This window comes from Oryza sativa, chromosome 4 (genome assembly GCF_034140825.1).
Source record: "Oryza sativa Japonica Group chromosome 4, ASM3414082v1".
Lineage (NCBI taxonomy): Eukaryota > Viridiplantae > Streptophyta > Magnoliopsida > Poales > Poaceae > Oryza > Oryza sativa.
In genome coordinates, this window is record NC_089038.1 from 29,799,234 (window position 1) to 29,941,635 (window position 142,402).

The following is a 142,402-nucleotide window of genomic DNA, read 5'->3' on the forward strand; positions in this document are numbered from 1 at the left end:
ATAGATATATCACAAATTAAACAAAGATATTGAGGGAACTTAAAAATAGGATTGCAACTGTTGTTCTCCCTCTCCACGTAAATTTATTGGAGTAGGTCTATTTGCTCATGTAAAGAGTAGTGGCTATTAACCATAGTGGACGATAATTCTCACGTCACATCTATCTTGTAACAAGGTTTCAAATTTTGTGCAACACTAAAATGTGATATCTACATAAAAAGGGACAAATGCGAGCAACATTTGGAAATTTTTATTAGAGAATGAAAATGAAAAATGACAATATAGAACTAAAAAATGAGCTTGCAACAACAAAATTGTCATTGGTGTTGTAACAAAACCAAATTTGATGGTACCGTCGATCTTATACTTTGTGGATAGTATTGTAGCATTGAGAGAGAACACCACCACCTTGTTATCTTCACTACTTGGTTGAGATTTAAGTGTAAGTTTGTTTCATGCTTTCTATTCGTAACTACTCGTCTACTCCTTAATCCCCCCAAAAAAACCAATATCCTATAAATCATTAATTTCTATTAATGCCATGTATGGATTGAGGTCATCATGATCTTTTAAGGCATTGCCATATATTCGAATCATTCCTTACCAAAGAGGGAGGCGATGGCTAGTGACACGTTTCCATAAGACATGGGAAGGAGGTTCGCTTTATAGAGATTATAAATAAACTGTAGAGAGATGTGAAGGGAGAGGAGTTCGACTAGTCAGGTTTCTAGAATGAAATCTGTTCATCCGGGTTCAAATCTAAGTTCTTTCAAGGATGCTCATATTTACCGTTATTATTTTTTTAGAGTAAATTTCACAATACTACATGTTTTATGGTTCAAGTTGGAGAAAACCACACACATTTTGACACTTGACACTTAAGTACATATATTTTGGTAGTTTAGTTTCACGAAACCATACTATCGATGAATGGATTCACCCGTGAGATGACGTGGTTGCTCCACCTAGGATGATGACGTGGTATATCCTATTAATTTCGTGAGATGGCTGGTAATAGGATATCATGTCCTCGTCCTATGTGAAAGAGCCACATCATCTCGCGGGTGAATCCGTTCATTGATAGTGTGGTTTTGTGAAACTACACTACCAAAATATATGTACTTAAGTACCAAGTGTTAAAGTGTATGTGGTTTTCTGCAACTTAGACCATAAAACGTGTAGTTTTATGAAATTTACTCTTTTTTTATAATAGACGACGTACACATTAATAAAAAGACACATGTGGCAATTTTTTATGTGTTTTATAGGGATGGATATCCGCGTGCACGTTAATAAAGACGAGTGTAGACATGTGTACTATATGTGAGGGTCGCGTTTGTACTACGCTTCTTTTACGCAAATGGATGTATGCAGAATATACTGTTTGGGCTTTGAAGTGTATCGGGCTTAATTTGAAGTTGGGCCGTACGGTCTGGAGCCCTCAGAATGTTAGCACTGTTAGCGCTATTCTTCTATTTGAGGTTTTATTATACTCCTTTTCATTGGTATATTTATGACTCGGACTTTGTGAGAAGTGAGAAAGTGGATGAAGAGGTATATTGTACGCTAAGTTCCCTTTCTTATCTTAACTAATTAAAAGATTTGTATTTTTCCTTTCGTCACACCGGATTTTTGTCCGTACGGCAATTTTCGTTCGTCCGCAACATCATCATCACAATCCTACATCATCTCATCACAAATCCAACTCCAAAAAAGAACAAAATCTCAATCCAAATCCAAACACAAATACAAATACAAATACAAATACAAATACAAATACAAATACAAATCGGAATCAAGAAAGATGACTAGAGAAGGAGGAGAGTAGAGCAATTCCCAATCCCGAAACCCAAGATATACCCGGTCGTCGCTCCGTCGCCGCCACACACCTCCACCACCCTAACCGCTGCCGGTGCGCACCTCCTCCAACCTCCCCGCCGCCCGATCTGTGCGGGAGGGGGCCGCTGCCGCCGACGGACGCATCTACCACCCTCCCCGCCGCCGGATCCGTGCGGGGAGAGCTGCCGCTGACTCACTGGATCTGGCGAGGAGCGCGGCGCTAGCGGCACCCCGACGAGGAGGAGTGGCGCCACCGGTGGAGGAGGGCGCGGAGGTGGCAGTGGTGGGGAAGGGGTGCGGAGGCAGTACTGGTGGGGGAGGGGCGCGAGAAGGTGCCGTCGGCCGTCTCCGACGGTGCGCGGAAGACTATGGGGAGATGACGGGGAGGAGCTCTAGGGCAAGGCCGCTCGATGGTGGTGCACTCACCCTCGGGCGAGTGCGCACACCGGCGAGGGGTCATGCGTCGCCGCCGCCGCTTTTCGTCGTTCGCTCTAGCGTCGTCGTGAGGAAAAGGAGGTGTCGCCGGCGGCCGGGAAGGATGGGATTTTGTCCCTCCCAAGTCGGCGATCGAAACCCTAAGATCGGATGGTCGGCACTGGCCGGGCCGAAATCGGCCCAAGTGGAGGCACGTGCGGGACGGCTTCCCCAGCGCAGGCCCAGGGGGAGCGCTCGCACATGCGCATGACGGCCGTGGGTCAACCGGCCACGCCAGGAAAAGTTTGTTCTTGGTCCCTTGGCCGAATAAAAGAAGTTTAATTCTATATCTAACTAATTAAAAAAACATCCTACTTCCATGGAAGTGGTTATAGTAATTTTTTCCTAGCTTTACTAATTTATCATAAAAGGTAGATCTGTCATCTATGTTTGGATTGATTTCTTTGTTAGTGATGAGTTGTAAATTTGTATTTTTTTTCAAAAATATTATTCTTTTAAAGTGCTCATATCACAAAATTTAATCATCTCGTTAAATTTGAGTGTTCCCGGTGCAATACACGGACACTTTGCTAGTCTATAGAAATTTTGTGTAAATTAGTTCTAAGTGCATGTATAAAGATTGAGCCTAATATAACTTCTTAGTTAATACATATTCACTTAGGCAACGTTCGTTCTGGTGAGTTAGGGTGAGAAAGCACATCGTAGTCCGCGCGCACGCTTCCCAAACTACTAAACGGTGCGTTTTTGGCAAAAAAATTTCTATAGGAAATTTGCTTTAAAAAACATATTAATCTATTTTTGAAATTTAAAATAGTTTATACTCAATTAATCATGCGCTAATGGCTCACCTCGTTTTACGTATCTTCCCAATCTTTCTAATCCCCTATCCCTCAAACTCACCCTTAGAGATTATTGAGACACCAAAACATCTTAGTTATTAATGCACCTAAATATTTTTTTATTATTTTCTTTTCCTTTTCTCCACCTCATGCACTGAGTTCTTGTCATACCTAGAAATCATGCTACCGAATTTACTTCCATGACGATGGAGAAAACCCATTAAGGTTATCAATTCAAAACTCAAAAGGAGGCCTAGCGACTAGCGAGCACCAGACCACCAGTGGACCGGAATGGATGAGTTTCACTGAACTACATTGTACCAACCAATGCATGCTCACCAGGATATCATGTGCAGTACATCCTACCTCCAGAAATATATACGACTTAGCAAGATCATACAGGCGTCGAAGAGAGTCGCGAGCATCCATAATTTACCCCCAATTATTTATTTAAAACATACTAGTATTATCACAGGTAAAAAAGAATATGAACCGAAAATCCTAAAATGAGAGCTTAAAAAAAAATCAACTTCAATTGCTTCTTTGCAGTTCTCTGTCACAATGCGGCGCAGTACTCATTCTCGAGGGCGTCCGGCGTGGTGCGCGACCCGCCCGCCGACGGCGCGCGGACGTGCCCGACCATGGACACGCGCAACGCCTCCTCCTCGTACGCCCGCCGCGCCATCTCCGCCACCTCCGACTTGCGCCGCTGGATGCTCAGCACCGCCACCAGGACCAGCCCCAGGAGCACCGTGCCGCCCGCGCCGAGCGCCGCCCCGAAGAGCGCCAGCTTCCACTTGCTCACCTCGCCGGCCTCCGCCACCACGCCGCCGCCGTCGCCTGCTCCGCCCAGGACGAGCGCGAAGTGTCCCTGGTCCCACACGTGGCAGGTGTTGCTCCCGGCCTGCACGTCGGTCACGGTGACGCTGCCGTTCAGCGCCACGGCCATGCAGAGCGGCACGGCCCCTGGCTGCAGCGCTGGGACCGCCATCGAGAAGTTGACGCGGATGGCCGCGGCCGTGACGAGCACCTCCAGCCTGGCCGTGCCACCCCGCCGCGCCAGGCCGTAGAACGTGAGCCCGAGCACCGGCGACGCGATGCGGTATCCGCCGCTCGCCGCGTACTCGTCGAACACGGACGAGAGGTTGCCCAGGTTGGCGCGCACGGCGAGCAGGTGCGAGGCTTGGCCGCGCACGGCGAGTCCCGGTGGCACGGCGAACTCCCCGAACCGGCGGACTCCGTACCTCCGGAGGCTACCTGCCCGGAAGCGCGCCACGTCGGCCGCGACGCCGGACAGGCTCCCCGGGAGCGAGAGCGGGTACGTGACGCCCGTCCGCCGGTGCCTCCCGTGGTACCACGCCTGCGCCGCCTCCTGGACGACGTCGTCGATCAGCACGGCGTCCTGCAGCTGCAGCTCCTGCAGCGCGGCGGCGCACGGCAGCGCGACGGCGACGGCCGCGGCGAGCAGGAGGAACGCCCCGCGGCTGATCAGACAGGTGGTGGACGACATGGCTGGAAATAGAAGGCGTCGCGTAAGACAGCGACAGCATGGGGACATTTTAGTTGCAGGAGTGAAAGTGAACATGAATACATGATAGCAAAAGCTCCTTTGCAATGGTGAGCGATTAATATGAGATGCGTCACGTCGATCTCTCTGTGACTTGCAAGTGAAGCATAATCCGTCGTGGAGCATGGCTAGAGCTGATCTAAGTTAGTGCGGTGATGAATTAGTTAATTAAATTAGTACGGGGGCAGCATGATGAATACAGAATGGTGCTGTTTATCACTACATGCAAGTGTACGTAGGGGGTGTGGTTCGCTGGGACAGGACAGTATTACGGACTTCTTGGGTCTGGTGATTAAGCCCGGTGGGGAGGAGGCAGTAAAGATTGCAGCTTGCAAGGCAATAGAATGGAGAGGAATGTTCTTCACCTGTCAAGGAATGATCATGTCTGCAAAGCTCTTGCAGCAGGTGCCCCTGCCTTTGCTCCGTTTGTCAAAAGAGGCAGTCTTCATGAAACTGTACAGGCACTTCTATCTATGTGCAAGAACAAGATCGTCTTTCTGCTGAGTGTACGTGCAATGGAACGGTTCTAAGAAAGGGAAATGCCCAGATGTATGCCTGAACTATGAAAGGGGGATCAAGTGTTGTTCTTTCAGCGTACCACCGTGTTCTCTTTCAAATTGGTTATTTAAAGTGGCACCGTATCTGGTGCAAACCAGAGTTGCTGTGCAACCTTGTAAACTTTCAATCAAGACCACATGATACTCATCCGATGGCTAGGGACAAAGGTGGGTTACTTTTGCATTTAACCACCCGCACTCATCTCTGCTAATCTGTTTTTTTTTGCAAATACCCCCCCTGCTTCGTGTGGCCGCCGTCCTCCGCCCTCAGCCTCGCCGCTCCCTCCGCCCTCCCGTCGTCGCTGCTCGCCGCCGCGGCCGCGTCCCCGCCCAGCCGACTCGACGCGGTCACTGGCTTGCCGAGCTGCGCCTCCCGCCGTCGCCGCTCGCCTCCGTGGCCACATCTCCACCTAGCCGGCTCGACGCGGTCGCTGGCCCGCCGAGCTGCGCATCCCACCGTTGCCGCTCGCCGTCGCGGCCACGTCTCCGCCCAGCCAGCTCGATGCGGTCGCTAGCCCGCCGAGCTGCGCCTCCTGCCGTCGCCGCTCGCCGCCGCGGCCGCGTCCCTGCCAGCCGGCTCGACGTGGTCGCTGGCCCGCCGAGCTGATATGCAATGGAATCGTGTTCTGAGATTGACACTGATGTACTGATTTTGTAATCTGAAACTCTGAAAGATTGTGACTGCAAATATGCAATGGAATTGTGTTCTGTCATTTGATAATGAGATTGAGTCAAGTGGAACCATAAAAAAGATTTTCTTGCTTGTGGTGACAGTGGAACCTATGGGTGTGTAACTGAATAATAGCCTGAATGAACTACCAGCTGTTTTCTGTGTCAATCTGTCAAACTGAATATATGCTTTATGCATTCGGATGACAGATGAACTGAAACCAGCACGGATTTTGTAATCTGTCAAACTGTCAAACTACTTGTTCTGCATTTTCTGCACATGTGCTAGAGCACAACAGCTTGATAGGTTTGATACAGATTCAGTTTAATGTATTGTTATATATTGATGGCAAACATGTCTCAGATAAGAAGCTCTTGTTGTAGTTCAGATTTTGGCAGCATGTACCCCTTTTTACTAAATTTTGGCAGCATCTACCCATAACAAGAGCATACAGGTTAAGATTAAAATGTTCACAATACGAAAATAAGCATGTCTCATTCAGGAATACATCAAGTATAGGGATACAAGTTTAGAATAAACTTCCAGCAAGTACACTTCCACGGTTCATAGTTCACAGCTTGTTTGGCCCGCGTCCACGATGATGACGGCATGATCCATGGCAGCGGCCTCAACGAAGACGGGATCAATGGCGACGACAGGATCAACGGCGCCCGCCCGCTGGTCCTACACAGAGTTTGTCGTGGAATCTGAAACGTCGCGCGTGCCGGACTCCATGGTAGCAGCGGGGGATTTCCATAAAAAAACAGATTAGCAGAAATGAGTGCGGGCGGTTAAGTGCAAAAGTAACCCACCTTTGCCCCTAGCCATCGGATGGGCATCCTGTGGTCTTGATTGAAAGTTTGCAAGGTTGCATAGCAATCTTGGTTTGCACCAGATACGGTGCCATTTAAAGTAGTACTCGCTATGCATTTACTTTTATCTCTGTATTTACGATTTTACGTACTTCATAACAGTTAATTGGTTGTCGGTTGCAGTTATAAAGGATCTAACTTCAATCAGCTCGTATTCAGCAGGTACTACTACTAACGAGCAAAGATAGCTAACTAAATTTCTTCTGAACTGAACTGAATATAGTCTGATATAGATACTGAATTTCACCTCACTTACTCAACCACAAACAGCATATTTTACCCCTCAATTCTGAGCGAGTTAAACTGCTTCTCCATCATACTCAAATCACTGTTGGTTTTGATTTTGACTGTTAAATTCTGCCATGCACGTACAGTTCTTACACTGTGTCAGTCAGAGACTTTGAGTGATTTGGAGGGATGGGTACTGGAGCCGGCCAGGGAGGCAGGGAACTCGCTTTGCGATTTGATCATGGTTGGAATGATGGCGCGGGCATCGGCGTGCTCAGGGCACCATTAGGCTTGCGTATTCTGTTGTCCATGAACGGTCTCCTCGATCCATATGGCGACATAATTGGGGGGACCAAACGCGCATTATTACAGATCAGTGTGAATAGCCATCAGCCGTTAACCAATGGTTTTAAACTGCTCTTTTTTTCTGAATCCATCGTGCGTGAGACGGAGCATTTTCGTAGCCTGTCGCTGCAAAGTTAACTAGACACGGTTTCCCATACAGCAAATCGTAAGCTAGCATCCTGGTGAGAAACTGAGCTAACCGTCCTCGCGAACTCATCCTTTTGTGTTCTTCAATAACTCGATCACCTGATAACTTTTGTGCACAATCATCATTGACGCTCCTCTCTGGCTGTATACAGACAATTGTATCAAGTCTCAGAGACAGACCATCCTATCCCACTTTCTCTGTTTATTTTCCGAGAGGGGCTTCCTGTCGCTTACATAGTTACATGGCTTTATAATAAAAAGAAAATACACAGAAAGATATCTACTACTTCCTCTGTCCCAATATGCTGGTCGTTTTAGGATTGGTGAGTTACATTAGCAGGAGATGAAAATTACTAAGTTACCCCAAATTATTACTAGTACTAGTTGCAAGTGGTCATTTCAATCAGGAAATTAGCACAATTGGCATAAGCCACGCAAGGCACACCAGAATATTTTAAGTTTAAAATTAAGTAGTGCCACTTATAGAAGCAATACTAGTACTACTTCACTGCCAAAACGACAAGTATTTAGGGACTAAGGCCTTGTTTAGTTCCCACACAAATATTTTACACCCTGTCACATCGAACGTTTGAACACTTACATGAAGTATAAAATATAGGCTAAAAAAACTAATTGCACAAATTGCGACTAATTTGCGAGACGAATTTTTTTAAGTCTAATTGCTCTATGATTTGATAATGTGGTGCTACAGTAAACATTTGCTAACGACGGATTAATTAGGCTTAATAAATTTGTCTCGCTGTTTACTGACGGATTCTATAATTAGTTTTTTTATTAGTGCTCGAACACCCCATGCAACATCCTATATAATACCCGATGTGACACGCCAAAACTTTACACCCATAGATCTAAACACCCCCTAATGTTAGGAGGCAAAACGTCAAGCAATCTGGGACGTAGTAGTTTTGTTAGAGGCAGGAGGCATGTCTAATAGCACGTTCAATCGAACCTGCCAAAACAATGTTTACCAACTGCCCAAGCTGGGTAAGGAACAGTGAAGGCGGACCATGGGTGGCGAAGCCTAACCAGCGGGAGCCAAAGCCCGTTCGTAAAGTGGCGAAGCCGATTTGGCTGGATGAAACATCTGCTCAAGGAAGCCTAAGAGAGGAGCCTTTAGGGCTCATGAGCTGGTAGGTTGGACCAAAAGACTATTACCCTTTGTAAATATCACTATCCCAGAGGCGGTTATGTAAACTCACTAGCGTACAAGAACCCTAAAGTTGTAAACCTAAGTCTGTAAACTTATAAGTAGACCCTAAGGGACATGCAATAGTTGATAGAATTTTTGAGAGATTAAGACACTTTTTTATCTATATTTTCCACCAATTCGAGTGAGTCCTGCCTTTTGGCAGAGGTGTTTGTCATCAGACAATAGTTTCAATTATCAACTTCCAAGTTGAACCTTGGATAAGACGGTCGCGAACGATGTGAGTAAAACATAAGGTGGAGATACACAAAATTTAGGACCAACAGCCTACTGCTTGGACATCTGAATAAACGAGAAAAAGTTCATTTTATGTGCCTCAACTATGGGTCGAGTCTAATTCTCATACCGCAACTGGAAAACTAGATGTGGAGATTCCTCAACTGTCAAACAGGTTCATTTTGTCTCCCCAAGCGATATGGACATATGGTTATATTCTACGTGACGTGTTGACCTGGTCTTCATCTGATACGATACCTACGTGGCGCATACATGGCACTGTGATGACTATTCAGTAAAAAAAAAAGATTTGTTGGGACCAACGTATGAGTGAACACGCCCTCCCTCCTCTCATCTCTATTTGGTGGGACCCACCTATTAGCGAGGTCATGGGTGCTAGGGGTGAATCTCGAGCTCCTCTTCAGGCTCATATCTAGCGCGCCGCTGTCATTGACGGTCGGGTTTGTCGTTTCCGCCACCTTCTCCATCTCCCGATGTACAACTGACGTCGCACATGGCCACTACCTAAACCACTCACCATGAAAATAGACCTAAAAAATTGAGGCGGACCACTGGTAGCAATAGCAAGGTTTTCTCGTCTTCATCCTCCGTGGTGACGAAGCCAATACCGCCGTTGAGTCCGAGCGACTAGTAGCGTTTTTCCGTAATCGATTGATTTTTACAAGCGTCGAAAGTGATGGTGCCATGGAGCTATCTCCGCCACTAATCCCCCGAGATGGTGATGGCTGTTGTTTGCTGCTCTTAGGATTGATGGGATTTGCTGAAATAGGGAAAACATGAGGTGATGTCGGTAGTGAGGCAGCGATTGTGGTGCACCACCATTGTCTTGCTTCCCCACTCCTCGAGCTCCACAAGCCTCGGCCAGCAGGATAGACAAGATAGCTGTAGGTGGTGTGGAGGAGAAGCTGGTGACGGCGGTGGCGCCGGTGCCTGCGGATGTGCTGGCATCGGACGTCTACGTCGACATCGAGCTACCGCTCCTAAAGATGGCATCGTCCAGGACACCCGTTTTGCCATCTTTCGACTAGATAAGGAGAGAGGACATGTGGGTCACTGACGTATGGGCTCCACATAGGCTCGGCTATTTTTAAATTCTTTGTATTTTTTTATAAAGCCAAGTAAGCACCATGTAGGGTAAAGACCATATTAGGATTTCACATAGACACCACGTCATCCAGAATCACCTTACAAACCGTTAAGGGAAGCAATATGAACTAGTTTTTGATAGTTGAGGAGTCTATATACTGTTTCTAGTTGAGGGGTATCAAATGAACTTTTTTTGCAACTCTAGAGGACGTCGAGGCTCCAGGCCTTCACCCGATTACTTGTGCTGGGCCAGCTAATCTGCGTACAAACATTCTTCTGCTGTTCTGAATTTGAACTAAAATTCCAGCCAATACCCTGGGGTGGTCCATCGAATTGGGTCTCCAAAGTCCAAAACGAGGCATTCGGAGGTAGTATCTCAGCCTCTAGTATTTCTGAATTTTGAGTGCGTAAAGCCTCAAACAATTCATTACTTGAGGTTGCACGGTCATAAAAAAATTTTCGAACGTTGTCCTTAGAAGAACTAGCTGGGTGGCCCGCGCAATTGCACGGCTAGCACCCAAACAAAATCATATATTTTTTTACGATATTACTTAAAATTTATAAAATAGCTATTTCATTATCTTAAGACTTTGAAAGACCAAACCTTATCATCCTCGTGTTTCTAATTATATAGTTTTTAAAAGTCACACCAGCTGCTACCCCTTATGTCATCTTCTTCTTTATTTGCTTGCTCGATCTACCACTATTTCTATTTATTCTTCTTAGAACCTTTAAAAATTGGATTTTATAGTTTTTAGAGTTTATTGTCATGTTGGGTTTCATTTTTATAATTTCTAGATGTCCCGTCAAACGTTGCCATTATACTCCTCTACGGCCTGTCCACTGTCTCTTTTCTTTATTGTCATTGAGATTTTAAAAATCGAACATAATTATCGTTTGGGTTCATTTTTACTTTCTAGAAGTCCCGCCAAACCGTCAGCGGCTTTGTCATTGTACTCCTCGGCGGCTCACCCACTGCCTCCCTTCTTTATTGTCATTAAGATTTTAAAATCGAACATGATTATCATTATTTTTTTTTACTTTCTAGAAGTTCCGAACCTTTAAAAATTAGACTTGTAGTTTTATTTTTTATAATGTTTAGAAGTCCCATCAAACGATGCCACTATGCTCCTCTACAGCCCGTCCGCCGCCGACTCTTTATTGTCATTGTGATTCTAAAAATCGAACATAACTATCGTTGGAATTCATTTTTTATTTTCTAGAAGTCCCGTTAACCGTTGGCGGCTCTGCAACTATACTGTTATACACCCCGCCCACTGCTTTTATTGTCATTGAGATTTTAAAAATCGAATATAATTATCAATTAATGAGGTTTGTTTTTTTTTTACTTTCTAGAAGTCCCGGCAACCACCTTACTCATTTGCTTCACAGCCTGCCTGACGTCCCTCCTTTTAATCATCATTTAGGATTCTATTTGGTGTTTTATTAACAATTTTTATATGGCGTATTAACCGCCACCACTCTACTCCTTTATATGCATGTTACTTAATTTATCTCATCATGTATTTTAGACGGTATTTTCTTTCAATAATCTTTATTTTTATCAAAAATTTTAGTTATTTATAAATTATATTCTTAATTAAAATCTTACATTTCTTTTTATAATTTCAGATTTTAAAAAAAAACTTTTTAGTTAATACCGTATTGTGTTCTTTTAATGCTTTTATTTTTTATTTTCAATTTCAGTTGTTTTAAAATTGTATTTCTACTTGAACTCTCTTTTTATTTTTCTATTTTTAGATATTATTTTATTTTTTATTCTAAATTTTAATTAATCTCGTATTGGGTTCGTATATGGATTTTTCTTTCAATATCGTTTATTTTTAATTCCGAATTTCAGCTAATTTTAAATTGTATTCCTAATTGAACTCTTCTTTTATTTTCTTTTGCTAATTTTGGATTTATTTTTTTCTGATGTTTAATTAATCTCGTATTGGGTTCTTATATGGACTCTTCTTTTAATATTCCTTATTTTTAATTCTGAATTTCAGCTATTCTTAAATTGTATTCCTACTTGGACTCTCATTTCCTTTTCTAATTTTGGATTTTATTTTATTTTTATTTCGAATTTTGATTAATCTCATATTGGGTCCTTATATGGAAACTTCTTTCAATATTACTTGTTTTTAATTCCGAATTTCAGCTATTTTTAAATTATATTTCTACCTGGACTCTCTTTTTCTTTTCTAATTTTGGATTTTATTTTATTTTTATTTTTATTTTTGATTAATCTCGTATTGGGTTCTTATATGGAAACTTATTTCAATATTGCTTATGTTTAATTCCGAATTTCAGCATTTTTTAAATTGTACTTCTACTTGGACTCTTCTTTTCTTTTTTTTCTTTTTCTCCTATTAATATGGAAATTTCTAGCCCCCACAGCGAACGTGGTGCCTTCTTTTAGATAGATAGATAGATAGATCGGGCAAGTACAACCTACTGCACCGCTACAAGGAGACGGTTGTCGCTCCAATGCTGTGCACTGTAGAGTCTCGTACATGGAAAGCATCGCTTTCTTTGCTGACACCACACAAGCCCTCTTGCTGCAGCACTGGACAAGACCACCTCCTGTCACCTAGCGGAGCTCATGTTTTGTAGTACAAAACGACCGACGGACGACGCGTACCTGCTCCCGCCTCCAAGACTTGCACCAAATGGACGTCGAGTCGTCGACCTGATCTCTAGTACAAGTGTGAGTCACGTCAAGCGTGGCAGACCGCGGGTACTAGGGTATCAGCCACTTTTGCTCCGGAATCTCGGCTGAGCTAGCGCAGCAGCGCAGAGCGCACTACTGCATGCCTGGCGTTTTTCTCTCCGGATCGCGACAGGGAAGAATTAACCGAACGACGAACGCTCGTCGTCGCATCGTCTATGCCATGGCCATCGCCAACAGATCGAACACATGTCACTGCAAAACACCTCGTCAGTCGTCTGATCAGCCAACAGCCATCAGCCGGTCTCGCCTCACCTGCGAATAGCATCTGGATTCTCGTCGTCGTCATCAATTAATCGTCCAAGACCCGCGTGTGGTGGCTGGCGATATTAAATTCAACACGATCGATCGACCTCTCTCTCTCCTCGATGGCGAGCCAACATCAACGTTACCTTTATGTATATGACAGTATGAGTCAGCTAAGTACGTGTGTATATATATATATATATATATATATATATATATATATATATATATATATATATATATATATATATATATATATATATATATATATATATATATATATATATATATATATATATATATATATATATATATATATATATATATATATATATATATATATATATATATATATATATATATATGTATGTATGTATGTATGTATACTGATCAGCAGCAACAGTACACATGCTTGTTGCATGCATGCGTACTGGTGATGGCCGCATAGCAGCTGGTAACTGAACAGTGGCTCGGAGAGGGACGTCTCGTCGTGCCGCCCTGTGAATGCCTGTACACCCCCGAGCACCGTAAATTCCGAGCTAGCTAGCTTGGGGACGTTGAAAGCGTCGTCAGATCTGTATTCAAGGCAGTTGATCGACCATGTACTTCTCTGCTCCTTTATATGGGGTTACAGTATACCGTATAGCTCCATGCATGCATGGTGGAAACGATTTGCGTGGTTGCTGTGCAAGTGCATGTACATGTGCGTGTGATTGTTTGTACCCTGTTCCTGGTTTCATGCGATTAGATGGCCGAGTGCACATGATGAGCTAGCCTATCCGTGGACTACAACACATGCGATGAGCATGTCAGATGGCCGATGGCCAGGGAACAGCTGGGGACTTGGCCACGCCTCGGAGAGGGCTAATCGAGAAAGGCTAGCTAGGTATAGGCGTATAGCTACTACGAGCATCTACATGATCACACTGCACATATGTACGCGTACATGGTATTTGCATATCAGTCCATACGAGTAAATGTGTAGCCATGCATGAACTTATGAATTGAGCCCTCTCTCAACTGTGTCACTTTGTGATGGAGTATTTTATTTTTTCAATTTTTTACGCACTGACGGGCTTCGCGGGCCTCAGATTCTCCAGTCACGTGCAAAGGATACGTACGGCGTGGCAGGCCACCGGCCGGTTTCCTGGCACACGGCCCAGTCAGTGGCTCAGGCGAGGGAAATCCGCGTACGGTGAAACCCAACCCCGATGCCGGCGATAAATCCGTTTGCTGCTTGACATGAGTGGGCCGCCTGAGAGGACAACCGGGATCCAGTTAGCGAGTCAATGACGCTGACACTTGGGTCCCTTCTCGCCTGGACCCACATGTCAGTGACAGATGATCCACGTTCCGAGAAGATGACGTACGGTTTCCCGTGGATTTGCGCTACCAGGACGCGTCAGGTTACAAAGGGGCTTTGTTAGGCTATGTTCTTCCTAGTTTTCCTAACTCACATCTATCGTTTTTCACGCATATAACTTTTAAACAGCTAAAAACGCTGTGCTTTTTGCAAAAAAAAATTATACGAAAGTTGTTTTAAAAAATCATATTAATCTATTTTTTAAATAAATTAGTTAATACTTAATTAATTATATAATAATACGTGTTTCGTTTTACATGATGAGGCCAATCCCTCCTCCCGAACGCAACCTAAGGGGGTGTTTGGGTCCAAACACCCCCCCTAATACTTATCATGTCATGGACGAACAAATAATGGCAAATAGGCAGTCAACAAAGCTCAAAACTGGAATTTCTCAGGCACCGGCCAGATGTGTCAGATTAGGACTTCCCTACAATCGACGTGCCCTAATTCCCAGCAGTTAATGCTGGATTAATCCGTGTGTGTGTTTTACTTATTTTTCTGGGTTGCTCTAGGTCTCCTGTGAATATCTCTGGAGACTGGTCGTGGGTCGACAGAACCACTGAACCAGCAGGGTGCCATGCAGCCAGTGAGCATTACATGCATGGTTTGGTCTAGTTCTAGGAGTGTACTACATGTGCGTGCACACTGCAAGTGTAGCCAGAGTTCATGTATGGATCATTGCACATGTTGTTGTGTGGTCTCATGCATGCAGATGACGATCATGACATTGCGTGTTTGAATCCAGGTTGAGGCATGTGCATTGCACATTTGCACTGGCTGCCGTGTTCACCTGTTCGGGCTCGTGCTTACCAGCTAGGGTAATGCCGGGCATGCAGTTACTAGCTGCTCCTGGCACCCAGTTACTGCATGCCCGGTTTCCTCGTCGTCGCAAGTTACCTGTCCTTAAAGTTGGTAGCTCAAGAGAGAGGCCAAAAAGATGAAGGAAAGCGGCAACCAAATTTAACACCGCAACAGTAGTACTACTAGCTGGGCCCCTTTGGGATGTCTCCTCTCTCCACTGATATTCCTCCTCTTCCTAGATCATATCTCATCCCATCATCGGTCATATTCTCCTCAGCTTCATGTTGCTGAGCTATAGGCGAATGGTTGACAAGAGTACTAGTTAGCTTAATAATATAGCTTTGCAAAAGTTGAGGTAATGGATCGATCAGAGATGGGGAGGGGAAGGGTTGAGCTGAAGCGCATCGAGAACAAGATCAACCGGCAGGTCACCTTCTCCAAGCGCCGCAACGGCCTCCTCAAGAAGGCGTACGAGCTCTCCGTGCTCTGCGACGCGGAGGTGGCGCTCATCATCTTCTCCAGCCGTGGCAAGCTGTACGAATTCGGTAGCGCCGGGTAAGCGTGTGCATGATCCGTTCAGTACCCTAATCGTATGTGATTCTTGCAGATCTGGTGATTAATTTCTCTCTTCCCTTTGGTTTGTTTTGTTTCCTTCCATGGGATGCGTATTCTCGTTTGCTTCCTCAGCTTAAATCCGAAATTGTTTCTTAGATTTTTTGTTACCAAGTATATATATGTGCTCGCTGGTTTATTTTGCTATATGGTTTTTTGTTTCTCGCTAGCGTGCATGTGTTTTCATACATCTTTTAGGCTTAGGTAATCTTGCCGGATGTATGCCTAGCTCTTGCTACTTGCATACTTGGGTAATCTTTTCATAATGAAAATCCTCCAGCCCTAACTCAATAAAGCACATAATATCTCTTCTTCTTCTTCTTCTTCAGAACCTAAAGAGCATTGATTTCTTTCATTCGTGCGTGTGCCCGGCGTGCGCATGTCAGGAGCAGCTAGGTATATGAGGCTCTGAGGCGCAAGTTTTCTGATTGCAAGAGTGACTTGAAGGGGAAAGTGATGGGGTCTGCTGTTTCCATTTAGATGCCGCACCAAGAACTTTGTTTAAATCTTTTTTTTCAGAATTATTGCCTAATTTGATATCCATATATTTCATTCCTGCAAGTATATAACATCTTCTCTTGCCATCTCTCAGGTAAATTATATTACATATGAACCATGCATATGCCTCTCTTTTCTTTTGATGCATTTGTGTTTTCCTGAAAGGTTCGTGTTCCCGTTTAAATAAAGCTTTCAGATTTTTTTCCTGATAGGTACATGAGTTTTTTTTTCATTTATTTGATTAAACCCTCAAACATTATCATCACTTTAGCTGCATATATATGAATTCGATCTTTCAAATCTCTTATGTGTATACGCTCTTTTGCAAGATTTTGTGATTCTGGTATTATTATTTTTTTGTTGTTGCATTGCCTCTTGCTAATACATGAAGGTAACCGAGAGGGGCTTATGCACATTTTGAGTTGAATGTTAGTAATTGCTATATGTATTGACGGGAAAATCATAAATATATATAGACGAAAAATAACTGTGTTGATTGAAATGCATGGATCGAATTGAACACCGTTTAGTTGTGGAAATTCTTTTATTTCTTCTCCGTGATCAGTGTGTAGGGCTTCTCTCCATGACCATCATATCATTCTTTCCATGAAAAAAATTTTAATAAAGTAAATACATTAGGAAAGAGTTTTGTGTTATTGTGACCGGCAACTCTTTTTCTAACTTTCTCTTAACCTTTTATCACATGAATATGTGTTTTTCTTTTTTTCATCATAGTTTATTTTGCAACATTTACTTTTGAGTCGCCAAGAACACACATATAAAGCTTTACTTAGAAATATTCTTTTTATTTGCTAATAAGTGATTCGGATAAGCATATGAATAAGCGAAACAATGAGGCTTTGTGTCCGAATTAGAGCATCATTAAACAATTTCTGAAAACAATTTCTTCAGTAGCGATGATCGAAAGGGATTCGTTGAACTCTAACAATTATTAAAATTGTTCTTGACCACAAATTCACCTGGCCATATGATTATCATTACCTATTTTCTGCAATTAAATTTATGTATTTTCATTCTGTTATATTAGTCTCCTGCTGTTTAAAATTACATATCATTCTACCTTGTCCTAATTTATGTCAAACATTTCTATCCTTGACAGTCAATTTCTAGAAATTTGTATAAGTTAACAACATGCGAATTATATATTACAAAAGTATTTCTCATGATGAATCTAAAAACATAAATCTTATGATATTAAACTATATGAAATTTTAAATTTTGATGGCAAAACGTACAAATGTTTAACTTAGAACAAAACTAGAATGCAAGTAATTTCAAATGCAGGGCGAAGAGTAGATTTTATTGCATTCGGCTTTATGTATGTGAGTAAGTAACATATCCTAAACCTATTTTTGTTTGCAGAATAAACAAGACATTGGAAAAGTACAATAGTTGCTGTTACAACGCTCAAGGTTCAAATAGTGCTCTTGCTGGTGGTGAACATCAGGTATTCATAGAATAGTTGTCAAACACACTTCGGTAACCATATTATGTAGAATCCTTTAAAGTTCAAATATACATATCTAGACCTCTTTGCCAGTAATATTGTCTCAAATTCTTGAGATGCAAGGAGGATCAATGAAGAGATATATAGTACTTAAATATTGCTGATTTTAATTTGAAGATTGCAATCAAATTCTAATATATGTACTAGTTCAGTGAATAAGATATTAGTACTTACATTTTCTAAACCTAATGATAATATCGCTTTTTTCCTTGATGCAATAAAAATTAAACATTCAGATTCATATAAAATAAAATTCAAGGGTAAATAAGAACAAAAATAAATGCTTACTATTTTGGATTTTATCAATTATTGGTTTTAGTTTTTTTTCCCATTTGACCCATAGAGCTGGTACCAAGAGATGTCAAGGCTCAAGACTAAGCTTGAATGTCTCCAACGCTCTCAGAGGTACTGCACTGCATCAGCTGTTTCAGGAACACTTGAAATGCTTCACCACTTGAATGTTTGGGTGTTATATTTGCATATACAACAGGCACATGCTTGGTGAAGATCTTGGACCATTGAGCATAAAGGAACTGCAGCAGCTGGAGAAGCAACTTGAGTACTCACTGTCACAGGCTCGACAACGAAAGGTTATATCACCACACAATAAAATAAGTGTAGTTCCTTCAATTACCTTGTTAATTAACATACAATAATATCTGCTATTATCTAGTACAATACTGTATGCATTATTCTATATATACAACCTATATCTTGACAAATAAAAGGGATATATACTGCAAATATATCCATCTGATGAATTGTAAGAAATTAACCACTTAAGCCGTAAATGGTGCTAAAAAAGACAACGCAGCCGTAATATATATAAGCAACAAATATTGCATGAGTGTACGTACTTGATCAACAAATTTTACGGCGATCTCTGCTGGTAGTAGGATCAATATCTGGACCTTTCATCTTTACCTATCCAATATATATTTATATTACTAACTTAACCATTGGTAGTAGAATATTTTGTCTATAGGTAGTAAAATTCATAAATCAACTGTATATAATTTCTACTGATAATAAAATAATATCAATAAATATCACAATTAATAAAAGTACTTGATTGAGCACCAAGTTTATTTCTATAATAAAAAGACACCATAAGTTTTCTATAATTGCTTTTGCTTCCTTCCAACTTCGGGGGGACATGGTTTATATGCTCCTATGCCCTGAAATACTAAATATGTCAGAAGAAGAAGACAACAAAGTACAGGGCTTAACTTGCATGCTCGTCCATATAAAAGTTATCTAAATTTTAGTTGAGTTCTTTGTATTTATTTCAGACACAAATCATGATGGAGCAGGTCGACGATCTTCGCCGGAAGGTATTGGAATATCTGTCAAATGTTGTCGCTTTTCTATAAATCTGTAACATCGTAATTAATCATATGATCAAGATTACTAAACCATATATTTGTATGATATGATAGCTTATCAGATCTAGATAATTAATCCTGAAGGTTGTGGACGTATTGCTTTATAATTCAATACTTGTTGCTTCAGATATGGGGAATTTCAAGTGCACCACAGAGTTCGAGGACATCAAACATTATGCTGCCATTTTTTCAGAATCTTTCCTAAATATTTATATATGCTTTGGTTATTACTAGGGTATTCCGTGAGGAACTATATATTCTCTCCTTTAGATGAGAATGTATTTGTTCCTGATTTTACTCAATCGTAAAAAAAAAAAGGTTTATACCTAGGAAAATAAATGTAACACCTTATAATACAGATGCCCATCTGAGTCGCTGCGTCCGTACCTACATTTCATACGGCTTTAATGTTTATGCGTTAATTTTTCAAGTTGCAATATGGCCACCAACTATTAATTAAAAAGGGATTTATTTTGTCAATTATCAGAACGAATTATTGAATCTTATCAAGAATGAATTAATTACATACCAATATTATCTATCATGTCACAAAATCATTATGATCACAAGGAGCTGTTTGCAAGACTTTTAGGGTTAATTCTTTTTTTCTTGCTATGGCTAGGGGTGATAGCTGATTAAGGTCCATGGATTTTTTTACATCCGTATCTAGCATTTGTATATTTTTAGATCCAGTCTTCAAATTTTATAGACTAAAAACTTGGGCCAATTAGCACCCTAGCTGTGGCTCATATGTTGCTGCATATACTCTCTTTATATATATATATGTGTTTGATGGTATTTACTTTTAAACATAACCATTCATATTATTGAAAGAACCGTGCAAATATATAGAAATATAAGTCATGTCTAAAGTACAAACAAAATGGAATAGAAGGATGAATGGTCAAATTTATGTTAAAAAGTCAATGGCATTAGACAAAAAAGAAATAAAGGGAGTATACATCTACCTATCTAGCTGGAACTCCAAGTTCTATTGTCTGGAAATTGGAATAGGCTAGCTCTTGCTGACCTGTTTAACTGGCTTTGGTGGGGTGCTGGTGTTCCATATGTAATGGGGATGACATTACACCAAAATCGCTCAGCCTTTCTGCTTAATTTGCTTAGTAGGAGTAGTGTAGTACTCCTGAACTTGAACCCTGTAGCATGTCGTTTCTGATAATAGAAGCGGGACAGAGTGTTATGTTTTTCTATCGAAAAAATAAAATATAGTTAATCACATCTAATAATCCTGCCTCAAAAGTGCTAGTTGTATATTCCCTAGTTGACTGATTATCTGGGCTGCCTGCAGGAACGCCAGCTTGGAGAGCTCAATAAGCAACTGAAAAACAAGGTCCTACTTATCGTTTCCACAATTAATTTCTGCCTTTCAATTTGGTGGATTGGGAATACTGTACAACCACTTCTCTGTTTTCTAGTGTTAATTAGTGTATCTTCGAATTTTGTCATGTCATTTCGCCATGTAGTACTAACACATCGCCACACCATTCAGCTAGAAGCTGAAGCCGATAGCAGCAACTGCAGATCAGCCATCCAGGATTCCTGGGTCCATGGCACCGTCGTCAGTGGCGGCAGAGTGCTGAATGCTCAACCACCACCAGATATTGACTGTGAGCCTACTCTGCAAATTGGGTAAGTTTGGAAGATGAATCAAAACTAAAACCTGATCAATCTGATCTTCCGAACCAACGTGTTTGAAAATATGCATGCACGCTACAGGTACTATCAATTTGTCCGTCCTGAGGCGGCCAATCCAAGAAGCAATGGAGGAGGAGGGGATCAGAACAACAACTTTGTGATGGGATGGCCCCTCTGAAGTCCAAGCTTGCTAATAAAAACGCTGGCGTGCTATAATATATAGTTCGGCAAATGTTGAAACACATGTGTTCTCAGTATGTATATTTCTCCCCTATCCGGTGGTACTCTTAGCACGTACCTATGAGTGTATGTTTGTACGTTATCTATACTCTATGCTAGGCAACCCTATACTATTATGGTAAGACGTCTATCTTTTCAATCTATCTATACGTACCATACTAATTGGCAAATTTTGTGTAGCTACCGGATTAAGTGTGCTACCTACTGTAAAGATCCCAAGAGTTTTGCATGAATATATTTGGCTAGAGCGATCATTTAATTCTATTTATTCAAAATTTTCTAATGTGCACAATGGGACTTGTGTGAATTGTTAGACCATTGTTATAGAACACCTAAATTCGAAGAAACCTTCGGTAGCATATGTCCTACAGCGCAAACACAAACAAAACAGAGCATACACAAACATAACACAAACCTATTCATGCCCTCAACTACCGTTATTTCCCTTAGGCGGTGACTCTTATATTTGAAGGTATGAAAATTTGAAAATGGGGTCAATATTTAAATTATGGTGTACAAAATATGAGGTTTAAGAAGGCAACTCGTTTTTTTCGAGCTTGTTTTATTTAGTAAAGGGTTTTTAAAATCTTCAATTCGACTAGTTTTACGTACTAAAATACATGACTAGTAATTAAATTTGGACTAGGGTGTTAGATAGGTCCATAATATCGTAAACTGCACATATATCACCCATATATGATTACCAACGTGGTTGTCTACGGAGGCCAAAAGTTCACATTCAACCCCCTTCCTTACCCATGGTGGTAACAAATATGCGTTTAACCCCTCCGAGTTTGTTACCAACTATGACAAAAAGATGCCGCACCTCGATGTCCCCTCCCCTCCTTCGCTGCACTTCACTGTCTCCTTCCCCTCCCTAGCTGCATTTCGTGCAGCCCTACCCTTGTTGCACTTCGTGATGCGTCACCTCCCTGATTTGAAAGAGAAGAGATAGAGTATACAGGAGTCGGGATAGCGACAAATTCGAAGCAGAGGGGTTAAATGCATAATTATTGTCACACTGAGTTAGGGAGAAGGACGAATGCAAAGCTTTTGGCCACTATGAACAACCACATTAAGAGCCATAGCCAGTTAAAGGCAGTTTGTTTCACGGGTGATACACTAATCTAAGATTACGGATCTAGATATACGATTTATATGTTGATGGACCTAAGTGGTACCTCGGTTCAAGTTTAAAGACTTGTCGTTTATTTTACCCTACAAAAGTTTTGCAATTGCTACCATACTGAACGCTACATAAGAGTTTGGATAAGGGGTCATGTCTTATTGTACCTCCTTAGGTTGTGTTCTAAGTCAATTTTTCCAACTTCATCTCCCTCGTTTTATGCATACACGCTTCCCAAACTACTAACGGACTAACGGTTCTGTAGGATCGTAAATGGCCTTTCCACCCCAAAAGCTAGCCATTGAGGTGAGGGGCTCCCCCACTTATATCTTAGTTCATTTGTCTTTCCACAACCAATGTGGGACTATTCAACAGGTTCATTTTTCTCAAAAGTTTTCTATAGGATAGTTATTTTAAAAAATCATATTACTTAGTTCATTTTTTTTGCAAAAATAGCAAACACTTAATTAATGATGCACTAATGCGTGCTTTGTTTGGCGTGCCATACCAACCCTACCTCCGGAACACACCTTTAGTCAAACTTGGACAAGGGGTACCGAGGGTATATATATAAGTCCTCTGAGGAGAGAATGGAATCGAATATCGAACAATCCCACGAGCGAACACTAGCCACATCGAGTTAACAACTGGAGGAGCTCCACAGTTCGCTACCAACCACATCGCCAAGGTCCCATCTCGCCAACTTTGTTGGGTAGACTAGATGAGAGTTCTCATCCACATATATGTACATGGTCTGCTTTTTAGGGCAATACTCCTTCCGTTTTAATTTATTTGTTGTTCTAGCAAATCTCACCAAGGAGGTATAGCAAGTTACATAGTTATCCTCATTAGTTGCATCCTAATTAATTTCCTAAAGCAAATAGTATCAAAGGTCTTGTGTGGAGTAGTAATACTATTGTGGTTGTATTTATGAAGAGTAGAAAGGGAAAGTTAGCTCAAAAAATTTTTTTGGAGTGTGAAAACGATAAGTATTTTTTTAAAAAACATAAATGCTAAAACAAGAAGTAATTTCAAACATAGGAAGTATATATAAACAAGAGTAGGACTATTACCCAAACCGAGGGTCTAAACCTATATAAAAATATTTTCTGTTGTCTTTGGTTATAGGTCTGACAATATCCTCGTATCCACCATATGTATCCTAGATACACAAATAACGCAATCAAGATATTATCGTCAAAAACCTTATCATCACACCCATACACCAAACACATACATATAGATAACAAGGTGCACTTAACTAAGCGTACACAAAGATTGATCGGCCAAAGAAAAGAGAGCTCAAATGTAACGGAATAAGATTGACAAAATATATAAGTTTTGTGATATGCCCATCCGCCAATCACCCTAGCCGTCAAAAACAATAAACTTCCTTGGTTTAAATCTTGATTTAAATTCATTTGTTTGACTGGATTGACATTGTTTAGGCACCATGTTAACTGTTTGTGAAGTTTTTTTATTGTTTCTAAGATCAATTTATCTTGGTTAGGTTGTATGCTTTTCTTTGCATATGAAGAAATTGATTGCTGGTGCTAAACATTTAGTTGTTGTTAGCGAGTGTTTATCTTACCTAACATTTCATTAATTTGCATCCCGTGTAGCTTCTCGATTGTGTTGTTTGGGATTGGGAGCACTTGTTTTTTTTTAAGAAACATAGTACATACCCGGACTCTCACATATGCACGAGCACACACTTTATCCGTATGAGCATATTCAGAAGATTGAACAAATATATTTGACTAAATTACCACAGATGGCTCGCTCTTGATTGGCATATTTATTCACTTTGCGCACGCACTGTTTCTCCCCCCCCCCCCTAAAATCATTAAGGAAAACTTCTCAAAACACATTCAATTTAAGAGCAACTAAATTTCAAGTTTGAATTTTGGATATGTTACCAGGAAAATACATCCAAGTACGTGTTATTAACTATTATTGAGGAAACGTTTATGTCGTAGTAACAGATCCCCACAAAGATTAATGCCACCTTCCTACCAAAATTTGTGATTATGTTCATACACTTTATACATGGTTAGTTGCCCACCAATCCGATTCAGTTGAGGCTGATCAATCAACAGGGTGCATGTGCGTATTGCATGAAGTCTGAACCTGAGCAAGTTTAAATAGCCAACTACTAGCTCCAATTTATTTATAGATAATCTAATAGTTCATTTATACAATAGTTATCTATAAACATATACTTTCTCCGTTTCACAATGTAAATCATTCTAACATTTTCCACATTTATATTCATTAACATCAATATGAATGCGAAAAATGCTAGAATGACTTATATTGTGAAATGGAGGGAGTAGTACACTATTAATATATGATCCTACATCTCATACACGCACAATGTATTAGATTCCGTGCTGAAGCTGGCTGTAAATATATAGCCTGTTTTCCTTCTCTCTTATCTCTTCTCTCTTCCACGTATGCTTATAGCTTACTTGTAGCCTGCCATTGTACTCGCTCTAAACGGGTGCACGTTACCTAGCTCGTCGGATGCAACTATGCGTTAAAGTACACCCGTGGAATTCCAAAATGCCATTAATTTTCGCGTGAGCACAACTATCAATTGATTAGCACCGGTACTGCTTGGTGGTTAGTCGTCCTGATCGGAATCAGTCTGCGGTTGGCCTGCACCCATCCAGCAACAATGGCGAGATGTACAGCCTGAAATGACGAAACTGCCCCCATGGCGCCGTGCCGCGAGACAATCTAGCCGAACCGCCTACTGCCAAGCAGGCCCCTTCGTTGACGTGGCAGCAGGTGGGACCGACAGAGCGGGCACGTCACCTCTCCCAGGTCGATCCACCGGTCGATGCAGCCGATGTGGAAGGCGTGGGTGCAGTTGCCCAGCCGCCTCACCTCGTCCGTCGCCTCCAACCTCTCCAGGCACACCCTGCACGTGGCCGGGTAGCCGCTCTCGCCGTCGTGGCAATCCGCCGACAGGTCGGCGAGTTGCATGTACTCGACCAGCGGGAGGCCCCGCTTCACCGCCTCGGGCTGCAGGCCGTCGTCGCCGAGGGGATCGCGGCGGCGGCCGTGGATGAGCGGCGCGTGGTCCTCGACGGTGTAGGGGAACTCGTAGAGGCCGAGGAAGCAGAGTATCAGCACGAAGGCCAGCGCCACGGCCTGGAGCAGCTTGAACAGCGCGACGATGGGCCGCGGGATCTGGCGGCAGAAGCACACCAGCGGAAAGCTCATGGCACCGTACACACACGCACACGCGCTCCTCTGCTGCAGCTGGAGGCAAGCGAGGGACAGGGGAAGGCGCCGGCAGGAGGAGCGCTTGCCGCGCGCGCGAGGTGCATAGGTGGCGCGGCACACAGACACGCAGCAGCAGTGTCTGGTTTTAGAGGGCGAAACGTCGGGCTAGTACCGGAGAGTTCATTTATAGAGACGTCCCCGTTAGGGAAAAGCGGTTCGTACATACATACTCCCATATGCTATCGTGTGTTTGCAATCTGCACTGCACGGTCTCATCAACATGGCGCTTTGGGAATTAAGGGAGTAGCTTAGCCAGGAAAAAAGGTTGTGGCGTGGCTGTCGTTCCAAAAGCACGATGGGTGCGTGCAAACACCGGGACGGACTTCCGCGCCGTCACACGTAGCGAACGCGCGGGCACCGTGTGTTGCAGAGTCGGTGTCTCATTGGCGTAGCGTGAAACGGGACCCGTGTGGAGGCCGCCCGAGTTGCGTACGTATTCACGAGTTCAGCGTGATCCGGGTTTTGGCATGTCGTGCGAATGTTAGATGCGAGTCATATCAAGTTGGTTGCGGGCGCACGTACGTATTAATACCGGCCGGGATGAAATGGACCAGGTACATTCATGCATATGGGCTGCTAAAACGACCGAAAAATACAGAATTGAAAAGATAGTGTCATCTAACCACAAATTATTATGATAAGTCTTTGCACGTTACACTCGTGGTCATCACATAAACATCATTGCGTATAGAGGTGGTTAAGATAAGAACGACACGGCAATAACTTAGAGGGAAAAAAAATCCAAATTACTTACTGAGCTATCGTGGCAGTATGAATTACCATCCTCATTTCAAAAACCAGATATTCTTCACCCTCAACTTTTTATATTGGACAAATTATCCATCTACCAGACTCCGGAGCGATTTTGGTCCTACGTGACGTACACATGGTAGTCCAGTCAGTAAAAAAAATTGTAAAAAAAAGAAGGGCCCATATGTGGTGACTTGAGAGAAGAGGCAAAACTGACCAATGGACCCCCACTATTTTTATTTTTTATATATTGACTGGACTGCAACATGTGCACCACATAGGACCAAAACTGATCCGGAGTCGGCTAGGAGAGTAATTTGTCAGGTACAAAAAGTTAAGGGTGAAAAATGTCTGATCCTTTAATTGAGAGGGGTAATTTGTACGATCACAATTGTTCAGGAGGTAATTCGTATTTTTTCTAACTTATATGTGCAAAGATTTATAATAGTGTGTATTTTTTTTAATAAAAAGTGGATGGATTTAAAAATTGCATAAGTCCGTTTTGCGCATTTCAACTATTGTGTTTGTTTAAAAAACACCCCTCGACTTTAAAACTAACTATTCCCTCCGTCCTAAAATATTGCAACTTAAGATAAAATTTGTAGTACTAAGATGAGTATAACCCCATCTAGATTACAATATTTCAGAAAGAAGGAAGTATAATACACCACTGATCTATCAAAATTGTTCAACTTACCTCAATCAGTCCAAACAAGGGTAGTTTTCACCTACATGAGACTTATATGTAGTCCAGTCAACAAAATCATTTTTTTTAGAAACTAGTACTAAGACCTACCCCTCCGGTACATAAAAAACTCAATCCTACCAACGAACCTAGACACATGTGTGTCTAGGTTCATAGCTAGGGTTACTTTTTTTTTTCAGAGCAGTACTCCATCATCCCAAAATATAATCATTTTTAGAATAGTGATAAGTCAAACATTTTTAACTTTTGACTATTAATAGCAAAAAATAAAAAAGATCAATTATATAAAATTGATGTTACTAGATTTATTATTAAACAAACTATCATAATATGTAACTTTTTAATTTAAACATTTTAGTTTTATAGATATTATTGGTCAAAGTAGCACCTTAAAGACCGTGTCAGAATTTAAAAATGCTTATATTTTGTAACGAAGAGAGTATGTATAAGTGACCACATATCTTTTTCTTCTCCTTAGTTTTTTCTCTTACAGCTAGTGGATGCCTCCACCAGCTACCGTTGCCGCTATATAAATTCTACTCCTTGATAAATCTAAAAAATAAACTACGATAAATCAACTTTAAAATGAACCTTTGAAAATTAAATTAAATGGTTTACATCGAGTCACACACACAAAGAGATAAGCGTGAACAGAGAAACCTTTCCGGTTTTCCATCTATTCCTGTAAGATCAAGTACAATAATACTACATCAGCAGGCTATATATATATACCACATCAGATTTTTAGATGAGTTAGAAGAGAGAGAGGAAAGAGAATAGCAATGGGCGACTAAATTAGCGTCGACTACAGCATAAGCTACGATGAAGGTGTGGACCCTACCTTCCTCCTCCCCAATCGATAGCTGAAACAACTACATGGTGGGCCCAACTTAATTAATAAAATAAAGTACTCTCATGTGTCTAGGTTCATAGCTAGGGTTGGCTTTTTTTTATCAAAGCAGTACTCTACCATCCCAAAATATAAGCATTTTTAGAATAGTGACAAGTCAAATATTTTTAACTTTTGATTATTAATGGAAAAATAATAAAAAAATCAATTATGTAAAATTGATGTTACTAGTTTTATTATTAAACAAACTATCATAATATGTAACTTTTTAATTTAAACATTTTATTTTTATAGATATTGTTGGTCAAAGTAGCATCTTAAAGACCGTGTTAGAATCTAAACATGCTTATATTTTGGGATGGATGGAGTATGTATAAGTGACCACATATCTTTTTCTTCTACTCAGTATTTCTCTTCTGGCTAGTGGATGCCTAGCTGGTGCACCCACCAGCTATCGTTGCCGCTATATAAATTCTACTCCTTGATAAATCTAAAAAATAAACTACTATAAATCAACTTTAAAATGAACCTTTGAAAATTAAATTAAATGGCTTACATCGAGTCACACACACACAAAAAGAGAGAGGCACGAATAGAGGAACCTGTCCGGTTTTTCACCTATCCCTGAAAGATCAAGTACAATAATACTACATCAGCAGGCTACACACACCACATCAGATTTTTAGATGAGTTAAAAGAGAAAGAAGAGGAAATAGAATAGCAATGGGCGACTAAATTAGCGTCGACTACAGCACAAGCTACGATGAAGGTGTGGACCCTACCTTCCTCCTCCCCAATCGATAGCTGAAACAACTACATGGTGGGCCCAACTAAATCAATAAAATAAAGTACTCTCATGTGTCTAGGTTCATAGCTAGGGTTGGTTTTTTTTTTGTCAAAGCAGTACTCCACCATCCCAAAATATAAGTATTTTTAGAATAGTGACAAGTCAAAAAATTTTAACTTTTGATTATTAATGGCAAAAAGAATAAAAAAGATCAATTATGTAAAATTGATGTTACTAGATTTATTATTAAACAAACTATCATAATATGTAACTTTTTAATTTAAACATTTTATTTTTATAGATATTATTGGTCAAAGTAGCATCTTAAAGACTGTATCAGAATCTAAAAATGCTTATATTTTAGGAACGGAGGGAGCATGTATAAGTGACCATGTATCTTTTTCTTCTCCTCAGTTTTTCTCTTCCGGCTAGTGGATGCCTAGCTGGTGCACCGACCAGCTATCGTTGCCGCTATACAAATTCTACTCCTCGATAAATCTAAAAAATAAACTACGATAAATCAACTTTAAAATGAACCTTTGAAAATTAAATTAAATGGCTTACATCGAGTCACACACACAAAAAAGAGAGAGGCGCGAATAGAGGAACCTGTCCAGTTTTCCACCTATCCCTATAAGATCAAGTACAATAATACTACATTAGCAGGCTATACATACCACATCAGATTTTTAGATGAGTTAGAAGAGAGAGAAGAGGAAAGAGAATAGCAATAGGCGACTAAATTAGCGTCGACTACAGCACAGGCTACGATGAAGGTGTGGACCCTACCTTCCTCCTCCCCAATCGATAGCTGAAACAACTACATGGTGGGCCCAACTTAACCAATAAAACAAAGTCCTCCATCTGTCCCAAATATAAGCATTTTTAGACTTCGTTATGGTCTTCGAGATGCTACTTTGACCAACAATATTTATAAAAGTAATATATTTTAAATAAAAAGAGAGTTACATATTATGATAGTTTGTTTAATGATAAATCTAACAGTATCAATTCTACATGATTGAGCATATTTTTTTGCTATTAATAGTCAAAGTTAAAAATATCTGACTTGATACTATACTAAAAATATTTATATTTTAGGACGGATGGAGTATGTAGCTGTGGAATAGAGCTCGTTTATTGTATATTCTATATCCTACCTGATCTATAGATGACGTGGATGTAATTGCAGCTAGCAATTGAGTTTTCTTATTAAACCTGCTCTAAGCTTGCGCAAGTAATGGAATTTCGATGTGTATCTAGATATACTAGTATACATACGTGTTTATTCAGACTTCAGAGCATCAGAGCAGGTCACAATATATGCATGCTTTCTTTCTGCACATGCAAGCTATCTAAACGTTACTATTGGTTGGATTCGATGTTCAATGAAGGCCATTTGGTGACCCGTCGCGTGTTAAAGTGACAATGGACAGTTGGACACGTCTTTTGGCCACAGACATAAAAACCGCTACAGCATATATTTTGTTGTGTTTTGTTAGATCGCTGGTAACAGTCGTAGTTTCTCGTGGCGCATGCAGTATCAACGGGCCAAATGCGGCCTAGACCGCCCTACGTACACATTACTATATTTCAGGTTACAAGACTTTCTAACATTGCCCATATTCATATAGATGTTAATAAATCTAGACACACATATATGTTTAGATTCATTAACATATATATAAATGTGAGCAATGCTAGAAAGTCTTATAATATGAAACGGAGGAAGTACGTTCGAAGACTAGCTATGGCTAAAATGTAATTTACTATGCATACGACTCAATTGTTCGACTCACGTATAATTGAATTTGATCAACGTTCGTAAATGGTTGTAATTCATATATATAAACATGCTCTCTTTAATTTGATATTTTGATTGATATATGGTTGTACTCGGCTAAAAGTATTTTCAGTTCGATCGGGTGGTTGCGTGCAGCTGCAGCAGTGCACGGTACCTTTCGTCATTAAAGGTGCACAATGCCGTGGCTACTTGACATGGTGCGCCTTTTCTTTTTGCCTTTTTTTTTTTGGGGGGGGGGGGGGAAATAAATTGACAAGTTACTGTTAACATCCCGCAACTAACAATGTCGCCAAGAAATTCAAGTATTGTGCGCACTCAGTTTTCCACGCCATGTACTTCCTAAATCTGGCGAAAGCACTAGCTAAAGCAGACTTAAACGAGAAGAGTGTATTATTGTCCAGGGCTTTGGATTGCGAAAAGAGCCGGAGGAGAATTTGAATGAAATCTGAAACCCATGAAAGCTTTGTGCGAGAAGCCGAGAATAGAGAACGTACGGAGGCCCGCTAACAGACTGAATCACCGATCGAATCGACAAATGCACGCGCGGATCATCATGACAAAGATGTCCAACAAAATAAAGAAAACACTGTTAATTTATTATGCTTTTTTCTATTGCTAACCTGAAGATCGTCCAGGTTGCAGCTAGAACACGGGAAGTTGCCAACAGGCATGATTGTTGAAGCTATAAAAATGTACTCCTACATTTAAGCTCGTTTTGTACTGTACAAGCTCGATAAAACACTATGCCGCCATTTGCCAAGGCGGTAGTACCGGCGTGCGGCACAGAGGGCAGGTTCCCGCCTCCACCACCCAACCGTCGATGCACGCGGCGTGGAACGCGTGCGAGCAGCTGCTCAGCTCCGCGACCTGGCGCTGGCATCCTCCTCCTCCACCTCCAGCCTCCAGTTCCGCCAAGCAAATCGTGCAGATGTCCGCGCTCGTGTCGCCGTGCGGCGAGGCCATGTTGTCTGATCCGCCCCGCGAAGCACGCCGCCGTAGCCTGTACCACGACGTACTGAGCTTCGCCTGCATGAGGCGCTCCATCGCGCCGGTGTCTACGACGTCGCTGTCGCACCAGGAGTGGCAGCCGGGGAGCTCATTGTCCTCCTGGCAGGACACGACGCCGAGACGCTCGAGGAGGGCCGCCGCGAGGAAGCGGAGGACGGCGAGGATGTCGAGGAGCAGGAGCTTCCGCCGCAACGTTAACGCGAGGTCGTAGCTACTATGATCGCTGCCGCTGCTGCTGCAGGAACGCGCCATGCGTGCAGGTAATTGTGAATTGAATTGGCGATGCTTCAGCTGCGACAGGCATATCTTCTCCTTATAAATTGCGATTGGGATTTAGAGGTGGGGTATGTGGCAGTTGACACCACCATGCAGTAGCCATGCAGTTGGCGCAATGCCATCCTTTGGTAGCGTGGAGTCGTTGCAGGTAATTCCGCTAATTCCGCATGTGCGAATAGAAATTGATGGGATTGGGTCCAAGTTTAGTTGGTGGCGGAGTTGAAACTTTGGGGAAAAAGTGCACCAAAGGTCCCTCAACTTTTCAGCGAGATACAAAAACGTCCTCGAATCGTAAAACTAGATATACGGGGTCCCTTAACTATATAAAACCGGTCACCCGAAATCCTTCAGCATTTTTTATCTTGGTTTTGGTCTATGTGACAGCTGAGTCAGCGTGGGACCTACGTGGGCCCCACGAGTCAGCCTGTCCAGGTCAGCCACTATCTCTTTCCCCTCTTCTCTCACTTCTCCTCTTGGGCAACTACCGGGGCGGGTGGGGAGGAGGACGCCGGGGCGGCCGGCGACGTGGTGGCGGGAGCACGGGAGCACGAGGCGACACGGCCGGTGACGCGGAGGTAGGAGCACGAGGCGACACGGCGGCGGGAGCCGGGGCGGCGACGCATCCACGACCGCCTGGACGGAATCCCACTAAAGCCACCGCCGCCACCCACTGTAGTGGCTCTCCAGCGGTGCCATCAGCTCCTCCGCCTGCAGCACCACCTCGTCGAGGTCGCCTTCGCCGTTATCAAGGACGGACTTGAGCTTGCCGACGGCCTCGTCGACAGGGGCGGATCCAGCATGGGGGCGGCGGGGTCTCGAGCCCCCACTACTGGCGTGAAGACTATGAGAGACCCCATGAAGACCCCACTAAAATTTTTTACCATATGTAGATGGAAAGGGGACTATAACTCTATCTAGTTTGCTCAGACTACACTGCTATTTTTTTCTGGATCCGCCCCTGCTCGTCGATGGCGTCCAACACAGCAGGAGCATGAAGCGACGCGGGCGGCGGATGCGACCGCCGCTGTGGGCGAGGAGACGACGTCGACGGCGAAGAGGACGCGCGCGCGGCCGCCGGGGCATCACCGACTTGCTGGCACCCTGCACGGAACAACAACAAACCGGATCGAATCAGATCGAGCGGAGGAGGAGGAGGAGCTGCCGTAGCGGCGAGGAGGCAACGGCTCCAGTGGAAGCAAACACTTATGACGTTGCCAAGCGCGACGGCGTTGAGGAAGGTGGAGGGGCGGCGCGGCTGGACTCGTCGGAGGGGTCGTCGTCACCCAGGAGGGAGGCGGCCTGGCGCATGGACTCGGCGAGCTGGATGAGCTCGTCCATGGCCTCAATGGCTGACGACGACATGGGTGGCGACAATGCCGAGGCGGAACAAGTGTGGCCCGTGGGAGGAGGACATGGCGGCGCGGTGATGGGATTCGTACCGGCGGGCACCGCTGTCGATGCCCTCCTCCTCCTCCTCGTCCGGGCCCGCCGCCGCGTTGCCCGCCTGCGCCCGGGCTGCCGCCGCTGCGTCGCCACGCCACCCCGCCGCCCGTCGCTGGCCACCCCGAGCAGAGAGCGACAAGAAGGAAGGAGAGGAATAGAGAAAAAGAAAGAGGAAAGAGATTGGGTGACGTGGCCAGCTGACATCTTGGGCACATGTGGGTCTCACGCTGATTTAGCCGCCACGTAGACCAAAACCGGGTTCAATACCACCAAAGGATCTTGGGTGACCGGTTTTGTACAGTTAAGGGACCCCACATATCTGGTTTTATGGTTCGAGGATGTTTTTTAATCCCCATGACAAGTTGATGGACTTTCGGTGCACTTTTTCCAAACTTTGGCACTGGCCTAAATCCGCCAAGATTATGCAATGCTAGTTACTGGGCCGTTGCTAAGCTCCTAATGCTGGACGTGCTAAGGAGGGCCGAAACGTGGGCGACGAGGCGAGGAAATGAGGTTACCTTTTTCCGCGAGATCTCGTGCACTGCTGCAGCCGAATCCGCAGGCCCGGAAATATCTTGCTGCATTCGGACAGCTTGGTTGCCACGAGCCCACGACGCACGTCCGCACCGTACGTAGTAGTATGTGTCAGTGGCTCTTGGAGACAACTGATCTTAAGCGGAGCTGAAACTCTGAAAAAAATATTACAAGAGCATCACCGATTATTAGTACCTCGGGAGGGGGAAAAATATTCACAGCAAAAAGGATGAACTGCTTCTCACCGTGGTTTCCTCGTTTTTTTTTACAAACGCCTATACGGACACGCACAAGACCTGAAACCAATCCAGTAGATCGCCTATTGATAGTTGAAAGAAGGCCGTGCACCGGATAAACGGATATGCTGTCACTCAGAGCCAAGCCCATGAAACTGCATGCATGTACACTAGCTAGCATATCCTAGAAGGTGCCCCGGAGAAGGTGTCAGCTGGTGAAGGTGATCGATACGTCGACATGGATTGGGGCAGGACCAGAGGAAGGAAATGCATGCCCGAACCACACGGCGACCAGTAGTAGCAGCACGTTGTCGAGGACGCGCGCATCGCGTCGAAACCAACGTGTATCACGGGCTGCTGCTGCAGTACTGCTCGCCCTGTGCGTTGTCCGATCCGTCCACGTGCTCCCGGCCGTCCCATGCGGTCCCCGGCTCCCCGGCCGTCGTCGACAACCTCGCCGTCCGAGCGCACCGCCAAAGTGCTCTCTGCCTCGCTGTTTTCCTGGCTCGCTTCCAATCCACCATATTATTCCAAGCTCGTTGTTTTGTTTGGTTCGTTTTTCCTCTCCGGGGAAGGAGAACGTGCTGTGTGGGAGATGCGCTAGCTGGCCTACCACTCAAGCAGTCAAGCTGTAGAGACGTGCATTTTGCGGTGCTTTTCGTACTCGATTTGGTGCGTCAACGCCGTCTACAGGTCAAGACGTCGTATATGCGCACTGCAGGCGCATACATGCTATGGGCCTGTTTAGATCTTTCAAAATAGCAAAAGTTGTCATTTTAGAGCACTTTTTATCATTTTAGATTTAAACACTAGTAGCAAAAGTTGGCAATTTAGCATTTGCTAGTCCATGGTACGGAGTAGTAAATTTTACTAAAAAGTGCTTTGGGACTACACCCTCTCTCTTTCTCTCTCTCTAGTGCTGAAATAACAAAACTTTAAGATGCATTTAAATACCAACCAGTACCTTTGCCATGTTAAATCTTTTGCCACTAAAACTTTTGTTATTTGCCATTTCAAATGGATCTAAACATGCCCTATATTAGATAGAGTACGTATATATCATTTTTCATAGACAAGGAGTAATGGTCGCGCTGCATGCAGATGATGATGAGATGCAGTGTCATGCAGGACTACGCTTGCATCTAGCGGGTGGCGGTGACTTTGATCTGGTCTAGAGTCTCGCCTAGCACGTACAGAGCAAGACAGTGATTTTCCTGGATTGGTGTGCCCAAGTGGTGAGGCAAGAGGGATGCGCGCGTTAGCGAGCGTACATGGCCGCGAGTCCGCGACGACGCCAGCGTGCACAGCGCGACTTGTCTTCATAAAACTACAAAAAATAGCTAGCTAGTGTTGGATCATTCTCAAGTTTCGTGTAGAAAAAGGATGGAATACGTACGTACAGTATGGTACACCAAACAAAGGCCCCCCGTTTGACTAAGCTACTTGGATTAACTACTTATTACTCATTTTTTGTGAGTATATTTTCAAATTACTAAATGATGCATTTTCTGCAAAAGCTTTCTATATACTCCGAAACTTCTTCTTAAAATCAAATGAATGTACCTTTTATATTTATAATAGTTAATACTTACTTAACCATACACTAACAATATAGTTCATTCGTCCCAGAATATAAGAAGTTTTAGAGTTGGACACGGTTATTAAGAAAATAGGTACATGGTTGTGATTGGATGAGTAATATATGGAGGTAGGTGGAAAAAGTAAATGGTGGGGGGATATGATTGATTGGGAAGAGAATGTTGGTGGAGAAGTTGTTAAATTTAGGACAAATCCTGAGAACTAAAAATTGTTATATTTTGAGACGGAGAGAGTACCTGTTACTTGTCCTGCTGATAAGCTTAGCTGAAAAAGCACAATCGAAAGCGGCCTAAGGGTGTGTTTGGAATCCCCCTTTCCCAACTCTCTACTCTCATTTTTCACGCGCACGCTTTTCAAACTGTTAAACGGTATGTTTTTTACAAAAAGTTTATATACGAAAATTGCTTAAAAAATCACATTAATCCATTTTAAAAAGAAAATTAGCAAATATTTAATTAATCACGTGCTAATAGACCGCTCCGTTTTCCATAAGCACTGTGCGCGTGTTGGGATCCAGTGGCGGCGAACATAGCCTAAGGCTCCGTTTCAATTGGCGGTTGGATTTAGCTTGTTAGTAGCATTGAAAACAAGTCAAGTCAATAATAACACATGATTAGCCATAAGTAATTAACTATTATAATTTTAGAAATGCATTAATTTGATTTTTAAATTTAAAACCTTTTATTGTATTTTTTTTATAAAATATAGCATTTAGTAGTTCACGAAGGATTCTCACTGTAAATAAGGATTGCCCTAACCCAACCTCACTCCTCAGAACTAGGCCTAAGATGAGCTCAAGGGACTATGTGAGCGTCCATTTAAAACAGTAGGACTACTCAACAATCATCATGTGTAGTTGTGTGGGAATTTTGACTAATTTAAAACTGAAAATTTAACTATTAAGAATAGTGAAAAAGAATATCTTCCTTTGACCTTAGTATTTGATGAATAACATATAAATGCTTATATTTTAGAACATAAGGGATAAGTTATTTATGAAAAATCCACCATATCAAAGAAGACACAATAAAAAAATTGCCCTGATAAGATTGACAGGCGTCTATAGTTAAAATAGGTGGGTGGCGTCTTAAATCTCCTCATCACCTCCGGACCATTGGTCTAATCCTATTGGAGGCTTTATGTTGCCTTTATCCAATGACGTGGAAGGCTTGCGTGTTGCGTCCGTACTCGGTACTTTGCTTGGGTAGTTGGGTGGTTAGCACGTACGGCTACATCTCACGTAATGCTCCCGGTGCTGTACTTCATTAAGGAGATAGATTATGCATGCATCCCGCACATACTTGAAGAAATAAACACTCCATGTAGACTTCATCTTGTAGTTGTATGTATAAAACAATTAATAGTAGCAATCCACTCGACATGCAGAACGCTGGATATACTTTTATGAACTTCCCATGAATTCAGCATAGAAAACTAATATATTATTTGATCAAGTTCGGCTCCATCATTTTCACTTTGATACTATATATATGTATTCCTCAATCGATTGTCGTGGATGTGGTAATCGAATGGTTATCCATGACCTGTGTAATAAACTTTATATGTGGCCTGAGAAAAAGGTCCTCGTAATGCCTACTTACTTTATCTTTTTTCATTTGAACAAATAAGTGAGTGAGACGCTAATGGAATGTTCAAAAAAAAAAAGACGCTAATGGCACTTCGTCTTGGCATGACCCACGTTGCCACGCCAAGTCATAGACTCTCGAATCCACCATGTCATCGCCTGCTCATTTGGTCGTCTCCTTTACACCAAGAATCCACTGATCGTCTGAGTGTTAGGGTTCTAATTTGCATTTTGTCTATGGGACTCCAAATTCCTATAAATGACCTTGACCAGTGGTACCGGAATATTTTACCTATTACACACACCACATTCACTAATATATAAATATGACGTACCTCTGTTTCATAATGTGAGACTTTCTAGCATTACTCATATTTATATAGATATTAATGAATCTAAACACACATATATGTCTAGATTAATTAACATCTATATGAACGTGAACAATGTTAGAAAGCCTCACATTATAAAACGGAGGGAGCACGTGAGTAGTGGTGTACAAATGTATATAAAAAGATGTAGTGTAAAGTGAGTGTAACTCAACTGGTTATGTTTCTTCTGGTATAACCAGTCCATCTGAGTTCAAGTCTTAAATATGTGAGCTTATATTTACGGCTGACTATTCTTTTAGTGGCAAACTTCGGAGGTATTTATTGTGAAATCTTAAGATATGCTAGTCTAGTCTTTCGGAGATGTTTTAGTGACTTTATGAATCTTAATATATGTTGACTCAGTCTTTTAGATATGTGAATGCATGTGTTTATAGAAATGAGTACGCGTGCATTATGAGTGTTTGCGGTTGTACAACACTCAGGATTGCAACAATCCACAACACACAAGTCAAATCCCTTCTCAAAGGCAAGTTCTGAACTTTGGACGTTTGAAATATATATTTTTTTTCATCGGCATGCTCCGTACTCCGGAATGTTCATGTTTTGCCTCATTAAGGTAACCACAATATGTATCTAAAGTGGGTAGTAAGAAATAAACAGTTATATACATAGTGGGACTTGTAAATAACTAATATGGAGTACTAGGTAATATGCTTACTACCCAGGTATAAGGAATAAATAAATGGTTTCTTTCATTTCTCTCTCATGGCTAGTGGTTGTGAGCCCCAACTTATTATCCACTTTTATTGTTTTATTATTGTAACTTCCGTGACAATTAACATCCACTGATGCAAGGTTCACTCTTAATCCTTACACACAAAGTAGGTAGTAACAATACTAAGCATTGGTTTCTCTCTCATGGCTAGTGGTTGTGAGCCCCAACTTACTACTCACTTTTATTGTTTTATTATTATAGCTTCCATGACAATTAACATCCACTGATGCAAGATTCACGCTTAATCCTTACATACGAAGTAGGTACTAGTAACTATACTAAGCATTGGTGATGCCTTTAGGCTTTTAGTTGATGGGCCGGCCGGCCTTAATCTACTACGGCTGCGTTAGCTACAGGCTAGCTCGGCATTTTTTGGGCTTTGGCTCGGGCCGGCTTACTATTGGTCACACCTAGGAGTAAATATGAACTATACCTGTGTGGTGGCAATGACGGTCGCGGCGCGCGTCAACGCGTAGCGCATTCACCCTTCAAGTATTCCCTCGCGTGATCTCCGGCCGGCCTCTCGCTCCCCTTCTCTCTTAGCTTGCTAGCTGATGTACTTGCCGCGATCCAGCGACCTCGCGCTTCGTCTCCCATGGCAACGACGCAGTTGCTGTCCACCGTCGAGCACCGGGAGACGCTCCCGGAGGGCTATGCTCGGCCTGAGTCCGACCGGCCGCGGCTCGCCGAAGTTGCCACGGACAGCAACATCCCGCTCATCGACCTCGCCTCGCCGGACAAGCCGCGGGTCATCGCCGAGATTGCTCAGGCCTGTCGCACCTACGGCTTCTTCCAGGTCCCTAGCTAGCTCTCACACGCGCGCTCTAATTAATTAACTGAACCCGTACGGCATATAGCTTAGCTAGCTAGGTTTTGTGTGTTCCCACTGCGGGCTTCACAAATATTATGTCCAACCATGGCGACATCGCCTTGACGGCATTATTTTCTCCTTCAGTCGTCAAGCCTGCGTCCTCTTCAGAGCTCTGGGCTCTCTCTGAATCATCTGATGTATAGATACTGAAGTAAAAACATAAACCTTCCTAACTTTTCCTTTATTATAGGTCACCAACCACGGGATAGCAGAGGAGCTACTGGAGAAGGTGATGGCCGTGGCGTTGGAGTTCTTCAGGCTGCCGCCGGAGGAGAAGGAGAAGCTGTATTCCGATGAGCCATCCAAGAAAATCAGACTCTCTACGAGCTTTAACGTCCGCAAGGAGACAGTACACAACTGGAGAGATTATCTCCGCCTTCACTGCCACCCGCTGGAGGAATTCGTACCCGAGTGGCCCTCTAATCCGGCACAGTTCAAGTAAGCACACACTAGCTAGATATATATTATCGATCTTGGAAATAAATTAATTTCAGCAGATCATATATTCCCTCGTGACACGGAGACCTTGTGCTAGAACACGCAAGGTCAAGTTCGCTATATCCCACATGAGCGCGTCCGTTGGATGTCCCACCTGAGATATAGCACAACCCAAAATCAGCAAAACTGGCCGTCAATCCATGCGTTACACATTATTATCGATATTATGCTAAACTTTTAATCATATTAAATTTGTTGGTTGTCTTTTTAACCATATATAGCGACTTAGATTAAACAAGAATAAATGTCCGTTAAAGATCAACGAAGCTAAACCGAGAGTTTAAGATAGGTACAACATATCCTATTCTATAATAACTAAAACTAATTAAAGAGTCTATGTGTATTTATAATGACATGTTTGATTTAACATAAATTCTCAGTCCAAAATGTGATACTTTAACTAATTAACATATGAGCTTACGCAGAGTGTCAAATTATATAGTACAGATGTTGATAAATATTTAGTTGTTCTCACCCATGATCTATGCATATGGTTTTGGTATCAAATCCAACAATTTGATACCACTCAAACGATTAGTGCAGGCGCGCTCTAGATTAGAGTTGGGCTTTATGTTGATTGTAAGGGTGTTTCTCTGGGTGATCTCGTCTGTGTTCCTTTGTTGGTCTAGCGCCGGTCGGTCACGCTTAGCGCGGTGGCCGGTCCGATGCTAGCCTTCTCCCAGACCTGTGTGTTGGCACTATCGATGTGTGGGTGGTGGTATACTTTTTTCTTTTTTCCTAGTTACGACCTTGCATGGTTGTAATCTTGTAATTTTTTCCTGCTCTATCAATAGAATTTCGCACCGTCTCGTGCGAGTCATTCAAAAAAAATCCAACAATTTGTCAGGGCACACATATATATAATAAGAACTAAAATGCTGACCTTCTTGCCCCCCCCCTCCCATTTTTTTAATCCTTAAGTGGCCGGCCGCATGAGGAATAGTTACTACTTTCTCCGTTTCACAATATAAGTCATTCTAGCATTTCCCACATTCATATTAATGTTAATGAATCTAGACATATCTATCTATCTAGATTCATTAATATCAATATGAATGTGGGAAATGCTAGAATGACTTATATTGTGAAACAGAGGGAGTATTTCAGTTTGAGCAAAGAAATTGGCCAGACTGTATTTACAGCCTGCACACTCTTTCCTTCAAGGAAGTGTGTCCGCTCATCTCAATGGGTCTGTTCTATGCATGGCATGCGCTATATACAAGGCTTCTACAAACGTAGCGAGCTTGCGGCAAGCTAGCTAGTATCCCAATTGCCACCACAAATATAAGTATTTTATGAATAGCGCGCGATAAACATGACAAACCTTTGATTTTACTTTTGTTGCCAAATGCCAATAGAAAAAAGATCACAAGATTGATGGCATAAAAATGCTAATTACAAACTAATTAAATAAATTTATCGTGAAACAAACTAATTACATAATAGTATGCAACCTTTTCTATTTAAAATAATTTAACTTTATCAATAATACTATTGGTCAAAGTAGGACACAAGAGACTATATCAATATCTAACATGGTTATATTTGTAAAGGGTGAGAGTACTACAAAATGTACTCCTAACTAGCTCCTCGTAACTACTCCCTCTATTCACAAATAATCAGCATATATGGTTTATGCAGCGATACCAATACATTCCTACATACCACTTAAATTGGCATCGATCAACATGCAACACTGTTTCGTGTGTCCTGCACATACATCAAGGGTAATTTAGACATGATATTGCTTGCATGCATGCATGCACCACAATAGTAATAGTTAGTTTAAGAGATTTGCTCCGGTTCAACAAAAAGTATCTTGAGGTATTAGTACCTCACGGTACTAAATCATTTCTGATCGTTGGATTTAGTTGGGCAGGATGAATATTGTTAGATCCAACGATCTGATACCGTGAGGTATCGATACCTCGAAATACTTTTTGTTAGACCAAAGCAAATCTCTTAGTTGAATGGTACTACATGGAACAATGCATGCAAATAACCACTTAATACTTCACAGAAAAACAAAAAGTCACAAGTACCAAATATGCTCATCATTTCTGAATAACTTGAAAAAGTTAATTATTTGTGAATGAATGGAGTACTTCCTTAAAAGAATAGCTACTAGTTCGTAAAAAAAAAAACCATAGCTTAGATGCTGAAAGCTGTTTACTGTCGTTGAAAAAAAAAAAGCGAGTACAGTGCATGCCACAGCTGCAGCTGTTTAGATCTCTTTATTTTAAGACTGTTCTCTCTTTCTTTAAGACTACTGTTCTCACTTATTTTGATGTTCTCCTGTAGCCCTGTGACGTTGTAGACTTGTGGTGCATGCACCTAGTTCAACCAAATTCACATGTCTCCATTTGTATAACTACTAATTATAGCTTTATACGGTAATGGATGGTCACGTACTTACGATGCTAATTAACGGCAAAAACATTAAATACGTGCGTACGTACATCTAGCTAGCTAATTAGTAATTAATTAAGTTGTCGCACCTTCTTTCAAGTTGATAGATTTCATAGTATATCCCTGGCTAATTAATATGTGTATTTGTCCGGCGGTCCGTGTTTCACAATCGACCGGTCCACAACTTTGTTAGTATGCACCTCATATTAAACTTAGAGTTTTAGCTCATGGCCCGCTCAAATATAATGGTGTGACCGGCCGGCCATGCATGTATGGCGAGCACTTCACATGTTCAAACGATGCATACATGTATAGATCAATTCATTTTCTCCAGAAATACGCAGTGCAGTCGATAGATAATTATCATGCCAAGTCGATTGACACTTTTGACAGTTATCATGAGCTCATACCCCTCGGTGGGCCATAATGGTCGCTACGCGTACACGTAGGTGCTGCTTTTTTGCTGGTATGTATAATAAGAGGAATTTTTACGGTTATTGAGAAAATACTTAGATACCAAAACTTTACACTAAAAGCTTTTAGTACCTTGAGGTACTTACTACCTAGAGGTACGTACCAAATTTTACAAACAGAGATTTGCTACAGTCCAACAAAAAATAACTCAAGGTACTCACGGTATCAAATCGTTTTCGATCGTTAGATATAACGATATTCATCCTGTCTAGCTAAATCTAACGATCTAAAATGATTTGATACCATGAGATAACGATGCCTCGAGCTATTTTTATTAGACTGAAGTAAATCTCATAGAAAATATGGTACCTCTGCATACCTTCTTAAGGATAGTAAATTACCCATATAATAAAGATGGGATTAAGTGCCCGTACGTAGCGTATATGGTCCAGAACACAATTAAGTGCGGCGTGCATTATATGTGTACTGGTCGAATGGAATATGCATGCACATAAAGGAGTACTTGTGTCGCTCAATTAATTTGCAGAAGGGAGTGGCTCAGACAAGCTCCACCCTTACAGGGGAATCATTATTTCATTTTTGTTGAATACTAGCTAATATGGTCCTCAATTTTCACTTCGAGATCATTTTAGTCCCAGATATTCTATATTTAAAAAAATATCCTAAAACTTTGTCACGTAGCTTTGTATAGTCCTTGAGCCCATTAAAAAGGCCACGTAGAAATGTCTCGTCATTCTCTCGTGCAATGCCGGGTTTTTGTTGTTGCAAATTTCACAATATGTAACTTAAAAGGTGAGATCCACGTCCATTGCATTGGCACATGAATGAATAGGACCGAGGAGGAATAAGATGACAGAGAACAATATTTTTCTTCCATTCCTTTTGGCCTATTTATATACATAGACAACTCAACGTATGAACTATATTATATAGCCTACCCTCATAATGTGAGATTTTCGTTTTCCATTGGCTGCCCTTAAATATCCATTCTACCTTCATGTACAGTAGAATAAAAAGGAGGGAATTTATGGATGGAAGTTAGCTAAATAAGGGGTTGTATATATATTTTAAAACAAAATTTAAACGTTAGAAATATAATTTACAATGGAGTGAGTATTTGTTAAGAAAAGAAGGAAATTTCCGGAAACAACGATGTCCCAAAACCTCGTCTAGCTACCTAATCCAAAAACTTCTACGTTTTACTTTGGAAACAGTATCCCTCAACCTCCGTTTAGTGTCACTCCTTCTGTCCCATTTTAAGTGTAGACGTGGGTTTCTATATCCAACGTTTGATCGTCCGTTTTATTTGAAATTTTTTATGATTAATATTTTTATTGTTATTAGACGATAAAAATATGAATAGTGTGCTTTATGTGAGATTTATTTTTTTATTTTTCTTATATTTTTAAAATAAGATGAACGATCAAATATTAAACACGAAAACCCATAACAACACTTAAAATAGAACGGATGGAGTAGTTAGCAAATCTTCCACATGCCGTTATAGTCGCACGGTCCGCGGTCGCAGCCATGCCTAGAAGTCTACAACAACCGAGCAATACAGTTCAATCACGTAGAAGACTAATCACCCTACCAGAGACATGCATGAACTTGCGAGATTTTTACTCGAGACAAATCGTGGAAAAGGTAAACCGCACCCTTGACCTCGCAAAAAGAAGGGGACCGATTCTTCATCGGTCTCCTACTTCGTCTGTTAATTCCAAAATCCAATGTGCTGGAGTAAAATCAAGCTAGCTGAAGTCCAGGACAGCAACTAGTTTCAGTAAAACGCCAAAATTAAGGCGTGGACGCTTAATTTTCCGTTGCACTTTTTCCTGGCATGCAGGGAGATTATGAGCACGTACTGCCGAGAAGTCCGGCAACTGGGGCTCCGGCTTCTCGGCGCCATCTCTGTCAGCCTCGGCCTCGAGGAGGACTACATCGAGAAGGTGCTCGGCGAGCAGGAGCAGCACATGGCTGTGAACTACTACCCGCGGTGTCCGGAGCCGGACCTGACCTACGGCCTTCCCAAGCACACGGACCCCAACGCCCTCACCATCCTCCTCCCCGATCCCCATGTCGCCGGCCTCCAGGTCCTCAGGGACGGCGACCAGTGGATCGTCGTCAACCCACGCCCCAACGCTCTCGTCGTCAACCTAGGCGACCAGATACAGGTCATATAGTACATAATCATACTACATTCATCCCAAAATATAACAACTTTTAAGTAGATGGGACATAATCTAATATTACAAATCTAGACATGAGGTTTGTCCATATTCATAGTACTAGATTAAAATTGCTATATTTTGAGACGGATGAAGTATTAATTATGCATTCTCCACTTATTTCAAAATAAATTAATCTAGTACTAATATATTCTAGTAATATAAATCTGGATAATTATGCTATTAATTTATTTTGAGCCGGAAGGAGTATAAATTTCTGTCATTGCAGTGTGTGTACCGTCAGGCTGAACTGCTGATATTTATGCAGGCTCTGAGCAATGACGCGTACAAGAGCGTGTGGCACCGTGCGGTGGTTAACGCGGTGCAAGAGCGCATGTCGGTGGCATCTTTCATGTGTCCGTGCAACAGCGCGGTGATCAGCCCGGCGAGGAAGCTCGTCGCGGACGGGGACGCGCCCGTGTACCGGAGCTTCACCTACGACGAGTACTACAAGAAGTTCTGGAGCAGGAACCTGGACCAGGAGCACTGCCTAGAGCTCTTCAAAGGCCAGTAGTAACGACTAATGAACTCGATCGTGTGCAGAAACTTCAGACTTGCGCTTCACTACCCAAGTTAAAATTGCTTGCCGCTCGTTGCTGCAGTGCAGATATCCTCGTCGTTTGACGGTTGTGTGTGGTTGTCTGGTGCACTTAATTTATCGGTTCAGTACTTAATTATGTCGGGCAATGCTTTACTTATTTTATCGATGTTATGTATCACATAATGCTTTGGTTATTCCTAAAACTTCCAATAAAATTGGTATGCCTAATTACCCTCAAACAGTATCTTCATTTTAGATAGCCTTTCCTCAGCGTGTGGTTGGTTGCAGATGGCGGTTTGCTGGAATCTCATTAATTATAAGATGCTCGTTTATTGCATTGCAACGGGATAAGAAGATAAAAGTAGATCAAATTTCTTTCTGCGCTGATTTTACACAAATGTGAAATGAGGGCAGCTCGACTTGTTAGATTTTTTATAGTAAAATCAGTCTACCTGGGTTTAAATTTTAGATTTGATACGGATGCTTACATTTACGGTTAATTATTCTTTCAGTGGTAAGCGACGTACTTGTCGACAACGAGGCGTCCTAGTGACTTCGTCAATCTCAAGTTATGCTGCCCTAGTCTTCCAGAGATACTCATAGGGGTAGAGTGTGTGTACGTTGCCAGCGAGTCGCTCGTTGTGACTTCGTCAATTTCAAGATATTTCGGAGGTATTTATAGGAGTAGGGTTTCGTGTGTGCGTTCATATTGATAAGTGTACATGCATTGTGGACGCCTACGTTTGTACTGTGTTTCTAGAAAAAAAAATAATCTTATGTTGATTTTTCAGTTTGGTACGGTCCTTTACAAATGTTTACTATTTTGGAATATCCTCCGGTGGAATCTCATTGAACCTTTTCTCATGCGTGGACTCCATGCATGCATGTTATTTGAATGTTGTAGTTGCGATCGATTACGAGGAAATATGGTAACAGGCCCTAGAGAAAAAATAGATATGAACTTGCCGAGCAACAGCTCTTTACAAGATGTTTTTTTTTATTATTGCTAAACACAGTACAACACAAACGCCTATAAATACACGCACACTTACAACTATAAACACATATTCTATCTCGAGATAAGTATCTACAAAAATTGAAACAATATATTTTGAGATTGACGCTACGTTGACATGCAAAGATTTTGCAGAAAGATTCAGTGCTCCGTAAAGGTGATTTGCGACTTCCTCCACATGAGCAAATGCAGAGACTGTGATTTTTGTTCCATCATCTTAAAAAAAAAAAGAGCACATCAGTAACATCTGCGGAAGTGCCTGGATGCTATGTATATATGGACTGAGTTATCAGTCAAAACATATTTAAAAACTCAAATATTAGGAAAAGATCTAATATCAAATAATTAAAAGGGGTGAGGCTTTGAACTTAGGTCGTCTAGCCCACCATCTTGTGGAGCTAGCCGGAAAACCCTTGGAAATTTCTCAGTCAAAACATATTTCACTCACATGTCTATTGTTTAGCGTCACATAGATCTAGATTGGTAGTGCTCCACTTTGTTTTATTTTTTTCGAGAAAGCTAGGGTAGAGGAGCACCTTTTTTAGTGGTATAACACGTCGCATCGGATGTAAGGATATATTTTGCATGGCCTGTTTATGGATCACAATCTTTTCCTTTTTCAAGAAAAGTTTATGGACCATAATCAGACGGCCTGATCGTTAGGCCGGAACCGGTCTAAGCAGCTGGCGGACTGGAGGCCCATGTTCCAGAATTCGTCGTAGTAGGCCTGGTACTTGAAGGGCCGGTACGCCAGCGGGTGCAGGGCGCCGTCCACCAGCGCGCCGGCCGGCGCGATCACCGCGTCCGGGGACGGGCAGTAGAACGTCGGCACGGAGATCCTCTCGCTCTCGCTGTTCACGATCACCCGGTGGAGCACGCTCTTATACCGGTCGTTGCTCAGCGCCTGCACGAAATTTAATCAGTTAATCAATCGATCGGCCTAAATTAATTGATATACTCAGTAGATGGAACTGCGTATAATATTTACGATTAGTACACATACCTGGATTTGATCTCCGATGTTGATGACCAGGGCGTCGGGCACGGGGTTGACGGCCACCCAGCGGCCGTTGCGCTGGACCTGCAGGCCGGAGACGCCGTCCTGGAGCAGCAGCGTGATGGCATTGGGGTCCTTGTGCCCCGGCAGGCCGTAGGTGAGCTCCGGCTGTGGGCATGGCGGATAGTAGTTCACCGCCATGTGCTGCGCCTGCCGCCCCATGGCCGACACCATGTGGCCCCTCTCCAGCCCGAGGCTCTCAGATATCGCCTCCAGCAACCGCAGCGCCAGCGCCCTCGCCTCCCTCGAGTAGGTGCCGACCACTTGCCTAGTACAACATGTTAAATTTGTCAATTTTTACCATCTTCCATGTGCGTAGGCGTAGCCTATGTTCCATCTTTGCATTTTTGACTTTTTAAACATTCATGATTTACGTCCAGGGCTGACCTGAAGGAGGGTGGGTTGGAGGGCCACTGGTCGATGAAGCTCTCGAGAGGGTAGCAATGCAAGCGCAGGAAGTCGCGCCAGTTGCTCACCTTCTCGGTGCGCACGTTGAAGCTCGTCGACAGCCGGATCGCCTTCTTGGGGTCGTCGGAATAGCACTTGAGCCGCTCCGACTCCGGCATGTGGAAGAACTCCCTCGCCACGCGCAGCATCCCTTCCACCACCTCCTCCGGGATCCCGTGATTCTTCACCTATATTTTCATATCGTAAACCACCGTCAGATCCACTGTTCAAGCAGGCCTTGCCGATGGCCACGATCAGTCTCACTCTCACGGATGTGTTATGGCGCGTGCACGTACCATGAAAAAACCGTCGGTTTCGCACGCCGAACCGATGGCCTCGACAACCTTGCGGCGATCCGGGCCGTCGAGCTGTTTCAGGTCGATGACCGGAATGCCGGCGCCGGACTCGTGGTCGACGTTGTCGAGGTCCGGGCGGTCGCCAACCGGACGAATGTGGCTCGAGGGGACTTGCCCGGATTGTGCCACCAGATCGCTCAGGAGAGGCTTGGCAATGGCTGGAGCCATGTTAATTACAGCCCTAGGGATGGCTGGAGATGGAATGCCCGTGTAATGGTTAGCTGGGGCTACTCGCTGCCTTGATCAATTAATGAGGTTTTAGTACATGTATTTCGGTCTGCCCTGCGGCCTTTTATAGGCGAATTAACTTCGCTTTACCACACCTAGCTAGCCCATGAGGAGAGAATCCTTTTTGGAGACGCAGATGGGACAGAAAAAATCGAGTATTGATTGACCTAGTTGTGGTGCGATATACAAGAGTAGTCTTTGACTAATGGCTGCGTTAGATCAACCTCGACCAACCAATTGAGCATATAACATGTTAGTTGTACAACGCAAAGGTGTCGTAGTTGTTGATCTGGTAAACCAGACGAGGAACGATCGAACAGATCGTTTTCCTCCAGCTCTGCACTTTCGTGCGTGCGGCGCAGTCGGTAGTACGGGTAGTATTCGAATCATTCTGCCGCTTTCGGGTTTCCTCCTTGTCAGCCGGTTTGGTGCCGACTTGTTGAATTGCGGCTGAGGCTGCCATTTATCAGAACGTGAGCTCTTACCCCGCCGCTGATGTCTTCGTTCTAGAGAGTCTGCGTCGATCGCCCTCCGTCGACACCGGTACAGGACGGCCGCCGCCGGCCGGCGGCGTGCCGTGAACGTTACTACTAATAATTTACAACTGACCGGAGATTAGTCTGACACGCAGGCATTCAATCTGCCACGCATTGTGCTAATTTCCCACACGATTATTTCAAAGCCACGGCTTAATAGAGTCCTTTTCTTTTTGCAGGGAAGCTTAATATAGTCTTAAAGAACGCAAAAAGAAAATTAGTTACTCCATCGCGACAACGTTCGCCACGGCCACATTTTTCAATCGAGAAAACTGCCAAGGCACCGCAAGGGAGGATATATATTAAAATGGCGACACGCATCCCACGCGAGACGGCCGCAAAAGGGCACAGCAAAGAGCGGCACGGGCCTGACGCCGGGTATGGCCGGCGCACCGACATGCTAGCTATCAATCGTCCACTGTGCGATCAAGCGATTGCTACAGCACCAGAGGGGAGTATCTGTTTCCCCCGGCCTACCTGTCGAAATCGATCGGGATCTCTCACTCGATAATTGCGATGCGACGGGCATCAACTACAGCCCGGGAGTCTCCGATTACGAAAATGGCGGTCACGAAGATTCCCGACCGATCAAATATCATTTTTATAAATGATAACATTTTTATCTAGTAACATATAAAATTTATTTAATTTATTCACACCTTTTAGTACTGTTTAAAAATATAATTAAAGTTTGATTAACTGAAAATGGTTTTCGAACACATGCTACTAATCATACCATTTCTAACCGTTTTTATCCCGTCATCGAGCCCCTGGACAAATCTAGCGAGTAGTTCGGTCGATGCTAGTTGCCGGTTGCTCTCGCCGGCCTCATCGATAGAAGCTGCTACTTCACGATATTATGTGCACAGTATTTTAGTGAGAGACAGCGAGATGCTACGTCGGCGCTGAGGGCTTCAATATGCTGGCACGCTGTCGTCAGGAAGGATGACGTCATCCCGATGACTTCACGGTGACACGGACGCAAAATGTATACAGTTGCTAGGCATCCGTGTGCTACTAGCTAGCTTGTCAAAGGAGTGACGGCTGGGAGGCTACGTGTACAGATCGGCCAGTTGCGGCGCTTTAGGGTCCCTTTGAATCACATGATTGAGAAAACGTAGGAATAGGAAAAACGTAAGATTTTGATAGGAATGTAAGTGTAAAACAGATGATTGCAAAACGCAGGAAAAACACAGGAATGACCGTTTGATTGAACCACAGGAAAAACACAGGAATTTGATGAGAGATATAGACTCAAAGGAAAGTTAGCAAGAGGTTGAAGCTCTTGCTAAATTTCCTCCAAAATCTCTATAGGATTGTCCATTCCATAAGAATTTCAAAGGATTAGATAGGATTCAATCCTTTGTTTCAAAGGGCTTCATAGGAAATTTTCCTATAGGATTGAAATCATCTAAATTTCCTATGTTTTTTCTCGAAATCAAAGGGGCCCTTATTCTAACTCGAATTCCGGCGGATCGTAAAAATCTCTTAGGCATATTTCCAAATTTACTTTTGATAAGCATATTTCAATCCAACCACCTATTCTCTTAGGCCATTCCTTACCTAATACACTAGACATAGTTTCCATAAACTCCATATCATCAAAAAAAACTAGTACTAAATACTACTCTTCCAATACAAACACCACTACTCCCTCCATCCACAAAAGTTACACCTATTTCATGTTTGAGTCTTTCCAAATAAGTTGTTCTTATTTGTATTCTTTATATATTGAAGACTTAAATAAAGAGATAAATTAAATGTTTTATTAGAACCTAAGGAGTCATCTAAAATACTCATTGGTTGCATGGTTGCATTCACTCCTTGATTTTCTAACATCCAAGGTGATTTAATTTTTTCTTGATCTTGGTGTCAAAATTAATATGTGTAACTTTTGTGGATGGATGGAGTATTACATACTTAATTTTAATGTTACTTATCTCACATGTTATCTTGGATGTTGTGTAGAAACCATGTCTCATGTAAGACATGGTTTCTTTCTCTTTCTTCATTTATTCAGTTGCCACATCATTTTTCATTCTAGGTAGCAGCTTATTTAATGCTATGGACACCATCCTAGTCATTGATTTGGGAATGGCATTAATGACTTTCTCTGATTTAATACGTGACTCTCCATTCTTCCACATAAGATTGGCTACATGGGCATCGAGAAATATAAATATTAGAATCGCTTGTTTACGAGGAATAACCAGTACTCCATCCACAAAAGTTACACCTATTTCACATTTGAGTTTTTCCAAATAAGTTGTTCATATTTGTAGTCTTATATGCATTCAAGACTTAAATGAAGAGATAAATTAAATGTTTTATTAGAACCCAATGAGTCATCTAAATACTCATTGGTTGCATGCTTGCATTCACTCCTTGATTTTGTAACATCCAAGGTGATTTAATTCTCCTTGATCTTAATGTCAAAAGTAATATGTGTAACTTTCGTGAATGGAGGAAGTATCATGTTTAAATGGATGATAAGTAGAATTACTTATCATTAGTCATTGTGACAAGATAAAATATTACAATCAAAATAGATGGAGGGAGTATGTCTTTTTTAGAAGTTAGACCCCAATAAACATACCACAATATTATTCGCTAGTAGCATTTATTATTCTAAACACACCATGTATAATTTATTGCATTGTAGAGCTCAGTATACACACATATCAAATTGTCTTTCCCAATATCGTTTTCATAATATTGTAATATAATTTATACATTTTTTCTGTAATATATAACTTACATTCATTTATCTATTTGGTAGCAAAGTGCAACACGTCCTTGAATCAGGTTTCTCGCTTTGTTTTTGTCGGAACTTAAATTTTCTAGCGCGTGCATCAGATGTGAGCTGGGGAGGCATTTTCCACCTAAGTTAGGTAGCCGCATGTTACCAGAGAACTTGACACACGTAACTACGTACAGAGAACTACGTTTTGGTGCAAGGATTCGATTTGTGTTTTTTTAAAAAAAAATTGTGTAATATTACAATTCTACATAGATTTGTGAACTTTAATTTTGCACCATGTCATATTAAATTTCTAGGACATGGATGATGCAAGCAAGGAAGGACCATCTATTGTTTGAGAAAAATACTTGGATAATAAAACTCATACATAAAAATAGGGGTCCGCTTCATCTTAGACCTAATGTCCTCAACGATGAGAAAAATAGCTTGGCAGTTATGATAGAGGATAATTGAAAGTACCGGTGGCATCAAGGTTGGATGGATTCAGCCTAATGGTCATTCCCCTCCAGGCGACAAAGGTTGTTATAGCTAGAAGGGAAGACGGCCTTATTAGCGGTGATAGTGGCGATCAGGGTGGTTGGATTGGCCAAGCACACCTACTCTTTCTCGGTATTGGTCTGGCCCGCCACCACCTCTGTTATCACTAGACAAGTTGTCTCTGGGACCGAACACCTACCCCCTCCCCTATCACGGATCTGGTCCACACCAGCGATAGTGGCCAACCACCTCACAGTACAACTTCTCTCGCTGGCTAGCTCCTGCACAAAGCGAAAGCACCTCCGCTAACTCTACGCCGCCGACCAGCACCTTCATCGTGGCCTCCTCTTCCTTGCTCGCCCATGCGCTCGCTATGGCAGTGCCGCCATTGTTCATCTGCTGACAATGCCCACTATCGTAGCCTAGAACATATCTATTTTTGGGAATCAGATCCGACCTTTGCGACATCAAATTGACCGTGCAGTTTAGGATCCGCCACTGACCCGGTGGGGATGCAGTCATCGGCCTTCGCTATCACTGGCTTATTGGCGGTTTTAAGTTGGGGATACGGTAGGAAGGAGGAAAGCCTGCCACCTTCCTCACGCTGTGCAGATTTTCTGGCAATTTGCTCAACTGAGGTAAGATAGGGGAGATGAGGCGGATAGCACAACGGCACGGGTGCTAGGGTTTCGTCCGCGTCACTCAAACTAGTGGGACAATGCTAGATCGAGACCGAGATGTGATGTGCATTTTGATAATTAAATTGGGGCATGTCCTGATATCAAAATAGATAATTGTTTCTTAATAGTTTCAATATCACGAAATGACATCACTATATACAACTCACATTTGGTTGTCTCTGGTCGTTTCTCTAATGGAGTACTTTTAATTCTCACGTGTGCTACAAATTATTTCTAGAAGGGTTGACAAGTACAACACAGAAAAAAAAAGTACACAACCCACAATATATGGGTATTGAACTGTTCTTTACCAATTAACGACAAGTACAAAAAAAAAAGGAGTTCATATAACCGTATTGTGTTGTCTCTTCACCAATAGATGGTGCACTTTTCTCTCTTACCTCTTTTTTTTATTTTTTATGAAAAAAGAAAATCTGCATGCCACTGATAAATACACCGAGATAATATGCTTTAATAAGAAAGGAACTTTTCTTAAGAAAAAAACGTTAGGACGTTATTCTATACCTACATATTTATTGTGTAATTAAGTAAGAAATTTACCTTAGGTCGCCTAAATTCCTTGGTCCACCACTAGTCCGCTAGTATCCCAATATATGTTGTCTTTTGTAACTGAGCTAGAATCCTATGGTTAAGTCAAATTAAATATGATCGAATATTTTAGTGGCCGGGTTACTATTAGCTAAAAAAGGTGACAAACTAGAATCCAATAACTAAAGCTAGAAAATTGCCTTTGTTCTTCACTCTTTTTGTTAAGCGGTAGAAAGAGTTTTGACAAACTTTTCTCATTAGTCAAGTATTAGTACACACAGTTATACAGTTATATATAAGACATTATTCTTCGTCTCAACTTTCAAGGTTGCAACCTAGCAAGAAAACTGCCTTGGTTGATCATCGACCTTTTTTTAAGCTGTGTTTGGTGCAAAGGATTGTGAACCCTTTCTTTGTACGTAAAAACGAAATGATGAATTAACACATAATTAATTAAATATTAGTTTTATAAAACTAAAAGAATAAATTGATATAATTTTTTAAGCAGTTTTTTATGAATTTTTTAATAAAATATATCGTTTAACAGTTGAGAAAAACATATACATGAAAAATAAGAGAGCAAAATTGGAAAGATGAGTATAAAACACAGCCAGCAGAACCATTTCTTTCTTATAGGCCTGTAGGGAGGTGCTGTCTAGTGGCTGCCCCCTGGAAGATGCTCAGAAAAATGAATGCAGGTTCCAGTAAGTGCGGCCTATTGCCCTTTATACTTTCTAAAATAGAGAATGTCCCTAGCATTTGTGCTGCTTTGTTAAAAAAAATAATACTGTGTTCGTCCTAAAATATAGTAATATAGTATCAGATGAGACATATCCTACCACTATAAATCAGAATATAATATACGTTTAAATTCATAGTGATATGATACGTTTTACAGTATTACATTGCTATATTTTGAAATGGGGTATTACTTTTAACCATTACAAGTCTAATAAAATCACTATTAGCTTTGCGGCACTTAAAAACAAGGTAGTATAAAGTAATAAACTATTAGTGAACTTGGGAAAAGAGGGGTCCTTTTTCATTTTAAAAGAACGAACATAAGTTCTTTTTCATGAACAAAGGGTTAAAGATCTGGCCTTGCTGATGCTAGACATAACAATCAGAAAAAAAAAAAAAAGAAAAGGAACGACCAAGGGGACGATGGTTGAAAGGAAGCAGCCGAAGCGAACGAGATGAGCAACGCCACCACCTACATGGAGAGCGTCGCTTCCTTTTGTGCTCTTGGCAGCTCCAAATCCTTAGCGCCTCCAGCACGATTGATTTAATGCAAAGAATTTTGCTTTTGTTCATCTCCTTTCTTTCCTCCCGCCACTTATCTAGAAGCTGCTGCTGCGGCTTCTAGCCGGCCACCGGCAGGCTATAGAGCGACAGAGGGATAAGCAAGAGATAGATAGAGGAAGGGAAGCAGAGAGAAAAGAAACAATAAAGGCTGACATGTGAACCCATGATTTTTTTTTTCTTGTGACTAACATATGGGACCCATGTTTTTAAGTTGTTATGTTATAAGTAAGCGTCACGTTAGATAAATACTTAGCCAGCATGTCACATGGCGTCATGTAAGATGGAACCGTCATTCAAAGCGTCGAGAGATTCGATTTGCATTAGTTAGGGGACGCAAATGAAACTCAACCTGTAGTTGAAGAATCCAAAGTAGGCTTCTTTCATCAGAAAAAACATCAACGACTGGGTTTTCTTGTGTAGATAATTGGGTTAATTTCTATTTAAAGAGTTTCCCACCTCCTCGATTACGCTCCCGCATCGCCGTCCCCGTGCGACCCCGCCTACGCCGTGTTCTCCCGTCCATCCTCCCCGGCGACCGCTCTCAATGCCGTGCCCTTTCTTGCTGTCACGCCGGGCCGGCCAACATTCTCCGCCTCTACGCCTGCGAGGACTCCTCCCTTTGTCGCGTCAGTTGCAAAGACGTTGCTACCTGCGGCCGCGCCGCGGCTAGTGCTAAGTCAGAGTGCTGCTATCCACTGTCCGACAGCAGCATGTGGGCTTTCACAGAGTTCGAATGTCGGGAGTTTTTGAGCTGGGTCAAGAACTGGTCGGCCGCGGCAGGAGCGGCGCTAGGTGTTGTGAGGGGGGTCGAGGTAGAGTGGGACGTGCCGAAGGGCAGCGAGATGGTGACTTGCGCCGATGGTGCGGTCCTCGTCAATGCCACGGCGGTGCGCGGTGGCATGTGGTGTGCATACGACGCCGGCCTCATCGGGGACGGTTTTGCACGGGGCACTGTCTGCTCAAAAGGCACACGTATACTCTCCATGATTGTGCCCGCCGTGTGTCACGCGAGCAATCACTGCGAGTTCGAGAACTTTCGAATTCAAATACTTAATGTTTGCTTGTATGCATGTTTAGCCTGCAGCAATTCTGGGCAGGAAAGTGACGACAGGGAGTGTTTTTTCACCTGGAAGGCTGAAGTAAGGTCATCCGAGTATATTAAGAAGGAATGAAGTTAAAAGAAAAAAAACTCAACAGAAGCTGTCGAGGTCGGAGAAACCTCTAGGAACTGGCCCAGGCCTCCTCCATCCCGCCATCCGCCGGCCTCCTTGCCAGTTTTGGCTGAAGGAGAGCCTGGAACTGGACGGCGTCGTGTCGGTGGTCTGAGGCTCTAAGCTCCCCTCGCTAACCAACTGCCGCCTCAATCCAACATAGGAACTCCCCAAAGAGAAGGGGAGGAACTCCAAGAAGAGTGAGGGTGCAGACCGGTAACGAGGAAGACGACCCACCGCCGCTAGCTCCGTTAGCACTGCCATCACTCCCTTTACACCCGGCCTCGGGGCATACGAACTGCCATGTACACCCCAACGCCACCACCGCTGCACCAAATGGCCAGACTGCAGCCTCCGGGCGGACCACCTCACCGTTGCCGTCCGACCGCCCATGCCGCATCACGCCGACCATGGGCCATGTTCTGGCCACGCCCTCCGGGAAGGCCACCGCCGCCGTCTGCCCAGGCCACGCCACACTTACCCTAGGCCGTCGCCCGACCGCAGATGGCCGCCGTGCGCTGGGCCGCAGCGCCCCACCGGCGCCTGCGCCGTGCCGCGACATACGCGCCGCCTCCGAGCCCCGGCCATCGCGCCGAGCATGGGGCGGCCAGATCCGGCCACAGGGCGTTGGATCTACCGTCCTCCGCCCAGGACATGCTGCGTCGCCGCCCTGCGTTGGCCCACGACGCCCCACAGCCCACCGCGCGCCGCCGTCGAGCTCTGGCCGTTGCGCCGCCCGAACTAGACGTGGGGCAGCCAGATCCAGCTACAGAGGCACCGAATCCGCCGCCACCCCGAGGCGCCTCGCCGTCGTCGCCTCCAACCGTGGTGGTAGGTGTCGTTAGCTCAACTCTGCCCTCCTTGCACCAAGGAAAGGGTCGCCAAAGTGGAAGGCCTCGCTGCCGCCTTCCTAGCTCACCGCTGACGTCCTCCAATGGCGGCAAGGTGGAGAAAGAGGAGGGGGTGTGGCGGCGCGGGCGGCTAGGGTTTCGCCCCCCGAGCCGCCCGCACGAGAGCGACGCGGGGGTCCTACAACCACTTCTGCGGCATGGAGTGTTGCCAGGGAAGGTTTTGCACCAAGAAGTCAGTTGCTCTTGCCGGTAATTACACACTCCATGCGTTCCATTGATTGGTCGCATTTGCCCATCAATCTCCACTAGCTGATCCCTATTCCACGGATAGGTTCTTTCGTCTCGCTCTTCTTCCTCGCGGCAGCCTTCCAAGGACACCCTATAGGACTGGGACATCGACCCGGCGTGCATCCCCAAGATCCTCGGGGGCGCGTGCAACGCGAGGCAGTTCACGTACGAGCAGCTGGACGACAGGACGAGGTGACCAAGAGGTTCGACAGCGACAAGGTCGTCAACGTCGTGGACGTCACGGTCCACGCCGTTCTCGACGACGGCAGTCACGGCACCGTGGTCGCGGTGCAGAGGATCAGCTCCTCTCCGAGGTCTCGCACCGGAACATCGCCCGCGCCGTCGGCTTCTGCCCCAACTCCAGCAACCCGGTGCACGAGCACTTCGCCGGCGGTACGCTGGAGCTGCTGACGGGGCTGAGGCACCAGCATCCGTTCGACTCGGTTGCGCCCAAGCTGAGGGAAGGGAGGCTTCATGAGGTCATCGACCCGACGCTCCTCACCGGGAAGCAGCTGCCGGCGCCGAACGAGGAGGTGAGGAAGATGTTCGAGCTCGCCGTGATGTACATGCTGAGCGCCCAGAACGGGCTCTGCATGCTCGGCGTCGCCAAGTAGCTGATGCAGATCGTGAGGAACAACATCGGGAGCAGCAGCAAGATTGAGATATCCCTCGAAGAGACATTTCTCGAGCTCGAGCCTGCTGCAGATGATCTCCATGTCGCCCAAGACGCTGCATCACCATCTTCCTTGAAGAGAGAGCTAACTGCAGAGCTGCACCACCATCTCATTCACCTTGAATGAAGAGGATCTATGATGCCCGTGTTAAGGTTCGGAGCAAATTTCACCGTCCCAGTGAAGCCTGTGAAACATTCAAACTGTCAAAAGCCCGTCTATAATTGCTGCAAGCCTCCGCAATACAGAAGAGTATGGAGCGCAATAAGCTCCGATGTACTTACCGGGTTACTCTTCCATCTTTATGCTTCCCTAGATCTTCCCTCTCAACCTTGGTGAATTGGGTCTGCGTCGCAAATATTTCTCGGAGAAGGTAGCTGCTGCAAACTTTACAAACAAGAAGGACAGACACTTGCAGTATTCATCAGAAAGGTTAAGGGCATAGGACAGTCATGCACAATTATCAGTAGTTCAGTACACAGGTTATTTGTCTAGACCAGCTTCAGGGAAGCTGTGCCATTGTTAACCCAAATTTCAAGCAAGGTCTACAGGGAACTTAGTGCTGCAAACCGCGATGGCATATGATAGCCTGCACACAAATCCATTGGTGCATTTCTCCATCAAAGGATGAAAAGAGACCATGAACAATTGCATGAACTTAAATACAAAAATATTGCACATTTATGGTTTATCACCATGTGCCTTTTCTAAATTAGTATGCAGAAAAGCATAGCACTTTCTTAGAAGACAAATGGCAGAAAAAATAAAAGATGGATGCCATATTCTGATAGGTTCACTTTCATCATCCTAAGAAACCATTGAGAGCCATCAAATTCCTGAATGCTTCCTAGCGCTGTGAACTGAACAAAGCACGGCTGACAATACCAGTTGCCTCAATGTACCGATCAACACACCGTGATATGCAGCTACTCTCACTTCCACTCAAGCTTGTTCCTGGTTTAGTGACACACTTTGCAAAGCATTTGTTTCCAACAGTCTGCAACATCAAGAAGAAAAATGTAAGCATCCCAAAATCAATACATACCTAAATGTAGTTTTCTAGACAGTTAATGTGAAATAAGGACGTATGTGGTACATCTGGTCATGCAAGTATAATGCTTTCTAGTTTCAACAATGACATGACAAACTTATATCTACTCCATGTCTTTTTGCTCCAGTGCTACAACTTTTACCATTTAAATTTCATCCCCTGGGTTTCACCATGGACAAACAAACCGATGAGATATAGTCTACACACAACTAGAAACTGGAAGATTATGCACTACAATTAAATTAAGTCAGTGTCTCCCTGATTGACTAGATAGTTGGACTGATACAAGATTCAGAGAGTTGCTCATCACATTCAACCCCAAAAAGGGCAAGGTAAAGCATGCTGAGCCAATTGGAACACTGAATCAAATTTGGAAAATAAGTATATCATACAGAATATTCAGTAAAGCTTATCAATGCAGATTGTTAAACGTCTCAATTGATATAATATTATGTATTTCAGCTATCAGATGTAAACAGCAACCCTTCTGTATGTCTACAAGCCATTGCTCACTAGGCCGCTAGGCTCCTAAACAAAATTGGTGATAGTCATACTAAAAAAAACTGACATAAATTCAACTTGGTATTGAACAGGAAAACTTCAAAGGTATACATTAGCTGATCATTGCTAGTATTACAAACTAAAATTGTTTCTTTCGGTATCTAATTGGAAACATATGAAAATTGAAGACGATTTTATAACTAGACTGAAAGCATCCAGTTTGAACATACATAACTGCATACCGATTAGAGACATCTATCAGAAGAAAGGCATTCATGAATGGAAAGCAGTTTTAAGGGTGATTTTCAGTTTGAAGCAGTTTTGAACAAGGGTTCAGCACTTCAGCATCAGCTGTACACTAGAATAGTGCACTATAAACAGTCCAATATGGACCACACATCCCATGAATCAGAAATGCAAAATCCTAACACAGATGTGTTCATGTCCCTTGTTTTCATAGCACAAATACACGCACACATGTCTTGAGGTTAGCAAAAGAAAAAATCCCTTTAAATAGTTCTGGTACAAAAAGAAGGAATAAGGTTTGCTGTCAAGCTCTTAATGTATTTATGTAAAATCCTTGGTTCCATGAATCAACAAAATTTAAAAACAATAATACTAAACTAGGAAGTAGGAATTAGTTAAGCTAGCAATCAGTCTAAGTAACAATATTCTCTTTGGTTTGTATGACAGTTCGGAATGCTATATGGCATCCATCTAATGAAAACAAAGGTATTCAATTTGGATTTACTAGGAAACAAATGCTATATTTGATCACTTTGCAGATGATATTTTCGCCTTTACAGAGATAACAAGCCATGATGTTCAGTTTGAAGTGTGAAATGATAGAAGTAACAGTCTGGTAGCGCTCTTAAGGAGCATAGTTGAACCTACAGAAGTACACAGTATAAGTGTATAACTTTAAGAAGAAGATAAGAAGGGTGGGATCTACTTTCCTACATAATCAAAACAGGGCCAATGCACCCTGATGTTCCTGAAGAACTAAGCATGGTTATGATTGAGGTAAGGTAAATTAAGGAAACTATATCAATTAAGAATTTGCGTTGAAGAGAAGTTAATGGCAAATTGACCATTGTGAACAACGGCAACAAAGCTCTGTAGAAACCTGATCGTGAACAACGGATAAACAATGCACAGAGCTGCAAACCAAAAGGTTTCAAGACCACAAGCTAAATTAACTTAAGCAAACACAGTCAGCTGTGCTTGATCTTCTCCAAAGTCCAAACCTACCGCAAAACAGTGGCATTGTGGCACGTTTTTTTTTTGTTCCAATTGAGGCTTAATCATACAGATTTTACGCAACACTAGCCAAAACAACATATTCGCATGGTACTGATTTGGCAAGCATATTCAATCAAACTAGAGCTCTCATAGCATCGCCCCTAGACTCAAACCGACCTCCAAATGATCAAATGGAGCGATTGCGACTCGGTAGAACAATGGTGGAACCTTGTGGTAGATTCTCCCAACAACCCCCGCATTCCCCTGCGTACTCTGGTGATCTTGGTCTCCTGGGAAATATGGTGTGAGCGAAATGCAAGAATTTTTCGAAACACTGCATCGCCACCGGCATCCATCCTCGCCAAGATAAAAGAGGAAGGTCGGGCATGGGTCAAAGCAGGAGCCTCTAAGCTTCAAGAGTTCGGAATCTTGGGAGATACCACTTAACCATCACCTTTTGCGGGCTTAGTTCTTTTTTAGACTAGCCCTGTACATAATTCTATCGCTCTGTATTTTCTCCATCTCTATCAATATACGAGGCAAAGCTTTTGCCCTCCTTTCAAAAAAAAAAAAACATAGCATCGCCCCTAATTAGACGCGAGATTTGGGGATTCAAACCGGTGCCAAGCTAAAAGGATAAATCAATTGGTTTCACCTTAAGAGCTCCAATTTGAAATCCAGCACAGAAGAGAATCCTCTACAGATGCGCACACCCACAAACTGATAATACCGTCGATCCGAGGAAGGCTCCAGTAATCTCACCTCGAGGAACTCCTGCGCGTAGGCCTGCGCGAGCTGGGCCTTGATCTGTTCCATGAGATGCTCCGTGGACGCAGTCGACCCCGCCGACGACGGCGACGAGAACGAGTCCATGATCTCCGGCGAGCGGCGGCTCCCTCCAACTCTTCCGCGGCAAAGCTGCGCGCTGGTCGGCTTCTTCTTCCTCAGCAAGACATGGAGAGAGTTATACGACGGCGCGGTGGGCGGTGGCTAGTGGCCACGGCGTCTTGTGGGCTTGTGGCGTGGGCCATAACCCTAGGCCCAAAAAGGCCCAAATAGTTTCATTGTTGGGCCTTATGGGCCATAATGTTGTGGCACCGAGGCCCATATATAGTCAGATCAGGCTGTAGGCCGGTAGCCACCTCGGCCTAGTTGCGTACAGGGCCCCGTCGAGTCCGTCTCTTCTTTTATGGGCAACAAGTACTACACTAGAAATACTAGGTTCGGTGATCCTTCGAGTTCTCAAAATCAATCCATCAATCATCATCGATAACGCGGCGACAGAACGCATTCCGAACCCGTAGTTGTTGGACATTACCGAAACCGTCGATGTGGGAGCATCGAATGTGGCTTTGCTTTTTGGCGACCCGAGCTACACACACACTTTCTTTTTTCTCTCCATTTGTTACCTCAAGTGTCAAGAACCCTTGGGTCTTAGCTTGCTCGACAGCGAACGCTGTCGCCGCTTTACCCCGCATGGTCTACTTCAGGAACCAGTAACGGATACTAATCTAAGAAAGCGCCCACGAGATAGGTGACGCCGCACTGCAGTACGCACAGGTCGTCGCGAAGCTGCACTTGCATCCACGTTACGTCGCCATCAGGGGCATTTGCATTTGCATCCTCTCTCTCTGACGATGCACACCAAGCACGGACAGTACACACTCGCATCCGTCCGTGTCTCACGTTGCAATCACATTAGCTCAGGCGTCGTCTTCAGTACAGCTATATACACGATTAAATGAAGCTTTACTTCAGTTATTAGCAAATCAGCAGAGAGTTAACTGATTAATTAATAGCTGTGCGCTGTATATGTGCAAGGCTTGTTTCACCTGCCCGTGAAGCTGCTCCCCCTGTGAGCAGTGTGAGAGACAGACAGGGGCAGTGGGGGCGCAGTGCAGCTAGCTGTGCAGGTGCAGGGGGGGTGCGCGGTAGTAACAAAGTACGCGGCGGAGAAAACGGTAAACAGGAGGGGAGATCGAGGGCATCAAGAGGAGGGGGGTGTGGTGGCGTGGCTGCAGCGGCGTGGCTGGTAGCGAGCTGAGCTCTGCCGGCCAGCGCTTTCCAAGCTAGCGAGCCAAGCCAGCGCGCGACATGCAAAAGCCTGCGGGCGCGCGGGGCGTACGTCGTCCTACTAGCAGCTAAGCTACCTCGGGTCCCCCACCTGCGCCCTGCCTGCTGCAACTGCGGCCCGCGAGCGCGCGAGATCAATCAAAAGGCGCTCTCTGATCGATCGATCAATCGATCTAATGGGGGAGAGAGGGGAGGAGAAAAAAAGATCAAATCATTTTACTGGGCTTCTTCGCTATGGCTAGATGGTGGGAGCTAGGGGGCAAGGAGGAGAGCCCTGTTCATGAAAGCAACAACGCATGCATGCGATGGGGACTCTGATCGATCTGCAGCTGATGCTGCTGCAGCTGCTTCTGCAATCTGCATGCGCCTGACTGCGCGCGCCCATCTCTCGATCTCGCTCGCCTGGTGGGCGTACGTAAATTAACCCAGGGGTGGCATGCATGGCACCGAGTACTTTGCCTGCGCTGCTGCATGCTTCGCGCCGCGCAGCGCACTGTGTATGTGCAAGTGCCTAACATGGCAGCTCCGGGCCTCCGAACCGTGGAATTGAATACGTTACCTACGTGAAACCAGGGCGGTTTTATTGTTGTTTTTTTTGTTGCGAGGGCTCAGGACTGACAGCGTACACAGTGTACAACATGAGTATTGGAGACATAATATAATAATCAGTGGTAATTCGTGGAGTGGTGCAGCCACAAACCAACCTGCAGCAGATCATTGCCCTCGCGGGGGCATAGAATTTCGGCGGTCAAGTAGCTAGGCTACTCGCTGGAGGACCTGCAAAGGTTAATAATGCTTGGCCTGCAGTTGATGCCTCCCCGGAAGCCCCACTATATACTATTCCGTCTGGATTTTTGCACCTCAGATTAATTTCTTACGAATAATTAAAAAGATTATGGAAATTAATATAACCATCAACTCAATTAAACCCATTAACCCAGCAGGTTTGGAAATGACCATCTCACTCTTATAAGGTGGTTAGAAGTTCCCTGTCAAAATACAGAACTTTTTTATTTGTCAAATTTCGGTATATATATTTCCGGGAGCAATACCAACTACTAGTAGAATGTACCAACCACAGGCTTGTTCAACCCAAGACCTCAATCCCCTCCAATCCTTCTCCGGAGGATTAACCGAACAAAACCGATACTGTACAAATTAATGTTTCAGCAAACAGCCTCTCGGGCGCAGGTTTTCATACACGCGTTCACAAATACTACCATGATCGATAACATTAACTGGCCACATAATCTACTTCGGAGACGATGTTTTCAGACTATCTACGCGGGAAGCTAGCAGCAGCAGTGCACGGGATCGAAAGTCTTGAAACAACTGTGCCGCGCGTCAGTGTGCGCCCCTGGATATATAGTTCGTTCGTCTTACTACAATAATTTCCGGCCCTAACGCGTGGAGGATCACCCTGCGCGTCGTCCTGTGTCATGCGCCGGCCCCATGTGTCAGTGCCAGGCTAGCTAGGCTTTTCCGGATGGGCCCCCTCTCCCTCCTCCCCGCTGCCCAAACTACTAATCAATGGAGCCTACTACTTCCCTGGCCTGGATGGAGATCAGATGGATGGCAATGGGCAATGGCATCTCCTCGTCTTTGAGTCCTTCGCCATCTCCATCCCTCTTTCCGCTGAGTCGTCATTTTCAGTTTTTTTGGGGGGAAGAAGCCTTTTTCCTTGAGATAGGAGTATCTACATATCACTATATGCTCTAGCTACTAGCTAGCCTCTAGGCTCTAGCTGGTTATTATTATCATCGCGCGCGCCTACCCATTCGGCAAAATGCTCCCAACTTTCCTCAACGGCCATCCTCTCCATCGTCGTCCTCGCGAGCTCCCATCCTCAACGCATGCGCGTACGTGGCGTGACGGGAATGTATATCAGGAACGGAGCGCCATCATGACATCATCGTATGGCTGCCGGCCATGTTTCTCCAATCTGTGCATGCATGTGTGTGGGTGCATCGCATCGCATCGTCTCGATCGCCGCGCGCATATCCCTCTCCTCTCCTCTCGGTCGATCGGCTGCTAGCTTGTGCGCGCGCATGCATGCCATGCCGCCTGCGTGGCAGCGTTGTTTGTTGCCTGGTGTTGCACCTGATCTGCCATGCGGCTTTGTCTCCATCTCTCTATTGTACTACTGACTTACGGTCATGAACAAAAATAATCAAGAAAATATATATTACTGTGTTGTGTCAGAGCTGCCGCCGGCTCGGCTGGCCGGCCGCCTTGCTGGCTGATCTCCCACCCTCCTGCCCTGTGTCGTCTAATTAATTACTGTTAATATGCATAATGATGATAATTTCCCCCTTAGTTTCTAGTTTCTACTCCTCTGTCCCAAAAACAAATCTAAAATTAGATATGATACATTCTAATACAACAAATCTGTATGTATTAGAATGTGTCATATCCGATATTAGATTGATTTTTATAAGACGAAGGAAGTGCTTAAACCCGTATAGAAATACTACACTAGTACGGCTGGCAAGCTGCTACATATAGGCCTTGTTTAGTTTGGGAAAATTTTTAGGTTTGGTTCTCACATCGGATATACGTATACACATATTTAAAGTATTAAACGTAGTCTAATAACAAAACAAATTACAGATTCCGTCAGAAAACTACGAGACGAATTTATTAAGCTTAATTAATCCGTTTTTAGCAAATGTTTACTGTAGCACTACATTATCAAATCATAGCGCAATTAGGCTTAAAAGATTCATCTCGTAATTTACACGTCATCTGCGTAATTGGTTTTTTTTCTTACATTTAATATTTCATATATATGTTTAAACATTTAGACAGTGTAAAAATTTTTGTTTTGAGAAGGCCATAGTATCCAGTTCGTCTGGATTTGTTCTAGTACTCATCCCCTGTCATGTGTGGTCGTACCTATCGTACCAAGTTAACCTTATTAATGCATAGTACCATCGACGTGGCCAGCTGCTACTACTACTAGTACTAATTTACTTTGGCTTACATCGCATATATCACACATGAATATGCATGATGTGGATTAGTCGTACACCGTCCATGCATGCCGACATGCGATAAAAACTCAGCAGGATATTACTGCCTCTCCGGCGATGGTATATGGAAACGTGCGTGACGGGGACGAAAACGCGCGCACCATAATGTTTACTATTTTATTTCTGGTCAAGCCAGTTAAGATATGTTAGACCACAGTTATAGGTACTCCTTCATCCAAAAAAATCGTAGAGATGTATAACCTGCATGTCTAGATATATCTCTAGGGTTATACTTTTTTTAGAGGAGGAAGTACATACACACCTCAGTCCCACAGTAACTTTGTTTTAACAATTCTCAAACAACAAATTAGTAGTGAAAAGATACGACTATACATGGTGCCCCACATTAAAACACTTAGGGCCTATATGGGGGAGCTTTAGATTCTGAGAAACAGCTGTTTGGTAGCCAGCTTCTGAGAATCTGGAAAAACTCTGAAATCCAGCTTCTCCAGCTTCTGACTTCTTAGTTCATTTTTCAGAATCAGAAGCTGTGGACTGTTTGGGGCAGCTTCTAGCAGAAGCAGCTTTTAGGAAAAGCTGCAGCTGGGACAAGCTCTCTCAAACAGGGCCAGGTGTATTTGGCAAGCTCCAACAAAATACGCATATACCTTACCCTGATCTGTTGTAGCCCGTAATAATGCTATCTTTGTGGGGCATTTTAAATCCTGGAAGTTGTTTGTTGGATATTACACTAATTATTAAATTTTCATCATATGCTAAATATTTGCTTTTTTTCTTAACGACTTTGACTTAAATGATGAGTACACATGTCAGTTACAAGTTGCTTAATTAATATTATTTTGAATTTCATAATTAAATTAATAAATTTACTAAATTGAGTCTCTGATTTGGGTTCATATTTACTCTTTGTTCTGAATTTTGACAGTATTAAAATTTGTAAAAAATAAAAATAAAAATAAGGACCACAAGATATTCCTAGTTGCATGTTTTATTTAATAAGAAACACTCAATACTACAGTCTATGGCCATGATCATAATATCCACCTAATCAATAGTTTTTTGTTTAAGTGGGAGCTCTATTAGAGTATACTACGGTTATAGGTAAATAGCTAGATAGATAGGCGAGTTTAAACAGGAGGTACCATATTTGTTACGAAGGCATAGTAATTGAAGAAGGAAAAACGAAAAAAAATAAAATGTGCCAAGGTTTAAAATATAACATTGTAGATTGATCAATAATTAGTTGTATAGAAAGTAAAATTGTCCATTGAAAATCCAATGTAGCAATTGTATATATTAAAATCCATATACTTTTAAAATTAATATGCATGATACAATTAATTTGAGTTGCATATCAAATCAAAATTAAATTTCAATATAGTGTTTCTGCGTAAATATGAGGAAAAAATCTCATAGCTAGAGTACTCTCATCGTCTTTAAAATACAAGGGATTTTGTCTGTGAATTAGGATACCTAGAATCTGTTAGGAAGGAGAGTAGTAAATTAGGCATGGTTTAGTTCCCAACTTTTTCTTCAAACTTTCAACTTTTTCATCACATCAAAACTTTCCTACACACACAAACTTCTAACTTTTTCGTCACATCGTTCCAATTTCAATCAAACTTTCAATTTTAGCGTGAACTAAACACACCCTTAATGTATAAAAGTAAACTTGATTTAGGGATAGAGAGTGTACTCCTACATCTGAAGAAAAAAAAAAGGCTGCAGTGTACTGATGATCATCATGTGGTGTGTATATATAAGTAGGTATAGGAGCACTAACGTACGCACATAAATTAAAGCTGCGAGCTAGCCTGCTCTTGGACTAGATGTCCTGAGCATGCATGGACTAGCTTAGCTAGCCGTAACTGTGTACCCTTACTTTTGCAGTTTTTAGTTTCTGGCGTGGATCAGCTCGCGCATGCATGCATGACAGGAGAGGAAGAACTGGACGCCGGCCGACCGGCCGGCATGCATCTCCTTTTTTTGAGTGTGTGCACGTTCTTTCGGGACATGTGGCAACGGATGGCTGGGCCACTTGTCGATCGCCATGATGCTAGCTTGTAGGGACTCGTACGCCGCGTGCAACTGCTCACAAGATCTGGACTCTCGGCGTACGGCGTACTGTGGGCTTATACTGATTGCTCCTGAAAGCTGGCTCATCGCATACATATATACGTAGTACGTGCCAGTGTGCTGGCTCTCTGGTATATATAATCAAATTGTACTAAGATGATAACCAAGGAGCAGATATAGTATACTCAGTACTCACATAGCCACACGTATGTACGAAAGACAGATCAAAACAATAGAAAAGGTGTTTTTTTTTACAATCTTAAAATTGTGTAGAAGTCCAATACTTGAAGTTAAAGTTACGTGGATGTTGACATTAGAAGTTAAAATTGTGTCAGATCCCAGCTTAAGGCATTGCCATGCCAAATAAGAGGGATAATATAACTTGTTTTTTTCTAGAATTCTTTTTTAAAAGAAAAACATCCTGGCATCCAAGGTGCTAGCCTATAAGATGACAACTATAGGGATGTCGCCATATAATTGAGCGGAGTGCCAACCTAGCTTGTGCAATATCGGCTAAGACATTTAAGTCTTGATACATATTGTAAGTTTTAGTAAAGATTACATGGATTCACCTGAGGAATCATGGAATTGTATGAAAGCATTTGTGTTAGGCCATAATTTCCACATACCATGTCACATGATGGATTCATTGTGATGGCTGGGACAAATAGTGGGATCCACCTTATGGTTCCATCATACTACCCATTTTCTTGCAGTGTGTGTAATTTCATTACTTGGACCTACATGTTGCACATAAGAAAGATTTCTACAACATGAACTCTATCCCTATTATCTGCAAGTCAATGTAGGAGTGGGTCCAAAGATGGGACAACTATATATCCTTATTTATGCCATATCAATATTTGGAACTCCCTCCGTCCCAAAATATAATTTCTCCACCAACATTCTCTTTCCAACCAATTACAATCCTCCACCATTCACTTTTCCCACCTACCTCCACTACTCATCCAATCACAGCCCTCACTTCTACTCCATCCGTCCCATTTTAAATGCAGCCATGATTTCTCGCGCCCAATTTTGATCGTCCGTCTTATTTGAATAATTTTTGAAAAAAATTTAAAAACATAAGTCACGAGTAAAATACTATTCATGTTTTATCATCTCATAACAACAAAAATACTAATTATAAAAAGTTTTCAAATAAGACGGACGATCAAAATTGGACACGGAAACTCACAGTTGCACTTAAAATGGGACGGAGGGTGTACCTACTTTTTAATAACCGTGTCCAAATCTAAAACTTTTTATATTCTGGAACGGAGAGAATAGAAGTTTTTGGACATAAAAGCACCAAGGTAAGGACAATTTAGCTCGAACTGTTTGTCAGTGACCGGTTCTGATTACTTCATGTTTGAGTAGTTGTCAATTACTAATCAATTAGATTTCCTACCTGTCTTTCACGATTTCATTACTAGTAATAAAGGCTTGCACAAACATATCTACCTTTAACAATGTAACAAGATGGATACGAAGTGCATGATTAATTCCTGATTCCCTCGGGATTTTGGGGGTGGGGATGGGAAGGGAGCCTGCAGGGGGGTGGGGGAGTACGAAAAAGGTAACTTAACTGTGACGGTCGTTTCCTAGCATCGGCACAATGTACATGAAAAATCATTTATGATGCCATGAGAAACAGCTACACATATGTTGATACTGGACCTGGCACGAAGGGTTAAGAGAGATCAGTCAAAGATAGAAGAAATAGATACACATTAGTTGATAATAAGGGATATATGCCTAGCATGCATTGTATGGTTACTGACACTTAACGTGTCACACATACACAACGCATTATGCGATCATTAATTAGCTTACTAGAAGAGGAATGACATCGAGCATCACCTTGCTACCTAACACATCATCCATTCATGAAACTTTACAAGAACACAATCAACAATTTTGTAATGCTATATATCTTGCTGTGCTTCCTTTCTCACAGGAATACACATATGTAATTAAATGGTAGAAACCTTAATTTGTTGATATTCAATTAAGTATGTATGCACGATGGAGTTTTACATGCCAAACACTACATACATTGGACTGGTGCATACATATATACACCAACTTATCAGGTTCTCAATGACTACACATTTCATGTGATCATGTCTCATCTCCCTTAAATACATAATTCTCCAAATGCCTAGGGAGATCAACTATACGTGAAACTTTCTTGGCAGTGAGCCAGTGACCCCACAATTGCGTAGTAGTACCAATATGGTTTTTTTTGCACCCTGCAGATTGCATCTACTCTAGCTAGCTAGCTACTACTCATTAATTCTAGCTATTCCCATCAGGATTGTGGACGTACTATCTGTACCAAACCCTTGCTACTCTAGTAGTTTTTATCTACACATACCCTATATCCGTATACATAGCCAAATTATGTCCATATACATAGCTAGGATTTATTTTTTCTTCTGACTATGAGTGTGGACAACCAAATGTTCAGATTTATAGCTAGAGTTTGATTATTTTTTTTCCTGAGACGAAGGGAGTATGTAATTTGGGCTTGATCCCCAGGCTAACTCGGACCCATAATCCTAATTAGAATATATATGACAGTTCCACGGAAAGTTTGGAAATATATAATATAACATATGGGTCAGCAATAGGTTTGAGAATTTCCTGGCTCGCCCCTGTATAGTGTAGTATGACAGGTATATACAAACTTTAACTACAAAAGTATTATATGCATACTCCATTTAAAAAGGTTGAAACTATAGATAAATACAATTATCTACATATCATAAATGGATAAAACTATTACTATAGATTGTCCTCTCAATCTCATACATGTACATGCATGCATGTTACTATCATCTATTAATGCAATCTGAAGTAGCATAAACAACCAATACCCCACTTAATTTATCATTTTTAGTAGATTGAGTATTTACTAGTTTGAACACGTGTTGCATACCGGCATGCATTTTGTAAAACAAACAAATATGGCTTTTATGGATCAACACCATTTTTTCATATTTTTTTGAGAAATATATTGTCAAATATATATATTGTGTGCATGGGAAATCACATCATCTAGAATATGTTGAACTATACAGTATACTGATACGAGCTATGTAAACCATACTTATATATTAACATAGAAAAGAAGAAATAAGTGCATTAAACATGATACATAATTTGCATATATGTAGTTCCAGGCTTCCAGCATTTCCATAATTATGTTACAAATGCATATTGAAATCAGTATTGTGCATTAAGCAGTGTGCAGACAACCACCAGCTGTTTAAAAGTTGATACATAGATAAAAATCATAGGCTAGATCTATTAACCACTACACATGACATTGCTTACATCTTCCACTACTAGTTCTGGCATATTCAGCAATAAAAACCTTTCCTCATATATGGATGAAGAATCAAGAAAAATGAAGAAATATGCACAAATAATTTCTTGAAGATGATTAATTAACACATGTGTTTCACTGTAGATAGTCCATGCATGTAATACGGTTGAGTGTTGTCCCTTTTTTTTTTCCGTCTAGCACTATCAAAAACTCCCAACACATTTCGTTCTCCAACCTCCAGCAAAATTGTAGCATGTAGTCAACAATGCTAAAGTCTTACTACCAACACAGCATATGACTCTTCTATCAAAAAACAAAATGTTACATATCTATCTATATATAGACACCTGACTGGATTTAGAAAATCAGTAACAAACTTGCTGCGATATAACAAAGACTTTTTGTTTTTTTCTAAAAAAACGAATTAATTGTGTTGTTTGAGAAGAGAAGGTAATTAATTACTTAACTAGTAGTAAATCTAAAACCTTAGTTCCCTATGGTTGAAGATGTGCCCAATTATAATAATCCCCATGCAAAGGTTTTCCGTCGATTTCCGTATGATTGGCTCCTGACAGTAGTTGAATTGCAAGCTAGTTCAGGCAAGTCATTGTTTATGACGTTTTCATGCAAAACAATGCAGAGAACTTCTGAACTCTCTTTCTGCCTTCGAAAATCCAATCTTCTAAATTGATTGCATATGACTTCTAATTGTTCGGTCTTAGGGGAAAAATACTCTCTTTTTTCTGAACTAACTGACTTTGTATATTAAGAAAAGGAGAGAGCATATATATTATTCTTTTACTTGAATATATCTATATATGTTTATGCAATTTATTTTTAAATATAATAAATTAATGAATTGCGCAATTGATGCAAAAGTGATATGAGTTAGTTCTCTGACAAAATTATGAGATAAGAGATACTTGAGTTTCTCATTCTTATCTAGACCAACTATACAAAATAATATATGTACATATTTTGTGATTTACCACTATTAGAAGATTACACAGAAGTGAGTCTATACAAAGTGGCACACGTTTCTTCTTGAGTAACTGTGAATGGAGGAAGGAAGCACAGCAAAACAATCTAGATATGCACTAAGAAACTACTAGTATGTTGGATGAATGAAAAGGTATATATATACATATATTGAGAAGGATAATTTTACCATTCTTGAAAATATATCGAGAGATACCATATTTTTTTAATACAAAACATGGTACCTCCATATTAGATACCTCAAGATACTTTCTCAAAGATAGTCAAATTTCTCTTGTTTCCTAAAGACCACACCAATCAGGTGCGTCAACAAACATCATGTGGAAGAAATAAGCTTGATTGCAGGTTCAACATGGATGGAGTGAATGGTCAGAAAAGAAAACGAAGAGAAAAACCATGCAATGGAAAGGAAAAACAAGTAGACACATATACATATAGACAGTCTCGTTCTCTGTTTTTTTTTCTTTTTACCTCCCCATAACTCCCCACTCCTTTTTCCAGCATACAATGGACCAAAAGTACTTTTGTAAGCAGGCACAGCATCTATATATCTATTCTGGCCTTACCTGTGCAAAAGGATCCCCATCCTACACCTTGCTAGTTATGGATACCTATTGCCGAGTCAGTGGGTGTCATTGCCCCCGTTGCTCCCAGCAAACATACACGCCGTACCTACTCACTGCAGTGAAAAGGAGAAGAGGGAGAAGAAAAGAAAATTTGTGTGTATACATAAACGCACACACATGCTCTCTCTCTTACTGATTCGTACACAAAAAGGACAAGAACAGAATAGCAACCAAGACTACTTCTGCAAGAGATGTGTACATCTACGCACAACACTGTTCCTACTCCTACAGCAACAGTAAGAAGTTAGAACTGAGGTCCTCCTCCCCCATAAATTCTTAAGAGACGTACAAAGAAGTTAAGGCCAGTTGCAAGTGCCCGGTGCCCCTCTTTACAGACTGCCAAGACCATAAAGAACTCTTGGAGTGTATGCCACTCAAGGCCCAGACAATCCAAACTAGACGTAATTTGGCCCACTGTGGGGGTTATTTTTTTGTTCGACTTGGGTAAAAAACACAACAGAAGGAGAAAAAAAAAGTTAATTTGTTCTTCCTTGTGCATGCCTACCACATGATCCATGCCATCGATCGTGATCAAACAGATGGTACATATTATAGTATCTATGGACAGAGAATTGAACGAAAAGACTTCAGCACACCGGCAAAAAGGCATGAAGATGAAAACAATGCCAGCATTCAGCGCATACTAAATGTAAGAGATGACGAGAAGTGAAGTACAAAGAATGGAAGAGATAATTTAGAGTTTAAAGGGCTGACCTGAAGTACCAGAAGTGTCTTATCTCCATATGTATATGCATGAGGACTGGAGTGCTGTTCGCAGCTCCCTTAATCTTCCGTCAATGTGGTCGCCTTGTCTTTCGGGAATTGTGTTGCCACTTCAATCTAAGAGGATAGTAGAGAGATCGCACAAATATATATATGATGCAATAAGGACAAGCATATGGCACTTTATGGTGATATGATTCAGATCTTTGAAGCGTAAAGCTTTGGGGGTGCAAATTTGGAGGTGTGTTATCATATGTAAGGGTAAAAAGGATTCACCTTCCAAGCTGCCGAGGAATCACCCAGTAAAATCGGGATGGGAATATAACAGCACGAAGAAATAAAACGCAATAGTACTTTGGTGCTTGAATAAGAAGAATGAGATATCTAAACCCAAATAAAAACATTAATAATTCATTAATTCGCCTAATTTTTCTCTATATATTCTCAAACAAACATAAGAATGTGAATGGCCAAAAACAAAAAAGGAAACCAAAAGTTATGCTAACTCTATGATCAAAGTTATGATGGAGAATTGCAAAAGGTGGAGAAGTAGAAGAAGGCAGCAGACGGAAGATGGATTTTTTGAACTTTCCTTTGGTACGCTCCCGATCGATCGAGGTGGCCTGATCCCTCCTTCACAGATCGAGATCCAACGAGGAGTGCGCCTCTCTCTTGGATGACGACGATGACGACGGCGACGACGCGGCAGAGGACTCCGCTCCAGCTGCACCAGCCGGCATGTGTGGAGGCAATTCCAGCGACCTCAATGGTGCAGGCCTTTGCCACCCGGGCATCCGTAGCGACAATGCATTGGCGTCGTGGCCGCTCGACGACTGGCCGCCGTCCGGATGTGGGTTATCGAGGTTGACTCCGAACAGCCGGACGCGCTTCGATGCCGCCGCTGGGTTGTTGACGTGCGGCACCGAGTCGACAACCATGGGCAGGCCGGCGGTGACTACGGGGCTCGGGTGGTGCACCGTAATGTGGAGTTGGTGAGGAGGCGGAGGTGGCGACGGCGGCGGTGGCAAGGGCGGGTGCTGATGAATCCCCGTCCCTGGGGAGCCGAAGAAGACGAGCTGCCTCGCCGGCACAGCGGGGTTGATGTTGCGGAAGTCGAAGCCCTGGCGAAAGCGGTGATGCTCGTAGAGCGTGGCGGGCGGCGCGGGCGGCATGAAGAAGGCGCCCGCGCCGCCGCCCCACGGGCCGTAGGGCGAGGTCATGGGGAGCGGTAGGCGCTGGAAGCGGTGCGGGTCGCGGACGTCGGCGCGGCGCTTCCAGTCGATGAAGAGGCGGTCGCGGGTGGCCTCGGCGGCGCCGCGGCAGAAGGAGACGGTGTCCCCGGCGTCGAGGCGCTTCTCCTTGACGAAGCGGCTCCAACCCTTGGTCATGACGTAGCTCTGGCTGCTGTTCCAGTAGGAGTAGCGGAAGCGCCATAGCTTGCCGGTTCGGTCCTCGAAGCTGAGGAGAAGGCCCTTCTCGTTCGCCGCCGAGTCCAGCGGGAAGTACTTCTCGGCGTGCTGCTTCGGGATCACCAGCCGGTTCAGCTTCCCCACGTCGCTCGGCGTCACCACCTTGTCGAACATGTGCTCCTTCTCGATCACCTCCACGTCCTCGCCGCCACCGCCGCCGCCACTCCCCGACGCTCCCGCACCGTCGCTCGACCGGAAGGGAGAGCCCGACGCCGACGTGGACGCCGCCGCGGAAGCGGTGGCGGAAGGGGAGACCGATGTCGGGGAGGACGATGAGGCGGTGGCCGCCGCCGCCGCCGACGTCATGAAGGGGATCTCGCGGGGCGAGGCCTCCGCCTCCTCCTCCTCTTCATCCTGCTCCTGCTCCATCTCCTGTTCCCCTTCCTCCTCCTCCTCCTCTTCCTTGGAAAACCTACTACTCGTTGTAGCAAACTCCATATATATCTAGTAGATACTACTACCTCCCCCTAGCGGCGGCGCCCTCCGCTCCGCCTCTGCCTCCGGCGTCCACCTCGATCCCGTCCCCTTTTCCAGCGTGCCTCCGTCGCACGCGGCGTGGAGATGTGATGGCGATGCGGTCGTCCCGCCGGCGCGGCGCGCAGCGGGAGGGGGCCGGGAGAGCGAGCGAGCGAGCGAGAGAGAGATAGGAGGAGAGGAGACAGGGAGAGTCGGAGAGAGAGAGGAGGACGGGATCTATCTCCCAAGCCGTGGTATGGTACGAGCCTATCTATCTCATCTATCTATCTACCTACCTGCGCGCGCCGCGCCGCGCGCGTGTTTGCGTGTGTGCGCCCTCTCGCGTCGCGTATGCGAGAACGAATTTTGACCGGCTCGGAGACGACACGAGCGCGCCAGGCCCGGCCGGGGAGGAGGAGGCGATTTCATCTAATCTAGCCAATCCAGCGCCACAGCCAGAGAGGAGGGATGATGCGGGCTGCTGCTGCTGCTGCTGCGGCTCGCGCTGGCATTGACCGGCCTGCCTCGCGCGCGCGCGTTTGGATCTTGCTGCGAGCGAGCGCGAGGGAGGGGTTGGGGGTTGGGTTTTCGATCGGCGTGGTGGGGTGCGCGCGGTGGGAGAAGAAAGGAGGGGAAGCTACTAGGCCGGGCAGGGCATGTAACTGCAGCCCGGTAATTAGGTAATGGGAATTGATGGTGCTGCTTTTTACCTTTTTCTGCTTGTTGTTTGGGTAGGCTTGTGTGAGGCTGTGTGAGGAAAGCTGCTGCTGCTGCTTCTGCGCCTGCCTGCGCTCGCGTTCCGGCCCACCGGTGGGAGATGGGGAGTGGAAGCGAAGAGTGCGCCGAAGCGATGTGGAGGGGGAGGGTGTGAGGGACTTGCCCTAGAAGATTCCTGGAAGGTGACTGTGGATTGCTAGCACTTGCACTTACATTGGATTAGTAATCTATATTAGGAGTATTGTATCAGCTGGTCCTAATTCTGCCTCTGCCATCGTCTGTATTAATTTCGGTCTTGTGTAAAAACCTAGGATTCACGCGCGCTCCTATCCAGTACGTGATGCAAAGCTGTATTAGCCACTGATGGTCACATGATTCGCGGTTATAAAAATGTCTCCAGTGATGCGCCATCATTTGCAGTAGCATATAAATATGAAATGTTCTTTCAGAGAGCAACACCCGTGTGGTCCATCAGGGGAGCACACTTTCTCCCTTGACCGTAGCCACAGGGCGGAAGGATCATTGACGGTGCGCATGTATGGTGGTGAGATGGTCGTATAAGAGCCCGGAGAGGAAAAACAACGGCTGGATAGCTGATAGCATTTGCGAGTTGCGACTAGTGTTATTGGCCCAAATTAAAAGGGTGATACTGTAAGTGATGAGAAGGGAGATCATATATATGCATATTGATGTAAACAGACATCAGAGTTGACCACGGTAGAAGATTTGACATTCTGTGTCTATGTACGTATTCATGATAGAAACCCTTCCATATAGTCGGAAGTTTAGTGGATTATCAAACATTGGATTGATTCTGATAGTTACCTACGGGTAATAACTACTATATAACAATAGAATATCCGTACTTAACCGTAACCGAGTTCCCTATTTTAATATTTAATTATAATAATTTTCTTTTATAACTAGGAAAGTAGCCCGCGCATTCGCGCGGGCATGTATTGTACACATGATTAAACTTTTCAGTTTAGCCGATTTTATAGGGCATCACCAAAATTTCGGTCCGAAATTTTGAACAAATTTTAGTTGAATTTGAACAAATATTACCAAAATTCATGAAAAAATAAAAAAATTTGGCCAAAATAATATCGTATCGGAGGGGTCTGAAATGGCCGAAATTTCCAACCCTGATTGTACATTGCGTTTGAAATATCTATATAAACAGAATATCAATCGGCTGACACCTATTATGTTTAAAAGTACTTTTTTTATTTGAATAAGACACATTAGGTGAAGCCTCCGCTGTTTGGCATTTTGCTTTGATAATTTTTCCAAGATATTTGTTAGGTTTAAAAATATATCATATTTAATACATCTGTATTAATAATTATCTATGATCTCTTTATTATATAGAAGGAAGTTCGATTCAGTTTGTTTGGAAAACATGTCTAACAAATCAAGTGTAAATTAGAACTAAGGTGTTTGGCCATTTTTTTAATAGAATGTTTACATGCTTTATTTTTTTACGAATTCTAAAGAACTATATTGTTAATAAATATGTTTTATTTGTACCATCAAGTAGTTCTCCTTCTAGTAGGTTTAAGTTAATGTAAGTTGTTACATACTTACATATAAATTAATAAAGACATGTCATATACCTCGCTTCCTTCTGATTTGTGCGATCTATACTATCTTTTTCAAAAGAATGTACCTAGTTAACATGAATTCAAAATTTTAAATTTAATAGTAACAAATATAACTTTTCAAAGAACTATATACTGCGAACCTTAGTGCGGTTTATATATTTAATAATATATGGAGAAAGTCATAATGCTATGATATATGATAGATGTAAGGCCATTAATGTCTAAGAATTTTAAAATTGTTATGAAAATGGAACATGCAATGGTTGGTCTAATTTTAGTGAAATGTAAGAACCCATTTTTTACGAACTTATTATATTTTCTATTACCTACTTTATTTTATATTTTATACCAGTTCAAAATATAGGCTTTTTGGATCTTTAAATCATTGTTTTAATTATAAATATAACAATATTTAGATTAGAAATAAGATGCATACCTTGCAATTTATGCATGTTTTAATATTTTTGATTACTTTTGGCTATACAAACAGGAAGGGGTAGAGTGGAGAGCTCAAGCCGAGAAGGGATGGGACGAGTAGTGCCGTGTTATACGTATGTTGGGGGGGGGAGGGCGAAGTGGAGAGGTGTTTTTTTTCTATTTTATCTAAATGATTTAAGTAAAACCGATGATCTATTTTTTTTTCTCAATTTTTTTGTTATTTTTTCTAATTTTTAAAACGTAACACATTGCGGCTTAAGATTTTCTAAAAAGTATATCTATTGGTTGAAAATAATGGATCTACATACTTAAGTGGAAACTGATGGTCAAATGATTTTTCTTCCAATTTGTAAAGTTTTGTTTTTATTTAAGGTGCAACACGTGACACCTTAAGTGCGCTCAGAGGATGTACAATGATTTACGATAATATAATACTTATTTTCATTTTGTATTATGGTCTGTCTTTTTTCTATTTGGTTACCATGCAAAAGAACGGTGTCTATGTTTAAATCACGTATTTTCATTTTTATATAGTGAAATATGGGTATCATGGATCTTAAATTATCTATTAATTATAAATAAAGCAAAAATTCAAATAAGTTAACATTATGATTTAAGAGGAAGAGAGAGTTGAAGGGAAGAGATTGCGCGTGGATATAATTTTAATAATTATTTTTACCGGGTTGTAGTGTTTTAGTTGCAATTAGTTTTTTAACTAAAAATTGAAAAACAATTTATTGATTGATTAAAATATATCATTTGTACTTGTCTTTTCCAGTATATTCACAGTAGATATTAAAAATACAAACACTACAATCTAGTAATGTTATTTTGACTTATTCTAATGTTATAATGGGGGAGTAGCTTTTTAAAGCATTCATCTGTCTTTAAATGTAAAATAATCAAATAATCTAAAGACATAAGTTTATGAAATATTAGTTGTGTGAGTTAGATGTTATAGTTGCTTATTTTTTGCATAGGTTTTGCTTTCTAACAAACATATTTTTGAAACATTACTCATAGAATATTCATTTTACTTTTATGATTGTAGACCTAATTTAATTATTATGAAGTTATGTATGATGATAAAATCTATATTATTATCATTATTTTATATGTTTTTATAATTGCTTGAAAGGCACGCAAAAGTCAGGAAATCTAAACCAAAATGGCATTTTTTTCAAAGGTAAATAGTAGTGAAATTTGGTCTTCAACTGTAAATTTAGTTATAAATAATCTAAAGATTTACGCGGATCAGAAATTAGTTGTGTGATTTAGAAGCTTAATTGTTTAACACAAAATTATTGCTTATCTAACTAATAAGGCATGAAAATAGGAGAAGGAATAGGTGAAAAGTGGAGAAATGAATTGAAGGAAGAGGAGGCGTACATACATACGTTCGTTTTTGTAAAAAAAAAAAGTAACTTATACATACATTCTTAGGTGGGCCCAGGTTTAGGAGAGGAATTTTTTCTTGAAAATTAATCTAATGGTTGTAAATAATGGGTCCACCAAATTTAATGAAAATATGTTTTGTTATTTTAGAATTTTTAATAATTTCACTAATTTATTAGAGCATCACATGGCAACTTAGGAGCGCTTGTAGGATGTCATATGGCTAATTATGAGCATTTTTTTTTGATGTTTAATGGACTTTTAGACATTTAATCTAATGTTCTAAAATATTAATCGTGTCCACCAATTTAAATGAAAATCGACAGTGATATTTATGTAAATTTATAGAGTAATATGTTTTATCATTAAATAATAGTAAATATATTTTAAATATCATCATTTTTTTACAATGGTACTAAGTACGTATGTTTTTTTTTGCTAATTGATTTTATGGTAATTCTGTGGGTAGTTTTTTTTCTTCTGACGCAAATAGTAGGTAAGCTTCATTCGTTTCTTCAGTTGTACATATGTAAGTTTTTCCCATATACATAAATACGTAATATTTAGGATAATTCTTTTATGATTTTGACCTTTCTCTTAAAAGTTTTATTTAGGACTTTTTTTTAAGTTGATTGTATATATTTGTGTTGTAAAGACCTTTGGAGCAAATAAATTCTAAACTCAAACCAATCAAAACCATGGAATCAAGTAGATATATGGATTAAAAATTATAGCAATTAACTTGAACTTATCTAACTGTTGATTCCTTTTATCTGAAATTGATTACTGTAAAATAGGAATAGAGAATAGGAGAGGAGGGTATGGGGTAGATGGACAGATTGACAGACGGACGTACGTACGTAGGAGGTGGTGGGGTAGGGGTGGGGTGGGATTTAAATTTAATCTAATAGTCTAAAATATCGGGCCCACCAATTTAAGTGAAAATAGACGGTTAGATTTAATAGAGCCACGTGGCGGCCTAGGAGCATTTGTAGGAGCACCACGTGGCGGCTTGAGAGCGTTTGTAGGGAGTTTAATGGACTTTTAGTATATAATAGATAATAGATAGAAGATAGATATGTTCTTTTATAGCTGGACACTTAATTTTATTCATGAACTAGATTTTTCTGATAATTTGAGACACAATTTTGATAAGCTGTGAGAAATATAATACCTACATTATTGGACCATATAATTTAGGGGTGTTGTATGGCCTCATATCACTGAGGACGAGTTGGGAGTATTAACTGAGCCCAAAGGACTGGATCTAATTTTATTTTAACTCTCACGCTAACCATGTATGGTGAGGAGAGAGAACGAAAAGGAGGGCGACTTCGTTTTTACGCTAGTAGAGATGGCACAAATTATCTAAATAATGTACTTACCGGTGTAGTACATCTAATAAGGGAAAAGCAAGCATCAGGATATAGCTTTGTAAAACTTTGGCAACATGACCGAAGTAAAAAAAAGAATGATCTACTGTGCAAACTCAGTCTAAGCTTTCCAAAGGACGTGACTACACAGCTAGTGGTAGCTGGTTTGTCTAAACCAGCTACCACTTTATATATGATAGACACTACCGACCTATATTTCAAATACAATTTTCTCTAAAACTGCTCATCTGATCTACGATCCGATTACACTGTTGTGTTCGTAACAATTAAATCTTTATAACAAGATCTCATATGATTATATTTTGATGAAAAAATATAAATTACTTTTATAATATATCTAAATTACTTTTACATTTCACTAAGTTACTTTTTAGACATATAAAAGTAATTCAATAAAGCCTAAAAGTAATTTAAATATACTATAGAAGTAACTTATAACAAAAAGAAAGTAAGTTCTATAATATATGTTAATTACTTTAAAACTTTATTGAATTTACTTTTATATGTTTAAGAAGTAACTTAGTGAAATCTAAATGTAATTTAGATATATTATAAAAGTAAATTGTGATTTTTTATCGAAATATAATCATGTGAGATCTTGTTGTAAAGATTTAATTGTTATGAACACAACGGTGTAATCGGATCGTAGATCAGATGAGTAGTTTAAGAGAAAATTGTATTTGAAGCATAGATGGTAGGAATATTTTTTCTACTTGTATGATCAATTAGTACTATAGTAAAATAAGATTCTTTAAGACACATATCTGGACAATGGCTGATCGTATCTAGACAATGGCTAGCGTCACTCGTTATAACTAAATTAAGAGCGCTCTCAATTTAGATTTTGCGCTTTCCAAAGGGTGGTTACAAGCATGGCGGGAGATGGTGGGCCCATGAATCAACTGGTTGGGCTCATGTGACCTCGTCCTTGTCATGATATGGGGATCAACGGGATCAATATGACACGCCTGCCGACCAGAGATGAGTTGCTCGTGTAGACTCGGTTCGTAGGCTGCAACCAATCAAGGCCAACCACAACATTAGCTCTGACAGACGCAGACGATAATACTCCACTTGTTTTTTCATAAAGTAAATTTCACATAGATTTTGGTACGTATCATATAACCTTAGATATTTTAATAATAAAGTTTCGTAAAACCACACTATTGATCATTTCAACTTTAGTCTTACAATATTTTTAGTCTACAATTATATATTAAATTTATGAGTTTTACATCCATCATACAGATGTTACATCCATATACTCCCTCCATCCCGTTTTAAGTTTAATTGTGAGTTTCCCTATCCAACGTTTGACCATCGGTTTTATTTTAAAAAAATAAATAAAAGTCACGCATATAGTATTATTCATGTTTTATCATCTAATAACAATAAAAGTATTAATTATAATTTTTTTTAATAAGACAAATGGTCAAACGTTAGACACGAAAATCCGCAATTGCATTTAAAAGGGGATGGAAAGAGTAAGTATAGCCTTTTCAAATTTTGACATTATGAGTATGTCAAATTGATCAACTACGTGGTTTTGTGAAACTTTATAATTATAATGCTCATGGTTATATGCCACGTGATAATATCTCTGTGATTTCGTACAACTTACAGCATAGTAGAAGATGTTTTATGACTCTTTTTCATACTTTATGTGACGTGTGTACAAATAAGTGCACAGCAAAGCAAATCCTGCCTACCCTCCGTACACCTTTGATCGTTTTTATCGCAACGGAAAATGCATACATACACACATTTAGTTTCGCTTAATTCAGTTATGAATCAAAAGACATTTTTGAAAACTTGGCATTTACAATTAATATGTCATAGCCTTATTCAATAGTGACCAGAGAAAAAAAACATCTACATCCCTATTTTGTGGATGTATATATATATGTATGTTCATGGCCTATTTTGTTGTTTAGCCCCTACATTTTTGCATTGAAGCCTCTTGATAATATTTTTGGTAATATATCCATATATTTAGGACGGAGGTAGTATTAGAAAAGCAACATTGCCCTCGTCGGTAAGTGAGTAAATGAGCCACCCTCGTTTTATTCTCAATGTGCTTTTCTCTCGTGAGTCATCTCTTCTCTTGCATCTTCGTCGTCTCGTTGGTCACGACCTTAGCTTCAAATTAGTGCCTCCGTTGTCACTTCTTAGATGGATCTTCTCACTCATGTGCAAATCTGACCTGGATTTGGCCCCTTCGTCTCATTTCCCCTATTCCCCTCTCATCTCGAAAATTGGTGGTGGACATCCCCGCTAGACCTAGAGTCATCCATGCATGCATCAACACCACCTTCTGGAGTTCTTCCCAAATCTATGTTATCACTGCTATCAGTCGTCCTTCCAATACATCTTATCGATGTTGTTGTGGTCAGATCGAGCCGTCATGGCAAGGGGCCAGTGGCCGCTACAGGCAATGGTGAAAGACTAGTGACCATGGTGTTTTCCCGTCATCAACGAGATCTTCTCAGCGGAAACGATCCTTTGGTGTTTGATCTTTAGGTTCCTCATTTCCACTTTCTCCCACATCCCTTTCCTAGTCTCTTGGTCTTGGACCACACACATGGTCCTAGACCTAGACCACTTTCTCTAGAACCAACTGTGCCTTCTATAGGGTACGTTGGCACCACTTTCGAGGCTATTTGTTTATCCATGGTGGCATCCAAATCTAGGTGGCAATTGAAATAAGACACCGACGACACACGTTATATATTAATGCTCTAACCCATCGAAGCCTTGAACATTTTTTTTTGTAAATAGCCAACTCAACTCGACTCGACTGCATGCTACAATGTCATTGCTCCAAAGAAAGTAAATCATTGTAAAGTGGCATTTTTTAAAGAAAAAATCCTATAAATTAACTACTCCCTCATTCTAAATTAGTGTTTAAAAATTGTGTCAAAATATAGCAAATTCTCTACCTACTTACTCATCTCAACTAATCACATCTCTGATTTGATTTATTCATATCTGAACAAATCACAATCACCACCCATTTAATTCTACGTATTTTTATAAATTAACTTGTAAACCTGCAGAAATCCTTATTTTAGAATGCAGGAGTAGTACTACCTGTCTACCTCCTCTCGGCTCTCGCTCCCTTCCTTTCGATGCAAACATATAGTGGCATAGTGCAAGGAGTATTATTCCATCGGTGACGCTGCTTTGCAAGCACAGGGAAGTGGTAAGTACTATGCCACTAACGACGACACATTATTATTTATTAAGGATAGCGTGATGGGACATACAGTGGCAGTCCATTCATGGCTCCCTGCACTTGTACGGCATTTTCAATATCCAAACATTACAGGTACCAAAATGCAAGATTATGTAGTACCAAATATTGTATGATTTATTGAGTGGAGGTAATGATTGATACGTGTATGGTGCATGGACCCGGTCTACACGAGTTGGAAGAGAGTCTTCCCTGAGACAAAAAGGCCAGTAGGGTTCTAGAGAGCTTCAACCAAAGTATCTATCCATCTCCCTCTGAGATGCGCACCCTGACAGGGTGAGGAGAAAAGCATCGTGCATTGCACACTGAAACTCTTTTGGAAATGTTCGACGCACACAACATGCCTATGCCAAGTGTCTTGTCCTCTCATTGATGCCATCTATTTTAATCCTTGCATGGTACGTGCTGGTTGTTGTTGGTGCAGTGCAGGGAAAGGTAGTCTCTGTGTGTGAGGAGCTGCTGTGCTAGCTTGCATCCAATGGCTGGCCAGCGCCTGGCGCCTACACGTCTAACTGAGTGGCAGCTCCTTTTCATTGGTCGATCTGCCTCGCAAGTCTCAACACGAAATTTAAGGTCATTTACCCCAGAATTTCACCTTAATCAAGGACAATGGATCACTCTCCTCACTTTAATCGAGCTAAAATTCCATGTATACCATATAAATTTATCCAATCACTTTTTCACATCCGAATTTTCTAATTCTATTATATACCCCTGAATTTTAGTATGGATCCTTGCATCTCTTTTTTTATTTGACCGTTAAATTCTTCTAAAAAATATTTTTTTCCCTTTGATACAAAGAAACAATTATAATGTATGGAGTATATTGTTAGGATGTAGAAACTTATTATATATATATATATAGAAAAACTATTCTACACCCAAGCGGGTATAGAATAGCTATTCTATACCCCCTCTCTCCCAAGGGTCAAACCCACCTCCCACCTTAGTCAAAGGTCAGTCAAAGCATCCCCACGTTGGTTAAAGCCCGGTCAAATCATCTACCAACTCCCCCCATCACCCACTTCTTCTCATCTTTCGTCTTGCAGAACCGTGCAGTAACAACATTCAAATTTAGTTGAAATATAGTCATGATGGATTTACTTTTGATAAGCACTTTTTTTCTAACATCATGGTGCAAACGGTTTAAAAAAATCATACATCACATAAGAGATATTGTTATTCGAAGCTTGGGTTTTTGGATTTTGACTCTCCACAAGTAGTAATACTATAGCATTACTACTCGTTACTAATATGTGTTGTGCGTTACTACAATCCCATCGCGACGTTAATGTAAGTGTGCGCAGTAAAGACCATAAGTTTGTAGTAACAATGTGTCTTATTGCAATTCTTGAATAGTGTTACTGCATAAACATATGTAGTAACACTTCCACTTTGTGCGGTAACAAGTATATTTAGCATGTGAGACTTTTAATCCATATTTTTTTTGATTTCTGGTTTACTACAATTTCACCACGATGTTACTGCCAAATATGCAGTAACGTTCTGTATGTTCTACAGTAACAAAGTGTTTTACTGCAGTTCTTGGATAGTGTTACTGCATAAACATACATTAATGTGTAACTGTTAGGTGGTAACGTGTATATGCCGTGCAGTAACACTTTTACTTTTGTGCAGTAACGAGTATATAGTTAGCATATGAGACTCTGAACCCATATATTTTTTGTTTCAATTCTTGGTTTACTGTCAAAAGTGTAGTAACGTCATATACATGCATGCAGTAACACTATATTAGAGGGAGAAGACCGGTTTTCTTAAGAAGAGGGAGGAAGAACGGTTTCTCGATGAGGGGAGTATGTAGATGCATTTTGAAGTTCTATCCTCCACATGCAGTAACACTATAACATCATTGTGAAAATGATTTTAAAAATAATACATATCTTGTGAGATATTGCTTTTCAAATATTTGCATTTTGAACTTTAGCACTCCATATGCAGTAACAGAATATGTAATTTGCAGTAACATGGGTATATACATGCAGTAACTTGGTTTTATCAAAAGTATAAAATTGTTCAAAACACTCGTACATCAATCAGATCTCACTCAAAGCCATCTACAGACTTTACCTATAGCCCACCTATTCGATCTTCATCTCGTAAAACTGACATAGTAAAACTACGATTATCGTGCAGTAACATAACTACTTGGAAGTGGTAACATGCACCTATTATGTAGTAACACTTCTACTTTTGTGCAGTAACAAGTATATGGTTAGCATGTGAAGCTTTAACCCATATATTTTTGTTTCGATTCCTGGTCTACTATAATTTTACTACGTCGTTACTGCCAAAAGTGCAGTAACGTCCTATGTGTTCTACAGTAACGTCACGTGTTACTGTACTTATACAACAATGTTACTACTGGAGCATAGTAACATGTTATGAGTTTCGGTAGTAAAAGATATTAGAATTGATAATCATATTACTTTCTCGCAAAATTCTTGAAACAAATAGCATCATTAGATGAATTAGTTAGAACAATGGTGCCCGGGCACCATGGAGCACCAAACAAATTTAATATATAGACACACACACACGAGACTATCATATTTTTGAGTTTGTGCCGTGAGATATTGTTTATAATAAAATTTATTATTAGATATGACATAAAAATTTTACTTATGAAGCATATTTTTTATAGTGGCACAACAAATATTTTTTATTATAATTATTAAAAATTATTTATGAAGCATATGAGTTTAACTGTCGACTAACAGAAAGGGTATGGAAGATATTTAAACTAAAATTCGGAAGTATATAAGAGAATTAGCAAAAGTAAAGGTATAGGAGGAATTGGGTAAAATTTTTGGGTACATATAAAATTTTCTCAACTAAATGCCGCATAGCTAGTTGCACACCCGATGATTCGTGGGATGTTTTTTCATTGTTTTTTTAGGAAATTTATTGTAGGAAAGTCTCCTATAGTGTATAAACATATTTATAAAAATAATACTTTGTATAAATCAAATTTTAATTACAGATTTTTTATAGTCAAGTTAAATGGATAAAAAGGGGACAAATGAGTTAGTGTGAGTATGTAAATGTGGTGTGATGTGTGTGGGTGTACGTCTACACATAATAGGAGATCAACACTATTTAAACAACATTAATTATTCTATACCACAAGCCTGCCAGTATTATGTTGTACCAGGCAACATGTAAAATTCATGGTGGAAATAAATAAAAACAATGTGTTTGCACTGTGTTTCTAAAAAAATGATGTGGTTTTTTATTCCTCCAACTAAAGGCATAGGCCCGCCACCAATGGGAGGCTTTGGCAACGTATCGCTTATTTAGCCTAACATCTACCTACAATCCTACAACCTTATCAAATTGCATCGCCTGTAGGAAAGCACCTTTCATATACGGTGGTGTATTATGTGGGTGTACAATTCTAACCACGCAGATTCAAAATCCTAGTGTCCATGATTATCACGGATTTATTGTTGATTTTCATCTTCTGGGAACTCACTCATCTTGGCATCTGCCCATGCCTCAAATGGTATGTTTTTTTTTTAAAAAAAAATCTTTTGTAGCTACCGTGAGATCAGGATAACTGACATTGGTAATTTTGTTAGCGTGGTGCGTGCATGGAAAACGGGAGTGTGTTGATGAAAAAATCGAATACACCGGCCTGGAAGATCTGCTTAGCTCCTGTGCAGGTCCAAAGATTAATGAGATGCGAGCGTGCCAGTCAGTTTAATCCTGCAACTGACAAGATTTGCAAATAATAGATTAAACAGTCGATCGGCTGACAAGCCGATGGAGTAGTTACAGTCGATAGTCGATAATAGCCGATGCCGATACCAGCCGATAGCGATAGGGTTTAAGCAATCAGCTATATGTCCAATGTAGATAATGATATAAAGGCAATCGGCTGATGATAATATAATATAGCAATATAATCCAGTAGAAACCAATTGGCTAACAATATGAAATAGTAGAACAAATATTGATCCGAAGGTTAAAGCACACATCGGCTGGAGGTCCGATGTCATAAGATCCACAAGATTAGATTAAACAGTGAAACCTTTGTTGCCATCGGCTAAATCCAACTTATATGTATATGCAATCCCTGCAAGCTGATGCAACGTCCAGATAACTTATCGGCTAGCACCCCGATAAAACATTAGCATAAACCTATCGGCTTAACAAGACTTATATTATCAACAACAATCTAGTAGATTGAACCTAACCGATGCAGCACGAGATTGTATATGATAATCTAATACTCGATGAGCCGATAGATCTGTCTAATATGATGGATATAACAAATCTATTTAGAACAGCATTATGATTGTAGAGATATATCGGCTAAGACAAGAGATCAAACCTAACCGAGACAGTCCCAACTAAACCGATGCGTCTCTAAACACAATGCAATTAGAGATAGAATTGAGATATCAGGTAGGCAAATATATCAACCAAACTAGAGCGATCCAAGAGATCGAATCGATGCAGCCTTGAACAACATCAACGTAGCCGACAGATTCACCAGGGCCCGACAGAACGTAGGACTTACCCCTTCGCTGGAGATCGAAAGCCGATGCAGCCCTGCGTCAGGTGCCCAAGTTCCGCCGGAAGATAAGTAAAAACCTCAGGAAAGAAGGTGGCGATGCGCCGAGAGTATTATTGATTGATAGATAGATTACATAGACCTCGGATGTATATATTTATACCCATGGGTTGATACAAGTCCTTGTCGGACAAGAAAGAAACTAACCTAAAGATAAAAGGAAAATATAAAGTCCTTATCGGACACTAAACACACTTTCCTAAAGATAAAAGGAAACTAACAAACTATTCCTAATTAATAGATAAACTGCCATGCCGCATCCTCTTTAAACTCGGTCACTTAGGGATAAGCTTTCTTTAGTAGATTGATTTCCTTAACCGAATATAGCAGGAATCCAACTATTGGCGGCTTTATAACTCCCATCGGCTGATTCCGAGATGCTGCAGCTGATAATGATTCTAAGCCGATGACATCTTTGCCGATTACCAAATTTCACTGTTAACAGAGTGATAATAGATGAAGAAAAAGAAAGAAGCTGCATTAGGGCATGGATAATAGTGTCTAATGACGGGCTCTCTTCATTATCATACAAGTAAATTTGGTGATGTAGAAGAAATTAAGAGAGGGAATGAAGGAGAAACATCGTCGCTACGCATGACAACGGCTTAGAGTCGACTCTTAGCATTTATTAACGGAAAGTTTGTTGCATGAGAGTAGAGAAAAGGAAAGAAGTATAATAAAAATTATTTAGTGCATTAATGGTTTAGAAATCTTATTGTCTCTATTAATATTGGAGGATAGTTTCTGGTGATATTAATTAATATAGAAAGCTCATATTAGACTCTACCTACCTACCTTTGTACATGCCCTTAGATGATTAATAATTTACTCTCGTTTCACACGTACCACATGCACATACTGGCAAGTGTGTCCCTTTGAACATGTGCTCGATCAGGAAAAAGGTGTCTGTGGTAAATTCTTGACCACAAATTTGAATCCTGGTGGATAAAATAATATACCTATAACTTCGTACCTTAGTAATTGTTCTCTCTATATTTATTTGAGTTTTTTTTATCTATAGTGTGTGTTACAAGCGAATCTGTATATAGTGCTATGCCTAACATTAGTAGGCTCTTTTTTTTTTCTCCATAAAGCACCGGTACCACACTAGATATACCCTCTATTTGCCTCATATATTCGCAACAGGCACACATGATGATATGAATGAGCCCAACCTATGACCTATAAGATTGAGATGATATCGTTTTGAATCTTTCATATGCGCTGTATCTGAGATAATTTTACAGCAAAGAAGGGTCTGCATGCAAATTAGAAGGCGATCGATCGGTCACAAAATCTATAAGTGCTCTATTTGCATTGGCCACTGGTGCATATAGGCGAGACTTTTGGTGATCGGGTGGGCGGCTCCACTGCGAAGACAAGTCGAACTTAGTCCGGGGCCAGAGAACCGAATAATGCACAAGAAAAAGGGTGTCCTTTATTTGACTTTTGTTTTTCTGGAGAAGGAACAATGGGCAGTACAGTGGTGCGCGTGCTGCGGCTTGAATCGAGAGAGAAAGAACTGGAGCGAGAAAGAGAATGAATTGACAGTACGTGTACAAGTACGACCGCCTAAAGCCGACTTGTGGATGGCAATTAACCGGGTTAATTTTTTTTAGACAGTGACTAGACAGAGTTAATTAATTAGTACTAGTGGAATTAAGGTGATGTCTCTGAAAATAAATAAGCTTATCTATAGATCACAATGGATCATAGTATATAATTAGACCGAGATGCTCTTTCGATCACTCCGGAGTTCTAACTAAAAGTAAAATATTGATTGGAACACGTTTTGCCGACTTGCCGTTGTAATTAGTAGTAGTATTTTGCCGCATAATCACGATCAGTCCATTAATAGGAGTTTGAATTTATTTACAGAAAATACGAAATAAATAGCTTAAGCCAACGGTGTTCCGAACACTACTGCTTCACTCCATTTCCTTTTCTCACTTTGATGGCCCGTGTTCATCACGTAAAGCATCTTACAGGTCGCACGGCGGCGCATGGTGAATTTCCTTTTATATGCCAAGTTTCTCGAAATAACTGGATGAGCTTCTATATATGGTGAAACCACCACCCAGCACGCCTCATGGCTTCCATTTATAAGCAAACATCCGCATTGTACAGCATCAGACTTAATACAATACTATCACATCGGTATCAGCTCAACAGTTATCTAATTATAGACCTCTACTATTAGAATACAATACCGTGACTCCGTGAGTCGTGGGCAGACTATTCAATGCACGTTATTGTCCTAGTTCTGTAGTTCTTAATCATATTTTGACAGTATACTGTGATAAGATTTAGAAGTGCTGGAATTATTACGCAATGCTTGACTGTTTTTCGATCTTCTAAATATATCATTCCAATTTTTGACCTCGTTAGATCTAGATCCAATGGTCCCTGTGGATAGCTTTTACTCCAATCAGTGAAATTCATATTTGAAAGTTTTTCACCCAGAAAGCTTGTGACAGTAATTTTTTTAGCAATTAATTCCCCCTCTAAAATATTTCTGAAGGAAATATCCAAAATTTTGGGCTTACCTGTGGGTCCTGATAGGTAGCTAGCGACTGTGGTCCGATATTTGGTCAAAACTATTGTTTCATGGTCAAATTCCCTGATTCCGGATTTCTCTTTCTCCTTTTCTTCCTAATCACGAGTGAGACATCTCGAGCAGTTACCAGCATCGCGATGTTCCCCATTGCTCCCGTCCAGCTAGATGGTGTAGGGCGATGGCAATGAGACAGGTTGAGCAGGCAGAGCAAAACTATGCCCGATAGCATTGTAAGTGGGTTTCTAATAATGTTATAGATAGATAACAAGCTACTCAGCAAATTATAGATAGATAATTAAATAGTGAGCAACACAAAATTATCACCAACAAGCTAGCTAGCAAACTTTCATCGAAGTTAATTAAAGTGTTCAGTATACTTCCTAGTCCTCAATTCAACACAATCATTCAACAACTAATATTTGCATATTAAAGTGGAACACATATATCAGGTCAGGTTTGTATTATCTACGGACATAAAACAATACCCATGCTCTCTCCCGCCCATTAAATTTTTGGGCACCAGATCGGACTTGTTCACGAGCAAATTAAAAAATTAAATCCCAAGTCCATGCCGATCAGGCAACACCACGGGTACCTGTACCCACGTATAGGCCTCTCTCAACTAGCCGATGTTCGACGATGTGCAGTAGACAGCCACAATGACATTGTGAAGTATGAGGGACCTGGTGTAGAGCGCACCATGCGTATGATGCATAAGGCCGGTGTGCTTCAAATGTAATAAATTTTGTTCAAATTTCAAAGCTGTTTGAAACAATCTTTCTAAAGTTAGTGTTCTTTTCCGAAATTTTGGATTTTGGTCAGATTGATTTTTTTTAATAGTGAACTGTGGTCAGATAACAATTTTCCTTTATTTGAGTATTTCCAAGGACAAATGAGATGAACCAGTAGCTAATGAAGTATACCTCTCTTTGTATTTCTTCGTTAGCTGGCTGTTGTACATAAGCAAACCTCCTCGTCAACAACCAACTCATTATATTTTTTCTGTGTTTAGGTTGCATACACGTAAGTGCTGCCAATTAAAGCAAGGTGTTCTAGCCCTATCAACGTTCTAGCCCTATGTTTTCTGTACTTGCTAGTTGAAACTAGGATTTGATTAATTAGTTTGTCTGACTAGTCAATCCTACAAAAAGTCTTCTATATATAATTATATAGGTTTACCTAGGAATTTTGTTGTACTTAATCCAACTCAGCGATCTGTCAAAAAAAACGTGTTTTAAAAAGTTCAAGGCATATCGAGTAAGAGGCTAAAAGTCTACAACGTCCTTCAGTAATATAGAGAGAAAACGAGAAGAGGCAGAAAACAAGGAGGAGAAGAGATCGGAGTACCGCTGGTTAGATGACTACAAAGAGAAGAGAAAGATGAAGGGCTATTAAGAGATCTAGTGGCAGTCTTTGTAGGACAAATCTTCAAGCTAAAAAGATAATCCATTTAGGGACAGAGGGAATAGTTTGCATGCAACTAGTTAATTGTTTTAAGACTTTAGAACAACTGTAGAATTGATGATACTCCCTATGTTTCCAGATAACTTGTCAGTTTCGATCGATAGTTGATAAACTTTGACAACTACTCCTTCTGTCTATAAATGAACTCCTTGAATCATAAGGAATATTTAGTAAGAAGCGCAAATGACCAAAGTACCTAAAAAAGTGACTTTCTAACAACCTAAATTTTATTTTTACAAGTGGATTAAATAAAACCCGTTAGTAAAAATAATGGGAAAGGTCCTATAATTCTAGCCCCCCCCCTTTAAAAATAATTTTCATAGGTGGGGGTTAAAGAGGTCAGGTTATGTAAATAGTGTGAAGGGTTAAATACGACACATGATAGCCCGGAAAAGCAAAGTCCTCTCCCCCTCCCTCTTAGCTCTCCCACTCTCCCTCTCTTCTTTGGCCTTCGATCCAACCCTCCCTCCTCTCCTCTCCTCCCTCCCTCACCTTAGATTCGGCAGTAGTGGTGAAGGGGAGCAGCGGCGGGGCTCAGCGACACAGAGGATGGGTGGTAGCAGAAGGGAGGGGTATCTCGTTATAGATCTGGCGGGGGTCAGTGACGATAACGATGGAGGCAAGGTTGGTGAGTCGGTCCAAATTTAGCGTGACTCAGCGACGACAACGATGGAGGTGACTCAGTTCAGATCTAGCACGGCTCGAGGATGGCAAAGACGGTGGCGATGGTGGTGGTTATTCAACAAAGCTCGGTGATGGCGATGAGGGTGACTGGAGAGAACTGCTCGATGAATGCGACACCGGCATCCTGCTGCCGGGGTTTAATATATTGGTTTGCATGTTCCTATTCAGGGCATCTGTAGGACTGAAATTTTGGAAACGATACTAGACCGAAATACTTTTAAATTTAGAACAAAAATTGGTCAAATCAAAATAAAATATTCTAATTCATTTTTTTTGAAAAATTCCAAAAAGAAGTTGGGTGAAATCTTTTCATATCGGGGTTCGATGGACCCAAAAATTCAAAAATTCCATTCCAGAATTTTGAACCATATATGCTGCTACTATTGCTGATTTGTGAATCTGTGATTTTTTTAATATGTGAATCCGTGATTTGGATTTGGTAGATCAGGCTTGAACTTCAATTTTTTGCGCCCAAAAAGTTATTTTGCAAGCAGGCCTTCTAAGTATCATATGTGAAATCAATTTTTGCAGGCCTATGATTCTAGGAGGTGGTCTGTTTACCCGGCTATCAAAACTTATTTTGTAGTAGTGTAATAGGAAAGTTCTATAATTGATAAAAGCTCTTCGATATACTAAACAAGAACAGGTAAGAGGATATAAATTAACTTATGTTGAGATATAGTTCGAACTCTATGAATAAACTTATTCTGAGAAGATGTAGTACATTTATTTGTGCTAGGTATCAGTAAAGTACTTGTCAGAGGATGAACCTCTCGAGCGGGGGACCGTGAGGCCCCTCCTTTGTTAGTTCGACCGGGGGTAGCAAGTGGAAATTGAGGAACTAGGTGGATTGGGAGAGATCGAGGGGGTCGGGCCCTCGATGGAGATGAGACGCTAGGGAGTTATTCAGGTTCAGGCCGCTAAAAAGCATAATACCCTACTCCTGTGCATGATGATTTTTCTGAGCTTACAAAGTCTCCAAATCTCTGGTGTCCCAGCTAGAGCTAAGCATTCCACCTTTTTGTTGTTCGATCCCCCTCCTCACTGGACATGAACCTCCTTTTATACTCCAAGGAGTTCTCACATGCACCTGGTGCGCCGCCTAGTGAAGAGGGTAAATATTCTCTATATTAAATGTGTGTCTTGTGCCACAACCCGGGAGTCGTCTGAGCATTGGCTGCTGTGCAGGGCCCATCAAATCAGGCCGGCTGACGTAGGCCGACACGGGGAGGATCCCCGTCAGTCACCATTAAATGGTTGTGGACTTGGGACGCGTATGCACTGGAAACGCGATCCTGGGTGCATCCTGAGCGGTCAAGCCGACTCCGGACGGTTGAGAGGCGTTGTGCCTCTCATCATCGTGACATGACAGGGCATACCTGCCGCACGCCGCATGACACCCGGCCAGAGTGTGTGTGGCTTGCCGCCGTCACTTCGGTTATTCGACCGGTCACGCATCGGTCGCAATTTTATCAGGCGCGTAGCACGCCGCATTTAATATGGTATGGCGCGCCCGCTCCGCCCGCACTAAATGCGGTTAGGCGGGCATAAGGGGCGTCCACCTAACCTCCCCTGCATGATGGCCACATGGTGACCGTCCTGAGGGGTCGGGGCAGCCCGACGCCTCGGGCTAGAGAGGGGCGGCTACCACCCATCCATGGGCCCGACCCCCTCGGGGGAAGTGCCACGTGGATGCTGGGGGCGACCTCTCCCCTTTAAGCATGGTACCCCCAGACCCATATCACCGACATTACTTATAGCTACAAATAGAGTATAACGTTACAACTTTGATCTTAATTATTTACATAATGTTTGTGCTACATTTTCGCAACTTAGAAGTACATATTTTTTTAGGCAAAACTGGCAATAAATTTTACACATAGTATAAAAACTTGTGCAGCCATGGGGAGGAGTTCGTGCAGAAAGACTGTAGATTCCATACCAGACTTCAACTCGGATCACATCAAGCCATGAAATGTCCTTATCTTTGGCTGATTGATATGACCTATAGCAGGTCTCAAAAATCTGGCCTGTTCAGTTTCTGACGAAAACAAATACTCCTACCACGTGTGGTTTGGGTGCAATAGCTCATACACCCTTTGCGGGCTAAGAATATGAATCCATATTGTAGACAGAAGATGATCTTTTTTATTCAGGAAGTACTCGCAATAAAAAATAAGTTTATTTTTAACCTACCCTACACATACCAATACAAAAGAAAATATAATGACTAGAATACCCCCCCCTATTTTTTTTATCTAATCTTACTTCAATCGTTCTTCACCTTATCTATTCCTAGTATATTTTTTTCTACTTTTATAAACTCCGTTGTAATGATTACTTAAAAATGAATATATTTTGGTACAAACGGAAGGGGGCTAAAAATAATATTGTTCTAAGATGGAGGGATTAAGTATGTTTTACTTTCTATTTTCTTATTCATAAGCCAAATATAGTCAGGAAGCATTTTCTTTTTGGAGACAAACTATGCAAAAACGTGTAATGTTTGATATTTCACTCGATCTTACATTAGAAAGTAAGCCTTGGAGCAAGGTTTCCCTACCGACAGTCATAGTATAGAAAAATGGCAGAAAAATGCATTGCATATGTATAAAAAAATACTACTCCCACTGTCAATATATATAAGCGATTTTACGATTCACTATTGGTCCACAAATATAAAGTACTACATGTCTCATTAGTCATCTCTCATTTAATTTTCTTCTCATCTTACCCAATCACTCTCCAACCACCTCTCATTTAATGAGGGCCTCATAATCTTTTCTCTAATCCCTTAGTTAATATCTCCAAAAGTACAAATAATCTCTTATATTTGTGAATGGAGGAAGTACTAGTTAATTAGAGAAAAACTTTACTTTTCATCCCCTCAATCCTTAACTAATTTTGTATTTGTTCCTCAATTCCAGGATTGGGTAAAATATGTTCCTCATCAACTCAGACAAGGTTAAACCTACCCTTCCAACTTGTTTCATGGTGGTCATCCAAGATTCAATATATTTCTCTACTTTTAAAATATTTTGTTATGGATAGATAAAATGTATTTTGTTTGATCAACCGTGTTCGTAGAGGCGGTTTGCCTGTGCAATCTGAGGGGGCCAACATCGGTGAATATCTCTTTCAAGTAGTCTTTAACCTTAGTTGTTCATCGAAGGCACAATATTTTCCAATTCATGTTTGTTATAAAATATAGGGTTAAAGGAGTGTGTACAATTTACTCTTTTTTCATCCCTCTAGCTATATATAGTATAATGGCATGTGGATCCTACTAATTACATGAGTCAAAAGCATTATTAACATTATAATCTAAGGATGAAAAAAAAATTAAACCTTGTCAAGATTTGTGGGATAGGGAACAAACTTTTTCTAGCTGATTAAGGTTGTGTTCGGCAAAATGAGTTGGGAACTAATCCTTCCCACACATAAAACAAAATCATTTATCAGCACATTATTAATTAAGTATTAGTTTTTTAAAAAAATAGATTAGTATGATTTTTTTTAAAAAAATCACATTTCTATAGAAGTTTTTTTGCAAAAACACATTTTTTAGCAGTTGCAAGTGTGCGCGAGGAAAACGGGTCAAAGGTGAAGTTGGGAACATTGAGTAAAGAACAGAGCCTAAATGCTCCTGATTTTGCTACTGAAAAATTAATATCACACAATTCAAACCGAAAACTGACCTTAGAGAACATTGAGTAGAAGCTGGTCAGCTTAAAAGGCTGTTTGTTTTTCACATTGTTAAATGGAAAAAGTGCCCCTGGCCCCTGGGTCTACCTGCTGATCATCCTCTCTCTCGTTGCTGTTCTCTTCACCCTCTCACGGAGTCACGGTGTCTGCCACTGCCTGGAACAACGCTGTAAATGCTAATGTCAGGACTTAGATAAAAGATCTTAATGTTGTCAGGATATGTAGCTAGTCATGAGTTGGACAAACGAGTACATGATCCCCATACTGATGGAGCGACCACATGGTCGTATACTCCATATACATACGGACATATGGCCATTTCGGCATTTCCTGGCCAGCGACGGCCTCACCTGTCAGAGAGTACTGGCAGCCGTTGACTCTAACAGAAAAGATGCTGGCAGGGACTGCATTTGTGCTGCTCTGTTGGATCGCAACGGTATATTTATTTCTATATAAAAAATCGAAAATAATTAATATAGTTAATGCAGCCTTAATTCATGTACGTACATTTTCACATTTCCTGGCAAAAAGCAGAAATGGAAGAAAAAGATATGGCTGTACCACGTACGTCTATTACGTAGCACACTGTAGCCAAAAGAAAATGAAAAATGAAGCATATGCTGCTAGTGCTAGCTGCTGCCTTGCTGACATCTCATCCTTGTCCGGTGTCCCGGCCAGGCTCCATGTGATCACTGCCATTCTACTGATCCGTTCCTCCGCTATTTCCATGTCCTCGCCGAGCTGTAGACCTGTAGTTAGTCACCTGCAGGCTGCAGGGACATATCATTTCTCAGGTTTGTTGCATGCTGCATGCATCCGGTGAGATCGATCTGATCGGATCGATCGATCATGGGGGTCCGTCTTTCTGATCTATAGTCTCAACAAGAGATTAATTCTTGGCCAGCATGTATGTCCCTGCGTCCGGCTCGGGTATGGGTCCGTAAGTAATTACAATTTGGCATCTGACTGCAGGCACGCACTAGATATTGCTTCACTAATTCATAACAGATCGAACAGGAACTGTACCCTAAGGCACAGGACCATATGTCCATATATATGTGGATAATAATTGAAGTACTTGCAGTTGCAGTACTACAGAAAATTTGACTTGTCAATGGCCTCTACAACAGCTAAGTCTTGTAACCTTAAAGTATGGAGGTCTTTTCCGGTGTACCATTAAAAAAGATGGTGGCTGCCTCTATGCTACTAAAAAGTTCGAGACTCTCTCTATGCTATCGTCGAACTTTATCGTGCCCTCCACACCATCCCGTCGCTATTCTGTTTAGCTTTAACCGTTTGGCAGTTCTGACATGTGTGTCGGATAGGAAAAATATCGCTCTTGCCCTTTGCAGTCTCTGCTTTGTTTTAGAGAGAGGCCAGGCGCGGCGTGGCGGCGAGGCGGCGAGGCGGCGCCGGCAAGGCCGCCGACCTCGCCTACTGGGAGAGCGCGGCGAGGATGATCGTCGACGCGTCACGCTCCGGCAAGGTCGTCGTCGAGAAGTCCACCGTCCCGTCAGGACGGCCGAGGCCATCGAGAAGATCCTCGCGCACAACGCCCATGTCGTCGAGTTCCAGGTGCTCTCCAACCCGGAGTTCCTGGCGGAGGTCACGGCCGTCGCTGACCTGCGTTCTCATCGGTGGCCGCGACACCGCCGCCGTGCAGGCGTTGAAGGACATGTACGCGCAATGGGTCCCCGTCGACCGGATCGTCACCACCAACCTCTGGTCGGCGGAGCTGTCCAAGCTCGCCGTGAACGCGTTCTTGGCGCAGAGGGTGTCATCGGTGAACGCCATCTCCGCGCTCTGCGAGGCCACCGGCGCCGACATCACGGAGGTGGCGACCGGCGCTGCGCAGCGGGCGCAGGTTCAACTGCGGCGGGCGACAGCTTCGGTTGGAACGGCTCGACGGCGATGCGGAGCTCCGGGAGAACGGCGACAGCTCAAACGTCTCCAAGATCTAGCATGCATGTGTGTCCACGAGGTTAGTGAGGCCACATGGATGGTGTGTGCGCGAGGAATTGGACAATGACTCACCGGAGGAGGCGGAATCGACGTTTGACGCCGGCGGCCAGAGTTGGAGAAGATGATACCGTTCTCCGTCCATGGTGCATCAATCTTGGGGGTTCTTGAGGGGTTTTGGTCGTGGTGATGAGACGACGATGGTGGCGCGGCGGCTCAACTTGGCGTGGTCCAGATCGACGGGGAGGAAGATGATGTCGTGGCGGCGCCGCTCCGGTGCGCGTTCCAGAGCACCGTGGGCATGACGGCGTTCCAGAGATTACCTGTTGCCCCTGAATTTGAACCAGGTCTCAGCGCATTGCTTATGGGCGCAGGAGAGGTCGTCCTTGCAGGAGCAGCCGAGGAACATGCTGGAGCCGGACTCGGCGACGGCGCTGTCGAGGCCGAGGTGGCAGATGCGGCAATTCCTCTCGGCCGTGTCCGGGCTGGCCTTGGCGATCGTCACCACTCACCACCTGCTCGTCGTCGTTCACCATTGCTCATGCCAAACAAACCTACCAAAAAAACAATTCGAGAAAAAGGAAAATAATCACTCGAAATTGCTTCTATACCAAATCCGGACAAGAGCAAAGAAGGGAGCAAACTTGTTCAAAGGGTAACAAAGTCATTTTGCTGCACCGTTACCCACCGTTAGGAAAAAAACGGTCGGAATGGTGTGGAGGACGCGATAAAGTTCGACGATATTATAGAGGGAGGCTCGAACTTTTTAGTGGCACAAAGTCAGCCACCATCTTTTTTAATGGCACACAGGGAAAGACCTCTAAAGTATGCAGGTTTAGTAGAATACACGAAGTTGTATATAGTAATGTAGTATCTGTAAAAAAATAATGGAGATGAGAACTGCATATATATATTATCTCTGTACTTGCGGGTATTTATATTGACTTGCCATGTGCGTGCATTTGCAGCTAGCTAGTGGCAGTTCCCTGAACATTGTTGAGTATCTTTCTCCTATTGGCGCTCTTTCTGACCTCTGGCATGCTGAATAATACTGATGTAATCTTCCAATTAGTCCATGACATCACTATCATTGGGCTGATAAAACTATTCCTTGTTCTTCTGGACAAAAATTACCACAGGGGATTAGTTTAACACGGCCGGATTTGTTTGTTAAGTAGCATGATTAAGGCCCATGTTGACCTCATCCGCAAGTTGGAGCTTGAGGAGCCGGAAGAGTTGCCCCCTGTTATTTTCCTATCTCTTCTTGCGCTTCCCGCGACGCGGCAAAAGCCAAGGGAGGCAAGCGAGCGAACCACGCGAGACTATCAGAGTAATCCAATGGCCGCCTCGGATCGATCTCCCCTGCGGCTTATCTGTGCAAGATCGATCGATCGACAGCTATCGAGACTGCATTGGCTGGGCATTTCCGCTACGTACGTGTGTCGGCAAATTAGACTCGGCATGTGGAGACGTTCAATAATTTATACTGCATGCGTTCTTTACCCGGTTTAATAATTTAAATTTAATTTAGATTTAGGGAGTAACTAACAGGCTATGTGCACATTATCCCTCTCATTTGATCGGCATACTTTAGTTGTGGTGGTTTATTTAGGAAAATATGTGTATCCTTTACGGCCCCATTGTTTGGTTTGTTCGTGAAATAATAAGCTAAACGGCATATTTATAAACGAGAAATAATTTTTAAATAAAACTTTTATATACGTGTTCGTAAAAAGGTTTAAAAATAAACTTTGATGAAAAAACTCAAAATCAACTCCAAATCTAAGATTGAAAATTTAAATTTTGATGATAAATATAAGCATATGCGAAAAGATGAGGCTCTTAATTTCATCCATGAACTCTAAAATGTGGTCGAAGTTGTTCCTTGACTATTAAAAATCCGGCAGAATTCAGAATTCATCACATATACACATGTCGATCGATTCGACTATATATGTTTTCTTACCGCACGACATCAACATTTAGATCGTCAGTGTTTCTCGTATGCTTATACTTATAAGCTAAAATTTGAATTTAAGACTTAATTTCAAAGTTAATTTTGTGTTTTTCATTGTAACTTATTTTATAGCATTTACTTTTGAGATGCTAAGAATGAATATATAAAAGTTTTACTCGCAAATTATTTTATGTTTATTAATAAGCGTTATGAATAAGCATATGCATAAGTGAAACAATGGGTCTTAAAATCGGAGTTTGTGTTGCAAGAGAAAAGGAGGAAATTGTGGGACCCACTACCAGCTATATGATATGTGGGCTCCATAGCCTCCTAACTTTAACCATGTGGGTGGAAACCACGATCAAATTAACCAACAGAATGCCACTCTCTCGGATCCAAATTAAGTTTATTTCTACATTTTAAACTTTGTCACATAATAAGTTGATTTCTACCCCCTTGCGTACGCTAGATTTAAAATTTTACCCTTAAATACTCCTTACCTACCCACCTATCAATACTAATTTCCTATTAATATATAAGAGGCACTGAACTTTGTCCTTTTTTCTTATGCCGCTAACTTTTTCTGGGATGCAAAGGTTCAATTTATTTTGGGATTGAGGAAATTTATATTCTAAAAATTTTTAGAGTTTTAGATACGAAAATGAAACCGAGTTAATTATGAGGCAAAAAGAATAGTATATAAATTAAATGGCCTTTTTATTGTATCCTCTATTCATTATGAATTAGTACCAGTTTAATTGTTTGATCTGTCACTATTATAAATCTACTTTACTGTTGCACATGGCATATATACTTACAGAACGGGAAATATATTTATAAGGAGGAAAGATAGGGGCACATCATCTCGATATTGTAGATTATAATGACATATACACGAATGGAATATTGTAATTTGAAAGTAATGACACGAAAGGATGCACCTTTAAGGGTTCCTTTCTTTCTGCAACTATTCCAAAGCCCTCTCATATGCCCTTATTTGCTACTTCCTCCGTCTCAAAATAAGCGCAGCCATGAGTTTTCGTATCCAACTTTAATTGTTCGTCTTATTTAATTTTTTTTAAAGAAAACTAAAAAAACATAAGTCACACATAAAGTATTATTCATGTTTTATAATCTAATAATAACAAAAAATACTAATCATAAAAAAGTTTCAAATAAGACGGACAATCAAAATTAGACACAGAAACTCATGGTTGCGCTTATTTTATGACGGAGGGAGTATATTAATCTATTATATTATAAAGTACCACGTCCCATCGGAGGGCTTTATAATTACCACGTTCATTGGATATAAATAGAAAGCTAGGTTTACGTACACCACATGATCATGCTGAGCCCAGATTGTAGTGATAGAGATTTGTTGCGATATATAGATGTGTACAGAATGCAGTTGCACCTATGAAACTAGCTAGAAACAACTGTTGTATATCACTTTCAGAAAAGATTTAATCTAGCGCTCCATGCAATTGATGAGCTGGATATTGGACTAGTTATAAGAGGCATACATTGTATATTGAAGTACTCCAGTTGAGTACTCACTAGCTTGAATCCGGCTCCTTGCCTTTGCTAACTAGCTTGCATGGTATGGTTATTAGGCATGTCAATTATATGAATTGGTGTGTGTACTACTTGGGGTTTATATAAGATCAGAGGCTAGTCTTTTGAACATAATAACGTTCTTATTGAATAATCATATGTAGCTTGCTTTGACAGAGCTGGATTATATATTTTTTTTGCTTCAAGACATTTCTTAATTACTTTCAACTTCCACCAAATTCCTGGACCACTTGGCTAGCTAAATAAGAAAATTAGCCACACATATTTATATATGGTTTGTATATATCTATAGAGTTTTGTATTCAATCATGTAAGTAGGGGATATTTATTAATTATAGGCAGTTCTGAAAAGTATAGTATACCTAACAACACCAAAATCTCGTAGAGATAGTACCGGCCAGTAGACAACTACACATACTGATTGCAGTGTATATAACACCACGCCCACCTTCTGTTCAGATGAGAAACAGACTGTCTCTAGCTCCTATAGAGATTATTCTGTCAACCATGCATAGTCAGATCATACACAAGTTGTGAGGTTGGCTTTAATTTAGATTGTTTTTTTTAAATGATAGGCATGTGAAACTATTTTTTGATATCCCTATTTTGGTTTAGTGCAACGTATGAGCCATCTCTCATTTTTGTGCAACTTGTTAGTTTGATGGGGGACAAGTTGCATTTTTCACACATGTACAGCTGGAAATAACCACTTGTCTAATTACACGAAAATGATGGATCGACTACAAATCAATCATCTGTTCATCCTTCAAGGCTTCAAGCAAAAGCGTGGTCGTAACTTGGAAATGGAGTTCATATGCAAAATAATTCCAAGATATTAATCGTTGTAATGGGGAAAGCTAGCAAAGCACGTGAAAGTGAACATTTACTCCAAACCTAGCCATATAGGGCCTGAAACCGAGGATGTAGCTGGGATTTGTTAAGCACAAAGCACAAGCCATCACAGATTCTTTCTCTGTTTACTCGTTATCCTTGAACATATAGTACGACCTACCTACGGTTCTTTTAATCAGATCGTACTCCTGTGCTAATAAAAAGGTTAGGTTATAACGAAATGGCATCATTGCTCTCATGAAATGCCATTTAGATGGATCAGATCAAACTGATGCCCTGGAAAGAAAGGCAATAGATTTCAATTGACTGTTTTCTTCCTAAAGAAACGGTTTTCACCATACTCAACAGTACATGCTCATAAAGAATGATGCAGATCGAGAACACAAACTCAAGGAGAAGTGCTGGGGTTTACAACACTGTACAGGTAAAGTGGCGAACATGAATTTTCACGGATGCAGATCGAGGGGCTAGCTCTGCCAAATGTATGGACGAAAAGATCGAAGTCACAACGCGTCAAGCAGTGTCTACTGTCTACTACTATGCAGCTACCAACTTTTCTGGTCGAGATATGCCACAGTATATATGCATGCAGTGTAGCTAGTGCTAGCTACCAGTGCTGTCAGAGAGAAAGCAATCCTTGCACCGAAGCATGCGCACGCACACACGCACTCTCAGATAGATAGATGGATGGATGGATGGATGGATGGAACAATCTGGTCTGAGTCTGATCGAGCAATCGAGCGATGGGTGATGACACTCGATGGCTCCAACTAACCGGCAGGCCATGGCCTCTGCATGCATGGTTTGCCTCCATGGACGAACCAGCCTGAATGAAGCTAATCTAGCTTACACGCCTTTTCCAGCAGGGAACATATGACTTTAAGCAACAAAATTTTGCGAGCGATGGCACTACTGCTAGCTTCATACACTCGGCGTGTTACGGCCTTACGGGTGTTGTTCCTCCTCCATTGATCTCTACTAGCTTCTTGATCATTGTGTGTGTGTGAGAGAGAGAGAGTGGTCCTGGGAAAGGGGTGTCAGTGGGTTGGGTGGCATGGCACACAGCTCAGCTCATTCAAGTCGGGCACAATTGGCGGATCAATTTACACACAAACCAATACATTTTGACACCAGTGGGTTCCTGCCGAAACCAATCGTCGTCGACTCGTCGTCAAACAATGCGATTCGATCGTCTGTCTGTGTGTCACAGTGTGCACACACTGTGAGAATTTCTTGATTGCTGGCTTTTATATATGGTTACATTTTGACATCTTTGAGTTAATTAAGTTGCAGTTTAAGCCATAACCAAACTCGATTGTGTGGGCACCGAGAATCATTTCTTGTGGTTACCAGTGGCAAGCATATTGTATATTTCTAATTGCCTCGAAGTTTCCAGCATCATCTTATGCAAACAATAAGTAACTTGCATATCTGATCTGAGACGAGGCGAATATCTATCTGCACAGCACGGTAGCACTTTCAGAAATGGCAAATACAACAGTCGCTTATACGCCAAGAGATGTAACTCCAGTATAGCAGTATGGTGGTGGTACGTACATGGAGTACACATTTATTGGCGTCAATAATAGCAGCAGCTAGCTGGGCTGGGTCTGCAGAGGCTTCTAATTCCACACCTGACACATGCATCATGATGTTTTTCGTCTTTAATTTTTTTTCTCTTTTCCCTCTGTCTCTGCATGCATGCATACTGTTGGTCTAACGATAGGGCTGTAGTACATGCATGCAAACATACAGGCAGGAATGCAAGAAGAAAGAGTAGTAGCAAGCGAAGCGCAGGCATGCAGCAGCAGCATAAAGGAAAGGTGAAACTGACCAAGGCCAAAGGAGAAGGCCGGCCGGCCGGCTTAGCTGAGGAGGCAGCCTTTTTGTTATCACAGATGTTGCAAAAACAGAGGGCCCATTCTGCTGCAGAGCAACAGAAGAAGGAGCTTTCCGTTTCCATGTTGCATAAAAGATGCCTGCGCTGCTGAAGTAGTGCTGATCCCCTTCTTTTTTTTTCACGGACCAAACCTTTGCGTCCCTTCTACCGTATACGGGTATAGCGGCCGTCTATGCACGCGCATCATTGTACTTGGGAAAAAAACCATCACTGCTTAATGATAAGACTAAAAAGTAAAAATGTATTTGCTTAAGAAGCAACTTTCCTTAGCTATGAGTACTAGTAGTATAAGCTTACACAGCTGGCATCTCGTCTTGCTTAGTGCTTAGTTATATATGGTTGATGTACATGTGTCTCCATGATTCGTAGTCCCCAGAAACAAAGCATATATGCCACACAAAAAGTTTTCTTTTCCATGCTTGATACATCTATTAGTACCAGAATACTGCTAGAGTGGTGATTTTATGTCGCTCTTACCGAATAAGCAGGGAATTCTATGATGACGCCAATTTTTTTGCAGCTGACTTTGAATTCCCCCCTACTAGCTCATTTGAGGATGCTTAAAATCAAGCTCCAGAGATGATTCACCGAACATGTACGTACGCATGCACATTTATATAGAGTTATACTCCCTCCGTTTCGAAATGTTTGACGCCGTTGACTTTTTATCATATATTTGACCGTTCGTTTTATTTAAAAAATTTAAGTAATTATTAATTATTTTCCTATCATTTGATTCATTGTTAAATATATTTTTATGTAGGCATATAATTTTACATATCTCACAAAAGTTTTTGAATAAGACGAACGGTCAAACATTTGCTAAAAAGTCAATGGTGTCAAATATTTCGAAACGGAGGGAGTAGTATATAAGACAACGCACATGACATGCACGAATGGCATGATGAGTGGCCCAGACCTGACCCTGATTAATTACCATCAGTATAGTACACGCATAGCAATTCTATGAGAACTCGATCAGCTAGATAGGTGCATGTGTATATAGTACTCCTACAAGCTAGTAGTATGTGATATATAGCAGGGACCGTACCACAGTGTTGCTCCGGGCCGGCCAAGACGGGGTCCTAGCTATACTAAGCATGCATGTTTGTGTGTACTGGCTGGGGCATGCTTCCGGCCACGACGATCTCCTTGATGAAGGATTAGTTGGGACCTTATAAGCGCATAATTGGTGGTCCTTGATCTCGATCATCTTCCTGTACTCATATACAGCACATACATCCTGCATGCCTAGCTTTTGCATGCTCTACTAGTACCTTGTTCGCTTTCCTTTCAGGAGCAGAAAGTATTTACACTGTACTGCCTGATCAGGTACTAAGAATTACTACTGTTTGGTACTAATTAATTGCATACGAGTCTCGTCCTAGAATGTCATATCAATTAACGCACGTAGTTACAGTCTATCATCATGTGACTACGTGACAAGCATGATGCATGGTACGCACTGAGATCCATTCACGGTCCATGGAAAAATTATCCTACAAATAGTAATTAATGAAGCTTTTTTTAAACAAAGAAATATACAACGATGTTTATTAATAGGATCTCTTCGTTCTACGCAAGTAAATTTGATACATGAAAACAAATAGTAACACAGAAGAGAGATAGGGGAGGAAATACAAATATGATTGCTATGTATAACAACGACTCATGATCGTCTCTTAGCATTTATTAAAGTAAAAAAATTGTTGCATGGGGTGAAGATCAATAGAAAAGAAGAGTAATAAAAAAACTATTTAGGTGCATTAGTGGTTAAAAGGTTCTCAACTATTTAGGAGTATTATAGAAGAATGGTCTCTAGATGAGTATTAGTATGTATTAAGTATAAGTTCATATCAAACTCTACTTTTGTACATGTCTAATGAAACTATCCTGTACAATGAAGCTATAATAAAGTACACATTACGCTTTTCACGGAATGAAGCTATCATTTTCGACAGCCAAATCTCCTCCATCCTTATTTTCTATTACTATACACTGAGCGGTTTCACCATCAAATTAATAGGAAGCAGGAGGCCAGCAATTAAGGTTGAGAGATCAATACTACTCCTACTACATAATATTAGTTGTAGTAAAAATCCTGCGCTTCAACATATGCACTCTTTAGCTTATCCTCTCCAACAGCTAGCCATATTAATTGCGATCGAAGGGGGTACAAGCACTAACATTGTAAGATTAATTGCAATGTTTGCAGGCCGGCCGGCCGTAGTAATATTTAGGTCGATGTAAATACTACATCTATAGTTTTTGGTACCATGCATTTACAGAGTGCAGAGAAAAGCATCTATAGGACATGTACAAACGCTGAAACATCTATAGTTTTTTCAGTTCTAGAGTCCCAAATGCCTTGCAAAAGGACCGAATAAAATCTCCAAACACAAAAATATACATGTCATGCATGTGAAGTCTGCACAGCGTACAAACACAGGCAGTAAAAAGGCGAGATCAATAATTAACAGCAGGACTAGGGCTGTGTTTAGATCCGAAGTTTGGATCCAAACTTCAGTACTTTTCCATCACATCAACCTGTCATACACACACAACTTTTCAGTCACATTATCTTCAATTTCAACCAAAATCCAAACTTTGCGCTGAACTAAACACAGCCTAGACGTCAAACACATATACATGCACATAAATACTGTAACTCCTAACTTATGCACACTGGTAACTCCTTACCGTAGGCTATGTACGACGACGAACTGGCGACATTTGATAGCTAGCATGCCTTATTGCCTACTCATACAGAGCCGTACTACGTGTGTTACCAAATTAAAACCAGGGATCGATGTCAAGGAGTATAGTCCACGTACGTACGCATCCCACCTACCCAATCCCCGATAGATCCACACCTCGCTACCTCAGCCGGGCGATTGATTTAATTGCTGCAGTCCGGGTGAGATTATGAAACCATCCAACCACATCCCAACAAGTCGCATTAAGGCCCTGCCCCGATCGAGACAGTGCAATTCAGACACGCGCGCTGCTTCATGAGAGAGAAGTTAGATCCAGGCCCTTACACACTTAGTATTATGGTCTGTCCTTTGTGTGGCAACCCAGAGAAGCTATCGTGCTGGGGCCGGGGTGCGAGTGGAAGATAAGGGTCATCAGCTACAAGCTGATGAGAGCTGTGGCTGGGAGTCCGGGCCAATGAAACAAAGCTGGGGACTACTGGGTGTTGCATGCATGCAGATGCAGATGCGCAGCCGCATAGTAGCGCAGTGCAGTGCAGCGCAGCGCAGCGCATGCAGGTGAGGGGTGGGAGAACCCATATAATTCCTGCCGGTTTCGGGCAGGGAGGAGAGGACCCACCAAACTATGCGAGAGGCCGATCGATATCGAGTCGGCCGGCGAGAAGCTGAGGACGACGTCCCACTCCGTCCGATCTCCGATTGATCCCCCTCAAACCGGTTCAGCTCTCCCCGTTGCGTCGCTTTCAGCCGCACGCCGTGCCTCTCAGCCCATGTGCCGACCGACCATCGACGTGCTAGCCTCCTCCCTCCCACGGGCGAACTGCATGCGTGATCCGTACATGCATATGCGCGCGTGGGCGTGGGCGTGGGCGTGGGCGTGGCAGATCGGGCGGGCGCCGGTATGTGCGACGCGATTGCGATCGGAGTGAGGTGTACGTAGTAGGCGGGCTAGCGCGCGTCGGATACCTGGCCGCTTGCACGCCGTCCGTGACAGCAACGGCGAACGACACAATGCGCCGATCGATGCGTACGTACGTGGTCCGCGCGCGCGCGTGCGTGACCCGCCCGCCTCTAGCTAGAGCAAACGGATGGGGATATGAATATGATTGTGCTAGGTCTCTGTGTAAGTACGTATATATGTTTATCTTCTGCACGTACGGTCGGCATTTGAAGATGAGATAATAGGTTATTAGCCGGTGTAGCCGTGTAGGGGGAGGCAGCAATGCAAGTAGGGGTATCTCTGTTACTCTGTATTTGTGGCCCGTTTAGAAAATACGGGTTTTTTTGGTCAGGCTGGCGACAGTTGTGCCTGTGCCTTGCAGATTTACTAGGAAAATGCTGCATGACGGTATACTGGTATCAGCTGATACCCCGTTCGGATGAGCTAATACTCCGTTCGGACGGGATGATACTTCTGAGTCGTTCGAAACCGAGTAGGTATCAGCTAATATCTAAGTATCAAGCGATAACTTTAAGGTATCATCCTATCCAAACGGAATACCGCCCTGTAGCATTCTCCGATTTATTAAGATGGGAGAAGGTTCAGTGCAGAGAACAATAATCAAAATTGTTGTTTAAAACATTTAACTACGCACACCAGTCCCTTAGCTAGGGTGACATGCTAAGAGCACATCCCTCTAAAACGTCTCAATGCAAAACGAAAACACATATTTTCATTTCATAAGATAGATACACAAGGGATTGATTATATACTAGTTGTTGGTACCATGCATTTGTTTCGAGAGAACATTTAATTACCTGTTATTGTATAAACCGGAGGTTGCATGCAAGCTCAGTATATACTAGTAGAGTTCAATTAAAAGTATGAGAGGCCGGTACCTCATAGGTAGCTTTAATTTGCCCCCTTAATTTGTCACAGGCCTTGATTTCGAGACATCCAAAGGAGTTTACCTTCGGATAAAATTAATTTAAAATGCTAGCTGCAAAATCTTCATATTACTCTTGAGTTTTAAGACCCATTCTCAACTCTATATGTTGGTCTTGAAGAAACTATTGTGATGAACAAAGTTTATCTTGATATCAAATAATGTAATTACATTCAACATGTTATATTTGAAATATCTTTACAAACTGCAGATTTCTTCGTTGATATATATTGTCTTTTTCCAAATTTAAATCGAAATTATTAAGGAACACTTTCTATATCTTATATTCCCTCCATTTCAAATATATGACCATTTTTAGATATGGCATTTGATGATTCGTCTTATTAAAAAAATAGTGCAAATATGTAAAAAATAGAAGTTATATTTAAAGTACGTATCTTTAGTGATACAATAAACCATAATAAAAATAAATGATGCTTATATAGTTTTTGAAATAAGACGAATGATCAAACACGATACCTAAAAATATTTAAAAGCCGAGACAGTTTACTCTTAACCAGGGTTTATAAAACCGCACGGTTATCGCTGTTACCATGTACAATAACCTTTTTAGTTTTTGAAACCACGGTATGTCTTGCTGTTACCGCGGTAACGCGCGGGGTCCGGTAACTGCGTCGAAAACAGTAAGGGGAACCCTACTCTTAACGCATAAAAAAATATTACTCCCTCCTCCAAAAATATAAGTATTTTTAGACTCTGACATGATCTCCAAGATGCTATTTTGACCCAACAATATTTATAAAAATAAGATGTTTTAAATAAAATGAGTTACATATTATGATAGTTTGTTTAATGATAAATCTAGTAACATTAATTTTACATGATTGATTTTTTTTGCTATTAATAGTCAAAGTTGAAAATATTTGACTTTGTCACTATGCTTAAAATATTTATATTTTAGAACGGAGGGAGTACAACTTAGATCCTTCTTATATTTGAGTAGTTTGATTTCTAGCCACGCCGTATGTGTTTACTCCATTTTCTACTGGTAGCCATGCTTCTAAAGGAATTGAAATGTGCTCCTCCGCCCGATAGAACTTGTATGGGGAAGTGCATGACGAGGTTTCCTAGCTAGCTCGTTCGCCTGATTCAGTTAGCTAGCTAGCCAGGTCCTTCTGTGCGCATTTGGCGCGTGCCGCGTGACAATATTTTGTGGTTGTTAGGGTCTTAGGGACAAATACTAAAACGCTGCACGCTGGTCAGTCGCGTACGGACAGGCTCAATTATTGGTGTAATCAGTAATCACGCTGTACTCTCTCAAGTCTCAACTCCCAACATGGCAGCAAAGAAGCTTTGCCTGTTTCTAATTGGCCCCTCGTCCTATACATCGTGGTCACCAGCTGCAGTCGATCGAGCTGCCAACGAGGCCGGCGCGCCAGCCTCTGCAAGCAGCCATGCATGAGTCCTTTTGGCCACTGTTCGAGTAATATATATATAAATATTCCCCTTTTGCCAATTGCCATGGAAAGGGACAGAAAAAATTAACGAACTTCGGTTGGAGGCGGAATCATGTCACAAATCGCCCCCATTTTTTTAACGTGCGCATGGCACTGTTGGGGTTTGTGAGACAATTTTGTTTATGTTTCTTTATGGCGGAGAGGAGCCTTCTAATTGGATATTAGGATCCCCAGTTTTTTTCGTTGGTTCTTGGTGATCGAGAGGGTTGATAAGATAGACTATTTTTAGTGGGAGACGGTTGCAACTAGTCCCACTTGGCATGAGGGGTTAGGCCGTTGGCATTTGTAATGGCTTTTGGTGCATCAGGCTCTGACTTTACGGCGCCGTGTCTCAGTGCGTGCGAGATCTGCTTCATATTCTTATCCAAGTTGCAATGCGCAGCAAAGAATCAAAAATACTACTACGGAGTACTACCGTTGAATTGGGCTGTGTATAGACCATGGTGAAAGTTGTGCCAAGAACAGAGTAAATCGTCATATATAAGCTGGTAAAAGCTGATCCGGTACCAGTACGAAAACAGTTCGAGGATCTCATGATACAAACCACAAGTGGCAACAAGAATGATTAGCCCCGTAACTAGCAGTATTTATGTCAAGCTCGTTCAGGACAGGAGCACAATGATTATAGCAGCGTTCTTGTGAGTTGTGACTCAACGTTCTTTCTGGGCTATGCTCCATTAATGGCCGGTCCAAGTTAAAACAGACACTCCATCTTCCTATGAAGCTCGACGAAAAGGAAACGGGGGAACGGAAGGACATCCGATGATCCCATTCTAAGCCCAAATCAAGGTATCAAAGTGTTGCCGAAATATAGGCCTAAAACGCTGGCCCGTCCATATTTTATTAGGCCAGAATGATTAGGAATAAGTCCACTTTTACTCCCTTAACTAGATGCCGAATTTGATTTGTATCCTTAAACCGCAATACCGGATATCTCGACTCTCCAACTACTAAATCCGGTACTACTTGACTCCCATGGTGGTTTTGAAGCACAGTTTTGCTGGCGTGACGCCTACATAGCGGTGTTGACCTAGTCTCCGTCCTACGTGATATTGACGTGGCGCTTATGTGGTATTAGAATTTAAAACATATATGTGGGACACACAAAAAATATTTGGGACTCACTAACACTTACATGTGTGGGGACCACATGCCATCCTCTCTCTCTCCTTCCCTCTTTTTCCTCCGTCTTTCTCTCATTTCTCTTCGCTTTTGGCCGTCTACAGGGGGCGGGAGCTAGAGTGGCGGCTGGGAGGGCAGCAGGACGGGAGTTGGAGCAGCGACAATCAGGAGGGTGGGAGCTGGAGTTGCGGTGGCGGTCGGGCGAGAGCAGGCGTTGGAGCGGCGTAGCCTCCTCTGCCTCCATCGCGCTAGCACCACCCCGAATCCTTTGTGAGCTAGCTTCTCGTTGTCCGCCTTGCCATCCAAGGCTGTCGTTAGGGGGAGGGGAGAGGCGATGCCGCTAAGCTCGTGGGTGCGCCGGCACAGAGGCATAGACACAGAGGAGGAAAAAGAAGAGAGAGGATGACATCTGGGCACCACATGTTAGTGGGTTCCTTTTATTATGAATGACAAATGGGTCGTATATATGTTTTTAATTCTTATACCATATAAATGCCACGTGGACGAAGTCCAGGTCAACGCCACCTCGTAGGTGTCACTTCAGCGAAACAATCCTTCAAAACCGTCAAAGGAGTTAAATTGTACCGGTTTTAATAGTTGGGCGGTTGGGATATCCGGTATTGTGGTTTAAGGATATGAATTAGATTCGGCTACCAGTTAAAGGAGTCAAAGTAGACTTATTTCCGAATGAATATGGACAAAATCCGAAGAAGGTCCGGATGACCAGGTTGTGGCGGGCTACGAGCTCCCCATGTTTTGGGCTAATTAATCTACGGGCCTCCAAATAGCCATCTTCTTGCAATCATGCATCAAAATTAGGCCCACCATGCAGCCACTTCTGGGTTTAGGTTCAGTGACTGTGGTCCTTTCCGCACATTAGTCCACAGTGGCAGACTGACTGTGTGGTCCTTTTCCATAGATGAGTTATATCGGATACCACGTCTTTGTCAAAGAAAACAGTTTAGCGCCGATGAAACGATAATGATAGAAAAAGAAATAATAAGTTTATAAAGTTCGTATTTCTATTTCATATTATAAGTCATTTTAACTTTTTTTAATCAACTTGTTTAACCTTGACTAAATTTATAAAAAAACGTATTAGCTTTTTTAACACAAAATAAACTTATTATCAAAATATATTTAATGCTAGATTGAATGAAAATTTTATTGTTTTCAATGTTTTTAAATATTTTCGTAAACTTAGTCAGAGAAAAAAAATCAAAATAACTTGTAACATAAAACGAAGGGAGCACGACGGAGTTTTAGCTGATCAACTTAAGCTTTCTGCTGTCGTGCTCTTTTTTGTTTGGATCCCACATGACTACAGGCATGACAAAAAAAAAATCTCAGACTCGAACCTCAGATAATAACCGCTGCGCAAAGGCGACAACAAACCACAGCAAGAGAAAAAGTAGAAAACCACGTTCCCCAAGCTGCTCCTCAGTTCGTCAATTGTACAACCATACCCCCAAAAAAAAAAAGAAAAAAAAACAAAAACCTCAGACAACCGCCGATGCCCCTGATTTCCGATTTGTTTGGTCGATGGAGACTGGATGGACAACAAAAAAAAATATCCCAGCCCCCGTTGACGAAACGGTTCTGGATTGGCCGCCGCTACCAGTTCCGGAACCCCTAGCCGTCACCCGCGCTTGGCTTGGCTTTAGTTTTGCCTCATCCTCACCGGATAGGCTCCCTGCCTTTGCCGCGCGTGACCGGGCTGTTTCTCCGCTTCCCCCAAACCCAAACCACGGGCGCACCGAGCCCAAACCGTTGCTTCTGTCGTATTCTAGCGCATACCAGCAGCGCGTCGCGGTCTCGCTCGCGCGAGCACAATAGCCAACCCAGGCGCCGCTCCGTTCACATCCCAACCAAAAGCCAGCGTCCACTGCCCACAGGACACGCTCCCCTCCCGCGCCGCGATTCCTCCCTCGGCTCCACCCTACCACCCGCCCATCCCCGAGCGATAAAAAGGGCCCCGGCCGCTCTAGGTGCGTGCAGGTCGACATCCAAGTCACTCCAAACCCCACACACGCGATTCGTCGTCAAGGCTAAGCTCAGTCACACAGTGTTCGCGATGATCCTGGTGGCCGTAGTGGCGGAGCTGCTCGAGGAGTACACGGTGCTGGTGGCCCGGGTGCTGGAGCAGCTGTTCAACGACGCGCCCTTCCCTCGCCGGATGCGGTTCCTCATGCTGCGGAGCCTCCCCTTCGTGCCGCCGCCGCTGCCCCCTCCGCCGCCGTCGCACGCCCTCCGCGTCACCACCCGCGGCTGATCGACCCCACGACTCCCTCGCCGGCTCGTAGGATAGGTTAAGCCGAGTGTGCTCTGCTTTTCTCAGTTGGTTTAGTCGATTCTGTCGGCTGCTGGTTCTTGTCGGACAAAGTCCAGGTTCGCGGATCAATTTGTTTCTGTACATAGTAGTATTTTTTTGGGTGAGAAGAAACTTGAAAGACAGTGAAGTTGTGCTTTCTCGCATTGTGATCCTTACGATGTGCTCATGTGCAACCTGCTTGCCTTCATCGTCTTCCCTGGCTCAGTGTGTAGCTCAGAGAAATATCTCTGGATCTATCTGGGCATGTTTGGGACTTTTAGGTGAGCCCTGATATGAATTGCTGGATCATGATATGACGGATCAGAACTCAACCTTTTTCGGTGTTTCCCCTCTTGGCACTTGGCAGGGAAGATGACACGGACTACTTTGATGGGTGGAAATGATAACTTAAAATATTTTGTATACGTAGTACGAGTAAATAGAGTAGTATTAGCAGCATACGCTGTGTTTCCGTCTGAGACTGACAGGGAAAGCTCCGAGTTCGTTCAAAGTTCAAACCCAAGCGTCCAAGTGCGGTAGGTAAGAACCGAAGTGGCAACCAAATCCAACGTAAGCTACTTTTAGTGTTTTAACTACTTGCGCCATTTGTACGCCAAGCTTGTCATCTCTAGCATCTTCTTCAAAAGTTCATAGTAAAAGCAAGACCGCTAGGTACGGATGAAACCTGTCCGTGTTTCAGGTCATCTATATGCTGCATAATTGCCTAAGCATAAATAGGAGTATACCTTTGGTATATGCCTTGTGGGAGTCAAAATTTTCAAAGATGAATTTAATTAATGTTGTCTTAAGTCTATCCTTACCATTTGTGATGGTAAAATTTTGGCACCTTCATTTTAATCCACAATGTACTCGGTATGTCCGTAGTACTTCTTTTTGCGAGATTTTGCATATCATTATAAAGAACAGGGAAAAATGGGAGCAAGTATGGACCAAGAAAATTCACAGCTGAAAAGGGAAAACACACACTCAGTTTACCTATTGCGTATTTGCCTTCGCTTTCATTGCTCTCTCGTTGACCTTTTGGGCCACAAACTTAGCAGCCCGTGTTAGTGACAAAAGACAGAACAGAGCTGGCCTGCTCTGTCACAGGCCACAAGTTTTAAGCCCATTATCTTCCAGTAAAATTACCATCCCCAGTAGCTGCCAATACTAAAGTTTAACCGAGGAACGAGTGGAGGAGATATCTCTCTTTTCCAATCGAAATAAGTTAGCACTGGCGCAGTTAACACTGTTAGCTCAGCATTGGCACAGTCAGGAAGCCCTGCCTGAATAGTCGGTACCACTCACTATACGTGGATGTCAGTTCTGCACTCACGGCATCACAGCAATCTGCCAATCTACATACTATCAACTACCCAAAAAAGACAGTAACAGAGTACATTTATTCGAAACCCCGGTGCCGCTCCTGAATCGCACTAGCCGGCGGCCCGTGTTCGCGTGACAGAAACTTTTGAGTTCCGGATCACAGCCGGATCAGTGGAAAGAGCTTCTTCCAAGACTTCCTAAACCTGTACGCGGTGAACGCTTGCAGGTAGTGCTTACGAGCATCTGCCGGCATCGAGTCCTCCCCGAGGTCGGGCTGGTCGGCGCCCCAGAACCGCGCCGCTCGCCGCTTCTTCCGAACGGCCGCGAGCACGTCGTCGCGGTTGCAGATCCCCCACACCGTCACCTTCTGCTGCTGGTAGTCCACCTGAACCGAGTGTATCCCTGCAGCGCATCCAAACAATTGAACATGCCATGCGATCAGTTCACCGATCAAACTCATTGTATTTTGCTTCAGGGATCAGTTTCTGATCTGTTCATGTTTCACCGTGAAAATTTCAGATGCGTAGAATGTATAGGTATGTACCTCTCAGATGCGACAGGGCCTTCTTGATCTTCTTCTCGCAGCCGTAGGAGTAGAGTGGCACCTTCATCTCCACGTACTGCGCCTCGATTTTGCCTGCGGCCAGGACGATTTGCATGTCACCCATCTGATTTTAGCCGGCAAAACCTAGGCCGATCGAGAGGGATCAGCGGAGTGCAGATAAACGGCAAGAGCAGCGTGGTCCGCGTTTATATACGCACACATGTGACACACACACAACCCCGAACCAAAAGGCGGCCGTCATCATGGGACAATCCTTGCATATACCGGCCATGTGCGCACGATTCTACAGATGGCATCATCACCGCCCGCTTTTGATTCTTGGAGCTTTTGGCTGATGCATGCGTGACCGGGTGTGCGAGTGTGTGTGTGCAGCATCATGCACGCACGACTGATGACTCGGTTCGAGTGGAAAAGACGAGATCGGTAGTGGAGGGATTGCGTGGACGCTGTGGCGTTCTGCCTCGGCTGACGAGGCGGCGAGGCGTTTGCGCGGCGTCGTGCACTCGCGGCGCGCCCGGCGCCCATGTGGGGTGCCGTGGAAAGCTGGGGGAATGGGGTGGAAGCGACGGCGTCGTGTTGGGGACTTGGGGTACGTGGCGTGAGAGCGCCGGGGGCCATCCGGGGCTTTTTGTGATTGTTGCTGAAAGGTGGCCTGAATTTGTGAGGATACAAAGGCAGATGGGGCATACAAGTGTTTGCATGATTGCATCTGTTACGATTAGATTGGATTTAGATCGCTAACAACAACGTATTGATGTCATGATCCACTAACAGATGAGAAGTAGGACTTCTCCAGATTGGATAATATTCTTTCTATTAGCCTTTTATCCTTCTTTAAACAATCTGCTTTATTTTATTGAAGTATAGATCGGTTTTAAATATAGCTGTGCTGCATGATCCAATCTTGTTATTACAGACCTTCTTGCCACATTAGTATCGCCCTATGCTGGGTACTCTCTTTTTAACTAATATCACCAGACAATATGTTGTTTAATTGAATAAAGTAGAAAAAAACTACAAGACTAACACCATACACAGATAACATCTACACAGAAAAAGACTAGCACCGGACCGCCATTGCTAAATCAACGAAGAAGCAACAACCAAACCGCCCAAACCAAATCCTAACAGTCGAGCCACGCACTCAACTCTATCCACACCTTTGGAATTGAGGGGGGGGGGGGGAGGGAGAGAGAGAGAGAGAGAGAGAGAAAATGGATCCACTCTCCCCCCACAAGGCCCGTCAACATAGCCAACTTACGTTAGCTAGGGCGCCACTGCAGGAGGACAAAACATCTAGAGAGAACTCACACAAGATCCAACTCACCAAAGAGAGAGAAATGACTCGACAACGCTCCCAAGAGGGAAAACGACGCTTGAAGTGCCGTTGTTGTCGGCCCGACAAGATCGAGCTAGGTTTGCACCAGACACCCTGTCAATCCGCAACTATTGCTCCATTGCTCCACCACCGGCCATACACCGTCAGTGTGTGGACACCGTTGCACCAACGCTCCCCACTCGCTAGCCTCCGCATGCATCCACGTGCAAACGTGGTATACCCGCCGTCATCAGTCTCCTACCGCTGCCATGCCGGCCTTCCTACTGTCACCGCATCAACCTCCCGCGTTGTCAGTCAGGCCGGCCTACCTGCCGTCGCCCGCAGTGACCTCTTGGCGCCACCCGTGTCGGCATCTCATAGCTGACGACATGGGCGAACAACACCCCCAAGAGGGAAAACGATATCCGAAGCGCCGCCGCTGTTGGCCCGACAAGATTGGGCTAGGTTTACACATACTGCTCGTCTCTTGCCGATCCGTAGCTAGCACCTCATCGCTTCACCATCACCATCGTTCGTTAGCGTGTGGATAACGTTGTACAAATGCCCGCCACCAGCTAGCTTCTACATGCATCCACATGAAAACGTGGTACACCCATTGTCACTGGTCTCTTTGCCGTCGCCGCATCGACCTGCGCCGCCAACAGCGACCTCCTTGCGCCACCCGCTTCGCCCTCCCACGGCCATCGGCACCACCCATGCCGGCCTCGCGGAAGCTGTAATTGGGGTGTCAGATCTAGAAGGTAGGGGACAGATCCAGCCACATCGACCAGATCTGGCCGTTGCCCGGTCACCATGAGCTACCTCACACCGTCGCCCTTCGTCCACCCCTGTTCGGCTACGCCACTGCCCTGCCACAGTAGCCTCGTCCACTCTGTCCTGCTCTAAACCGCCGCGCCGCCTCTCCCACACGAGAGATAGCTCCTCATTGTGGAAGATTCCCCACCGCCAACATCCCAACTCACCGCGCGGTTGGTCAGCAGCTCGCTTGGCAGCAACAAAGTGAAGGTGGGGACTGGGGTAGGTGGGGCAGCGGCTAGGGTTTTCACCCTGAGCTGCCCGCACGAGAGCCGAGAGGGCGATGCGGGTAAAAGATGTCCTTGTGAATTGTGATCCTGGGTACTCTTGTTAGGTACTCCCTCCGTTCTAGAATATAAGGGATTTTGAAGGCATGTGACACTTTCGCTTTTGTCCATATTCGTAGTTCTAGAAAATGTCGCATCCCTCTAAAGTCCCTTATATTATATTATAGGACCAAGGGAGTACAACAGAAACAGAGATTATTCACACGAACGGAGCGGCCTGGCTCGTTCGCCAGTCGCTACAACAAACAAATGTCTCACCACAACACGTTGAAGTCCTAGGCTCCTAACTGAAGATGTGTTGATTAGGCTCCTAGCTGAAGATGTGTTGATGCTGGGCGGTACAGCTAACGAGCAAGGGAACAAATTGATGCGGACAACCTGCATGATCACATCTACTGCAGAGGTTCACCGCGCTAGGCACGCCGCGCGCATGGCAAACGCGCACCACGACACAATCCCTCTTATCCCGAACACAAGTACACAACTGCAGCAACACACTGACACAGCACACTGCACACATGTGTAATGAATAACGACCACATTGCAACATGGATTGCCCATAGTCCATAGAGCACCACTGTATTAAAATGACTTCTGTAGATTAAGACAGGCAAATCGATTAAATAAGAGAGCTTGTGCAGCTGGCATACGACGAGCTCAGGTTCAACAAAATGAAGCGCGTCCGACAATATCTGCCGCGTCATCGATGGAAACTTCCCTTAGCAAGTCCAGGTGGCAAAAGCATGACGCGTAGTACGCTATCCCACACATTCGAGGCATTACAAGATGGAACTAAAACTGGGTGTTTCGGCCGACCCGGCAAAAAAACTAAAACTGGGTGGCCTAGACCACTCATGCACGGTACCTCGACCCGGCTCTCTGCAAACAAAGAAAGGAAAAAAATGTAATTAGTTCTAACCGATTATACCCATGCTGAAGTTAAAGGACTAACAATAACCATGGGATGATGTGATTTTGCCAATTCTTTTCAATACCTGAAACCTGGGATTGGTGATCTGGAGCGAGTCCATTTTTACTAAATTCTCAGCATCATCGAGCTCAATAACAGCATTGACAATTGCATTGGATAAATGTTTATACTCGCTTGCCTCGAAAAAGCAACCTCGATGCTTTGCATCATTCACCACTTTCTGCCAAACAGATCTACTGTTGGACAAAGTCGTCCCATTTCCTACTATCCACAAACAGTGCCTGCCACAAACATAAGCCAAATAACTAACTAAAAGGAGCAATTAGCAAATTGTTAATTGTAAGGGCAATCATTACACTTACTTAGCCCTTGTCAGAGCCATATTTGTCCGCTGCAGGTTTGTGAGAAACCCAACTGAACCAGCTCTATTACTTCTGACAGTAGATATGATGATGACATCCTCCTCCGCACCTTGGAAACCATCCACCGATTTTACCTTCACAGAGAAATCATCATACATATCGTAAGTCTTACCAATTTTCTCTTGGATAGCTCTAACTTGAGCATTGTACGGTGACACTACACCAACAGTGAGCTTGCTTCCCAAAAAAACCGATTCTGTAACAACAAAAGATGCGGGGTTAGCAATACTGGTGGTTAAGACAGCATGAATATCATACATATTATGTTCACATATATCATTTATAGCACCAAAGCTCCAGAAATGCAGATGATCCTACCTTCAAATAGTCTCCGCACGATCCACAGCACAGCAGCAACTTCTATGGTATTTTTAAGGCTCCGGCCATGTTTTTCAGTTGTTTCATGGCCACCATCTACATTTATAAACGAGTAAGGTCCAAACATTTTGCCTGGCAAAATGTTCCTCTTGTAGTTCTTGCTGACAACATTTGGACCATCTGAGATCTTGCCATCATAAAAACTGGCAACTGGAAACTTGCTTATCTCTGGTCGCATCCTGTACTGAATGTTCAGGAGGTGCTTGTTGTAGCCCAAGGAACTTAACCTCTCAAAAACACTTCTTCCGAAATCAGCATTATCAGAAATCTGCAAGAGTAAAAACACTTGGTTATTTTGAAGTTTAAACATGGGAAAACAAAGTGGAATAAAGCATTAGCACTAGACACATACTTTGCTTTTAACCAGAGCAGGTAGCTGGCATTCGTCTCCGATAAAAACAGCTTGCTTTATGCCAGGCAACTGCATGGGAATTAAGGTCTCACACTCTTTTAACTGTGCAGCTTCATCTACAACCAACAGTTCCAGAGGTTTCAAGCACTCAGACCTGTCATCCATGGACACATTGTGCAACACATAAGAACTAGAAACAGTGCAGAGAATGCATTTTGTTCTTTGCAACAGGTAGACTCGAATTTCTCTCTTGCGGTCATCATCAGAAAGGCTCAAGCGATCCCAATCAGGAAGCTTCAAGTTGATCTTCAGATATCTTAATATTCGAACACAGAGTAATCTTGCCTTTCTGATCTTTGATTTGTTGCACACATCCGTGTGCACTGAGGCTAGCAGATCTGGCCACTTGAGTGGATCACTGTCCCCATGCCCTTTTCCATTCAAGAGATCATCGAACCATAAATTGTCATCATTATTATCATTAACATTTATCAATGCATGGAGAATATATGGAGAATATTCAATGGTTCAACCACCTCATTCATGTACTGGAAGCTCTGACGCATCATGGAGTTTCGTGGAAAATCAGTGCATAATATCTCCATGAAATAGTAGAAATCTTCCAAAAGTTCATTGCATTTGTCCTTGACAAATTCCTTGAGTGGTAGAACTACTGAATTTGGTCCTTTCATTTTCATCTGAACAGTGTACCACTTGTATTTTTTTTGTCACAGGTATCTCAAGAAAATCTATTAGTGAACACAAGCAATGATTCCATCCTTTCATACTCTCAAAACATTGTGACAGCCGCTCGGTGCGAGAGCTGAGAAAAACCACAGAGAGATCATGATCTTCACCTATCTTCATCCTCTTCTTGTTTCCAAACAAAACGATGTCGCTTAGATATTGGCCACTGCTAGCAGGAGACTCATGAACGAGCTTGACAATTCGAGATGCAACCTCTAGGACAGCAGTATTAGTAGGGGCACAAGTAAGTGTCCGGTGTCCTGAATGCAACATTACCCAGAGTAAAGCACTGATGGTTTTGGTTTTACCCGTCCTAGGAGGTCCCCATATTAGTTTAATAGGAGAAGAGATTTTTTCTGAGACCAGAACACAATCTGCAACAGCATTCAGTTGTGAATTGTTGAGCATGTACTTCTCAAGATTAAGATCAACGGCTGATCTAGCAGCGAACCGTTGAGATAATTGGGAGCTTGATGACATAGCCTCATCCACTTCCTTCACAAATAAACGTTGTGCAAACAATTCAATCATCAGAAATACTACTAACAAGATAGTGTTGTTTATATGCACTTGGGAAAATGCCATTAGTTCATTACCAAGTGTTGACAAATAAGGGCACTGTATCATTTGAATCTTTAAAATATATCAGATTCATATTCCAATCTAAACAACATACTGAAGATTTAACACATGTGTGGTAGCCAAGAAGCATGACCCGCACTTCAAATTCCAAAAACATCACTACTCAAGCTAATTTAGCGCAAATAGGAATGCCAAGATTGTAACTTTTAAGTGTGTTTCTTACTTTAGTTGCAAAAGCAACAGTCAGAGCAATAGGTAGTTGAAACTATCATGCATCAAGAGCCAATAGGGTGCTGAATTTAATGACTCAAACAATAAGACAATTAGACATGACAAATAGATATGCTATTATGCTCTACAAGGAATTGGCCCTAGCTCTTTGGTTGGAGGGTGTGGTTTACACCCCCCCCCACTACTATTTAACTAGAATTTGGGTGCCTATTCCTTCTTAATTAAATCGAGACCAGGCTAAACCACAGTGTCCCACATTTTTTTATTATGCGTCTACAAACTGAAAATACCTTTGACTTGTACCGCCAGACTGTATCAACAATATGGCTGTTTCCCTTGTGAAGACAATCCCAAATCCGATCGTATGTCTTCATATTTATGAGGATTACCGCGAACAATGGCTCCTTTGGTTCATTTGTTGAAGAATCAGTTTCCACTGGAAGCACTGATGACAATCTAGCAATGAAGCAATTGTCTGGGAGATCATCATCGTCTTCACCACCTTTGACAATTGAACCTAGGATGTACGAAGTCATATTTCGTGTCAAATCAGACACTTGCTTGGGCTTTCGGGAGGTAAGGACTATTATATCACCCTCACATGGCGCATATGTTTCCTTGGATTTCTCATCCTTTGCTGGATTTGCAACCTCAAAACAGAAGAACGTGGTCTCATCGTCATGCAGCAGTTCCTTCATTCGGGCTACTGATATGAAGTTTTGGTGAGAATAACCATCCAACGATGAAAAGACATCAACATGTGTTTCTTCAAGTAATGGGTAGGTAAATGAGTTAAAGTAATTTGACGATGAAGTGAACGTCTCTGGGATCCTTTTCACCTGGAAAGAAACAAATAATCAACTATCTGTGACTCAATACTACTCCCGCCGGTCAAATATATTTGATGTTGGGGGTACTTGAACTAATACTCCCAATGTCAAATTTATTTGACAGGAAGGGGTAGACCAAAAAACGAAATGTTTTTAGGGAAGATAGGAGCTTGCATTAAATTTCAGAAACAAGAGTATACAATCCAGTTACAGAATTCTAAAACTAAGTACCAACTTCAGGAGTTGAAAGGTAAGCATGCGACGCTCGTCGCCCAGTTCCCCGCCGCCGGCGCCGCTGGCCCTACGCCCGCCGCCCTCGCTGCTTCGTCGACCCCAAGTCGCCGCGCCGTCCGCGGGGCCATCCGGGCCGCTGCCCTCTGCATCCCCGCCGTCGTCCAGGCTGCTCCAAAGCGCCTTGTGGTGTGAATCCCCCCGCCACCGCCACCCAGATCCGCAGCTTGGGTCTATCCGGGAGGCGTCTCCCATGTCTCCGCCACACCGGATCCGCCAGGATCCCGCTTGCCACCCTCCGTGCGCTCCTTCAAGGATGTGGTCGCGACCGCTTCGCCGCCGATTTTCAAATTCGGTCCGCGCCTCCAACCACCGCGTCGCACTTTGAAGGTGGCAATTACTCCGCCTCCCAGGCGTGAGCCACCCCGGCGCCGAGGCTACTTCTCTGCCTACAGGCCTAGGCCGGAGACGGAGATGACCCGACGTCCCATCCATGGTACGGTCGCGCCGGAGGACTTCACTACTCTGGAGCCGGGCTAGCAGCAAGTCAAAGTGCGCCATTGGTGGCGACGCGCAGCGCATTCAACTGCTCCCCAACCACCAGCTTCAAGGAGATGGGACGAGCCTTCAATCCGCTCTCCTCCTCGCCACCGCGCTCCTGCTGAAGCGTCAGCCTCCCTCCGCCTCTTTCAGCAAGCAACAAGTGGAAGATGCTTCGTTTGCCTCTCGAGAGACCACCGCGCCTCCCACTGCCGTGACCCGGTCAGGTGCTTCCTCTGCCGGAGGACGGGACACAGGGCCAGATCCTGCCGAGCTCACGCTCATCTGGCTCTGCTCCGCCTGGAGCGTCGCCAGCTCCACGGTCACCGTAACTCCACGCCGCCACCTCCGTTGAAGCCTCCGCCCGTCCAACTGCCCCGTGTTCCGTGCAACCGCCAAGACGTTCCACACCGCCACCACAGAGAACCCCCACCGCACGGCCAGAAACACCACCGCACGCCGCTTCCGCCGCCACCGACACGGCCGTCTCCGGCCATGGCTAAACTCGGCGACCCATCCACTCGGCCTGAGGAGGAGTACTTCATCCCCACTCCACACGCCACGGAGGTTGAGCTCAAGGACTGGGAGTCCACGGCGATCATCCCCTGGGCGGCAAAAGCGCCTGCGTCCATCACTCCAAGGGACGTCGAGGCCATCTTCAAGGAGGAATTCCATCTTCGTGAGGGCGACGTCTTCGTCTCACGACACCACCCCGAGGCCTTCCTGATCAAGTTCGAGCACCAGCGCCATTGTGTGGAAGCGCTGCGGAAGGGCTTCGTCAAGCGCCACGGCGTTGAGCTCCACTACGTCAAATGGCGTAGCCTCAAGAGTGCCCTCGGTGTCGCCTTGATGTTCCGGGTCCGTCTCTACCTCGACGGCATACCGCGGCACGCTTGGGAGGCCGATATTGTTGAGCGTACTGTGGCGAAGACGTGCGCATTGGAGAGCATCGAGACCAGCCTCATCCACCCGCCGGACACGCGTTGGATCAGCGTGTGGGCGTGGACGGGCAACCCAAGCTCCATACCCAAGCGCATCTGGCTGATCTTCACCAACAGCACTCGTGGCAAAAAGCCCGGCTTGGTGTCGTTCTCTGACAAGCCGCTGGAGCGGTGGCAACACGGTGTCAAGTACTGTGTATATGTCCACCTCAAAGAAATCCACGACTACACTTCGGCCACGGTGACTCTTGATGAGAACGCGGCTGTCACCCCGGCGAAGCGTCGTCTTCCACCGTGGCACCTTGGGGTGGCCGATGGTGAACCGGCGCCGGAGCGTGTGTTCCCGCAGTTCCCTCACCACCCGCCGCCGCCGCAAGGCCTCTTCCACCCCGGAGCTGGTCGCGATGAGGGCGGCAAGATGGAGAAGGACCGTGGCAGCCGCAACAGGGGAGACCGGCGTAACGTCGACCGGCGCGACGTCAACCGTCGTGGTCGTGATGACGACACACGCGACAGGTTCGGCCGCGAGAGGGACGGCCGCGACAAGGATAGTCGGCGTCATTACAATGACGACCACCCCGACTTCGATCGGGGACTCGGCTGGCGTCGCCGAGATGACGATGAAGCCCGGCGAGGTAGCCGCCGGCGAGATCACTGGAAAGCACAACACACACGCACGCGAGGAAGACACAGTTGCACACAGAGATTGTGCTGCATAATACGGCGCAGCTTTTCTGTTTCTTTACTTCTCCTTTTATTTGCGAAATACAAGAGAACGTGATCGACGTGATCCGCATTGCCCGCCACACGACCCAGTGCGTCGTGCGCCATCGCACACGATCGGATCGTGCAGTGGGCGACTCGCTACATTACTGCCACGCCGTGAACATACGCACGGGGCTTATGGACGCGCTCGTTCTAATAACCGAGCCCTGAAAACATGCAAGTAAAAGACAGGAGATAAAACCTACCCTAACAAAGCGGTAGAACAGGTGCTAACTTAATCAAAGTATCCAACAATCTCCCCCTAAGTCTTGCACCTGAATTTGACGTCGGCAACGCCAATGCGGGAGCGAAGCTCCTGAAAACGTGTGCGCCCAAGTGCCTTGGTCAAAATGTCTGCAATCTGCCCCTCAGTCCCGACGAACTCGACATGAACGGAGCCATCTTCCACCCGTTCTCGAATGTAGTGGTAGCGGGTAGCGATGTGCTTGCTCCTCTCGTGGAACACCGGATTTTTGCTGAGGGCAATTGCTGATTTGTTATCAATGAGAAGCTTGAACGCGTCCGGCTCTTCTTGATTGATCTCTCCTAGCAACTGAGAGAGCCAGACGCCTTGGCATGCAGCCGTTGTCGCAGCGATGTACTCCGCCTCGCAAGACGAAAGCGCGACAACCTTTTGCTTGACGGATTGCCAGCTGACCGGGCTTGTCCCGAGGAAGAAGACAACACCGGTCGTACTCTTGCGCGTGTCTGGGTCGCCGGCCATGTCCGCGTCACTGTATCCCACCAACTGAACGGGGCTGCTGGACTGGTGGTAGTGACACCCGAACTCCGTCGTGCCGGCGATATAGCGCAGTATGCGCTTCACCGCCGCTTCGTGCTCGGTGGTGGGCGCCTCCATGAAGCGGCTCACGTAGCCCACCGAGAACGCGATATCCGGCCTCGTATGTACCAGATACCGCAAACAGCCAACGATGCCACGGTACCAGGTGGGGTTCACCGACGCCGCAGCACTGGTTTTGCTGAGCTTGAGGCGTTGTTCCATTGGCGTGGCGCTCGGGTTGCATCCCAGCATCCCTGCTCGCTCAAGGATACGGCGTGCGTATGCTGCCTGTGACAGCCGTATGCTGCCCGCCACCTGCTCGACCTCGATACCCAGGTAGAAACTGAGAAGCCCGAGGTCACTCATCTTGAACAACGCCTTCATTTCGCCCTTGAATCGAACGATCTCATCCTCCTTTGTCCCTGTGATGATTAGATCGTCGACATAAACACCAACGAGCAACCGTGCACTGGTGTTACCTCGAACATAGACCGCATGTTCGCAGTCGTTCCGCCGGAAGCCGAGAGACAGCAGGGTGGCTTCGAGCTTGGAGTTCCACGCACGGGGCGCTTGGCGCAGCCCGTACAGCGCCTTGTCAAGCCGAAGGACTTGGTGTTCACGGCCTTCCTTGACGAAACCGGGCGGCTGCTTGACGTAGACCTCCTCGGCTAGCTCACCGTTGAGGAACGCGGACTTGACGTCCATATGGTGCACTGTCCAGCCTGCCTGCGCGGCCTGAGCGAGCAACAACCGAACAGATTCCAGCCGTGCAACCGGGGTGAACACTTCCTCAAAGTCGATGCCGGGTTGCTGCACATAGCCTTTCGCGATGAGGCGAGCCTTGTGCTTTGCCACTCTGCCTTCTGCATCCTTCTTGAGCTTGAAGACCCACTTGAGGCCAATTGCACGATGGCCGGACGGGAGATCGACAAGGCGCCATGTGTTGTTCTCCTCAATTGAGGCGATTTCATCCAGCATAGCCCGCCTCCACTCCTGCCGCTGTTCAGCCTCAGTGAACGAGGCTGGTTCCTCGGCCGCAAGGAGATGAAGCTCCCCCTCCTCCGGATCCCGGGTTGCGAACCCAGGCGTACGTGCGTCGCCCAGTAGATCACCCATACTGCGATAACGCAGTGGACAATCATCCTGCTCCGCGTCCAGGTTCTCGTCGATGCCTGGTGGCGGTGAGACGAATGTCGGTGTAGCGGGCGTTGAGGCCGACGCCAAGGTGGCGGGTGTCGAGGCGGACGACGGCGTGACTGCCCTTGACGCGGAAGCGCCCGAAGATGCAGATGATGGAGCCGAGGTCGAAGGCGACGGTGATGTGGCCGTTGTCAGGTACTCGACGGTGAAGTCTGAGCAACCTCCGCCGCCGGGGACGGCTGCAGCGCCCGCCGCATCCCAGTCCCACCCAGCGCCCTCGTCGAAAATCACGTCGCGCGAGACCTGCACTCGTCCAGACACCGGATCGAACACCTTGTACGCCTTGGCTCCGTCGGCGTATCCGATGAGAACCATCGGCTTGCTGCGGTCAGAGAGCTTGGGGAGGTGAGGCCGCACGTCCTTGACATAGGCCAGGCACCCGAACGTGCGCAGGTAACCCACCGCCGGCTTCTTCCCATGCCACGCCTCATAAGGTGTCATGTTGGCCAAGCTCTTTGTCGGCGCGCGATTGAGCAGAAAAACTGCCGTCGTGACAGCCTCCCCCCAATAGCGTGCCGGCATGTTCTTGGCTTTCAACAAGCTGCGAGCCATCCCAAGGATGGTTTGGTTGCGGCGCTCCACCACGCCATTCTGTTGGGGCGAGTAGGGCGCGGAGAAGTGGCGTGAGACTCCCTGTTCGGCGCAGTAGGTGGCGAATTCCACCGAGGTGAACTCGCCACCGTTGTCGGTGCGGAGGATGCGCAGTTTCTGCTTGGATTCCGCCTCGGCTCGCGCCTGAAAGCGCTTGATGGCATCAGCCGCCTCGCTCTTGCATCCCAGCAGAGTGATCCACATGTACCTGCTCGCATCATCAAGCAGGAGGAAATGAGTCTTGCCTCCAGGGGTTGCCGGCGAGATGGGACCACACAGATCGCCATGCACCAGCTCAAGGCGATCCTCAGCACGAAACATGGAGCGGCGTGGAAACGGGGTGCGTCGCTGCTTAGATATGACGCAGCTGTCGCACAGCTGCTCGACATGATCGATGTCGGGCATGCCGCGCACCATGTCGCGGCTCGCCAGTCGTCGCAGAGCGTCGAAGTGGAGGTGGCCGTAGCGCGCATGCCACAGCCAGGCGCACTCCTGCGCCTTGGCCGCGAGGCACACCGGTTGCCCAATGGTGAGCTTGATCAAGTACAGGCGATTCCGCGTCCGCTGAACGCGTGCGAGCAGCTGGGCCGCCGGGTCCCGTATCGTGCAAACACCGTGGTAGATACGGACGTCGCACCCATTTTCATCGAGCTGGCCCAAACTTATCAAGTTGGCGTTGAGTTTAGGGATGTAATACACCCCCGTCAACGCTCGGTGCTCCTGATTCCTGCACTCAAAAATGATCTTGCCACGACCCTCAATTCCGACGACGGAGCCGTCGCCGAATCGCACCGAGCCCCGCACAGACAGGTCGAGCTCAGCGAAAACTTCGCGAATGCCCGTCATGTGGTTTGTTGCTCCGGTGTCGAGATGCCAGACGCCGCCGTCGGTTTGTTTCTCCGTGAGAAGGTGCGCGAACACCTTTGGCTCGACGAGCTCGATCGTCTTGTCAGGCTGCGATGGCGGCGAAGAAGCAGGTGGCGCAGATGAAGACGACGCAGACACAGGAGCAGCGTCGACGACATGGGCCATGAGGAGGGCCGGCTCGTCATCGTCCTCATCCGCCAGGGCCTGGTAGGCCTCGGCAGGCCGCTTGGGCTGCCGGCAGTCCTTAGCCCAGTGCCCCGTGCGGCCGCAATTGCGGCACTTGTCGCGGTTTGGTTCCCGCCCTTCCTGCGTGTCGCGCCCGGCACGATCTCCATCGTGCGCAGCAGCTTCAGCTTTCTTCTTGCCACCACGCCGACGACGGTTGCCACCGCCGGACTTCGCCTTCCCAGAGGAACTTTCCGCGGCCTGTTTCTCCTTCCACCGGGCAGTCCACTGCTCCTCAGTGAGAAACAGTTTCCCACCGGCAGCAGAGCTCTTGGCAGGCAGCTTCTCCTCAGCGTTTCGGAGCCGGCCGGTGACCTCCTCGAGCGTGAGCTCATCGAGGTCAAGCAACGTCTCAATGGACAAAGCGATCTGCGAGAGATGATCTGGAACAGAGTTAAGGAATTTTTCAACCACCTTTCCTTCTTCAAGATGGACTCCAAGCGTGGCGAGGTTGGTGACGAGTCCGTTGAGGCGCAACGAGAATTCCTCGACGGTCTCCCCGTCCTTGAACTCCATCGCATCATACTGCTTCTGCAGCATTTGCGCCTTCGACTTGCGGACACGATCGACGCCAACTCGCATCGTCTTGATCGCGTCCCACGCCTCCTTGGCCGAGGGCTTGACGGCGAGTGAAGCTAACATCTCCGGCGGCATCGCCCGGAGTATGGCCTCCATCGCCATTCGATCCGCCTGGAAATCGGCATCACCATGCTCAACGGCATCCCACAGGCCGCGCGCTTGCAGCATGACCTTCATCATGAGAGCCCAATCTCCGTAGTTAGTCTTCGTCAGCAGTGGATAGTTGGCTGAGCCGCCCACCTCCTTCACCACACACTGGACCGGAATAAGTTCACGGTCTTCGCCAGGCCGCCGGCGACCACGACGGTGTGGAGGTGAACGGGAGATACGTCGCTGGTGCGGTTCACGGGACCGCGACACACGCGGCGTTGGAGCCGACATGGCTCTGATACCAAATGAAGCCCGGCGAGGTAGCCGCCGGCGAGATCACTGGAAAGCACAACACACACGCACGCGAGGAAGACACAGTTGCACACAGAGATTGTGCTGCATAATACGGCGCAGCTTTTCTGTTTCTTTACTTCTCCTTTTATTTGCGAAATACAAGAGAACGTGATCGACGTGATCCGCATTGCCCGCCACACGACCCAGTGCGTCGTGCGCCATCGCACACGATCGGATCGTGCAGTGGGCGACTCGCTACATTACTGCCACGCCGTGAACATACGCACGGGGCTTATGGACGCGCTCGTTCTAATAACCGAGCCCTGAAAACATGCAAGTAAAAGACAGGAGATAAAACCTACCCTAACAAAGCGGTAGAACAGGTGCTAACTTAATCAAAGTATCTAACAGACGACGACAACGAGCGTGACGACAGAGCTGGTCACGGCCGGGATTCCGGGCGCGAGCGTAACGCGGCCAAAAGAACTGGCCTAAATGGCCAGCGAGAATGCGACCGCTCCCCAAGGCGGCGCGACTGGGGAGAAGGAGGCAGCCGCACTGGGCGGCGCCATGGCGTGTACAACGACGACCGGCGCGAGGACCCGGTGGCGCCGGCCTCGAGTCTGCATCCTCTTCGGCCGTTCACATCACCATCACCACAGGTAGCTAACTTAAAGTTGCTTGTTGATTTAAATGGCTCGAATGTGCAGGCAGACGCCCAAAATCTCCAGTACATGTATGGGCTATAGTCGACGCCGATTGTTCAAGACAAGATGCTGCCGGTGCTGGACGCCACCTTCCTGTCCAAGGCGCATGTCCTCGACAAAGTGTTCAGATCAACCATCCTTCGGTGCTCCTCGTAGCAAGCGCTGCCGGCACAGGGATGGAAGCCTGGTCCGTGGAGGAGATGAGGCGCCGTGGCAAGGAACGGCTCGTCGACGCGTCAAGGCGCGGCGAGGTCGTCCCAATCCACCAGGTATTCGACCGCATCCGTCAAGAGACACAAGTCACCGCGCCGGCAAGTGTCGTCGACGAGATCGACAAGGCGTTCAAGAAGCTGGAGCTCGCGGCCGCGACGACCTCCCTCGAGCGTTGGTCGGAGCTGCCATCTCCGCTCTCCCCGCTGGCCAACACCACGCCATCCGAGCTCCAGCTGGACTTCATGACGGGCCACAAGAACCCGCTTCAGGTTGGATCGCAGGCCGTGGCGATCCAGCCAGGACCTGGCGAGCTCGTGTCCGGCCTGGCAAGCAAAGCCGCCCCGGGCGGCCTGTCGGGGGCCTCGATCCTCGCGGCCCAGGACGGCGGGACGTCGCCGGCACTGCCAGCCATGTCATCGCCATCAGGCAGGGCGCTCCTGTCTACGTCGCCTTCGTTGCCGGCGCTGGAACTGCCGCCTTCATCGCCGGCGCCAGAGCATTCGCCATCACTACTGCAGGTCGCGGCTCGGTCGCCGCCAACGCCGTCGCCGCCGCCACCGCGGCCGACACCGAACAAGCTGGATGCACTCTTCACGGAGGTCACGCCGCCGCTCCTGACCTGTCCGGCTACGCCGACGCCCCCGATGCGCCCAACGTCCCCGTTGCAAGTGAGGCGTCGTCTCTCGCTATCCAGGTTCGGCCGCAAGACTCGCAAAACCAAGGAGAGTGAGTTCAGTCTCACTAATCCTCGTCGCAGCTCCAGACTTGCAGGGAAACCGGCCATGCCGACGATGCAGAAGTGCAGCCGTGTGTTGATGAAGCGGCTCGGACTGTTGCGCACGGACACCTCCCTGGACGAGGTGCTCGCGGAGTACGTTGCAATGTTTGATGGTCCGTTGCCGCCACAGACCGTTGCGGCTCTCACCTCCATCTTCGACCTCGACATCGATGATGATGGAGATCAAGAGCAGCCACCGGAGGAAGCCCTGCTCGCGGTGGTAGGAGAAGGCGTTGCGGACCTCGCCGATGAGGTCGAGGAAGCTGCGGCCTAACTGCTGGCCAGGGTCTGAGCAAGCATTGCTTGCATGTATCGTCGTCGTCGTCGTCTTCTGCTTATGTCGTCTTTTAAGTTGAACTGCGTCATTGGCCGTCGTCGCCTTCTGCTTATGTTTTCATGTATGTTGAACTGCGTTGTTGCTCTTCTTTTGCGGTGCCGTGTGATGCACTGGATGAACCAGAACCGTTGGCAAGCTTCGGTGGAAGTCGACTATCTTCTGATGTTTGGTCTGTACTGTGGAATGGGAACTTCTAAGACTACTACTTCGCTTCCTCTACGTGGCAATATGCATGCGTCAGGCTACAGCCCCATTGACTGCATTGTTTTACTTCTTTTCTGCTTGCTTTACTTGAGACTTCATGCAACTGCTTCAGCGCCACTGCCCCTGGGATTTATGTTGCATCGTGTTGCAAGCCGGGCAACATCTGAGAGCAAGCCACCCCTTCATGATTAATCAAAATATCGAACTCCTCAGCTGGAACGTCCGCGGCCTAAATTCCCCTGCCAAATGCACGGTGCTACACGAACTAATGGTGGACACGGCCTGTAGTATCGCTTGTTTTCAAGAAACTAAACTGAGAGCAATAGACGATGTTTTGGCGAGATACCTGGGAGGATATAAATTGGATAGTTATGCCATCAAGCCGGCGAGGGGAACTCGAGGGGGGATCCTCCTACTTTGGAACTCCAACTCGATCAACATCACAGAAGTGAGGCTGCGTCGCTACTCGATGACGGCAAAAGTCAGCCTCCTTCATACGGCGGACAGCTTCACCATTTCCGCGGTCTACGGGCCAACGAGACATAGAGAAAAAGAGATTTTCCTTCGGCAAATCAGACGCTTAAAGCCGGCTAACAACGAACCTTGGCTCCTATTTGGTGACTTCAACATGATCTACAGGGCATGTGACAAGAGCAACAGCAATATTAACTTAAGGCGTATGAGGCGGTTCCGCGCAGCCATTAATCATTGTGAGTTGAAGGAAATCCATCTCCAAAATAGAAAATTCACCTGGACCAATGAGAGACGCCATCCAACCATGGTCAGACTAGACAGATTCTTCTGTAACGAGAATTGGGACCTCGCCTTTGGTCACCACATCCTTCATACTCTCTCTTCGGGAACATCGGATCACTGCCCACTGCTTCTCTCAAACCCCCAAGGGCCGCAACGCCCAAGGACCTTCAAATTTGAAAACTTCTGGACAAAGCTTCCGGGATTCAGGACTGAGGTTCAATTGGCTTGGGAACGAACATCGACGCATCATGAGCCTCTCCACCGTCTGGCAGACAAACTGAGTCACACTGCCCTGGCCCTAAAGAAATGGGCACGAGGAATCTGCTCAGAAGTTAAACTCAAGTTCCACTTGGCATTGGATGTGATTCAACGCCTAGACGTGGCTCAGGAAAATAGAGATCTCACACAAGCAGAGTTTAGGCTACGGCTGGGCCTAAAAAGAAGGCTGCTCGGGTATGCGGCCATTGAAAGGGCAAGGAAGAAGCAGGCATCGCGCATAACCAACATTAAAGAGGGGGACGCCAACACGAAGTACTTCCATCGCAAAGTAAATGCAAGGAAAAGAAGAAACCACATTTTCCGTTTAAGGAGGCAAAATGGATGGGCCGTTACACACGCAGAAAAGGAAGGGGTCATTGCCGACCATTTCCGACAAGTGATGGGGCGACCAGAACCTAGAACTAGTGACCTGAACTGGCCCTCCTTAGACCTTGCCCCGACAGACTTGACACGGCTAGAGGAGCCTTTCTCCGAGGCAGAGATACGCAAGGCGATAAATGAAATGCCGGGGGACAAGGCTCCAGGCCCCGATGGCTTCACCGGCAAATTCTTCAAGTCATGCTGGGACATCATCCAAGTTGACGTAATTGCGGCGTTCAATGCTCTTCATAACATGAGAAGTGTGCACCTTAACCTTCTAAATTCCGCCAACGTGGTTCTCATCCCCAAAAAGGATGGCGCCGAAGGAATCAATGATTTTAGGCCAATAAGCTTAATTCATGGCTTCGCCAAGCTCTCCTCCAAAGTGCTCGCCATTAGACTAAGGCCACTAATGCAATCACTGATCTCGCCAAATCAAAGTGCCTTCATTCGCGGGCGAAGTATACACGACAACTTCATGTATGTGAGGAATATGGTGAGAAGATATCACAAGACTCGGCGCCCGATCCTCCTTTTCAAGTTAGACATCTCCAAGGCTTTTGACTCGGTCAGATGGGACTACCTACTTGCGCTCCTCCAAAATAGGGGTCTCCCACAAAAATGGCGTGACTGGATATCCGGGCTGCTGTCCACTTCCACCTCAAAGATCACCCTGAATGGAATCCCGGGCGAAACAATCAGACACTGGAAGGGTTTGCGGCAGGGTGACCCCATATCCCCCCTCCTCTTCATCTTGGCTATAGACCCCCTCCAGCGCCTGTTAGACAAGGCTACCGACATAGGAATTCTAAGTAAGCTGCGAGGCAGAGCTGTGCGCTTCCGCACATCTATGTACGCGGATGATGCGGCCGTCTTCATTAATCCGACCAAAGAGGACGTGAGCGCCTTCGCCGATCTGCTAAATCGTTTTGGGAAGGTATCAGGATTATGCACGAACCTGCAAAAATCGCAAGTGGCGCCGGTCAGATGCGATAATCTGGACCTCGACGACATCCTGCATGACACGCCTGCAACTAGGGCAAGCTTCCCGATGAAGTATCTGGGGTTGCCTCTGTCCACTGGCCGTCTGTGTAAAGTAGACCTTCAACCTCTCTACGACAAATCGATGAGTAGAGTAGCAAGCTGGCGAGGAAGACATATTGGCCTGGCAGGGCGATCAACGCTGGTTAAATCGGTGCTCACTTCACAACCTGTTTTTCTTCTGACGGGCCTGAAAGCTTCAAATGAGTCCCTAGAGATCATCGACAAGCAGAGAAGGAAATTCCTATGGGCAGGCGGTGAAGCTCTGACGGGGGGCAAGTGCAAAATAAATTGGGCACGGACCTGCCTCCCTACAGCCTTAGGAGGACTGGGCATCCTGAACCTGGAGGAATTTGCAAGAGCTTTATGACTGCGGTGGCTTTGGAACAAGTGGAGATCACCGGAAAAAGCATGGGTGGGGTCGGGAACACCCTGTGACGACACAGATAGGTTACTTTTTGTAGTAGCAACAACCATAACAATAGGGGATGGAGCGAAAACAAGCTTTTGGGATTCAGCTTGGCTGGAAGGGAGAAGACTAAAGGATGTAGCTCCCCTGATCTACGCGGCCTCCAAGAAAAAGAACAGCACGCTACAACAGGCCTTAGCCACAGACCAGTGGCTGCTCGATCTGGACCTTCCTCCAGCCTCAGGCTGGACAACGGAGCTGGTCAGCCAGCTAATCAATGTCTGGAGTGCGTGCACAACGTACATTTCACAGAGAATGAGGAGGACAAGATAGTGTGGAAGCTCACTAGCCACGGTGAATATACGGCGACGTCGGCCTACAAAGCGCAGCTCCTAGGTACTACTGCCACCAACTTCAACATCCTAATATGGAAGCCGTGGGCACCGCGCAAGTGCAAGACCTTTGCCTGGTTGATCATCCAAAATAGAGTTTGGACCTCCGACAGACTGGCAACCAGGGGTTGGCAGAACAACTCTTTCTGCCCCTTATGCAGACACACCCAAGAAACTGCTCTCCACCTCCTCGCAGAATGCAGATACACCAGGAAAATTTGGACGGCGTTATCTGATTGGACTGGGTGTGGTCAACTGAACCCCGGACAATGGCAACCAGCTCAATCGGTGTCAGAGTGGTGGGAGGCCACCGCCAACTTGAAGGAAGTCCCAAAGAAAGCACTCCGCACGTTAACACTTCTGGTCAACTGGGAAATCTGGAACGAGAGAAATCGTAGAATTTTCCAGCACAAAGAGCTATCTACAGGAAGTCTGTTGGCCAAAATTAAAGAGGAGGCCAAAACATGGTCTCGGGCGGGGGCGAGGCATCTTGGTAGCTGGCTTGCTTTTTATTTTTAGCTCAGTAGGACCGAAGGTCCTGGGCCTGGTTTTTCTTACTTGTAAAGTTTACTCCTCTATTCAATGAAATTGGCAGCTTACCGATTCGTTCAAAAAAAAAATTCTAAAACTAGCAATGCTTAGGCCTTAGAGTGCAACATAGAAAAGAGAAAGAAAGTAACTAAGAAATTGACACCTTCTGTTTGAAGAGCTCCTTATTGAAGACGTCCTCGACAGACCAAGAGAATATTTATCTCACCAGATAACTTAGAGCAAACTTGCTGAGGCTGCTGTCACGTTTCTTCAACTTCTCCCAGTAATTCACCACAGACTGGATTGCATCCACACACTCAGATTTCTTGACTTGTTTCTGCCTCCTAGACTTGTTGCGAGCACTCATCTTGCTCACCTGTTTTCTCACCCGTGCAAGCGAAGACAGCAGGAGGCAAGGCTACTTACAAATGCAAGCAGCACAGCAAAATGGCAAGCATGAGGTCTTTCCTCAGTCAAAAGGAGATATCAACCGGCAGAAGGGGAAGGGGCAGAGAGAGAGAGAGAGAGAGAGAGGATTGAACTGCTTCGATCCTACCAAAGCAAGAGGTAGTCGGGACTCTTGCACTTCCCCATGATACCAATGATCCTCTCGAAAAGAGAGAAGTGGCTATCGAGTTGGAACTCTTTGAACTTCCCCATGAGGCCATGATAGCATTAGCGCAGTAAATGCAGCTCAAAGACAAACGGGAGATTTTAGGGGAAGAGATACGGAGTTTCAAGTGAATACCGAAATTTGGGAGTAAATCTCACCCAACTTTCAGGTTTCAAACGACGATTTCAACTTAGCTTCACAATTTGGAAGGAATTTTAATTCCATATCCTAATTGATGGAATAAACAATTCAAGTGAGATTCATGTTTCGGAACCGTGCTAACACGAAGTCTGAATTTTCAGAAACAAAGGCTAAAATGAGTTTCCGAAATCGCAACCAAGTCTCACGCGCATTTCAAGCGACTTGGTTGCGATTTCGGACATCAAACTTTCAGGTTTCAAACGACGATTTCAACTTAGCTTCACAATTTGGAAGGAATTTTAATTCCATATCCTAATTGATGGAATAAACAATTCAAGTGAGATTCATGTTTCGGAACCGTGCTAACACAAAGTCTGAATTTTCAGAAACAAAGGCTAAAATGAGTTTCCGAAATCGCAACCAAGTCTCACACGCATTTCGAGCAGTTTCGCTGAGCATTTTCAGCAGGTCAGCAGTTTCGCCATTGCCGGGGTGCGCGGCCTCGCCAGCATACCGGCGCCCGACGGCCACCCTCGACGGGGGAGAACCGCCGCCGGCGAATCATCGTGCCGACGAGGCGATGGAAGGAGAACGAGAGAAACGCTCGCGTGGGGAGGGTTCGAGCGACTCATCGTGGTGTAGTGAAATCAACGGCACGTAGCACGTGTGCTTACGATATCCAACGGTTGGTCGCTATCCCGTCGGTGGACGCTGGAAACGGTATATCCGCGGAATATCAACAAACTGCGGAACAAAATGGAGTGACATAATAACAAACGAGGTTATCCAGAGAATGGCATTGGATTATACTAATACAGTACAAAAAGTTACGGAGTATGATTTGTCAAGTAACACAAGTGATAAGTGAGCTTGAGCAACCAGCGTGCATCAAAAGCTCATATGGTTCAACAAAATGTAGGGCTCACATTGTCAGCAACACAATACTAACAGTAACACACATGGTTTTCTTCCTTCGGCAAACCCGAGTGACAACTGAACAAACAAGCCTTGACACCGACGCCATACGATATTTCAAGCGTCCAGACAAACTGAATCTTGCAAGCTTCAGACTTCTCATGAACGGTAGTTTGGCCTTGGTTTCTGCAATGTACACAACAAGAAAAGGAATGATCAACGCCAAGGTGTCAGGTATTGTTTCCAGTAATTCTTTCATTGTCTAACTGTCGGTACCTGAAACCTTGGCCGGCTTATATGCATCGAGTCCATTTTTGATAAATTTACCGACTTTCTCCTGGATAGCTCTAACTTGAGCATTGTATGGGGACACAACACCAACAGAGAGCTTGCTTTGTGTAGAAACTGCTTCTGAAATTACAGAAACGAAAATGAATACTAGGAGTTATTTGTACTGGGTGTACGTCACACATAACAGCATACTCTCTTTTTTTACCTGAGACAATGCACTCATTATTACAAGAGATAAAGCACTAGAATTAGAGCTACAGTACTGTCAGTTACCTTTGAATAATCTCTGAACTATTCTCAAAACTGTAGCAACTTCTATTGTGTTTTTCAGGCTACGACCATTCTTCTCAGCTGTTTCATGACCCCCATCTACATTAATAAACGAATATGGCCCAAATATTTTGCTTGCTAAAAACTTCCTTTCATAATTCTTACTAGTGACATTGGAGCCGTCAGATATCTTGCCATCATAAAATGTAGCAACTGGAAACCTGCTTATTTCTGGATGCATCCTGTATTGGACATTGAGAAGGTGCTTACTGTAGCCCAACAAACTTAGCCTCTCAAAAACACTTCGTCCAAAGAAAGCATTGTCAGCTATCTACAGAATCATAATACATGTCAATGAATTGATTCCAAGTAGAAAATAAAGAAAAGAGTAACGAAATATGGAATCAACAGTGCTTACTTTGCTTTTCACCAAAGCAGGTAGCTGATATTCATCTCCAATCAAAACAGCCTGCGTAATACCAGGAAGCTGCAAAGGAATTAAGGTCTCACACTCTTTGAGTTGTGCAGCCTCATCAACAATTAGCATCTCCAGAAGATTTGCCTTTTCAGGCTGCTTGAACGGTCCACATATGCCCGAGGGAGAAACATCCATGGGCACGTTGTACAGCCTGAAAGAGCTAGAAACAGTACAGAGAATGCATTTTGTTCTTTGCAGCAGATAGAGTTTAATTGGCTGTATACTGTAATAATTTGGAAGCTCCAAGTTCTTGACGAGATATTTTAATTCTTGCACACACAGCAATCTGGCAAGCCTGAACTTGGATTTAATGCATGTGCTAGTTTGCACAGAGACTAACTGCTCAGACCACAAAACAGGATCACTATCCTCTTCTATCATGGTTTCAAGCAGTTCATCTGACCATATGTCAGCATTGCCCTTATAGCAGTTTATCATTCCATGAAGAATTTTGATCAATTCAAGTACCTCCAGCATACACTGAAAGCTCCGTTCTGTTCCTGAATTTCTTGGATGATTGTTGTACAGTATCTCAATGCAATAGCTCAAATTCTGAGAAAGGTTGTTGTAACCATCTTTCAAATAATATTTGAATGGAAGCAATCTGGATGCCTCTTCCTTATCTTCAGGTCTCCCACATTTCTTCTCACAGCTACCATTTCCAAATTGCATTCTCCAAGGAACATTTTCACCTTTATCCTTCTCAGCAGTCTCCTTTTCTATATCCTTCCTTTTCTCAAGTACATCCTCAATGTAATACTTGTACTTGGTCACAGAATTCTCAAGAAGATCTATCAGTGAGCACAAGCAATGCCTCCAACCCGTGTTTGGCACAAAACATGGTAACAATCGCTCAGCACGAGAGTCAAGAAATATCACAGAAAGCTCATGACCATCATCTATCTTCATCCTCTTTTTGTTTCCAAACAGAACAATATCACTTAGGAAGCAGGCACTACCATCTGAACATCCCCTAACAAGACGGACAATTCGAGATGCTACCTCCAATATGGAAGTATTGGTAGGTGCACAAGTAAGTGTCTTTCGGCCTTTGATGAGCATTGCCCACAATATAGTGCTGATGGTTTTGGTTTTACCCGTCCCAGGAGGGCCCCATATCAGTTTTAGGGAAGACAATTGGTTCTCCATTACTGAGACACAATCTGCTACTGCATTCAGCTGTGAAGCATTTAGGTTTAACTTCTCAAGGCCAAGGAAATCCATTGATCCATGTTTCAAGCACTGAGATACTTGGGATGAGTTGTCTTCCACTACCTTCATAGGGGAATTGGACAAAGGGTAAATAAATCAATCATCATGATTAACGAATAATGTAAATGAGTAAAGTACTCCCTCCGATTCAAAATAGGCACGTTTTGGGTGAGCACAAAGATGTAGGAGGGCACAAAACCAAGAGAAAAGGGAGGTTAAAATAAAATGACAATGCCACCCATACTTAAATACTGTGCAAACAGCTAATGAGATGGTTAGTGAGAGGCTATGCAATAATTTTGCTTCTTATGTTTTGCAACCCAAAAAAAAAAACTGTAGGCCTTATAAAAACAAACAGCGGGAGTAATACATGAAAAAACATCAGGCGGCTATCCCATTCCATATGCAACAATATATGACTTCTATTATTAGCATATACAATATGGAACAAATTGCATGAGAAATGTAAATTTCAAGGAAAATCTACACAGAGAGCCAGAATGGATTTTTTCCATATAAAAAAAAAGTTGCCCCAGCAAAATGAGGAAGCTGAAAGCACATCTGTACATATAGTAATTCCTAAGACTTTGAATGTAAATAAAGTATTAGATATCCTGGACTTTCTTTGCATGTAAAAGGACAACATACCTTTGGTTTGTATTGCCGCACAAGATTGACCATATTAGTACTGCTTTTGTTCTGAAGATTGGCAAGATTACCATCATTTGCTCCCAATCGAAGGCATTTCCATATACGATTGTATGTCTTCATATTTATGAGAAACACAGCAAATATTGCTCCTTTAGGCATTTTGGTTTCAGGATCTGCCTCAACAGGAATAGAAGATGACAGCTGAACAATGCAGCAATCAGTTGGGAAATCTTCATCATCTCCACATTTGAGAACCGAACCTAAAACATATGATGCTTTATTTTGTGTCAAATCAGAAACATGCTTTGGCTTTTGAGTGGACATGGCTATTATATCACCTTCTGTCGGATCATATGTCTCCCTCGATTTCTCATCCTTTGATGGTTCTGAAACCTCAAAACCAAATATAAACTTCTCATTATCAAGCTTCTCCATCCGAACTACTTCTATAAAGTTTGCATGGGCATAGCCATCCAATGACGAGAAGACATCGGCATGCACTTCCTCGACCAGAGGGCAGGTAAATGAATCCAAGTAACTCTCCAATGATGAAAAGGTATCTGGTATCCTCTTGACCTGTGATGAATACCCAGATGGTTGGTTAGCCCTCACTACAGCAAGTAAATAAGCATAACCACCCTTGTGAAAAAGATGCAATGTAATAAACTGTTTAGCTACAAAATAAAGATGGTATGACACAACACATATTGCTATCATATAACCGAAGTAGAACTAATAATAGTGTTGGCTTGTGAAACAGACTACTTAGTTATTAGCTCCAATACAATATTAGGTTAATGCCTGTTTCTCAAAAATCTGAGCTTGCCGCTCGAATTATCCCAGAATAATAATTTACCAAAAAGATTTGAAACTGAAGCGCACATAGAACCTATTATCCCCTATCTGTGCGGTGTCTAACATACTGTAATCCTGTCATCTATAAATAATTTAGTGGTTCATCTTGCTTGGCAAAACAACAAACACTTGGCGTGCGACTATACAAGCCGCCACCCCCTTTTAGAAGCATAGCTCTCCGCCAACAAAACAAACATAAAGAAGAGACGATACATGGGTGGCGGCGAAGCTGGTCGCCGGCCGAGAGCTCGTCCCTGGGCCAGGCAGAGAGTGGGGCCGCCATCGGAGCTCGTTCCGCGGCTCCGCCTGCTGCCGGCTTCGCCGGCGACACGGGGTC

At 43.7% G+C, this 142,402-nt stretch overlaps 13 protein-coding genes and 1 pseudogene across 18 annotated transcripts; 4 read left to right on the forward strand and 10 right to left on the reverse strand.

Moving 5' to 3' along the window:
• Positions 1-3,537: 3,537 nt before the first annotated feature.
• On the reverse strand, positions 3,538-4,782 carry LOC4336761 (uncharacterized). The gene has a single exon (XM_066309313.1). The coding sequence runs from the start codon at positions 4,696-4,698 to the stop codon at positions 3,670-3,672; it is 1,029 nt and encodes a 342-aa protein (XP_066165410.1). The 5' UTR covers positions 4,699-4,782; the 3' UTR covers positions 3,538-3,669.
• Positions 4,783-15,505: 10,723 nt separating this feature from the next.
• LOC4336762 (MADS-box transcription factor 17-like) lies at positions 15,506-21,257 on the forward strand. Its single transcript, NM_001402413.1, has 8 exons — positions 15,506-15,752; positions 17,691-17,775; positions 18,179-18,240; positions 18,326-18,425; positions 19,128-19,169; positions 20,530-20,571; positions 20,731-20,870; positions 20,958-21,257. Exons 1-8 carry the CDS (start codon positions 15,556-15,558, stop codon positions 21,052-21,054), a joined length of 765 nt encoding a protein of 254 aa, NP_001389342.1. The 5' UTR covers positions 15,506-15,555; the 3' UTR covers positions 21,055-21,257.
• Positions 21,258-24,387: 3,130 nt separating this feature from the next.
• Positions 24,388-25,726, reverse strand: LOC4336763 (brassinosteroid-responsive RING protein 1). The gene has a single exon (XM_015778842.3). The coding sequence runs from the start codon at positions 25,471-25,473 to the stop codon at positions 24,985-24,987; it is 489 nt and encodes a 162-aa protein (XP_015634328.1). The 5' UTR covers positions 25,474-25,726; the 3' UTR covers positions 24,388-24,984.
• A 5,282-nt stretch (positions 25,727-31,008) lies between these two features.
• LOC107278612 (probable E3 ubiquitin-protein ligase ATL45) lies at positions 31,009-34,448 on the reverse strand. Of its 4 annotated transcripts, XM_015778861.3 has the most exons (3): positions 33,940-34,448; positions 33,679-33,849; positions 31,009-32,818 (listed from the first exon to the last, which is right to left on the reverse strand). In XM_015778861.3, exon 3 carries the CDS (start codon positions 31,691-31,693, stop codon positions 31,175-31,177), a length of 519 nt encoding a protein of 172 aa, XP_015634347.1. In that variant the 5' UTR covers positions 31,694-32,818; positions 33,679-33,849; positions 33,940-34,448; the 3' UTR covers positions 31,009-31,174. The 4 variants fall into 4 exon arrangements, 2 of the variants coding, with proteins under 2 accessions (XP_015634347.1, XP_025880343.1); XM_026024558.2 differs by lacking the exons at positions 33,679-33,849; positions 33,940-34,448 and adding an exon at positions 33,157-33,587; XR_010741183.1 differs by lacking the exons at positions 33,679-33,849; positions 33,940-34,448 and adding an exon at positions 32,928-33,672 and having other exon boundaries at positions 31,957-32,818.
• A 4,245-nt stretch (positions 34,449-38,693) lies between these two features.
• LOC4336764 (flavanone 3-dioxygenase 2-like) lies at positions 38,694-45,442 on the forward strand. Its single transcript, XM_015778699.3, has 4 exons — positions 38,694-39,017; positions 39,283-39,530; positions 44,281-44,608; positions 44,931-45,442. The coding sequence occupies exons 1-4, from the start codon at positions 38,817-38,819 to the stop codon at positions 45,174-45,176; spliced, it is 1,023 nt and encodes a 340-aa protein (XP_015634185.1). The 5' UTR covers positions 38,694-38,816; the 3' UTR covers positions 45,177-45,442.
• A 697-nt stretch (positions 45,443-46,139) lies between these two features.
• LOC4336765 (protein DMR6-LIKE OXYGENASE 1) lies at positions 46,140-48,362 on the reverse strand. Of its 2 annotated transcripts, XR_010741112.1 has the most exons (5): positions 48,019-48,362; positions 47,663-47,910; positions 47,222-47,543; positions 46,755-47,122; positions 46,140-46,434 (listed from the first exon to the last, which is right to left on the reverse strand). XR_010741112.1 is itself a non-coding variant. In XM_015778633.3 (4 exons), exons 1-4 carry the CDS (start codon positions 48,244-48,246, stop codon positions 46,862-46,864), a joined length of 1,059 nt encoding a protein of 352 aa, XP_015634119.1. In that variant the 5' UTR covers positions 48,247-48,362; the 3' UTR covers positions 46,140-46,861. The 2 variants fall into 2 exon arrangements, 1 of the variants encoding a protein (XP_015634119.1); XM_015778633.3 differs by having other exon boundaries at positions 46,140-47,122.
• Positions 48,363-54,872: 6,510 nt separating this feature from the next.
• LOC107280657 (probably inactive receptor-like protein kinase At2g46850) lies at positions 54,873-58,365 on the forward strand (annotated as a pseudogene).
• LOC4336766 (mitochondrial import inner membrane translocase subunit Tim13-like) lies at positions 58,192-61,366 on the reverse strand. Its single transcript, XM_015778739.3, has 2 exons — positions 61,192-61,366; positions 58,192-58,632 (listed from the first exon to the last, which is right to left on the reverse strand). Exons 1-2 carry the CDS (start codon positions 61,300-61,302, stop codon positions 58,483-58,485), a joined length of 261 nt encoding a protein of 86 aa, XP_015634225.1. The 5' UTR covers positions 61,303-61,366; the 3' UTR covers positions 58,192-58,482.
• A 12,272-nt stretch (positions 61,367-73,638) lies between these two features.
• Positions 73,639-75,436, reverse strand: LOC9272089 (B3 domain-containing protein Os04g0581400-like). Its single transcript, XM_015778621.3, has one exon. It carries the CDS (start codon positions 75,158-75,160, stop codon positions 73,889-73,891), a length of 1,272 nt encoding a protein of 423 aa, XP_015634107.2. The 5' UTR covers positions 75,161-75,436; the 3' UTR covers positions 73,639-73,888.
• Positions 75,437-97,998: 22,562 nt separating this feature from the next.
• Positions 97,999-99,525, reverse strand: LOC136355942 (uncharacterized). The gene is made up of 2 exons (XM_066309248.1): positions 99,021-99,525; positions 97,999-98,943 (listed from the first exon to the last, which is right to left on the reverse strand). Exon 2 carries the CDS (start codon positions 98,811-98,813, stop codon positions 98,421-98,423), a length of 393 nt encoding a protein of 130 aa, XP_066165345.1. The 5' UTR covers positions 98,814-98,943; positions 99,021-99,525; the 3' UTR covers positions 97,999-98,420.
• A 14,901-nt stretch (positions 99,526-114,426) lies between these two features.
• Positions 114,427-114,907, forward strand: LOC9270930 (uncharacterized). The gene has a single exon (XM_015779166.3). The coding sequence runs from the start codon at positions 114,507-114,509 to the stop codon at positions 114,702-114,704; it is 198 nt and encodes a 65-aa protein (XP_015634652.1). The 5' UTR covers positions 114,427-114,506; the 3' UTR covers positions 114,705-114,907.
• Positions 114,908-115,936: 1,029 nt separating this feature from the next.
• LOC4336769 (copper transport protein ATX1) lies at positions 115,937-117,180 on the reverse strand. The gene is made up of 2 exons (XM_015779649.3): positions 116,614-117,180; positions 115,937-116,471 (listed from the first exon to the last, which is right to left on the reverse strand). The coding sequence occupies exons 1-2, from the start codon at positions 116,735-116,737 to the stop codon at positions 116,227-116,229; spliced, it is 369 nt and encodes a 122-aa protein (XP_015635135.1). The 5' UTR covers positions 116,738-117,180; the 3' UTR covers positions 115,937-116,226.
• A 2,380-nt stretch (positions 117,181-119,560) lies between these two features.
• On the reverse strand, positions 119,561-124,315 carry LOC4336770 (probable helicase MAGATAMA 3). Its single transcript, XM_015779404.3, has 8 exons — positions 123,760-124,315; positions 122,989-123,537; positions 121,776-122,380; positions 121,139-121,667; positions 120,727-121,054; positions 120,349-120,604; positions 120,051-120,267; positions 119,561-119,934 (listed from the first exon to the last, which is right to left on the reverse strand). Exons 1-8 carry the CDS (start codon positions 124,252-124,254, stop codon positions 119,908-119,910), a joined length of 3,006 nt encoding a protein of 1,001 aa, XP_015634890.2. The 5' UTR covers positions 124,255-124,315; the 3' UTR covers positions 119,561-119,907.
• Positions 124,316-138,175: 13,860 nt separating this feature from the next.
• Positions 138,176-141,773, reverse strand: LOC4336772 (uncharacterized). Of its 2 annotated transcripts, none has more exons than XM_015778595.2 (6): positions 141,549-141,773; positions 141,208-141,470; positions 139,288-140,622; positions 138,873-139,200; positions 138,585-138,719; positions 138,176-138,494 (listed from the first exon to the last, which is right to left on the reverse strand). In XM_015778595.2, exons 1-6 carry the CDS (start codon positions 141,643-141,645, stop codon positions 138,316-138,318), a joined length of 2,337 nt encoding a protein of 778 aa, XP_015634081.2. In that variant the 5' UTR covers positions 141,646-141,773; the 3' UTR covers positions 138,176-138,315. The 2 variants fall into 2 exon arrangements, with proteins under 2 accessions (XP_015634081.2, XP_066166259.1); XM_066310162.1 differs by having other exon boundaries at positions 138,873-138,950; positions 139,035-139,200; positions 141,208-141,773.
• Between the last annotated feature and the right edge of the window lie 629 nt (positions 141,774-142,402).

What these genes read in the sequence shown, in the direction of transcription:
- LOC136355942 (XM_066309248.1), bottom strand. Translation starts at nt 98,813, where the DNA reads ATGTCGGCGCCGGTGGCCTCGCAGAGCGCGGAGATGGCGTTCACCGAT.
- LOC4336769 (XM_015779649.3), bottom strand. Translation starts at nt 116,737, where the DNA reads ATGGGTGACATGCAAATCGTCCTGGCCGCAGGCAAAATCGAGGCGCAG. An exon ending in GGCCCTGTCGCATCTGAGAG is followed by an intron (nt 116,472 to 116,613) that starts GTACATACCTAT and finishes GATGCGCTGCAG; the next exon opens with GGATACACTCGGTTCAGGTG.
- LOC4336765 (XM_015778633.3), bottom strand. Translation starts at nt 48,246, where the DNA reads ATGGCTCCAGCCATTGCCAAGCCTCTCCTGAGCGATCTGGTGGCACAA. An exon ending in AAACCGACGGTTTTTTCATG is followed by an intron (nt 47,911 to 48,018) that starts GTACGTGCACGC and finishes ATGAAAATATAG; the next exon opens with GTGAAGAATCACGGGATCCC. An exon ending in TCCAACCCACCCTCCTTCAG is followed by an intron (nt 47,544 to 47,662) that starts GTCAGCCCTGGA and finishes ATGTTGTACTAG; the next exon opens with GCAAGTGGTCGGCACCTACT.
- LOC4336772 (XM_015778595.2), bottom strand. Translation starts at nt 141,645, where the DNA reads ATGGAGAAGCTTGATAATGAGAAGTTTATATTTGGTTTTGAGGTTTCA. An exon ending in TGCGGCAATACAAACCAAAG is followed by an intron (nt 140,623 to 141,207) that starts GTATGTTGTCCT and finishes TCCCCTATGAAG; the next exon opens with GTAGTGGAAGACAACTCATC. An exon ending in CTGCTTTGGTGAAAAGCAAA is followed by an intron (nt 139,201 to 139,287) that starts GTAAGCACTGTT and finishes ATGATTCTGTAG; the next exon opens with ATAGCTGACAATGCTTTCTT.
- LOC4336762 (NM_001402413.1), top strand. Translation starts at nt 15,556, where the DNA reads ATGGATCGATCAGAGATGGGGAGGGGAAGGGTTGAGCTGAAGCGCATC. An exon ending in TTGCTGGTGGTGAACATCAG is followed by an intron (nt 17,776 to 18,178) that starts GTATTCATAGAA and finishes TTTGACCCATAG; the next exon opens with AGCTGGTACCAAGAGATGTC. An exon ending in TGTCTCCAACGCTCTCAGAG is followed by an intron (nt 18,241 to 18,325) that starts GTACTGCACTGC and finishes CATATACAACAG; the next exon opens with GCACATGCTTGGTGAAGATC.
- LOC107278612 (XM_015778861.3), bottom strand. Translation starts at nt 31,693, where the DNA reads ATGGCGCGTTCCTGCAGCAGCAGCGGCAGCGATCATAGTAGCTACGAC.
- LOC4336763 (XM_015778842.3), bottom strand. Translation starts at nt 25,473, where the DNA reads ATGAGCTTTCCGCTGGTGTGCTTCTGCCGCCAGATCCCGCGGCCCATC.
- LOC4336770 (XM_015779404.3), bottom strand. Translation starts at nt 124,254, where the DNA reads ATGGATGGGACGTCGGGTCATCTCCGTCTCCGGCCTAGGCCTGTAGGC. An exon ending in TCTGGCGGTACAAGTCAAAG is followed by an intron (nt 122,381 to 122,988) that starts GTATTTTCAGTT and finishes TTATTTGTGAAG; the next exon opens with GAAGTGGATGAGGCTATGTC. An exon ending in CTGCTCTGGTTAAAAGCAAA is followed by an intron (nt 121,055 to 121,138) that starts GTATGTGTCTAG and finishes TTACTCTTGCAG; the next exon opens with ATTTCTGATAATGCTGATTT.
- LOC4336766 (XM_015778739.3), bottom strand. Translation starts at nt 61,302, where the DNA reads ATGGACTCGTTCTCGTCGCCGTCGTCGGCGGGGTCGACTGCGTCCACG. An exon ending in ACGCGCAGGAGTTCCTCGAG is followed by an intron (nt 58,633 to 61,191) that starts GTGAGATTACTG and finishes TTGATGTTGCAG; the next exon opens with ACTGTTGGAAACAAATGCTT.
- LOC4336764 (XM_015778699.3), top strand. Translation starts at nt 38,817, where the DNA reads ATGGCAACGACGCAGTTGCTGTCCACCGTCGAGCACCGGGAGACGCTC. An exon ending in GCACCTACGGCTTCTTCCAG is followed by an intron (nt 39,018 to 39,282) that starts GTCCCTAGCTAG and finishes CCTTTATTATAG; the next exon opens with GTCACCAACCACGGGATAGC. An exon ending in TCTAATCCGGCACAGTTCAA is followed by an intron (nt 39,531 to 44,280) that starts GTAAGCACACAC and finishes CCTGGCATGCAG; the next exon opens with GGAGATTATGAGCACGTACT.
- LOC4336761 (XM_066309313.1), bottom strand. Translation starts at nt 4,698, where the DNA reads ATGTTCACTTTCACTCCTGCAACTAAAATGTCCCCATGCTGTCGCTGT.
- LOC9272089 (XM_015778621.3), bottom strand. Translation starts at nt 75,160, where the DNA reads ATGGAGTTTGCTACAACGAGTAGTAGGTTTTCCAAGGAAGAGGAGGAG.
- LOC9270930 (XM_015779166.3), top strand. Translation starts at nt 114,507, where the DNA reads ATGATCCTGGTGGCCGTAGTGGCGGAGCTGCTCGAGGAGTACACGGTG.